The sequence below is a fragment of the Tursiops truncatus genome, chromosome 17, assembly GCF_011762595.2.
Source record: "Tursiops truncatus isolate mTurTru1 chromosome 17, mTurTru1.mat.Y, whole genome shotgun sequence".
NCBI classification, from domain to species: domain Eukaryota; kingdom Metazoa; phylum Chordata; class Mammalia; order Artiodactyla; family Delphinidae; genus Tursiops; species Tursiops truncatus.
Window position 1 is genome coordinate 23018468 of NC_047050.1, and position 121896 is coordinate 23140363.

General features: G+C 38.1%; 1 protein-coding gene across 9 annotated transcripts; it reads right to left on the reverse strand.

Annotated features, from left to right (window-relative positions):
* Nucleotides 1-22316: 22316 nt before the first annotated feature.
* On the reverse strand, nucleotides 22317-121308 carry MRPS28 (mitochondrial ribosomal protein S28). 9 transcript variants are annotated; one of them, XM_073794541.1, is made up of 6 exons: nucleotides 119075-121275; nucleotides 102851-103015; nucleotides 102554-102735; nucleotides 79232-79297; nucleotides 77771-77851; nucleotides 22317-22738 (listed from the first exon to the last, which is right to left on the reverse strand). In XM_073794541.1, exons 1-6 carry the CDS (start codon nucleotides 119288-119290, stop codon nucleotides 22570-22572), a joined length of 879 nt encoding a protein of 292 aa, XP_073650642.1. In that variant the 5' UTR covers nucleotides 119291-121275; the 3' UTR covers nucleotides 22317-22569. The 9 variants fall into 9 exon arrangements, 8 of the variants coding, with proteins under 8 accessions (XP_073650642.1, XP_073650643.1, XP_019781832.1 ...); XR_012327228.1 differs by having other exon boundaries at nucleotides 22698-22738; nucleotides 77771-78551; nucleotides 119075-121302; XM_073794542.1 differs by lacking the exon at nucleotides 77771-77851 and having other exon boundaries at nucleotides 119075-120116.
* Between the last annotated feature and the right edge of the window lie 588 nt (nucleotides 121309-121896).

The window sequence follows — 121896 nt, forward strand, 5'->3', positions numbered from 1 at the left end:
GAATAAAATTTAACATTTTAACTATTTTTGTTCTTTTCTTTTTATAAATTTATTTATTTATTTTTGGCTGTGTTGGGTCTTTGTTTCTGTGCGAGGGCTTTGTCTAGTTGTGGCGAGTGGGGGCCACTCTTCGTCACGGCACGCGGGCCTCTCACTATCACGGCCTCTCTTGTTGCAGAGCACAGGCTCCAGATGCGCAGGCTCAGTAGTTGTGGCTCATGGGCCTAGCCGCTCTGCAGCATGTGGGACCCGGACCGGGGCATGAACCCCTGTCCCCTGCATCGGCAGGCAGACTCTCAACTACTGCGCCACCAGGGAAGCCCCCATTTTAACTATTTTTAAGTGTGGGTCAGTGTCATTAAGTACCTTGTGTGCAGCCATCACCACCATCCATCTCCAGCACTTTTCCATCCTCCCAGACTGAAACTCTACCCATTAAGCAATAGGTTCCCATCCTCCCCTCTTCCCAGCCTCTGGTAACCACTGTTCTACTCTCTGCCTCTATGAATTTGACTAGGAACCTCATAGAAGTGGAATCGTACAATATTTGTGTCTGGCTTATTTCACTGAGCATAATGACCAGGTTTCATCAATGTTGTAACATGTGTCAGAATTGCATTCCTTTTAAAGGCTGAATAATATTCCATTGTATGTATATACCACATTTTGTTTATCCACTCATCCATTGATGGACATAATTAGTTTTAACAAGCATGCCAGTACTTACATGTAAAAATGACACTGTCGGGCTTCCCTGGTGGCACAGTGGTTGAGGGTCCGCCTGCTGATGCACGGGACACGGGTTCATGCTCCAGTCCGGAAGGATCCCACATGCCGTGGAGCAGGCTGGGCCCATGAGCCATGGCCGCTGAGCCTGCGCGTCCGTAGCCTGTGCTCTGAAACGGGAGAGGAATGTTGTTAAGGGCTGAATTGTGTTTTCCCAGAGTTCAAATGCTGAAGCCCTAATCCCGCATACCTCCGAATGTAACTGTATTTGGAGAGAGGGTCTTGAAAGAGATGATTAAGTTAAAGGAGGCTGTTAGGGTGGGCCCTAATCTAATCTGACTAATGTCCTTGTAAGAAGAAATCTAGATGCACAAAGATACACCAGGGATGCATGCTCAGAGAATGCTCAGAGGAAAGACTGCGGGAGGACACAGCAGGAGGATGGCCATCTACAAGCCAAGGAGAGAGGCCTCAGGAGAAACCAAACCTGCCAACACCTTGATCTTGGACTTCCAGCCTCCAGAACTCTGAGAAAATGAATTTCTGTTATTTAAGCTACCCAATCTGTGTTATTTTGTTATGGCAGCTCTAGCAAACTTGTTACAAAAATACATTTTGGGTGCTTTTGTGGAATTGCCTCAGAATTAGCTTCAGCCCATGCACCAAAATCAGCCTTGTTATTTTATAGTCACACACAATATTACTCAGCTTAATCACTAGCTTTTTTCCATCATATTTGGCTCCAAATGGCTTTTGACTCTTTAACAAAAAATTAAATCGTCTCTCAAAGGATAAAATGCCTTCTACTGATGATATTCAAAAGGATACTCTGCCAACTTTGCAAGCACTTCTGAAAGGAAATTGCTTTGAGCGATAGCAACAGAGTTGAAATGAGTATTTTGTCTACCATGGTAACTTGAATTGAAGGATATAACACTCATTAAGATATGTATGCTCTGTTATATTTGCTAAAGAATCTGTCACTTTATTTTTTTTTTTATTTTTTAAAAATTTTATTGAAGTATAGTTGATGTAGAATGTTGTGTTAATTTCTGCTGTACAGCAAAGTGACTCAGTTATACATATATACATTCTTTTTCATATTCTTTTCCACTATGGTTTGTCACAGAATATTGAATATAGTTCCTTGTGCTATACAGTACGACCTTGTTGTTTACATCACTTTATTTCACATTCCCACCTCTTCTATCTAAATATGACGCATGTGCATTTGGAACTTGCCTCACACTTTTTTTTTTCTCCAAAAGCTCAAGCTCTTCAAAGAGCTCCATGACCTGACTCTTAAATCAAAGCTTCAGAGCCTTCTGTTTCCTTAATCTGCAGCTGGATTGCTTTGATACTGTGGTCAAAAGGATCAGCTTTCAATGGGGCTCAGTTCACCGGCAAGCTCCAGGGCAGCCCTCTCTCCCCTGCCCTCAGAAGGAACAAGTGAAGGTGGGGATCATGATGAAAACACTGAATGATAACGGAGGAGAGAACAAGTTCAGGGAAACTAGGCTTTTGTGTCGTGAGGGAAAATAACTTGAAGTTGGGGAACTTAAGCTGTTATATATATGCACTTAGATTGGTGGAAACTTAACATGTGTCAAGCACTTTCCAAGAAGCTTTCGATTACATTGTCTTGTAAAGTTATTCCACCAGGAAAGAGGAGGTTGGAAATAGGAATCATGGGCACTGTCATTATTGCATCCATGTCTGACTTTACCTAGCACCCTTGTCTGCAAACATCCCATTGGAAAAATTTCAAAAATGATACCAACAAAAATCTCATTTATTTTCCTAAAAGGCCGGGTCCTATTTCTCACTGGCTGAGCTCCTTGAGGGTAGCATCTGTACTTTCATGACCTTTCCAGTTCAGCACAATGTTGGGCACTTAGTGGCATTCTATAAACGTTGAATGAATGACCGATACCCCTTCACCAGGATTTCAGTTCCTCTCATTCCAAAGTCCACTATCCTCCATTGTGATCCCCATGTCAGTCCCATTACACTTGATTTTCTCTCATTCTGTAATCTTCATGTGGAAGCCCAAATTTATAGTAAAATTTTGCCCCTGGCCAGAAGACCTGTTAGCTTTATCACAGATCTGAATTTGAATTTGTAAGGTGGGTTAGGGCTATGAAAAGTAAATGGGTGCTATATAAGCCTGGGTCTGAATCAGTTGGAAAGGGACTTAGACTTGGAATGATGCTCTGTCCTCCTTTTATTGACCATCTCTCAGGTAAAGAATGGTGTCATAGCCAAAGGAACCCAACCATTACAGTTGCCTTAATTTTGGAAGTCAAATGGCTTTACGGTAGTCCTTTAGACTTCAGATGGTTCATAAAATTAGGTTAATGCAAAAGAATTCTTCTGGTTAAGAAAAAGAAATCCTTGTGCATGATGACAATTCTTTTCATGGAAAAGAGACAAATGGACCAAAGCATACTTTAAAAGACCCACCTTTGTCTCTCACTGTCTTGGAGCTCCATGGCTGGTATGAGATTGAGAAAACTCACTCCACTGTCACCCCAAAACATGCCATACACAGAATGATTGTATGTGGACAGAGACCAAGAAAGATACCCCACCCCCCAACCCTACAGTGAAAGAAGTATGAAATCTTTATCCTTAGGAAAATACTTTCCCAGTGAGCCCTTGCTCTTCCAGCAGACCACCGTGTAGGCTGGTAGGGTGGAGGTACTCCCTTTGTGGACACCAAAGCCCTAAGAAACTTCTTAACTGTGCCTGAACTTGGCAATCATGCCTATTGAGAATAAGTTCTCTTGTTTTGAGGACTGAGGAATGCAATATGTACAATGTAGCTTTTTTTGCCTCAGGAGCTAGTTTATTCCTCATTAATGCCAAGAGAAAGGGTTTATAAGGGCCCTTGACATGTAAATGTCTAATTGGGAACTTTTCAAAGCTGACATCATCTAAAATGCTCAATTTTTTTTAAAAGTGAAGAAAAAGAAACAAGAGTTTATCATTATATTGCTAAAGAAGTCCTCCAATAAAATGAGCTCCTTATTTGTATATTCCATTCAAGCTAGGCTAAGCTGCTGCTCTCATCCATTAAGTCAAACGTTCACGTTCTCATTTAGAACAGCTCGGGGGGCATGTGGTATTTATTCACACTCTCCTAATCTTAGCTTGGGTTTCCCTGAAGGAAGAGCTTGATACCAGGGCTTGTGTGCAGATAGGTCATTTGGGAGGTGATCCTAGGAAGGAGGAGAGAGAGATCAGGGAAAGTAAGGCAACAAAGGAGGGGAACACAGGACAGTGGGAAACAGGGCTTGATTCTTCTCAGGGGCCACCCGAGAAACCCACTTAATGTCTTCCAGAATCGTCCTCTTGAAAGATAGGAAGCAGGTCCATCAGTTCCCATCTCTTTAGTCAAAGATCATCATCAAGAGTGTTAACTTCCTGATCTATGTGTACACTTGGGCCAAACCAACAGTCATCAGTATCTGCGGTGCCCCAGGGTAGAAAGCAAAAATATGTGATATAACACCTATTGCTGCATAATAGATAAGCCCCAAAGTTAGTGGTTTTAAACCACAAACAATTATTATTTCATAGTTTCTGTGAGTCAGGAATATAGGAGCAGCTGGGTAATTATAGCTCAGTGTCACTCAAGATGTTGACCCAGGCTTCTGTCATTGTAAGGCTTAATGAGGGCTGGGGGATCTGCTTCCAAGAAGGCTCACTCTCACAGCTGATGGCAGAATATCTCAGTTCTTCACTGGCTGTTGGCAGTAGGCTTTATTGACTCGTCACGTGGGTCTCTCCAGAGGGCTGCTTGAGTGCCCTTACAGCATGGCAGCTAGCTTCTCCCAGAATGAGAGTTCCAAGAGAGAGAATAAGGCAGAAGCTATGATGTCTTCTATGACCTAGCCAATAGTATCTATGTTATTGGCCACACAGACCAATTCTGATACAATGTGGGGAAGAACTATACAAGACTGAGATACCAGAAGGTGGAGATAATCAAGGGCCAACATATAGGCTGGCCACCACATGTGGTTATGTGCTTAAGGGGCACTGTCAGCACAAAATGTACCAAAACCTACATAGACTTGACACCCCAACACTGGCTGAAATAACACATGAGACCATGAGGATATAAGTCGTGGTGTCCCAGATACCTATTGGAGCCTTCCACCACTCAGACTCAATCATTTCCTTGGTTCCTCAAGTTCAACCCAGGAGAATGTTCAATTAAACAAAGATCTCAGAATATACTGACGGGCAAAGCTAATCTAGAGTTCTAAAATACAAAAGCAACAGATGATCTGAAAATAGCATGCATCTTGGATTGATTAAACCACTCAGAAAGTTTATTTCTTGGTTTTCTTTCACTCCCAAACTACAGCAGACAGGCTGCAGAAGCCAACACATGTCTGTCTGCCTCTAACAGGGGAGTAGAGCGGATCTGATGCTCTGGTTTTAGGGAACTGGACAAAATACAACCCTAAAGGGAAACAAATTTGTGTTAAACACAAAGGTTAATCGAATGATTCGTTGGAGAAGATTCATTTTGGTTGAAGTCCAGTTAATACTGCAAAAGACTCCTTCAGACTGTCGGGGATCATAGAGAAGATGATGAACACATGCCCCAAAGTCATAATTTATTGAAATACATGTGACACATTTTGCATGGGTGTAGAAAAAAGGATTTCCACCTACAGAGTAGGCTAAAAAACTGTAGGTTGCAAAGGCAACTAATTGCCCGTCCAACATCCATATTCCCTTTTTTCCTTAATTATAGAACCCAATTTTGATGCCCAAATTAAAAATACTTCCAGTCTTCTCTGGCAACTTGGAGAAGCCACGACACTAAAAAAAAATTTATATGATGTCTACTGACGAGCACCATCCAAAGTTTTGCTTTCCTGATGTACACGTCACTCCTGTCCCTGCCTGGAAAGTTGAGATAGTGACTGCAGTGGAGCATAAGCAGCTACCTTGTAGTCATGAGGAAAAGGCCAAGAATAACAGAGACCTTGAGCTAACAAACAACCAGTCACTGAGAACAAGAAACCTCTCTGTAGCTTTAGCCACTGTTGTTGCCTTTTCTCTTACATAGGGTTGAACTAATGAATACAGCTCACATGAATATTTTTAGATTACCCATAACCAAGTGGTAATTTTACTGCATTAACTGTTAAAATTTTGTGTTTTTTTAATCTTCAAAGAAGCAGTTTCAAGGTTGTCAGGTTTGTAAAGCCATCACTTTTGATTTTCTCCTGAAAAAATACTCACCCCATAATGATCCTGACACTTCTGCCCATTGATGTCTCTGTCTCTGCATCTGGCCGAGCTCTCACATGCCCTTGGGTCTTCATATATGTGCTTGCACGCAGTTTCCCCCATCCTTGCTGAGACTTTTCCTGACTCCTCCGATCTAAACCAAGTCACCCAGTTATGTTCCCATGCAAACAGAACTTTTTCTTTCTGGAACTTACCAAATTTCTGCTTATATATTTATTTTTGAGAGTATGGGTACAATATCTGTTTCCCCACTGAAGTTAAGCTCCAGGAGGCCAGGACTGTATTGGCTTTGTTCATCCTTGTGCCCCAGTCTCCACAGTAGTACCAGGTGGAATGTGATGGCCACACTGTCTTTCAAGGAAGCCCCTGTCAGAGATGATCCCCATACTGGATTCTGCTCATTGAGATGTTTAAGCTTTTCTACTTGTTTCTCATTGTTGAGTATTCCTCATTGAAAGCCTCTGGGGAGTAGGAATGCTCCCAGGAATGGGGACCTCCATCACGCAGTCCAGGCGGGCTTCCATGAAGTCCAGCCAACTGATCAAGTTTCTGTAGTGACAGGCCAGGTTCTAATCCCCCTTTGTCTCCCCTTGGGGAAATACTACTAATTATCCAAAGTTAGAGACGAGAACCTCTTAATTCTTTCGTGTGTGTGTGTGTGTGTGTGTGTGTGTGTGTGTGTGTGTGTGTGTTTTAAAGAGCTGCATTTTAAAGAGGTAAATACAGACCAGAAAATATCTGTTTATACTCTGGTGGCAGAGCAGGCATCTGGAGAGCATTTAACTATGGTGATACTTTGCTCCTAAGTAACGATTCTGTTTGTTACAACAAGACACATAGTTATTTGGCTTTTCAGAAAGGCGCCATTCTCCTTCTGGGTTCTCTACAAAATGGAAGGCAAGATTTCAAGATAAGCTATTTTGAGGATATTAAAACATGTGCAAACCAAAGTGAAAAGACCATCAAAAGCTGGAAAGGAATCCAACAAGTCATAAGAAAATTTGAAAATATACTACCTGCTTGGAGAATATATTACTGTTTGCTGCTTCTTCTGTTTGTTTCTTTTAAGAACCTACTACCATGGAAATGCCCATAGGTGAGTCCTGCCTACCCGGAAGGCTAGTTAAGCCAGACAGTCTGAGGCTTGAATGACAGGGAGGCAGGAAGTGCGATAAGAGAGGCGAGGAGATAGAGGTTGGCTGGACACTGAATTTGCAGGCAGAGGCTACACACTGTGGGGCTGAGGGGACTTGTCCTCCAAGTCCACCCATGTTGCTGCAAATGGCAAAATTTCATTCTTTGTATGGCTGAGTAGTATTCCATTGTATATATATACTGCATCTTCTTTATCCATTCATCTGTTGAGGGACACTTAGCCTGCTTCCATATCTTGGCTATTGTACATGATGCTGCTATGAACATTGAGGTGCATGTATCTTTTTGAATTAATTTTTTTTTGTTTTTTTGGGTTTTTTTCTTGGATATATACACCAGAGTGGAATTGCTGGGTCATATGGTAGTTCTATTTTTAGTTCTTTGAGAAACCTCCTTACTGTTTTTCACAGTAGCTGCACCAATTTACATTCTCACCAACAGCATTCGAGGGTTCCCTTTTCTCCACATCCTTGCCAACATTTGCTATTTGTGTTCTTTTTGATGATGGCTATTCTGACAGGTGTGAGGTGATATCTTACTGTGGTTTTGATTTGCATTTCCCTGATGATTAGCAATGTTGATCATCTTTTCATGTTTCTGTTGGCCACCTGCATTTCCTCTTTGGAAAAATGTCTATTCAGGTCTTCTGCCCATTTTTTAATTGGCTTGTGAGTATCCAATGTATATATAAGCAGCTCATATAACTCAATATCAAAACAAATTTTGGTAAAGCCTGATGGGCCAGAATATCCATCCGGAAGTTATGTACTTAAAGTCACTTTCAAGTCCACAAAAACAAGGTGCCCTCTCTTATCTATTCCCTGGGGGATCAGACTCATAGACCTGAACTTGAGGTCAGAAAAATGAGTAGCTTCCAGCATACAGCTTATATTAGTGCCAAAAAACTGTACACAATCACTTAAAAAATGTTTTTTTATTGTCGTTGCTGTTTTGTTTTATTTTAACTACAACTTGGAATGGACACAGAAAAAGAGCAGTTCAACTTATCTGTTCTGAAGTCCTAATACGTAAATAAACAAACAAGTTCCCTAGAACTTGCCTGTGAGAGTATATGTAAGAAGACTGTCTGATGTCAGTAGTTTGAGTCTAGCCAGGCCTCTTTCATAGCTCCCACTGCTTGCATTTTCATTTTTAGGTAAATAATAGAAATATTTCACCTGTTACATCATAGCTTAATCTGTGGGACTTGGGCTAGAAGAAACACAGATGGAACAGATGGAAGTTATACTGTGTAGACCATGCAATTATTCACTCTGTTTGAGTGACGTTGTTTTGTGTATAGACACAGAGAAAAGTTTAACAAGCCATTGTTTACTATGAGAATGGGGGCAGAGGAGTGGTTCTCAAATCAAAGAGCAGAGATTATCTCTTTGTGAGGACAAACTTGATTAAGAGGCATCCTTGTCCACTTTTTGTGGTATCGAACAGGGAGCCAAATGCTTAGCTTCAATGGAACCATCTTTCCAGCATCCTTGAGGAAAAAGCTGCCTGTCAACTCTTGGGTAAACAGCATCTATGAGTGACGGAGGGAAAAGTACTCAGAGGCAGGAAAGCAGTGGACATTGAAGGTCTACCAGACCTGCATGCAATTCATGAACGCACCAGAATGCTCCAAGAGAGAATGGAATTCTGGGCCTTCTCCTTTTCTGTCTCCTCAAACTTCCCACAACCTTTAGACTCAAGAAATTCTTCCCTGGTTGCAATGAATATAGTGAATACTCTAATGTTTGTGCCAATGCAGAAGTGAAAGAGCCCAGTTAACATGAAATAATGAGACATCCTTGGGGCTTCCCTGGTGGCACAGTGGTTGAGAGTCCGCCTGCCAATGCAGGGGACGTGGGTTCATGCCCCGGTCCAGGAGGATCCCACATGCCGCGGAGCAACTAAGCCCGTGAGCCATGGCTGCTGAGCCTGCGCGTCCGGAGCCTGTGCTCCACAACGGGAGAGGCCACAACAGTGAGAGGCCCGCATACCACAAAAATTTAAAAAAATAAAAAAAATAAATAAATAATGAGACATCCTTTCAAGTCACACACACAGTCACCTTCTCTGTCCTTGCCCTGCAGGCCAGCAAAAGGCTAAACATGGAGACATGGGCCCAGCAACCAGCTTTTTGCTGGAAAATTACCAGGAGATATGAACCAGACTCATATGGACACCCAAAATATGTTCATATAGCATCATCTTTCAGAGCTTCTGTTCAAAGCCTCTAAAACAAAGTGGTAGCTCAGAAAGCACGGGGTGGCAGTGGAGGTGAAGAGTAGAGGTAGGGAAGAGCAAAATGGACGGGAATCCAGGAGATTATGTGTACCAGTCTTATTGCTAAAACTGTCTGCTTCCCACCTTGGGGGGCAGAGTTTGCAGAACATCTAAACTTTCTCTGTTGATAGAGGATTTTGTACAGTGATGGCCACTGAATCCACTAAATTACATTAAACAGATATAGATGAACATTTTCTCTGTGCCTGACACTGTGTTGGGCACAGAAGACATGACAATGAGTGAAACCTAATCCCTATCTTGGACATATTAACAGTTTATTAAGAAAGTGTAAATAACTCCCTAAGAGATAAATCTACAACGTACTAATAGGCTTCAAAGTCGAAATAATTAATCCAACCATTCTTCCATCCACTTCTTTACTCAGATACTTTAGGCCTGGGAAATTGTACCAGGACACTCAAAATTGATTTGAAACCTAGTCAATTATTTTCTTATTTGTCTTCTCTTTTTTTCTAAAATCTTTCATTTCAATGATAGACTGATAACAGTTTTTAACATCTAAAACAGAGCTGTGGTTCTGGAAAAAATGGATTGAAAGGTTTCAGATAGAAAATAGATATCACAAAATGTATACACATTTCTACAATTCTACAAAATTGCTCTCAACCTTCTTCCAGGCTACTGTAAAACAAGCATCTAAGTTAGAAACAGAAAAGCACACTGACACCAATAAAAGTGACAGCTGACAGCAGAGAAAGGAGGGGGCAAAAATGTTTAAAACAAATAGAAGAACTGATGGATTGTCATTGAGAGTCATTTAGTGTATAATCAGAATCTCCCAAAGCTAGATTAAGAGCAGCGTGGGGATTCCTAGAAGAAGCAGGTAAATTGACATAAGTAAAGAGTATCAGCTGATAGCAAGGGAGGTGATAGGTAACAAGATAAAAACTTCAATGAGTGCAATGATCCTGGACCACTCAGTAGGAACTGGCAACTCTACCCACCTTAGTAATCCCTGGGAAATCACATCATTATGAAATTGTTTTCCATAATGGTGGCCCTGAGTCATAAAGGGAAACTTTAAATCCTGTTCAGTATTCTCTATTTTAAAAAGCAGGAAATGTTTTTGGGGGCAGGAGACTGAGTAATCCATTTTAGAGTTTTGTAGGCAAGATTTTGTTGTGTAGACATTTACATTTTCCCTAGCAACTGACACCTCTCCAATTAAGCAAGAGTTTACCATATTTTTGATCCATAAAATTTTTAAAGAATTTTTTTCTAATAAATGTCAACCATGTGAACATACCATTAGAAATGGTTAGTCAGAAAAATAGTAGATTATGTTTTCCATATTTCTCTAAAATTATTTTTAAGTACTAAACTTGGCTTATACTGGGGAAAGCATTTTGTGTTGAATGTATATTGATGAAGAGATGATAGGGAGAAAATTAAGAGCAGTAGAAACAGCATAAAGAATATGTGGTGTCTTGGCACCTTTGCTAACGCTAGTATGAACTCACTGTGTTTCCAAGTTCAAGCTTGTACTGCTCATCACATGACAGGCTGATAAATTGAGAGGTGAGTTATTGGGCCAAGGAATAGTGACTTTACTTGGAAAGCCAGCAGATCAAGATGATGGTGGACTAGTGTCCCAAAGGACCATCTTGCCTGGGGCTTGGATGCTAGTTTCTTTTATAGAACAAAGAGGGGAGGGGAGGAGGTAAAGCAAAAAGAGGTGATAAGATTTTGCAACTATTTCCTCTTTCTGGCCAGACTCTGAAGAGGATGTGTTAATTTCTTCTTTCCCTGCAGCCATTCACAGGTGGGCCTGATCAGGATGTTTCCTCTGAGCTAAACAAAGTTTTTGAGCTTAACACTCAGGCATGGGAGGCAGGGCTCCCAGAGATGGGCCACTGTGTATACTTTAAGCCATAGGCAACATCCCTTTAGTGATTAACTTGTAGCAAAAGCAACTGAATACAAAGGTTAAAGTAAAAGAAATGGATCCAATATGGAGTCTTCCCTATTACAACTGCATAGAGATTTTGTGGTGGAAAGTGGAGGCAGGTCACCACCGATGAAGCCATGAGGTTTGGAGAACATTAGTTAATGACCATGCCTCCCTATATCTTTCTGCAACAGATGTGAAGATTACAGTGTTTTATCCCAATATGCAAATCCTGTCTAGGCTCCAGGGAAGAGGCGTACTTCTGTGGACAGTCCCTGTCTTTCATCGGGAGGAAGATGGCTTTGGAATGGGAAATAAACCTGACAAGCAGGCCCTGACACAGGGGAGAGAGGACACCTAAATTTCTTTGGGTCTGGCTTCCCTGGGCCTTGACTTGGAGCTCTCTAGATATGCTTGAAGTGCTGTGTGAAGGAACACTCTGATGAAAGCAGAAGCTGGTCTCTGTCTTGGGACAGGGCGTTAGGACCATAAGCCAAAACATACCCTCGGGTCCTATAAGGATGCGCAAGTCTTGTCTAATGAGCTCAAGTTCTTTGTTATAGGTGAGTTCAGAGTCTGTTTCCCTGAATAACCATGGAAACTTTGTAGAGTCTTCCCTAAACATTACAGACTCAAGTGGTCATCCAATCCACACTGTAAACAGCCATGACGGATTACTTCCTAGGCTTAGAGAATTATTTACAGATAGCCACTGCAAAGTTAATTCACCTCACATGAGTAAGACTTTAAGTTGTGGTTTACCAGAGGATCCCACTTTATAATCACTTTCCTTCTTGCTCTTGTGGAAGAATGTCTTTTCTAGTTCTTGCTCCACACCTGTCAAGGAACATTTAAGTTAGAAGATGTGGAGGCTGATTATAGTATCCACTTGGTAGATTTTCCAGGACTTTTTCTGGTCCATTAGTCATTTCAAATTCTGTTAACACCTGCACCAGAGGATGAGTGGGAAGGCAGGGTGTTAACAAAGATAGAAATGGCTAATGGCCCAGAATATTTTTTAAAAACAAAATTACAGGCATGGGATTACCTTAAATTGTAATCTATTTTGTGGTTCTATTTTGGAAATTTACTAGTGCATTGGTCATCACTAAATATATCTAAAAGATAGCTATGCAGCAACATAACTCAGACGTACCATTATTTCCCACCAACAGGCTTGCAGCATTTACCCACAATCCTTGTCTCAGCTGCCCGCCTGAGTGGAATTCCCACTGCTTTGGTATGGTTTTGGGAGTTAGGACATCATTTTTATCTACTGGCTTCTGTGGTATTTACTGCATCTAAAAATGAAGGATTCTGCATTTAAATGTTGCCTGGAAAAAAAACACAATATCTTGCTTTCTTTTATTCATTTGAAGTAATTATTGCTATCACAGTCTCATGTGCATTTTTCCCAAACCATAATGATTTGAGACTTATAGAGTATGGTAAAAAAAAAAAAAAAAAAGTTGGATTGTTTTTTCAAGCAGGCAATTTTGTGAAGCAAATGGTAGTAATCTGAGCCACTTTTTGGTTTCTAAAGATTTCATCTGTCCACAGGATGATTTCAGGGTCCCATATAATTTCTTACCTGGAGGCTAAGATCCTATGTTCAAAATCCTGTTTTCCATTTCCCGCACATAGAACGCAGGTGTGAGAACATAAAATCACACACTTTCATTCATAGAGTTTCCTACATCCTTTGGCTTAGAGCATCTCTGAGTTCTTTGTAATTAGTTTAAAAGAAACATGGGGGGAAGTTACAGTCTTTTCAAATAAACTACAAGTTTCCCTTAGGAATTTATACTAAAATGTGTATTTATTTTTAAAACCAAATGATATGAATATAAGAAATGCAATACTGGGTCAGCCCAATGGTCTAACCAGCCTGTGGTTTCAAAGTCTCTTAGTATTCCATTAATGTTGGCCTCAGAAGTTTTGGGATTCATTTCAACTCCCTGGTTTCCTTTATTACTCAAATCTGGGTTTACCATTCATGGATTCGTCTAAATGTTTCCTGAACTTACTTGTATCTTTTAGCTTATATCAATTATAGAAACAAGTTCCCCAATAGCACGGGTTCTACACCCTATCCATCATGAGACTATAGCAAGGGTTCTACTACAGGGGAGTGGAGAATTGGGGTAAGTAATCCAATCTGTCATGGTTGTCCTCTTGGTTACAACTATTTACATCCTACTCACATGAAAAACTTATTCACTCGTATCCGATGACTGCCCCCTCCCCTAAGCCTTATCCAATTATGGTATCTGCAAAAAATCCAGGATCTTGTGATCTCTATGAAGTCCAGACCCTGCTACTCTTGACCCAGAGACCTATAAACTAAATAGAAAATTATCTGCCTTCCACATACCTAAGGCAAGCAGCTTCTAAAATGACTCCAATGGTCCCCACCTCTTGGCATTCATAGCCTTGAGTTATCCTCTTCCCTTGAGTAACTTGCTTCTAACCAATAGAATATGGCAACTTTAAGGGGATGTCACTTTTGTGATTAGGTCACATAAGATAGTGACTTCCATCTTGCCAGCAGATGGATCTCTTTTTATCTTGATGACTTTGTTGAAGCAAGGTGCCATGTGGAGGAAGCTCTGAGGGTGACCTCCACTCAAAAGCCACCAAGGAGTTAAGGCCTTCCATATAGGAGCCCTCAGAAAACTGAATCCTGCCAACCATGTAAGTGAGCGTGGGGGAGGACCCTTCCCCAGTCAAACCTTCAGATGAGACCCCATCCCTGGCTGACAACTTGAATGAAGGCCTGTGACAGACTCAGAATCAGAGGACCCACTTAAATTGTGCCTGGGGTCCTGAACCCACAGAAACTGTGACATAATAAATGTGTGTTGTTTTAAACTGCTAAATTTGGGGGTAATTTTTTACTTAGCAATATATAATTACTATAACACCTAATGTGTAATGGTGGAACATGATGACTGCAATAAATACTCCAATTTGAAAAGGTAAAGAATAGAGGGCACACAGCAATCACTGGACCACAGCAATTTTAAAATCCTAGTAGGTAAATATTATGGGAATCCCATCTTAAGGTAAGGGGTGTTCGTCGATTAGACCCCTATTCTGCCTCACAGGGTTGGCTCTCAGGTCCATCTTTCTCCACTGTTCCTGGCTTCTCAAGAGGTTCTTTCTGTTCTGTCATACTCCTTGCCATCTTGTGAAGAGAACATAAGAAGAACATAAGAACATATCAGCTAAGCCATTTTTAAAGACCCCTTCCTGGCTGTAGGAGTTGGGGTTCATGAAATCTTTTTATATCTTGAACAGTTTCAGACTCTTTTAGTCTAGACTGGAAGCACTTCTGTCAAAAGGTATCTCCCCAAAACTTTTTGAGCTTTCTACTTATTTGATTCCAATAAACTTCATACGCAAAAGGCACACCCACAATTTTTTTTTTTTTTTTTTGAGGTAAGACTTTATCTCTCTAAACTTAATTACTTTACTTTGGGCACATTCAGGCTTCTGTGACACTTTGCCCTTATGATTTCTGTGAGTTCTTCTGTCCATCTGAAAGAATCTGCTAGACGTATTTTAGTCCTTTCGAAAGTCCTTTCAAGATGTTTTAGCTACATTCTAGATTTGGTCTTTACCCTGAGGTCATGTCAACACTGTGGATTTCACTTTTGCTTGAGCAATGTTTTAATGCCTACACCCCTGGTTTGATAAAATTTTTCCTGAATTCAACTATTTCTTGTAGTACCTTATTAAATGCAGCTTATGCTTCCAACATTCTGCCTCAAAAGTTTTTGCCAAATGTCTCTGTTAATTAGGTATGTTTTCTATCTTCTAAGTTACCTCAGGTGACAGTTTTACCAAATGTCTTGCTACTACTTAACACAGGCTGCTATTTTTCTAGTCCCCCATAACAATTTTCCTGCTGCCTACCACCCAATCCCAGGACCAATGCCACTTCTAGGTACTAATTTCTGTATCAGTTAGCTATTGCTGCTTAACAAACAGCCACAAAAATGTCAGTGGTTTACAATAAGCTTTCACTTCACTCACTGGTCGACAAGTCTGGGATGGCTCTGTTTCAGGCTGTGGGTCCATTAGGCTTGGCTCTGCTCTGAAGGTCTGTGCCATAGAGCAAAGCCAAACATTAAAGAATGTTTCAGCCTCTGTTCACTGTCACTAAGATCCCACTGGCCAAAGCAAGTCCTATACCCAAGTCCAAAGTCAAGGGGTAGGAAAGTATAATTCATCATCATAAGACCACGCTGAGAGTATGCATTTACAGTATTACTACACTGAAGGGAAGAATTGAGATCAATAATTCAATCTTTCACACTAAGTAAAATTTTATTTGAATAAGGGTTTCTGTGCCCATAAATGTTTTAAATTCCTGGCCTAGATGATTTCTAAAGTCTTTCCTAGTTGTTTGAAACACCATGGAAATAGAAAGAACATTTGCATGGAAAAGGGCAAATCAGCAAATACAGAAAGAGGCCAGTTCTTTTTGGCAAAGCACTGGGGGTGGTTATGGGTTTCATCAAACACCTGAAAGGAGTGCAAGAAAGGAGTTTGTGAAGATGCTGTACAATGAACCAGCTTATCTTGAATCACCCCATTACTTATTATGGGATAGCATACTTTTCTTTCATGCCGTTAAGCTGTTTAGGTCACAGACTCATTCAATTGTAAGTTCAAAAATATATTCTAGCACAACGTTCACAGCAGCATTATTCACAGCAGCATTATTCACAGCAGCCAAAACCTGGAAACAACTCAATGTCCATTGATAGATGAATGGATAAACAAATGTGGTATATACATACAATAAATATTATTCTGCTTTAGAAAGGAATGAAATTCTGATACATGCTGCAACATGGGTGAATTTTGAAAACATTTATGCTAAGTGGGATAAACCAGACATGAAAGGATTAATATTGTATGATTTCACTTATTGTACAATACTACCTAGAGTAGTCAAATTTATAGACAGAAAAGTACAATAGACTGATGGTTATGGAGGATGGGGGCAGAGGGAAACAGGGAGTTATTGCTTAATGGATAGAGAGCTTCAGTTTGAGAAAGTTCTGGTGATCAATAGTGGTCATGGGTGCACAACAATGAGCATGTATCAATACTTAAAGCCACTGGATTGCACACTTAAAAATGGTTAAAATGATAATCATACATTAGGTATATTTTACCACAATTTAAAAAAAGGATTTGCTTCATCGAATAATATATATACTTTTAAATTTTATTTTTATTTATTTTTATTTTTTTAACATCTTTATTGGAGTATAATTGCTTTACAATGGTGTGTTAGTTTCTGCCGTATAACAAAGTGAATCAGCTATATGTATACATATATCCCCATAACCTCTCCCTCTTGCGTCTCCCTCCCACCCTCCCTATCCCACCCCTCTAGGGGGACACAAAGCACCGAGCTGATCTCGCTGTGCTATGCAGCTGCTTCCAACTAGCTATCTACTTTACATTTGGTAGTGTATATATGTCCATGCCACTCTCTCACTTCGTCCCAGCTTACCCTTTCCCCACCCTGTGTCCTCAAGTCTATTCTCTATGTCTGCATCTTTATTCTTGTCCTTCCCCTAGGTTCTTCAGAAAATTTTTTTTTTAGATTCCATATATATGTATCAACATACGGCATTTTTTTTTCTCTTTCTGACTTACTTCGCTCTGTATGACAGTCTCTAGGTCCATCCACCTCACTGCAAATAACTCAATTTTGTTTCTTTTTATGGCTGAGTAATATTCCATTGTATATATGTGCCACATCTTATTTATCCATTCGTCTGTCGATGGACACTTAGCTTGCTTCCATGTCCTGGCTATTGTAAATTGTGATGCAATGAGCACTGTGGTACATGACTATTTTTGAATTATGGTTTTCTCAGGTTATTTGCCCAGTAGTGGGATTGCTGGGTCGTACAGTAATTCTATTTTTCGTTTTTTAAGGAACCTCCATACTGTTCTCCATAGTGGCTGTATCAGTTTACATTCCCACCAACAGTGCACGAGGGTTCCCTTTTCTCCACACCCTCTCCAGCATTTATTGTTTGTAGATTTTTTGATGATGCCCATTCTGACTGGTGTGAGGTGATATCTCATTGTAGCTTTGATTTGCATTTCTCTAATGATTAGTGATGTTGAGCATCCTTTCACGTGTTTGCTGGCAATCTGTATATCTTCTTTGGAGAAATGTCTATTTAGATCTTCTGCCCATTTTTGGATTGGGTTGTTTTTTTGATGTTGAGCTGCATGAGCTGCTTGTATATTTTGGAGATTAATCCTTTGTCAGTTGCTTTGTTTGCAAATATTTTCTCCCATTCTGAGGGTTGTCTTTCCGTCTTGTTTATAGTTTCCTTTGCTGTGCAAAAGCTCTTAAGTTTCATTAGGTCCCATTTGTTTATTTTTGTTTTTATTTCCATCTCCCTAGGAGGTGGATCAAAAAGGATCTTGCTGTGATTTATGTCATAGAGTGTTCTGCCTATGTTTTCCTCTAAGAGTTTGATAGTGTCTGGCCTTACATTTAGGTCTTTAATCCATTTTGAGTTTATTTTTTTGTATGGTGTTAGGGAGTGTTCCAATTTCATTCTTTTACATGTAGCTGTCCAATTTTCCCAACACCACTTATTGAAGAGGCTGCCTTTTCTCCATTGTATATTCTTGCCTCCTTTATCAAAGACAAGGTGACCATATGTGCATGGGTTTATCTCTGGGCTTTCTATCCTGTTCCATTGATCTATATTTCTGTTTTTGTGCCAGTACCATACTGTCTTGAATACTGTAGCTTTGTAATATAGTCTGAAGTCCGGGAGCCTGATTCCTCCAGCTCTGTTTTTCTTTCTTAAGATTGCTTTGCCTATTCGGGATCTTTTGTGTTTCAATACAAATTGTGAAATCTTTTGTTCTAGTTCTGTGAAAAATGCCAGTGGTAGTTTGATAGGGATTGCACTGAATCTGTAGATTGCTTTGGATAGTATAGTCATTTTCACAATGTTGATTCTTCTAATCCAAGAACATGGTATATCTCTCCATCTGTTTGTATCATCTTTAATTTCTTTCATCAGTGTCTTATAGTTTTCTGCATACAGGTCTTTTGTCTCCTTAGTTAGGTTTATTCCTAGGTATTTTATTCTTTTTGTTGCAATGGTAAATGGGAGTGTTTCCTTAATTTCTCTTTCATATTTTTCATCATTAGTGTATAGGAATACAAGAGATTTCTGTGCATTAATTTTGTATCCTGCTACTTTACCAAATCCATTGATTAGCTCTAGCAGTTTTCTGGTAGCATTTTTAGGATTCTCTATGTATAGTATCATGTCATCTGCAAACAGTGACAGTTTTACTTCTTTTCTGATTTGGATTCCTTTTATTTTTCTTCTCTGATTGCTGTGGCTAAAACTTCCAAAACTATGTTGAATAATAGTGGTGAGAGTGGGCAACCTTGTCTTGTTCCTGACCTTCGTGGAAATGGTTTCAGTTTTTCCCCATTGAGAACAATGCTGGCTGTGGGTTTGTCATATATGGCCTTTATTATGTTGAGGTAAGTTCCCTCTATGCCTACTTTCTGGAGGGTGTATATTCTAAAGCTAAATACGAATAATTAGGGTAATCTACACCACTGTACCTCTCTACATAATGGAAAACTAAAGAGTTGGCCATATTAATTAAATCTTAGGCCAAATAAAAATGAAATTGGGAAGGGCTGAGAAACTTATGACACATCTATATTTCAAATAAAATTATACACCTACAAAGATATGGTAAACCTGTCATGACTGATAATTCACTTATTTCAAGTTTATATTCTTGCTCAGAAAACCAAAAGACAAATCAGAACTGTAGTTTTTATACATTGGCTCTTGGATGTTTGGAAACTGTGGTAGGCATAAAAACACATTATTCAGGTCTCCCTCAAAAAATAAATAAATAAAGGGGGTGGGAAGAACCTTTGTGAGGTGATGGATGTGTCTATGTCTTGATGGTGTGATGGTTTCATGGCTGTAGACTTCTCCTCAAACTCCTTGAATTGTATATATTAAATGTGTACAGCTTTTTACATGTCAATCATACCTCAATGAAGTGGTTTAAAAAAGAGTGAGAGTCTGATTTGTGGAGTGTACGTCATAGACAGCATCTAGCTGCTGTACCTTCAGGATCCACCAACAGTGTTCATGCTGAGGTGATACACTGAGAATCTCCGATGATGGAGCTTGGTGGGAGTACCAGAGATGGGCCATTCCTACTTAATACAGTACTCGTCTAATGGGTCATCTTTGTTCTGGGTTGCTTGACCTACATAATTTGTGAAGTACGATGAAGTGTTTATGATTTGCAAGTTTTTATATTACATCAGGACCTCTCCCATGAATTCCAGATCCACGTATCCAACTGCCTGCAGAACATCTCCACTTAAGTCGTTAATAGGCATCTCAAATTTACCGAGTCCAAAACAGCCCTCATAGTCCCCCTCAAACCTGCTCTTCCCTTTCCAATTAAAGGCAATTCAATTCTTCTAGCTGCACAGGCCAAAAACCTTGGAGTCATCCCTCACTCCTCTTTATCACACACTCCATATCTAATATGTTAGGAAATACCACGGCCTCTACCTTCAAAATATACCCAGATTGCAATCACTTCTCACCACCTCCACTGCTACTCCACTGGTCCAAGCTACCAGCATCTCTCACCTGGATTGCTGCAAAGTCTCCTAACATTTTGCTGCTGCCGCCCTTGTTCATATTCAGTCTACCCAGCTAGTACAGGATCCAGTGAAATTGTCAGTCAGATTATACCCTTCCTCTGCTGAGAATCCTGCAAAGACCCTCCACCCCAATCAGAGTAAATAAAAGCCAAAGTTCACACCAGCACCAACAAGACCTCCCTCACTTCTTCAGGTTCATCTCCTCTTATGCTCAGTTACGATGGCTTCCTCCCAAGCCCCTTAACTGGGACAAGCACAATCTGGTCCTTTGTAGTAGCTGTTCCCTCTGTTAGCATACTCTTTCCCAGGGACTCATGGGACTAGCTCCTTCAATCCTTCAGTTATTATCCAAGTGAATTCCTGGTAACTACATACAGGGATGGATGTTAACTAGACTTACTGTGGTGATCATTTTGCAATATATATAAATATTGAATCATTCTGTTGTATACCTGAAACTAATATACCATTATATGTCAATTATATTTCAATTAAAAGCTCTTTAAAGAGCTTTTTCTAAATACCGTATCACTGGAAAAATAAAATCTTTTACATCAATAAAAAAAAAAAGTAAATTCTGAGGCTTTCCATTGACAGCACAACCTAAATTTCAGTCTATCACTCTGATACCTCATAACCCCATTCCTTGCTTTATTTTTTTAATTGATATATAATTGAAATACATTAATTTCAGGTGTACAGAAAGATTTGATATTTGTGTATATTGGGAAATGATCACTACAATAAGTCTAGTTAATATCCATCCCTATACACAGTTTAAAATTTTCTTCCTTGTAATGAGAACTTTTAAGATCTACTCTCCTGGGCTTCCCTGGTGGTGCAGTGGTTGAGAGTCCGCCTGCTAATGCAGGGGACACGGGTTCGTGCCCCGGCCCGGAAAGATCCTACATGCCGTGGAGCAGCTGGGCCCATGAGTCATGGCCGCTGAGCCTGCACGTCCAGAGCCTGTGCTCTGCAACGGGAGAGGCCACAGCAGTGAGAGGTCCACGTACAAAAAAAAAAAAAAAAAAAAAAAAAATCTACTCTCTTAGCGACTTTCAAATATACGATACAGTATTATTAACTATAGTCACCATGCTGTACATTACATCCCTATGGCTTATTTATCTTATGGCTGGAAGTTTGTACTTTTTAACCCCTCTCACGTATTTTGCCCCCTCTCCCCAGCACCAACCCCTGCCCTGGAACTACCAATCTCTTCTCTGAATCCATGAGCTCTTTTTCTTAGATTCCACATATAAGTGAAATCTTACGGTATTTATCTTTCTCTGACTTATTTCACATTGCACAATGCCTTCAAGGTCAATCCATATTGCCAAAAATGGCAAAAATGGTCTTCCCTGGTGGCGCAGTGGTTGGGAGTCCACCTGCCGATGCAGGGACACGGGTTCGTGCCCCGGCCTGGGAAGATCCCACATGCCGCGGAGTGGCTGGGCTCGTGATCCATGGCCGCTGAGACTGCGCGTCCGGAGCCTGTGCTCCGCAACGGGAGAGGCCACAACAGTGAGAGGCCCGTGTACCGCAAAAAAAAAAAAAAAAAAAAAAAAAAAAAAAAAGGCAAGATTTCCTTATTTTTTAATGGCTGAATAATATTCCATTATGTGTGTGTGTGTGTGTGTGTGTGTATCACAGTTTCCTTATCCATTAATCCATTGATGGACACTTAGGTTGCTTCCATACCTTGGCTATTGTAAATAATGCTGCAATGAACATGAGGGTGCATATATTTTTGAGTTAATGTTTTCATTTTCTTTGGAAATACCCACAACTGGAATTGCTGGATCATGTGATAATTCTAATTGTTTGAGGAACCCCTATACTGTTTGCCATAGTGGCTGCATCAACTGACATTCCTACAAACAGTGCACAAGGGTTCCCTTTTAAAACTCCACATCCTCGCCAACACTTGCTATTTCTTGCCTTTTCATGACAGCCATTCCAACAGGTGTGAGGTGGTATCTCGTAGTTTTGACACGTTTCCCTGACTTTGAGCACTTTTTCATGTACCTCTTGGCCATCTGTATGTCTTCTTTGGAAAAATGTCTATTCAGATCCTCTGTCCTTCCTGCTCTATTTCTGTCCTCAGCACACATCCCTAACATACTATATATCAATATTTTACTTATTTGTATCAATTTCCCCCAGCCAGAGGTAAGCTATACTAGGCAAGCAATTTTGTCTAACTTGTTTACTGCAGTTTCTTTAGTATTTAGAACAGTGTCATGCACAGAGTGCACTCAAAACATATTTATTGAATGACAGAGTTTCTCAGTACAGTTTACACTATTCCAATCAAAGGAAAGAATGGGTATAAAAACAGGAGGAGGAGAGCTACACCTAAAGAAAATTCTGACAAATAAGAGCTATAATTATAGCTTGCATTTACTATGTCTTCTTCAATCATTTATTCATAATTGTCTAATGGCATTCGTGATGAATACCTGGGTTCAACAAAAAAGGAGTGAATACGCTAAGCAAAGTTCATTTATTTTTCACGACGTTCTTCTTTTGATTTTGAGTCTTTACTCTCCTGGAGTCCTAACAGAATTGCTTCAGCCTCTAGGATAGTTGTATCTGTTGTGGCTCCCAAGAACCTAGATGTAAGTTCAAGATCTAATAGTCGCAGCCGGACTCTGGTTCCTTTCTGGTATTTCCTAAATAGTAAGAAAAAAAAATTCCATTAATTCTGAATATCACTAAATGAACAACTACTTTAAAGTAAAACCCAAATTCTAATTTTAATTTGTGTTGGCTCAAGATAACAAAATTAACACTAGTATATGAGAAATAGTTGTTTTTGACAGAAAAGTAATTTAGTTGTATCAGAATTTTCATCTTAAAGCTGCCTTCAAAGATTTTATAACCTAAATAAAAATGTATTCCAAACTGAAATTCAAACAAGTTGGTTCTTGAAACTGACATTTATTTTAATGTCAGTTATTTTTAAAGTCAAAAAGTATCAAGGGGAAAAAATGTTTTCAGAAACATTTTGTCTTCTAAAATTAAAATCTTCTTTTAAAGTAAAAGAAATTTTACAAAAACAAAGTGGAAAACAGTCTAAGTGCAAAGTACTTAGTACTGGGGATTGATTGAACTGTAACTAAAGTATAATGCTGGCCATAACATGCATGACGGCTCAATTTGGTCAAAAAAATTATTCAAGTATTTCATAAAACCAAATGAAAACTGATACTCATTTGTTTTTCTTCCTTGATCAATTATTTTAAGAGTTTAACATCAACATTATGAAAAGGTACAGGAGAGTGAAAATATGGCTACTGAATGAAAACCACAAATCTTTAAAAATCTAAAAATATATACCTAGAGTACTCTAAGTCTTAAAATTAAAATTAAAACAATTTTATATAAACAGAAAATGAAGAAACAGAGTTCTCCAAAAAAGTCACTGAAAATTGATTTTAGTAGACCATATAATGAACAATGTTTGATTAGGTATTCTGCAGGAATTTATAAGTGGTCCATCAAGTAAACATTTAGGCTATTTGGCTTTTTTTTTTTTTATAAATTTATTTATTTATTTATTTATTTATTTATTTATTTATGGCTGTGTTGGGTCTTCGTTTCTGTGCGAGGGCTTTCTCTAGTTGTGGCAAGCAGGAGCCACTCTTCATCGCGGTGCGCGGGCCTCTCACTATTGCGGCCTCTCTTGTTGCGGAGCACAGGCTCCAGACGCGCAGGCTCAGTAGTTGTGGCTCACGGGCCCAGTTGCTCTGCGGCATGTGGGATCTTCCCAGACCAGGGCTCGAACCCGTGTCCCCTGCATTGGCAGGCAGATTCTCAACCACTGCGCCATCAGGGAAGCCCCCTTTTTTTTTTTTTTAAGTTATTTTTCTTTCTGGTTACAGAAAGAAATGTCCTTTTGTAAAATTTGGAAAATGATGATGTCAGTCACATTTAGTCAATCACATATAGTCCTTCTATATGTATGTTTATGTATATATGTACATGGGTGTGTGTATCTGACGGCATAGACCTTACTTTCTGTCTCTGTTTAAAAAAATTAAAGAGATATCCTAGAATATTAAGGCATAGCTTTATATTCTTAGAAAACAGCAGTTATAGAACACATTCCGTATGAATTAACCACTGGGAAAACAAGCTAGTTCACAGACAAGGTAAAGCTGAACACTATTTTCTGCATTACTTGGAGCTGTAACCTGTGTTCTAATGGAGTCTTTCATTTGTCCTTACAGCACTACTCCAGTGATTCATTTAATCAGCTTTGATTCACGTCGACCACCTTCCCCCCCGCCACCCCCCCGCACAACATCCAATTAGTTATCAAGTTTTGTTCATTTTTTAACACAGGTATTTCTTGAGCTTAGCCCTTCAGATCTCATCATCCTTAGCTAAAGCTTGAGGTAGGACCTGGTCTTCCCGGAGCCCACCTTCCTAGTCTACCTCTCACGATGGTTCCGTATCTGCTCTGCTTATGTGGAAATGGCCTAACGTCCATTCCCACACACTTCTACTGCTCTGCACCTTTGCTTCTGTTGTAGCACTGCTTGGCCTTTCCTTCTAAATAAATCCTATTGATTCCTAAGTATCCAGGTAGAATGCATCAAATGCAGCTCCTGAGAGCCTCCACATTCCCCTTATCAGAATGCAGATTCTGTCCTTGGAATTGCCAAGGAAGACAGAGGTTCTGCAGTCACAGACTTGGATGCAAATCTGAGTCCTGCTACTTACGAGTTGGGTAACCTTGGGTAACTTGCTTTCTCTGAACCACAATTCCCTCATCTATATAACAGACTTCGACCACTTGGCAGGTTTGCTGGGATGGTTAAATGGGATAATATTATATATTGAAAACGCATAGCCCAGTAAGTGCAAATGTCAGTGCCCTTCACTCACCTGTATTGGTTAACTGTGTAAATCTCCGATTTCTCATTAGATCGAATACTCCCCAAGATCCGGCACTGTATTTATCTCTGTATCCTTCCAGTGCCAATGCAGCAGGTCCTCAAATGTTTGTCAATAAATTAACAAGACGCTTGCTGGCAAAAGCCACCACACCGACTACCTAGGCTTTCCATTCTCTTGGCCTTAGCAGCTGTGTGGCCTGGCTCATTTACTTAACCTCTCTGAAGTTTGCCTGGCACAGTGCCTGGTGCACAGTAGTTAATAAAGTTAGTTCTCTTCTCCTTCCATTATTCATATCTGGCCTATAGACAACCATGATGAAGGGGAACAGTGACTTTTTATGAAAAGGGTTGAACATTCACAAACACTTGGGACACAATTTCTGGGCATGGTCTCACTGAAGGGGAAGCTCTCAGTGTAGATGGTTCTGTGTCATAAAATGCTAGCAATCTCCTGTTAAAAAATAAAATCAGAAATACCATGAGTGCACAGTATGCTTGGTAGTTTATGGAAAGGAAAACTTTTTTTAGGTGTAGTAGCCTTTAATAATATGAAAGTTTTGTCTTCATCTCTAAAAATTATGCAAATTCTAGAAATTATCCAGTGAGTTGGTAAAGGAGATGAAAAATGGAACTGTAGGACTTTACATGTGCTAAATGAATGAAGAATCACCCACATGTATATACCTTGCACTAAACAAAAAAAACTTCTAGAAGATTCTCTGACTTCTGCTACCTGGAAGTAGCTGTTTCTACTTTTATGGTACTTAATTTTCACTGTGCATTATTTCTATGTGTTTCTTCCCTAGCAGACTACAGGTTCGTTATGCGCAGGGCTTTAATCACATCTGCCTCTCTTACAGTACTGAGATGTATACATTTCATTTAATGTAGCCTTTTGAACAGTGGTTTTTCACTTCAGTACATCAGAAGCACCTGGGGTGCTTATTAAAAATGCAAACGAGGGAAGCAACCCCAGAGAGTGAGCTGGCAAATCTAGGGTGGAACTTGGGAATTTCCCTTTTTAACAAGCTCCCCAGGTGATTTGGATGCAGTCTTCTCTGATCAGCATTTGAGAGAAATCTGGCCTAGAATTACCTTTATTGTATACAAGACACAGCATCCTACACACATACAAAGGGCCAGTAAAATGAGGACCTCTGACAGGACTTTGTGGCCACCATTAACAGCCTTTGAGGGTAACAGATGTTTCCTATAAGTGATGAAAAAGCCAACAGACTTTAGGGTGAGTAATTTAAACAGATCAAAAAAAAAAAAAAAAAAGGTCAGGGAATGACAATATATAATGGAGAAAGGCACCTAAGAACAGTCCCTTGAACAAAGCCTACTGACAGCGGGGGTGGGGCTGCCTCTCCCAGACACAGACTGTCCTTTCTGGGAGACCCGGGACATGGAAAGGTTAGCATAGTCCTCACTCAACAGGAATAGGAGCCATACAATTAATGTGGAGTTTATCTGTGCTTTAACTTTTCTTTTTTTTTTTAAACATCTTTATTGGGGTATAATTGCTTTACAATGGTGTGTTAGTTTCTGCTTTATAACAAAGTGAATCAGTTATACATATACATATGTTCCCATATCTCTTCCTTCTTGCGTCTCCCTCCCTCCCACCCTCCCTATCCCACCCCTCCAGGCGGTCACAAAGCACGAGCTCATCTCCCTGTGCTATGCGGCTGCTTCCCACTAGCTATCTACCTTACGTTTGTTAGTGTATATATGTCCATGCCTCTCTCTCGCCCTCGCGCTTTAACTTTGAAACACTTTATTAAAGGGAAGTAAAGAAATAACTAATGTATTTCTGAGAACTCCATTTCTGCCAATGAAACGTGAGGTGAACCTTCAGTATTGTAGTCTTTGACAATCACTTAATACTACTTAGTCTTCCCATTTGGGTTTCCACTGTTCCACATAACAAGATTTAAAATGAAAATGCCAGTAAACTCTTTCCCCAGCTTGTTCATGCAGTTCTTAAATGGTCTATTTATTCAAAGATTTGGGCCTAAGTATAAATATCCAGAAGAGGCAATGTGGTGGTCAAGACTCTAGACTCTGGAGCCAGATGGCCAGATGTGTGCCCAGCTCTATCCATAAATCTGCAACTCTGAGCTGTTACTTCACCTCTCTGTTTCAGATTCCTCATTTGTAAAATGGGAATAATTATGCCTTCTAGGTTCCTATGAGCATGAAATGAGTTAACACCTGCCAAGCCCTTATAAATACTCAATAAATGTTAGCTACCATCACCAGTCACCACCACCACCACCACCACCACCATCACCATCAAAACAAACCCAGTGACACCTGATGCTCCAGCCTTGGCGTGATGGGGAGTACAAGAGCGGTCCCAGATAAAATTCCAAGTAATAATTAAACCAATGAAGGATTTCTGTAGAAGGTATGTTTTTGGGGTGGGTTTTCTTTCAATAATTTGCTTTGATTCAAATCTTACTTATTTTAATGGTATAAGCATTCCTCTCTTAAAATGTATTATATAATGTATATAACATGCAATATATATAAATACATTATAAATGTCCTACAAGAAAGAAACCAATTTCTCTTGAAATGAATGCTGAATTTCCTTTGAAGATGTGAGGCAAAATAGCACTGAACAAAAGCAAGTAAAATTCAGAGAACTGCACATTTAACAGTCCACACTTCCCAGCATTAACCACAATATAACTGAAAACAAGAAAGTAGAATATATTGTCAGTCACAGTGACTTATCTATTCTAGTATTCTTTATGACAGTGGTTCAAGGAACACTGAGGATTGAGGGGCAGGTAGAGCTGTCTAATTTTACCTATCTCCTATCACTCTTCCTTAATTCTTGATGGAGTTAAGCTGTCAATGAATCTATTTTTAGCACATACTATTTCTTGGAAGGGGAAGATGATCAACTCAATAGGTTCATTATTTTTTCTTCCAAGAAGCATTTTTTAGCTTCCTTTAAAATTTACCATTTCATGCTGGAGAGGGTGTGGAGAAAAGGGAACCCTCTTGCACTGTTGGTGGGAATGTAAATTGATACAGCCTCTATGGAGAGCAGTATGGAGGTTCCTTAAAAAACTAAAAATAGAACTACCATATGACCCAGCAATCCCACTACTGGCCTATACCCTGAGAAAACCATAATTCAAAAAGAGTCATGTATCACAATATTCACTGCAGCACTATTTACAATAGCCAGGACATGGAAGCAACCTAAATGCCCATGGACAGACAAATGTATAAAGAAGCTGTGGTACACATATACAATGGAATATTACTCAGCCATAAAAAGGAATGAAATCGGGTCATTTGTAGAGACATGGATACATCTAGAGACTGTCATACAGAGTGAAGTAAGTCAGAAAGAGAAAAACAAATATTGTATATTAACGCATGTATGTGGAACCTAGAAAAATGGTACAGATGAACCGGTTTACAGGGCAGAAGTTGAGACACAGATGTAGAAAACAAACGTATGGACACCAATGGGGGAAAGCCACAGGGGGGTGGTGGTGGTGGTGTGATGAATTGGGGGATTGGGATTGACATGTATACACTGATGTGTATAAAACTGATGACTAATAAGAACCTGCTGTATAAAATAAATAAATAAAATTCAAAAATTAAGGAAAAAAATTTACCGTTTCAATAGCAGACTTAACTTCTAACCTAATCAACCATCCCCTTTCTTTATATACCAGACACTATCTCCTCTATGTCTTCTTTCTATAATGAGGTTTTATTATTTAAAAATTTTAATTAGTTTTTCCTCATTCCTTTGATTACATCAATGGACTCTTCCTTCTAAAAATGCACAAATACCCATAATTTTGCTACAATTTTAAGAGGTTCACAGGTTACCTGAAGGTCATCTACAGACTATAAGATTAAAAAGTTTTGTGCTAGATTTTAAGTCTGTTAATATTTCTTGAGGTGAAAGAAATGGGTTCTCATTCCATCTACACAACAACATGGCCTTGTGATAATTATACCTGTTGTTTAATTCCCAATGTGTTTCTTAATGAAACCTAGGACTTCAATGAACAAGCTCACTGGGCCACTGCTCACAGCCACACAGTTGGTAAGCGGTAGACCCAGCCTCTACCACAGCCTCATTTTCTAATGGATATAAGACAAAAGTCCATGGCATATGTAGAGAAGGAATTTTTCTTTCATTACCCTGGTCACTTCCTTAAGTTTAAAACTATTAGGAATGAATAAGGACAGGTGTTAAAAAGAAAATTAGGTCCACAGAAGCATATTTTCACTTTAAAAAATATGGAAAAGGGGGGTAAGGGGGGGAGGGATGAATTAGGAATTTGGGATTAGCAGATGCAAACTACAGTATGTAAAATAAATAAACAAGGTCCTGCTGTATAGCACAGGGAACTATATTCAATGCCTTGTAATAAACTATAATGGAAAAGAATACGAAAAAGAATATATATACATGTATAACTAGATCACTTTGCTGTATACCAGAAACTAATACAACACTGTAAATTAACTATACTTCAATTAAAAAATAAATAATAAATAAAATAAACATGGAATAAAAAGATAAATCAATAAAATGTATCCAACAAAGGAACAGGCTTGAGATGACTCTTAAGAAGCTGAATGGGTCCCACCATCTTGAATATTTATACCATAAATGTTTGTTTATAGCAAATAATTATACCAAAATGTGTTGGAAATGTTCAGAAGTACTGTATGGCAATGATCAGGTTGCCATTTAGTAGGGGTGGATGGGATGGAGACATTCTGTAATGCACAGAACTGTTTCATACAACAGAGTTGTCCTGCATCTGTGATAGACATTGATGTGGGTGAAAAACCCGCTTATAATTATCTAAGCCTAAAACTCTGTCTGCTAAATATAAAGAGTTGGTTTTTTAAAAATAAGAGTTTAGGGCTTCCCTGGTGGCGCAGTGGTTAGGAACTCGCCTGCCAATGCAGGGGACACGAGTTCGAACCCTGGTCCGGGAGGATACCACATGCTGCGGAGCAACTAAGCCTGCAAGCCACAACTACTGAGCCTGCGTGCCTAGAGCCCGTGCTCCACAAAAGGAGAGGCCACTGCAATGAGAAGCCTGTGCACTGCAACAAAGACCCAATGCATCCAAAAATAAATAATAAATAAATTAATTTAAAAAATAAAGGTTTAAGTATACACTAAATTTCCAAGAATGTGATTACTGTGTAAATTAATGGAAGACTGACTTTATCCACAATGTTAGCAAGAGTTGCTCACTATTTCAGAAAATCACACTGCCATAACAACACCACCACTTCATTTTTGTGTCTTGCTACATGGGCTAAATGTACCTTCTTTACAGCTTAAACTTTGGCTTATTGTTTGCATTGGGAGGAGATCCATCTCCTCCACACCTGCTATTTAAAAGTATATGATTTACCTTCTCACCTTTCAATGAAATGCATTGATAAAAACTTACCTAAAATATCAATAATACCAAAACACCACTGCCCAACATAACTTTCTGTAATGACAGAAACATTCCATATAAGGTGATCATTGAGCACTTGAAATATGACTAATGTGAGTGAGGAACCAAAATTTTAAATTTTATTTAATTTGAATTAAATTTAAATAGCCATTTAGTGCAGTTGTAGACAATTTCAAATTGACAATAAAAATAGTAAGCATATTTGCCCTACAATACATAACACTGGAAGAAAGGCTAGCTTTACAGGAAAAATAGAACTCTGAAATAATTTGTTATAATAAATAGCTATTACTAATTAGATTCCAGCAATAATAAACCATCAGATCCATGTTTGCCATTCCTAACTCGTCAAATGTTTCTTTCCTTTCTGTTGTTTTTTGTATTTTTCCTCAAATCTGTGTGACACTGTACTAGACACATAGCAACTGAACTGTCTTTTAGATATTTAGAGGTTAAAACAAAATTCTCTGTAAAGATAGCTTCTTCCATGTTACAGATAGAAAATTAAGATACATGGAAGTCACTTGCCAACACCACAAAGCTGTATAAGAGGATTCACAGATTTTTTTTTTCTCCTCTTCCTTTTCTTAAGTTCTCAGTTACCTCTGACTTCTTGCAAGAACTGTAAACTTAATCCCTTTAGGAGTGATAAGAAGTTACCACTTCATATGGTCTCATAATGTCTTCCCTTTGAAATAAAATGTAAACCATGTTGCTGCCACCCAACTCATTGTTTTAACTGTTCCCCACTAGAAAAATGGTTACTTTCAGTGGTAACAAATAGTAAATTATCAGAAAAAAGTCTCCATGGCTTAATGCAAGGTTGTCTATTTTTTATACCTTTTTTAATTAGGAAAAAAAACTTTGGATATTAGTTTTTCAGAAATGCTGTATTTCATATTATAAAACATTGAATACTGTTGTCTTGAAAGCAAATAGGATGTCTCCAGTAAGCATGTTCAAAATGAAAATAGCCTGTGTTTTCACTGCTTGGCGTGTTTCTTTAACTTCAAGTGCTTGCCTCCGACTGATCTTTGTGAACTCCAGCCTAAATGGACTCAATGCCAGCTTTCACCATCACTGCTCTCTTCCACTGCGCATTTTCGCAGACCATATGCTGCAGTAAATGAGCCTGCATGTCTGAGCTGTTTAGGAAAAGGGCAATTAAATCTGGTTTTGCATTTCTGTATTAAGGACATGGTTTAAAGACTTTCCTTTGGAGAGGTTTTTGACATTCTTTCCACAGACATTCTTTAACATCTGTCAGTGCATGCTGGTGACGGTTCTCGTAGACTTAAAATAGAGACAGTCTCTCTGACTAGTTCTTTGATATACATATATTAAATAATACAAAGCCGACAAATACAAGGCTTGGATTGAACCTCAGTATCCAAAGAGAATCTTGTAAGGAGTTCTGACTTTGCTAGTCAATTTAGCTGTCTTGCTGTAATCATACATCTCAGAGGTTTTAAAAATAGTTCTCTTGAAATCATTAACCATCTATGTTTTCATCCCAGTAAGTTAAAATAGTTTAGAACTTTTTCTGATTTTCTTACAATTCGTTAAAGTTTTAAGACTTTAGAAGTAAAATTTTGTTTTCTGAAGAGAGAAAGCTACAATGTTTCTAATGGTTCAATTACCACCTATTTGTCTTTTCTAATTCATACAAATGTTCACAGTAATGCTGATCTCTGTATTAAGCCCATACTTTGTCCGCGTGTGTGCGTGTGTGTGAGAGGGAGAGCATTTGCATGTGAGCATGAGGGAATATATGTACTTTGTTCTTTAAATGAACTGTCTGGGCATCAATTTCCTCAGTTTTGAAAAGCACAATGTTAGAAGAGACCTAAGGTCTTTTGCAGTTCTATGATTTTATTCTACTTTTACACAATTTTAAGTGTTTGAAAACAGATATAGTATAGAGAGCTATTAAGTGAAAAATTGATTAAATATACATACAAAATGCAAAATTTTAAGACTTTTTATTAAATATATAAAATATTATTATAGTCTTAAATATTCAATTAACAAGAACTTTTATATGCAGACTCTGTGGTGTATTTCAGATTTGTCTCCCTTTTTCAAAGTACCATCACTGTGTTTCCTTGACAGTGTTTCTAGTCTATTGCTTCTTTCTGTTCAATCTGTAAGATGCCTGTCAAGACTGACTCACCACATACTATCTATTCTGTCTCATCAAGCACAGCACCATGGTTAACAAAATAAAGGTAGAGAGTGCTCATAAAGTTCTGCAGCTCTCCAATAATTCAACTCATTAAAATTGAAAATGTTCATAATACTAAAATGCATTTCCTCAAATTGCTATCATCATGGATAAGAATTTTAATCTTTTTCTGCCACTCTACTATAAACGTATGATTTTGTTTTTCCCTTAAATCAAATTCTTTTTAACCTTGCCCTGCCAGTTAAGTATTTCGTTCCACAAACAGAAGTTTTGTCTCTTGTTCAAACATTGATTTGTTTTATAAAATGTGAAAATGGAACATTTTTAAATGTCCAATAAATTTCACTTTTTAATAATGTGGAATATAAATATAATGTAATATATTACATATAGCATCAATAATGATAGTTATAACTTTATTCTTACAGTTAACAAAATAAGATGTGTCAAGAAATTAGGGAAAGGAAAACCCTATAACCTAATAACTATATCAACTCTATATTTATTTTTAAAAAAAACAAAATGTTTGTTCCTGGTCAGAATATACATATATAATGAAAAAGAATATACACACATTTATATTTAGAGGGGCCAAAAACTCCAAAGGAAACATAAGGAATAAATGCTTTCAGGCACCTGAGATACGCTGATGACTAACATTAGATCAGAGTTGGAGCCAGAATTACAGCATCTAAGCAAAGGATACATTTTGTGGTATACAAGTTTTGTTTTATGAGAAAAGAAAATATACACATTTATTGCCAGAGATAAGTTTTGTCAGTGTAGAACAGAGGAAGGAATATGGGCTTTAAAAAGTTATAGAGGAGTGGAGTCAAGATAGCAGACTAGGAGGACGCAGAATTCGTGTCTCTGCACAACTAGGGCACCTACCAGGCACCAGTGGGGGACCACAGACACCTAAGGGGACGAGAGGAACCCCTAGCGACTGGGTAGGATGTGGGGAGTGGGGGGGCGGAGTGGGAGGGAGGAGAAGTGTAGGCTGGACGGGAGTGGTGCCCTGAGGTGCGGCTGGGGGAGGAGAAGGGATCCCACGCCCAAAGGGGGAAACTGGGGGACCATTGGGAGGGCAAAGGATCAAAAGGGAGCATGGCCAGGCTTCCCCCACTCACTTCGGCCCCCAGGAGCCTGCTGAGATCCCCGGCCTGACCAATAAATCCCCGGCCTCATCAATAAAAAAAGGAAGAGGAGGGCCTCCCTGGTGGCGCAGTGGTTGGGGGTCCGCCTGCCGATGCAGGGGATGCGGGTTCGTGCCCCGGTCCGGGAGGATCCCACGTGCCGCGGAGCGGCTGGGCCTGTGGGCCATGGCCGCTGAGCCTGCGCGTCCAGAGCCTGTGCTCCACAGCGGGAGGGGCTGCAACAGTGAGAGGTCCACGTACCGCAAAAAAAAAAAAAAAAAAAAAAGTAAGAGGACTCAAATCAGTAAAATTAGAAATGAAAAAGGAAAGATTACAACTGACACTGCAGAAATACAAAAGATCATAAAGGACTACTACAAGCAACTGTATGCCAATAAAATAGTCAACCTGGAAGAAATGGACAAATTCTTGGAAAAGTACAATCTTCCAAGACTGAACCAGGAAGAATTAGAAAATATAAACAAATCAATCACAGGTAATGAAATCGAAACTGTAATTAAAAATATTCCAACAAACAAAAGTCCAGGACCAGATGGTTTCACAGGCGAATTCCTTCAAACGTTTAGAGAAGAGTTAACATCTATCCTTCTGAAACTCTTCCAAAAAATTGTGGAGGGAGAAACACTCCCAAATTTATTCTACGAGGCCACCATCAGCCTGATACCAAAACCAGACAAAGATAACACAAAAAAAGAAAATTATACACCAATATCACTGATGAAAAGAGATGCAAAAATCCTCAACAAAATATTAGCAAACAGAATCCAACAACATATTAAAAGGTCATACACCACGATCAAGTGGGATTTATCCCAGGGATGCAAGTATTCTTCAATAAATGCAAAACAATGTGATACACCATATTAGCAAATTAAAGAATAAAAACCATATGATCATCTCAATAGATGCAGAAAAAGCTTTTGACAAAATTAAACACCCATTTATGATAAAAGCACTACAGAAAGTGAGCATAGAGGGAACCTACGTCAACATAATAAAAGCCATATACGACAAACGCAAGCCAACATCATTCTCAATGGTGAAAAACTGAAAGCATTTCCTCTAAGATCAGGAAAAAGACAAGGATGTCCACTCTCACCACTATTATTCAACACAGTATTGGAAGTCCTAGCCACAGCAATTAGAGAAGAAAAAGAAATAAAAGGAATACAAATTGGAAAGGAAGAAGTAAAACTGTCACCTTTTGCCAGTGACACGATACTGTACATAGAAAATCTTAAAAGATGCCACCAGAAAACTACTAGAACTAATCAATGAATTTAGTAAGGTTGCAGGATACAAACAAAATTAATGCACAGAAATCTCTTGCATTCCTATATACTAACAATGAAAGATCAGAAAGAGAAATTAAGGAAACAATCCCATTTACCATTGCAATAAAAAGAATGAAATACCTAGGAATAAACCTACCTAAGGAGACAAAAGACCTGTATTCAGGGCTCCCCTGGTGGTGCAGTGGTTGAGAGTCCACCTGCCGATGCAGGGGACACGGGTTCGTGCCCCAGTCCGGGAAGATCCCACATGCCATGGAGCAGCTAGGCCTGTGAGCCATGGCCACTGAGCCTGCACGTCCGGAGCCTGTGCTCTGCAACGGAAGAGGTCACAACAGGGAGAGGCCCGCATACCCCAAAAAAAAAAAAAAAAAAAAAAAAGACCTGTATTCAGAAAAGTATAAAACAATGATGAAAGAAATCAAAGATAACATAAACAGATGGAGAGATATACCATGTTCCTGGATTGGAAGAATCAACATTGTGAAAATGACTATGCTACCCAAAGCAATCTACAGATTCAATGCAATCCCTATCAAATTACCAATGGCATTTTTCACAGAACTAGAAGAAGAAATGTTACAATTTGTATGGAAACACAAAAGGCCCCAAATAGCCAAAGCAATCTTAAGAAAGAAAAACGGAGCTGGAGGAATCAGGCTCCCGGACTTCAGACTATACTACAAAGCTACAGTAATCAAGACAGTATGGTACTGGCACAAAAACAGCAATATAGATCAATGGTACAGGATAGAAAGCCCAGAGATAAACCCACACACATATGGTCACCTTATCTTTGACAAAGGAGGCAAGAATATACAATGGAGGAAAGGCAGCCTCTTCAATAGGTAGTGCTGGGAAAATTGGACAGCTAAATGTAAAAGAATGAAATTAGAACACTCCCTAACGCCACACACAAAAATAAACTCAAAATGGATTAAAGACCTAAATGTGACACTGGACACTATAAAACTCTTAGAGGAAAACATAGGCAGAACACTCTTTGACATAAATCACAGCAAGGTCCTTTTTGACCCACCTCCTAGAGTAAGGGAAATAAAAACAAAAATAAACAAATGGGACCTAATGAAACTTAAGAGCTTTTGCACAGCAAAGGAAACTATAAAGAAGATGAAAAGACAACCCTCAAAACGGGAGAAAATATTTGCAAACAAAGCAACTGACAAAGGATTAATCTCCAAAATATACAAGCAGCTCATGCAGCTCAGTATCAGAAAAACAAACAACCCAATCCTAAAATGGGCAGAAGACCTAAATAGACATTTCTCCAAAGAAGATATACAGATTGCCAACAAACACATGAAAGGATGCTCAATGTCACTAATCATTAGAGAAATGCAAATCAAAACTACAATGAATTATCACTTCTCACCGGTCAGAATGGCCATCATCAAAAAATCTACAAATAATAAATGCTGGAGAGCATGTGGAGAAAAGGGAACCCTCTTGCACTGTTGGTGGGAATGTAAATTGACACCGCAACTATGGAGAACAGTATGGAGGTTCCTTAAAAAACGAAAAACAGAACTACGATACGACCCAGCAATCCCACTACTGGGCATATACCCTGAAAAAACCATAATTTAAAAAGAGTCATGTACCACAATGTTCATTGCAGCACTATTTACAATAGCCAGGACATGAAAGCAACCTAAGTGTCCATCAACATATGAATTGACGAAGAAGATGTGGCACATATATACAATGGAATATTACTCAGCCATAAAAAGGAATGAAATTGAGTTATCTGTAGTGAAGTGGATGGACCTAGAATCTGTCATACAGAGTGAAGTAAGTCAGAAAGAGAAAAACAAATACCGTATGCTAACGCATATACGTGGAATCTAAAAAAGCGGTACTGATGAACCTAGTGGCAGGGGAGGAATGAAGATGCAGACTTAGAGAATGGACTTGAAGGCACATGGGGGAAAGGGAAGCTGGGATGAAGTGAGAGAGTAGCACTGACATATATACACTACAAATGTAAAATAGCTAGCTAGTGGGAAGCAGCTGCATAGCACTAGGAGATCAACTCGATGCTCTGTGATGACCTAGAGGGATGAGATAGGGAGGGTGGGAGGGAGGCTCAAGAGGGAGGGGATATGTGTATACATATAGCTGATTCTCTTTATTGTATAGAGGAAACTAACGCAGCATTGTGGAGCATTTATACTCCAATAAAGATGTGAATTAAAAAAAGTTATAGAAAGGTCAAGATTTGACTGTGACTGAGTACAAGAAAGTTACCTCGTATGGACTGTTTACTTATCTGTAAAGCGATACATCACACCTGGCAAGGCTGCTTTGATGCCTAACACATTATAAAGTATGGAGAGTGCCTGTCACATATATACGAACTCAATAAATAGTAGCTATTATGAAATTCACTACGTTGATACTTATATAAAGTATAATAGATAACTGAAAGGATAGTAACTTCAAATATAATTTTATTAAAGATAACTAGAATACTGTTCAAATGGATAAGTCTGACAGCAACCTTCAATATATATAAAAGAAAGAAAAGGAAAACGAAACTCATTGAAGGCGTTCTTTAAGTCTGAATTTGGGGCTGAGGGAGGAGGGTAATAAAATCCAGGGGTTACTTAATAAGGACAGACTTGGTGAGTCTGCAGGGAGTCAGAGCTGAGAGGCAAAACACAATCAATTGCCTATGGAAGCTTTTTACAGTGTTTTCTTTTTTAAAAAATACTGATGCCCAGAGTCCAACCCAGACCTACTCCCTCAAAATCAATAGGGTAGAGCTGGAGATTCATGCATATTTGGGGAAAAACTCCTCAAATGGGTCTTGCTCAAAAAGTATTGGTTAAAGTGTTCATAAGTTACATTCTCTGAGTCTCTGTCTCAATCAAACTCCAAATGAATGGTTCACGGCAGTTTGGGGGCCAAGCTGAGTCTTGCTCAATTCAAGCTTTAATTTCCCTAACACGTGCATGCAGCACAGACGTTATACAGAAGGTCAAAGTTAGAACTGCACATTTTAAATATCAAATGTGAGACGAGCAAAGTTGTTTTTCTATTATGAAAACTGAAGAGATTAATATGCATTTCCATCTATACAAAGGGCTGGATCATTTTAGGTTGGCCATATAAGGATTATTGCAGTTAAGGATATATTTTCATGACCAAAAGATTTTCAAAATCACTTCCATGGCACTTGAACACCTAACACTTGCTGGCATATACAACAACTGTCAAATTTAGCTTCAAAATTATCTTATGGCAGATGTCATCTCCTGATCCCATCCCTAAAATGTCCTTAATAATGTCCTTCAATGGCAGAAACTCTGTCTCCAGATTCCTAACTCCTGTAGTTTTGCCTACATTAAGAGAACAGAGGACTTCTAAATTCACTGTTACCAACCCATTTTCAGAGTTTCCTTTTTTCTTTTAATCTTGTTTCTGTCTCTCTGAATTAGTTACTTATTAAATAAGTATTACTGAATTTTCAACAAACACCTGCTCAACTGGGGTAAGGGGGTACCAACAAGAAAGGGAGAAACTATCCTGCTCCCTCCCAACCCATGGAGGCAAAAATGGAGGGAAAACCCATTTTCCATCAATTCCCTCGGTGGGAGGTAGGACTACTTTAGCAGGTCAGTCCTGATTTCTGTGCCCTTTCAATAAGACATGAGACTTTACCAGATGTCTTTTGGAAAGCCAAATACTTAAGAGATTGTTATCTCAGTAGCCTCTGTGGGCTGGCAAGAGTCAGAGAGAGAAAAACCTTTCATAAAAGAATCAAATACATGCCTGCAGATTTCATGTAATCCAGAGTGCTTCAAACAGCCTCCTCTGTAGAACGAGACTCAGTGTCTGGGGTTGGTGGTGGTGGGGGCGGTTAGGGATGGGGTAGTGGAAGCAGGGAATGGAGCACAAAGACTCCTATCACATGCTGACAAGGCTGAAGTCAGGTTGGTTTTAAGAGAGACCCTTAGGGCTTGGAATAGAGCCTGTGACTTGGCACTTTACAGTTCCGGGCTGATATTTGTCATCTGCACCCCCAAATCTGGGTATATGCATTAAACACTCTGGTTCATGCCCTTTTAAAACTGAGGGCAATGAAGCCTAGAGAAGTTCTGTGAAATTAAAAATAAAACAGAAAACTGACTACATACATTCAGAAAAGCAAGTTGTTTACAGGCATTTCATGTGATAAGGTGCTTTTAGATCGCTGAAAGCTCAATAACAGTCACCAATGCGATTTTGTTCCCCCCCAAAGTTAATGTAATTTAGGCTGAATTAGTACAAGTATATATTCCACATTTCCCACGTGATAATCCCAATCTCCTTGCACTTTTCTAACCACTCTAGGGAATTTTCACCTGTTTGGAAAGAAGACAGTGAAAGAATCTTGTATTATGTGAATGAAAAATTAAGGGAAGGAGAGCAGTTAACAGGTTGAAAAAAAAGTTGAAAAAGGACCTTATACCTGTCAGAAGAATTTGAAAGGCAAGGATTAGATAATGATATTATTAAAGAGGTCACAATATTTATTTTGTGCATCTACTTTGTATGCCTCCAAAAAGCAGAAATAAGAAAAATGGTTAGAAGTTACAGAATGGCAGATTTAGCAGATTTCAGCTTAATATGAGGAAGAACTTCTAACAGAGTTGGCTGGAAGAGGAACTGGGTGTTTTGTGCATTAATGGAGGAAATCACAGGGAATTTTCAAGACGGATGAGCACTGCGGCAGTGATGCAGTTGGAATTCAGTAAGGGCTGAATCAGATGATTTCTAAGATTCCTTCCATTTCTAAAATTTTATGATTCTATGACTCAGAATACTTATTAGGTCTTCCACCATTCAGGAAGCATGAAAGCTGGAAAGCAAGTTAAAAAAAGAGCAGTCAAAGGGTCAGACGGTAGGTCAGATATGCAAAAAAAAAACTGAAAATCTGATCACTTTTTAGTTTACCTTTCAGCACTTAACTCTTTCAGACCATGTTGGTGCCTTGACTTATTTCTGGATAGCAATATCCGCTAGGCACGATTAACTTATTCATCTAGCTGAAATCTGAAGTTAAAGATGATTACTGACATGACTGCTGGCTAGATGACAAACTAAATTTTGTTTCAGATAGAATACACAGTTAACTGACCAGGAAAAACATATGTTTTACCCCTTCTATTTGTCACTTCCCTAGGTAGGCCATTTCTAAATCACGCTCTGCTTGGATACAAATGAGAAAAGTGACAGAGGTCAAATAGAGCTAACTTTCTCTGTTAACGTGCTCTCTTTAATAAATTTATTAAATAATGTGATACTTTTGAAATTGCACTCTGTAGCACTGCACTACACTAGAAATAATAGGCACCTGATAAACATTTGTGGAAGACTACAGTGAATATACATTCTCATGTGCTACACAAAACTTCTGCAACTGGAGTTGTACACTGGGAGTCTACATTTGACCACAGTGCATTCCACCTCTAGTCATATGTGCACCTTAACTGGGCTCCAATCTCAAGGCCACACTGATTTACTTCAAATCCTGAGCAGCAGCCTACATGTTGACAGAGTGTTACAGCATGCTGCAAGTGCTCCCCGATCGCTGGGTCATTCCTATCAGCACAGGAGTGTGACTGCACAGTGACCAGGGGGCTTCTGCTCAGCCAGCTGATGATTTTTTTTGCTTCTGATTTGAGAAAAGAAATTGTTTCAGAGCAGATTGGTATCTCTAGGGTGACTTTATTCTAAATGCTAATAGAGTAAAATATTGTTAAGAGTCAAATACCTTTGGAATAAAATTCTGCAAAAAAAAGAAATATTACACACTCTGGAGTCTCCGAATCAAAATCAAAGCATCTCTTTGTGATTAAAAATTGTAAATAAGAGCCTTTTTTTTTTTTGCTTTTATTTTTATTTAGTAGGAGGCTGTGACTATTTCCTTGGGATTAGATAATGATACTATTTCAAGGCTTTTACTACCCAGAAACAAGATTCAAAAAATACTAAAATTCCAAAAGAACTGTGTTAGGATAGCATTTTGACTAATATTCGCATCTCTGAATAAATTCTTATGCTCTTAAAGTAAAGCAAAACGGGGAAGAATAGTGATTAAAATTTTTTCCTTCACTACTAAAAAGGGATTAAGGAACTCAACTTTTTTTTTTTTTTTTTTTGGCAGTACGCAGGCCTCTCACTGTTGTGGCCTCTCTCGCTGCGGAGCACAGGCTCCTGACGCGCAGGCTCAGCGGCCATGGCTCACGGGCCTAGCCGCTCCGCGGCATGTGGGATCTTCCCGGACCGGGGCGCGAACCCATGTCCCCTGCATTGGCAGGCAGACTCTCAACCACTGCGCCACCTGGTAAGCCCAAGAAACTCAACTTTGATGAGCATTCATTTCCGCTCTCAAATTCTATTTTATAGAGGTTATCTGTATATAGCTTTCCTTGTCCACGTACATGGACTTCCTAAATCAGTGCCTACAAAACGCGGGAAAAAAGCTCAAGATCCTGGAGCTTTTAAACTTGCCAGAAAAGGGTGAATGAATAGCACAATTCTGTTCAAAAAGCATATATCATGTCATATTAATAGCTAAAGAAAGCCATGGTTTATTGGTTTATTGTTCAGTGATAACTAGGACCATGGATAACAAATTGACAGTGTTTAAGAACAATTCTGTTCCCCAATTTACTCATTTTTTTTGCGAACAACTCTATGATCATTATGTAATCTTGAGCAAGGTTACCTTTATTGTAAAATGGGAATCACCACAGTACCTACCTCCTAGGATTGCTGAGAAGATTGTACAAGAGAATGCATATACAGGACTTAGGAAATGCTCAGTGAAAGTCTAGTCAGGACAGGCCTTGATTTAACAAAGAAATTGTTCAGGCATATAACTAGTTCTGTCACAATCAATGTAGGTCTGGCTGTAAGGCTTACTGGGGCTGGCAAACTGATTTGGCAAGCGGTTGATTCCTGTTGGGGTTGGACAGAAGTTGACAAAAAAGTTTTCAAAGATCTCCTGTTTAAAGAGATTGGGTTTAACTTTAGATGGCTGTCGATTGCTAATCTACTGGATAAGCAGCTGGACTCTTGACCAAATGTGTTTCTAGACCTAGAGGGCCTTTCTGTTGAGAGTAGGACCCCCGTGACAAAGGATACAGGAACAGAACATGAGCCCTGAGAAAGGGGGGCCCAGCATGAGTGCTTGCCCTGGGTCTGGGGTTCCAACCTGTCAGTTTGTTCGTTGCTTCATTGCTTCATTCATTCATTTATTCAACAAATATTTCTTAAAGGCCCATCTGTGGCAGGCACTGTTCTAGGTGCTGGAGTAACCAATGTACAAGAAAGACAGTGTTCCAGTGCTCATAGAGCTTACACTGTGGTAGGGAGGAAAAGACAATAAGCAAACAAATCAGGTAGGAGGAAGCGCTGTGCAGAAAATTTAAATAAGGTGATAATATGACAGAAAGGGGTGACATTTGACTGGGTCGTGAAGGGAGGCATCTCTGAAGAAGTGACATTTAAGGGAAGCTCTGAATGACAAAAAAGGAGCCAGCTGTGTAAAGATGGGGGCAGGGCATTTCAGGCAGAGGCACACTTAGTTCAAAGGAACTAACTTTCAGGCAGAGGCACAGTTAATTCAAAGGCTCAAAGGAACAAGTTGTCATGTTTAAAGAAGTAAGAGAAGGCCAGCGTGTCTGGAGAGCACTGGGTGACAGGGACACTGGGAGGAGAGAGAGGGCAGAGAGGAAGGCAGGAGGCAGGCCACCCATAGTGCCTCAGACCCCAATAGAAAAGGTTTGGGATTTATTTTGGAGAAATACATGATCAAATTTCTGTTTTTAAGATCACTCTGGCTACTCTCTGGAAAATGAACTGTAGGAAGTGAGGATGGAAAGACTCTGGGTGGGGAGGACTGAAGTGCTAATTAGGAAACTTATCCATGGGCAAAGGTGTTGCAGTGAGATATAGCTGTGCTGGCACACCAAATTCCAGGATCAAAGCAGCTGGATCTAATCCTACCGATAACACTGTGTGTCTTGGTTATAATTCATCCAGGATCACAGTAGAGCTGGGCTGAACCTTTTAATATACTGCTTGTATTCTTCTTGTTTTAACATACAATTTATGCACGTGTAGAACCACCTACTTCCTGTTATAACTGGCAGAGCCTGGTTGTTAACGTCCTCTGGGGTGGCAAACTGCCTTGGAAATAGAGTTGGAAGTTTTTAAAGACAGACAGCAGTTGACAAAGTTTTCAAAGATGCGTGGTGCAATCTGGGGAGGCAAGACTTTAAATTTCCTAAAGCAATGTCTACTCCTACATTTGTTGGTCTATGTAAGTGTATTAGTGTGCTTGGGCTGCTATAACAAAACTGGGTGTCTTAAACATCAGAAATTCATTTTCTCATAGTTCTGGAGGCTAGGGATCTGCAGTCCAAGATCAAGGTTCTGGCTGATGTGGCTTCTGGAAAAGACTCTCTCCCAGCTTGCAGACTGCTGCCCTCTCACTATGTCCTCACATGGCCCCTCCTCAGTGCACACACAGCAAGAGAGTACTCTCATGTCTCTTCTTCCTTTTATAAGGACACCAATCCCAGTGGATTAGGTCCCCACCCTTATGGCCTCACTTAACCTTTATTACCTCCTTATATCCCATATAGTCATAATGGGGGTTAGGGCTCCAATATATGAACTTTGAGTGGACACAATTCACTCCATAACAATGTGTTATTATGAATTCCTACTTGTGTGAGTACAAGCAAATGTTAAATTTATTTGAAACACATATTTATTGCCACTATATAACAATGAGATATTCAGGATATAAAGAATAAATCTGTGATCTCAAGGAGTTTAGAGTCTAGCAGGGGAGATAATTACAGTGAAATGTGGACTACTATACTAGAGGTAGTATATGTAAACACAAAGAATTCTATTAGGGCAAAAAATGTCAGGAAACCATAAGGAGAAGAGCTGACAGTTATGTTAAATTTTATAGAATGAGTGGGAATTCACCAGTGAGGTAGACAAGAAAATCCAGAACTACCTCAAAACCCAACCTCTATGAAACAGGTCTTCCTTGGACTCCCCCAGCCTGAAGACATATATCCTTTTACTGAGTTGCAAGAATAACTATTGTTTGCACACTTCTTTTGGCTGTTAAAGTAGTGCTCTGAGATACAGCTTCTACTATTCTCTTGAACTATTTAAGTCTTTTGTTATCAGTAAGTTTTAATGAGTGCATGCCTATGTTTCTTGAAGGTAAGGAACATAGCTGATGAATCCTTCAATAGTAGTAAATGAAGGTTCTTTGATTTGAGGAGACTAAAGGATGTATAAGAGAGAACTTAGATGTGAGAATTAGGAGGGTTATAATCAGGTTCTGACACCTCATTAACAAAGAGAATATTCCAGGTTAATTTCTCTGGGTCTCACTTTTTTCTTTTGAAAGAGAGAGTTGACTAGGTATATACAGTTCTGACAAGCTCTATGAACATACTAGTTCAATCTCTCATTCAACTACCCTGTCTAATTAGGGGTTTCTTAAAGGTACCAGTCTTTACTACTTTAAAAAAGATCTCCTTTCCCTTCTTGTTCAGATTTTATACAAGCAATTAAAAGGCCATAAAAATTCATCCAATATTATATTTAACATAAAAGGGGGGAAGGAAGGAACAACAAAAAATTAAATTATCAATCCTTCAAGTTTAAATGTTAACCTTAAAATACAGTTAACATCTAGGGTAACTGTTCTACTTCAAGTAAACTGTAAGGAAAATCAGGACAGATAATCGTGGCAGGCAAATTAAATACTCATCTTTGCTTTCTAGTGATTAGATTTAAACGTATGGTTTAGCCATTTCACAATACAGTATTTATATTTAAACAAAAACACACTCTAGCTATACACAAAGAGATTGCTAAAATGTAAATCATGCATCTTCTGTTTTATAACAAAATCTCATCCCAAATGAACGAGTGGGTGGAGAAGAAACAACTCAATTAAAAAGATATTTTCTGTAACAATTCCGAAATAGACTAGTTTATTAGTAATTATCCAAAAAAGAAATAGTTTCATTTGAAAAGTTGGTTACAGTTCTAACTTCACAGTCACAAACTCTCTTGTCAGATCAAACAAGTGCTTGCAAAAGTAATTCTGATGCCCAAGTATGGGACAGGCTCCATGACCACAAAACTATGCCAGCTCTACCTTTTAAATAGAGTTTGCCAAGATGAGTGTGTTATTAGCCAGGCTTGGCTGAAACAATCCACTGCCCACAAAGCTACTTTAATGTACTGTCTCTATTGAAACTCACAGAGGTCCAACAATACATTACGATACTTTCCCATCACTGCAGCAATTCCCACCACAGGCAACACTTTGTCTCCAACAAAGAAGCCTCACATTCTACGTCTGCACAAACCCCGATCCTGACTAGTACTGTGTGGCTGCCAAGAGGAACATCTGTGTGCTCGACAGTACACAAAACTGGCTCTTTTCTTTTTTCTTTCTCTTACTTTCTGTTTTCTTCTTCTTTTTAATTTCCTAGACAATAAACTATGTGATTGCTGGTAAGGAAATGGTCTTTCATTCCCGTCCTCTTCCCTTTTATTTGTTTGTTTGTTTGTTTAAAGTGACAAACAACTACATCTGCCATCTACTATTATTACTTTAAATCCAAATCCTGAAAACACATTAAATTCAAATCCTGATTCCCTATGAGCTTAGACTTGTGATCATCTGAAGAGTATTGACTTTAAAGATGAAGATCCTTAAAGGTATATTAACTAAAAGAAGTTACCCAATTCTGAGAATATTCTAGAACTTTACTTATATAGAGTGAAAAATCCAAATAAAAACTAAAAAATGGTAATATACTCACGAGAATAAAAAACTTGTAAACTACATGTTCCCTGTAGAAAGTTTACAACAAAAGCTATTACTTCCATAAGAATATTACATTTTGGTGTTTCATGCCGAAGAAAGACTTTTCTATTATGTTTACCTTCACCTCAAATCAATATTTGGGCTTAAAGAGGTAAAAGAAATTAGGGTGCACCAAGAGACAAATGCGCAAAGAATATGACTAGGAATTGACCAGAGGAAAATTACGTATTATAGACCCACAGCTTCTATCTGCTCCCTAAACAAAAGAAAAAAAAAGGCTCAATTTCATTAGTGATCAAATTGATGCAAATTAAACCTAGATACTTTTGCTATCAGTATGGTTAATATTTGAAAACAGACTACACATGTTTGCAAAGGAATGGAATAGCTGGCATTTTAAATTAGTACTACCTTTCTAGAGAGCAATTTGGCAGTATAAGTGTTTATACAAATTGGCCCAGCAATTTCACTTTTTGGATTTTATCCAAAACAAGTCAGAAGAGATGGGCACCCAGATGTTTACTGTAGCTTTATTTAAAATAGAAACAACTTAGGAACAGATAAATATCCAATTATAGAGGCTCTGTTAAATAAATTATGATACAACTCTTCGAGGAGTACTATACAACCAAGAAAATGAAGTTTAAGAGAATATATAATAAAAAATTTCACTACATAGTTAAGTGAAAATAGCAGGTGATAAAATATGATATATAATGGCAATCCACCTTTTAAAAATATATGCCTGCTTAGGAAAAATAAAAAATGTTAACAATAGTATTTTCTCATGGTGGTGTAATAATAAATTTCTCTATTTTATAATAAACATGCCCTTAGTTTTAAACCAGAAAAAAGTCCCTGAATTATTTCTTCTTAGAATTGATGGAAAAACTTAATTTATTATCATTAAATAAATAAAGGGTAATTCATTTCTTCTCAAAGATACATTAACATTTTCCCAGGTTTTCAGAAACTGTTCCATTGAAAATCATGTAAAATTTCACATGAAAGCTGTAGCAAGAGACAAACAGGAAGAGGGAATCACTACAATAATTTAAGACTGAGAATGGAAAAATCTCTTAGATTTATCACTTTAAGTAGTAGTTGGCAATCACCCAATTGTAGCTCAAAAAGTTTAATGAAGATAGTTAGAGCTGACACTGATTTCATAGCCTGAAAGACCAGTCCATGTGAAATGTACCTCTAACTTTTAGTAGATTAAAACAATGAAACAACATAAACAAGAAACAACTGTAATTTTGTGTGTGTGTGTGTGTGTGTGTGTACTTATTGGTAGAAATGGAATAAATGGAAAATAATGAAGTTTTCTATTCTTTAAGTCAAAGATAATACAGAGAGCATTTTTTACCTGTCTTACCTATACTACAAAACTGGATTAATAAGGAAATCACTTTCCAGTTTTATTCTAAAAGGATGAAAGGAATTCTCTACTACTTTCCATTTAATCTGTTTACTCTCCTCTGACATCTTGTACAGGAGCCAGGAAGCTGCAAAGAGATCTATGAATTCTGAAAGCAGACAAAGTGTGGGCTTTATCCTTTGAGTTATATCATTCTTTTTCTGCGATACATTCTATAAACCAGTTTTAAATTACATAGCTTATTTGTGATTCTGCTACAGTAACCTATGTATTTCTTTTGAAAAAAATAAAATTTTCTGCTTAAAATGGCCACCAAAAAAAGTGTTTGCAAAGCAGCTGTTAAATAAATGAGACAGACAGAGCTGTACTCTGTTAATTGACACCAGTTTACTACATGGTATTTAAAAACCATCACTGGAAAAGCAATAAAAAGTGTCCTGCTTTGTGAGCTGGATTTCCCCTCACTGTACACAAGCAGGGTTTTCATGTGATATTTTTAAAGTGTTATTATTCTAGAAGCTAACTGATCCATCTGTTCTTTATGTTCACTAGTATATGACCAAATATGTTCATAAATAAAATTAAAGGCAGAACAGTTAACTAGATATGTGAAGACCTCTCAACAAATAATACAACTTTTAAAGGATATACAGATTCCTTCTGGTTTAATTACTGAATAAACATACTGCAGGGGAATGCTTGTCTGTCAAGCGAAATGTGAACGCCGTATCACCAAGACGCAGGTGGAGGGTGTGCCACAGAAACAAAGGCCCTGTGCTGAACACTGTACTTTATTTTAAATGGAATTTAACTAAGTTTTGCTATTTGCCATGCATTGTACTTCTTGTACTTTACAGGTTATTTCATTTATTCTCACACAAACAACTTTAGAGGTAGGTGTTACTGTCATCATTTTCCAAGTGAAAAAACTTTCCCAAAGTCACAGAGCTAGTAAACAGTAGAGCTGGGATTCAGACCCTGATCTCTCTGACTCTAGTCTGTGCTCTTTTTACCACGTTATAGGGTCAAGAGAAGTAGATTGATCGAATGCTGAAATTATGGAACACCTTATGGTTGAGGTTTCAGCAGTGACACCACCAGATCAAAGATACCTTACTTGTTGCCAGTGTCTCCCCTATCCTCAAGACACTGGCAAAGTCCATTTGTTAACACAAGTTAGATCCAAACCAACTGTTTGATATAGGAGAATTTATAGATAACTGGACAATTTTTTTTTTTTGGGAAATCTGTCAAAAAGGCACAGTAGACTATCAAGTCATAACCTGATTTCTAGGGAAGCTGAACTAAAAGTTCAGTGATATAAATAGGTTTTCTGTTCAAGGAGCTTTGATTCGATCACATAAATAAATGAAAAAGAAACAAAATTAATCTTTATATACATTCACAAATATTAAGTAAGTGAAACCAAACATTTAACATAAAATCTGAATGGAGGATTCTCTGCCTGTGGGAAGGGGGAGAGAGGTGGCAGGATGTCTGTGGTGACTACTGCTTCTGCGTACTGTTTCTATAGACAGGCACCGGCAATCACAGTTTCAGAGATACTTACTGAAAGATCAGGGCAGAGTTTCTCTACAAATTCCTTAAGACTGGATTCAGCTACCCGGTTTCACGAATGATTTTCATCCTTCCCTTCAAAATGATTTTGCTCACATTGAAAAAAACATCTTTTGTGGTCACACCACATTCTTACACATTTCAAAGTGGGTCAATACTCCTTTGACAAGTCATTGCTTGCTGAGAGTCATATCGATGCCTAAAGACTCATCATGATGCAGTCATGCAAACAAACATCTTCCATGTCATCAATCAGCCCATTGTTATTTTTTAAATACTTTGCCTGCATGGTGATTTTAAAACAAAAAGTATAGCTAGTCAGAGTTGCCTACAATACACGTAATTCCTTGCCATTTTTAGGTCACTGAGACTACAACTGCATTTTAAATTTTATTGTACAAGCAATGTTGTAATAAGAAATAAAACAAAAAAAAACAAACAAAAAGCCCAGCCTGGTCTCAGTCGTCATTAAGATGACTTGGTACTTGTCTCAATTTCCCACATGGTTTTAGAAGTAAACCACTTCTGATCTCCTCTTGACTGAGAAACCAAAAAATCTTATTAAGAAATATAGGTTAATGAGGGTTGGTGAAGCTCTTTAAGAGGGCTGGAAGTATACAAACATTCATTTTGAGTTAGCGCTTGAAGCAGTTGGGGGATGTGTTGAAGGCTGATTTCTGGGCCTCATCCCCAGATATTCTGATTCTTTACATTTGGGGTGAAATTAAGGGATTACATATTGGGCAGAAACGTATTAAGAAGAGACCAGGTTTTTACAGAGGTTTTGTGGCCACTGTTTTTAGAATCCCACATTATTTTCAGGTTCTCTGGTCTGTTCTGAAGAGCTGTCATTATAGGAGTCTTATTCTAGATAAATGATTTTTAAAGTTTCTCTTATAAACTTTGGTCTTGACAGCAGTCTTGCAGGATGGGGTATATACCATAAATTTGGAAAGAACAACAGGCAAGTGATTAAGAAGCCCTGCCTTTATGTCACAGCAAAAGAAACTATACAGCAGAATCTTTCTTTTTTCAGTCTCCAAAGGTGGTGTATAGCTTTCCCACAGTATCAGGTTGCTGGTCTAGGTACACACACAACCTAGGTGATAATTCATTCAGATTTAAACTACTTTTTTCAAAGCCAACTTTCCCAAACAATGCATCATCTACATTTTAAATGGTAGGTGAAATTCTACCACCACTCTCAAAAAAAGGGACAAGGAGGTGTATTGTACTGGACAAAAGGAATGGAGAAAAGTATTGACAGTACAAGCAATCTATAGTACCCTTGGGGTAGAAAGAATTGTTGAAAGTTTTTTCACACATGAAGAAAGCAATGAAGCATGTAACATTGATTATATTTCATTATTATTTGGACCTAGGTATTGAAATACCTGAAAAGAAGCTATCATTTGTAAATATGTATAATCCCTTTCCCCCCACTAATAAAGAAATCACTGATATAATCCTATGCCTAAATATAAAATTAGAATGTTAAATCAGATTAGTAGGACATTAGAAAAATACGTGTCTTTAGAAGAGGTAAGAGATAATCTTTGGCTGTTACTTTATAAATTTAATCATTTGGTGAAATATATGAAAATCCTCAAATATTCCAGCCCCTCCTCAATTCCAGATGTGGTAGTATAACATCTTGATCCATTTCATTACTCCCTCTATTCTTCCAGATCACCAACTGAAGAAAGATGCTCCAAATAGCACAAAGATGTAACTATTATTCTCCACATCCTCTATTATTCTCTGTATATAAAATATTGAGTTTATACAATCTTTTTTTTTAATTGAAGTATAGTTGATTTACAATGTTGTGTTAGTTTCAGGTGTACAGCAAAGTGATTCAGTTTTATATATATATATATATTTTTTTTTTAGTTATATATATATTCAGTTATGTATATGTTCAGTTTATATATATATATACACACACACACATACAAACGTTCTTTTTCAGATTATTTTCCATTATAGGTTATTATAATATATTGAATTTAGTTCCCTGTGCTATACAGGTGGCCCTTGTTGTTGCATTTGTACAATCTTAAAGCCAGAGACTTGCCACACTCAGTTCTCCACATTAAACCATTATTGATTAAGAAAGCTATCTGCAGAGCAAAACAAACTAAATATAGTATAAAATTTACATTCTTGAAGCTCTCTGAGAAGTCACCCAGTCAAACCTCCTGCTCTTAGCCCTTCTAAATCAACAGGAGCTTGAAATACAGCTCTTCCAAGATTTTAGGCTCAAATTTTTCTTTAAGTCAAACTAGCCAGCATGAACTAATGAGCTGGAAATGAATTGGAAAGTTTGGTTTTAAATGTTGAAAAGTTAAGTTCATTGTTACTTGCAAAAGAAAGAGAAAACTGTCAACAATTTATTCAGATCTAAAGAGAAGATAGATTTGTATATCTTCCATTGCACCATCCATCCTAAGAATTTGTAACTTGAGTATTGTACAGTAGGGAGAAAGGGATTAAGAAGAAAAGTGTTTTTCATATTCATGCTCATGTTAATTATTTTGACCATTGCTATGCAAGAAGGAAAAGCGTAGTATGTTTATTTAACTTAGTTTAATGTGGTCAGATGGCAAGGAAATATGTTGAAGAAGTTAGTAAATAAGCTACATCAGCTAAAGCTCCTGGAGGTCTGAGACTCAACTTAGACCCCCTAGTGCACACAGTTTCTTACTGAGGGGACAAGATGTCTGAGAATAGTGAACTTAAAATTTCGGGTAAAAATGAGAACATTTCTGATGTGCTTGAGGATGTTCAGGGACTGTATTTTAATCCTGTAGGAAAGCGGGTAGAGAGATGGTGACAGAGACTGCACTGACTCTCCCTGGCCAGGCCAGGCTACACTTCAGGAAGCAACACATTTGGAAGATGGGTAAAAATAAAGTCACAATTTCAAGAGAGCCACAAATTGTCACCAGCATGAACTATGCTTTGCAGCTATCTCAGGATGGCTCAGGTTCAAGAACTGACTCTGCTCAAAGTGAAGGCATGACATCTCTGGGATTTTGAAGATGAGTCTCAAAATCCCGGAATTATCCCCAAATTTCTGGCTAAATAACCAATTCCAGGCAATACTTGTATCCATCTGGTTCTGTGACACTAGTTTCTTTCATGAAATTTCTGTGAACAAAGCTGAGAGGACCAGTACCAGAAGCCTGGAAGTCAGAGTTGTTACGGGTCAATGTGAATTTATCCAAGAGTTCTCAAGAATACCAGCGTGTTCACTGACTTCATCAAAACGCATCTCTGGGCAACACTAGGCCACTATTTGTACACTTTTATCACCTAAAGTTAATTAGACTGGTCTTGAGAGTGCTGTAAAAATACTAAAAAAATTAATAAATATTTTAAAAGTTTCTAACAAGTTATTAATAACTATGGCTAATATAAGATAAAATCTCATGTGCTGTCTACAGATAAAAGGAATTTTGAATATGTGGCCTGCTTTTGAATAAAACAAACAGTTGTATGTCCCTGTCCTAAATAACTCAGGAAGGGGAGATTCGGTGGGGGGGGGGAATAAAAGGCTAGCAGGAAACTCAATGAAAACTACTTCAATATCCTTCCATTAATTATCTATATTTTTAGGAGGAATCAATAGCCCTACTCCATTTGAATTGGCCAAGATCTAAGATTAAAAGACCCACCCCCCCACCCAGCCCCCGCCAATTGTCTTTTTCATACTTCTGTTAAATTTTGTTGTTAATTCCAAGTGCTATTTCCCCAGCTGTGAAGTCAGGCTAGCAGCTGCCTTAGCAAACCATGCCAACCAACGCTACACCAATACATAAAGACAGCTGCCTTGCCTGTCCTTACAGATGAAAGAAGAGTGCTAAAGGCCTAGAAAAATCTCTAGTACTGGCAATGGCTGTGTAGGCAGCTGCCTGCCTGTCATACTGCTGTAGAGTGTGCTGTGCGACAATAGCTACGAGAGAACAAGGAAAGGATGAATACAACTAATTTCTACCAGTAACGCATCCTGTTTCCAAATTGTTTTCTTTATGAGATATTACATTGTTTTTGATATTTAAAATTTTAGATTCTTCAGCATTCTATGCACAGAGGCAAATCCTCACTACTACATAAACAGTACTGATTTCTACTTTCATTTTAATAAATTAAGCAACAAAGAATCTTAAAGATTTGTGTCCAAAAATTTAAGAGTTACAAACAACAACTGATTTTTCTAACATTAACACTGTTATAAAGCTTCAGAATAATCTGAGAATCATCCCAGGGTACAACTGAATTTGAGACTGACAATAATTTGATAGGAACTAACATTTGTAAGAGTGTTTCTATTTCATTAAAATGGCCCTCTTTGAATATATTTAATATGGATTAAAAGTCTAGATAGAGTTTATAAGCAGAACTGATATTTATATTTCTTTTTTAGAAAACATTTTTATTTTAATAAAAATACTGTACACCACACTTGATCATGATGTCTGCAATACTTTGAAATATTTAAAATACACTTACATACATTTCAGGGGATGGTCAATTGTAGTCATAATAAAAATCCATATTCTAAAGGTGGCTCCTATAAGTGCCTCTAATATCTGTATTTCAGTGGACAACTGACCTTTTGCTAATCACCATACTGAATGTCAGAAAAGGTTTCATTGGTGAATATAGTGGCCCATAACTAGCATGATGAATATTAAAAATGGGCTCCCATTTGTGAAATAAAAAGCATTCAAGAAATATGGGCTGGCTAAAGAGTATTTTAACAACTTGTTCCATCCTTTCACAAAAAAAGCCTAGGAACCAACTGGGCATGGATGCTTTCCTTGATGGACGATGCCCTCCTTTTAAATCAAACACTCCTCTATCAGCCTGAAACGTTTGCCTGTTGCTGGTATAAAGGAGACAGAATTCCCCTTTAAGTGACCCCTTTACTGCAAGGTGTTGGGCAGAGCCCCTCTGAGGACCGAGAACAGGGATTTCCTCCTGTTCCAAGTACTGTCCTGTCTGTGCCTGCTTGTTAATACTTAGTTAACAAATCTCTGTATGTGTGTCTTTATGTGCAGCAGAATTGGGTCTGAGATTTGCTTTCATTATAACTTGATAATGATGTTAAAGGAAGTAGCTAGTCCTTACCTGCTTCAAATTTCTTTGGAGGTTACCATTATCTACAGAAGGAACCCAAGAATAGAGCATGACCACACTTGCTTAAGCCAGTGTGGAACAGAAGTAAGATATGTATACTTAAGATTAATCCTATTTAAAGCTACAATCTTGTCAAATACAAAATTTCAAATCAACTAACTATTACTATCAACAAGGGGTGTTTATTAATAATATAGTTAGATTGATTGGCATAGGAACATATGACTTTATACAAAACCTATAATAAGTTTTGACAAAGCCAGTATGTAATTTTGGAAAGTCCTAGCATCCTGCTCACATGGAAAGCCATTCAGAGATCTGTTATCGTATTAAAGAAAAATATATATACATAACTGTACAGAGAGAACTACTAAAGGGATGTTGGAAAGAAGCCTACCCAAAAGGCAGTGTGTTTATAAATATAAATTTACTTTCCTAAATCCCTCAGCAAGAGAACTGAGAAGAATAAAGTGTCCTGAAACAAACCTAAGTATACATAGGGAACTTAGTATACAATAGAGAAAACATTTTAATCTTGTAAGAAACAGGAAGGGCCATTCAATAAAATGTATTGGGAAAGTTGGTTTACATCTGGAAAAAAAAATTACGTATATCTCCATATCAAACCATACACAAAGATAAGCTGTATAATAGATACAGAGTTTCCTTTTAGGGTGATGAAAATGTTCTGGAAATAAACAGTGATGATGGTTGCGTAACACTGTGAACATACTAAATGCCATCCAATTGTATACCTTTAAATGATTAAAATAGTAAATTTTATGTTATATGTATACCATAACAATAAAAACAACAAGTTACCGATATATTACAGAAACTAAGTGTGAAAAATCAAGCTTTGAATACATTGTACAGAAACAGTGGAAATATCTTTTTGACCTCAGGGTAGAAAAGGCTTTTCCAGATGAGACACACAGAATACACCTATTACAGCTGGATAACAAATTATCCTAAAACAGTGGCTTCGAATAACCACAATCATTTCTTCTGCTCAAGAATCTGAAATTTTGGCAGGACTCAGCAGGGACAGCACACCTCTGCTCCACACCATGTCTGCTGGGGTGACTGGGCTGGGACAGTTCCAGGACGGCTCACTCACAGACATGTCAAGTTACAACCGACTGCTGGTTGTTGTCCACATGTAACTTTGTACGGGGCTTGGGCTTCCTCACAGGATGGTGGTTGTATTTCAAAAACATCCCACGAGACAGGAATTGCAAGTTATAAGTTTCTTAAAGCCTGGGCCCCAAAACAGGCACAATGTCACCTCTGCTAGTCTATTGTTCAAGGAATTATATAGCCCAGATTCCAGGGGGGGATACAGACCTTCCTTGATGGGAAGAATGTGCAAAGAATTTGTAGGCTGTGTTTTAAGACTGCAAGAGCCATTCCTGAAGGAAAAGATGGGCAGAGTTGACTATACCAAAATTTAAAACCCTTGCATGACAAAAGTCACTGTGAAAAAGGTACAAAAGTACAAAAAGGACATTTTGAAAAGAGGTAATTTGTAACATATATAAGAAAGAATATCTAGAATATATAAAAATATATAAATCAGTAGGAAAAAAAAAGTCAAATAGAAAAATGGATGAAGAATATGAACAGTCAACCCATAGGAGAGGAAACCTGATTGGCCAATATATAAAAAAGATGTTCAACGTCACTTTATAGTGATGAGGAAAAAGCAAATAAAAATATATCATCTATTAGACTGTCAAAATAAAATAAAGTCTTAAAAAAAAACCCCAAAGTTTGATGAATATGAGGGAAAATGGGAACCACCATAAGCTTTGGAATAATAATGTTAGAAAGCAATTTGGCAGCATTTTAATAAAACAGAAAATGTATATACAGTCTTCAATCCAATGATTAAGCTTTCAGATAATATAAGGAAACAAATGCATTTGTCTCTGGAGATGCAGATAAGAATGTTAATGCTCATAATATTTAAAATATTAAAAACTAGAAACCACCTAAAGTTTCATCAATAGGGAAAAGTATAAACAATCATTGAGGTATATCTATAGAGTAGAATCTATACAGCAGATAAAGTGAATGAACTAGATCTCAATGTAGATTCTTGGATAGATATCAAAAATATAGTGTTGAGTTAAAATGTTACAAGATGATATAAAATAAAACATTTTAAAATAAAATAACATATTTAAATTAAAAACACACACAAAAAGCAATATCATATATTCTTTATGGCTATGCACACATAGAGTAAAAATATTAAAAAGTACATATTTTATGTTATATATTCAAGATGATAGTTACCCCTGGAGAGAAAGGTAAATGGTATGGGGGAGTTAAACAAACTAAATATACCAGAGAAAACTGGCTATTAACCATAGATTTCTGAACCCTCTTCATGCTGTTGCTGGCAGGTCAAGGATTATATTCCCAGCACCTTTACATGGGGTCATGTGACATTTTCTCACCAATGGAAGGAATATGAGCAGAAACGAGGCTGGTCGCACAAAGACCAAGGAACTTAATCAGTGGGAATGCCTTCCACAGTTTCTCTTTCCTTTTCCATCAGCTTGATCCACATGAGCACTGTGACCTTGGAACATGTGCTGCAGATGCGGGAGCCATAAAATGAAAGGAGTCTGGGTCTTTACATCGCCAGCCATTACCCAGGAACAGTGACATGGCAGTGTTACATGAGTGAGAAATAGTGGTAAGGCATTAGAATTCTGGGGTTTGTTTGGGTCTGTCTCAGTTAGCCTCACGCAACTATACAAAAGAGGGCCTCAATTTTTTTTAACCTGTTGATTTGTCTCCTTGATTAAGAAGAAATCTGAAGTAAAACAATAACAAGAAGAACCACCGCCACCAAAACCAATGTTTTGTTAATTCTAGGTGGTGGACATTCAGGTAGCTGTTTTTTTCCCCATAGTTTTCCAGTTAAAAAGAGGTTTTATTAAGATATACTTAACAAAGTTAACCATTCCTTTACTATTTTACAAGAATGCTGTATTTTTACAGATTTAAATATTGCTTTCACGTCAAGGAGTCAACTCAATGGACATGTGCAGCTCCAGAGCTTTCCTCCTTTACTTCTATGTTACCTGAATAAATATAATACCCCATTAATTGTCAATATAATGAATGATTTCAAATTTTTCAAAATTATATATAAAGAAACTATACAGTCTAAAAAGGCGGGAGAGAATAAAAGAAAAAGCAAGTCCATACAAGTAATGCTGTGCAAATCAGAAGAAAAATAGCTAACATTTACTGGGCACTTAATATGTGCCCAGTGCAATATTCTTAATAAGTCAATATTGTTTTTTTTTTTTTTTTTTTTTTTTTGCGATACGCGGCCTCTTGCTGTTGTGGCCTCTCCCATTGCGGAGCACAGGCTCCGGACGTGCAGGCTCAGTGGCCATGGCTCACGGGCCCAGCCGCTCCGCGGCATGTGGGATCTTCCCGGACCGGGGCACGAACCTGTGTCCCCTGCATCGGCAGGCGGACTCTCAACCACTGCGCCACCAGGGAAGCCCAAGTCAATATTCTTAATATTAACTTACTAAGTCCTTCAAACAACACTACAAGGTACGTACTGTAAAGCCACATTTTACAATAAGAGTGAAAGAGATTAGTGAGAAATCTTCCTAAAACTACTAAATCTAATTTTTGTTAGGGACCAATCCAAAAAGGTCTAACACAATTTCAAGACCAAATTTTTCTTATCCAAGGTTCTTAAAATAGAAATCTAAAAAGCCTTTTTGACCCCAATGCTCCACTTTAAATACCAATTCCACTGCTTACTATTTTCTAAATATTTCATGAGCCCCAATACCACTGTCCAAAGTTACAGCCCCAATACCACTGTCCAAAGTTAAATCATTAAGTCAAAGTTAAATCACACCTTGACTATGGCAATAATCTGTTACCTCTCTTCTGGGCTCATCTCACCCTTCCCTCCACCTGAAAAAAAACTCAGGAAATTCTATGACAATAGTCATGTTTTGATATACTACAGTGTGGCATTCTTGGATTACTCTCTTAATATGTGTTTGCTTGAAGTGAGGCAGAAATAGATATTGGAACATAAGCTCTTTCCTACTAATGAAAATACAAACAATCCTCCTAGCCAAAAGAGTCTTACTTTTCTTGACAGAAATCCAATTTAATATTTACTCCAAGGTTCAAAATCTTATAGGAAGAGAACAATTTGCCAAAATTATAGCTAGCTTTTAAAAATATCATTCACTACATATTAAAATACACCTTCTCTGTTCAAGATATCCTACTTGGGAAACAAATCCCTAGAATGCAACACACCATTATATTTCCAATGACCACTTGCAAATGACAGGATTCATTTTCTTCTTTCTTTGTTCTTACATAATTTCTAAATTTTCCAGTTACTTTTACAGTAAAGAAAAAAATGTATCAACAAGTCACTAATCATAGATCTACAAAATGATTACTTTCCAATTAAAATTAGAAGCTTTTCTTAAAAGGCATCATTTCAATTTAAAATTTCAGAATGCTCTCTAAGTATTAAAAAATCAGCTTAATAGACAAAAAAGAAAACCTGCAACTTGGTACTCTTGTACTTTAATAACAAGGAGTGCTAATGTAGCCAATGTATTTAGAAAACAAAAAGAAACAGAAAAACATAAAAATTGGAAGGGGGTGATGACACATTTTCATTGTTCACAGTGATGGTTATGCTGTGGAAAACCTAAAATAATCAAAGTAATAAGTATTACAAACTATAAATTTAGTAAAGTGACTAGATACAAAAATAAACAAAAATCAAGCAGTCATCATAGTTATAAACAAAAATTAGTATGAAGACATAGTAGATGAAAAGATATCACTAACAACAACAACAACAACAAAAAGATAAAATATCTAGGAATAAACATAAAACATGTGCAGGATCTCCATGAAAACCAACCAACAAACCCTTTCAAACCTTGATCTATATGTCTCTTCTTATGTCAGTATCATACTGTGTTCATTACAGTAACTTTATAATAAGTACTGAAATCAGATAAGAAGCAATCAAGATTGTTTTGGCTATTTTAGTTCTTTTGCCTTTTCAATAAATTTAAAAATCAACTCATCAAATTTCTTCATAAAAGTCTGCTAGGACTTTGATTGAGATTGCTTTGAATCGATAGATTAATTTGCAATATTGATGCCTCCATTTATGTAGGTCTTCTTGAATTTCCTGTTGTGATCTTTTGTGTTTTGGTGTGGAGGTTTTGCATATCCATCTTTCATTAAATATATTCCTAGACATTTTTATGCTATTGTAAATAACGTTTTTAAAATTTAATTTTCTAATTGTTTATTTCTTAGTATACAGAAATACATTAGCTTTTGTATACTGATCCTATATCCTGCAACTTTGCTAAGTTTACTTTTAGTACTACTAGGTTTTTGCTGATTCCTTTGGGTTTTCCACATATATGACTGTGATTTTTGCAAATAAAGACAGTTTCACTTCTTCCTTTTCAAACTGTATGTCTTTTTTTTTTTTTTTTTTTTTTTTTTGCGGTACGCGGGCCTCTCACTGTTGTGGCCTCTCCCATTGCGGAGCACAGGCTCCAGACGCGCAGGCTCAGTGGCCATGGCTCACAGGCCCAGCCGCTCCGCGGCATGTGGGATCCTCCCGGACCGGAGCACGAAGCCGTGTCCCTTGCATCGGCAGGCAGACTCTCAACCACTGCGCCACCAGGGAAGCCCCCAAACTGTATGCCTTAATTACTACTCTGGCTAGGACCTGCAGCATAATGTTGAATAGAAGGGGTGAAAGTGGGAACTTCCCTGATGGTCCAGTGGTAAAGAATCCGCCTTCCAGTGCAGGGGACACGGGTTCAATCCCTGGTTGGGAAACTAAGATCCCACATGCCGCGGGGCAACTAAGCCCATGCCACAACTACTGAGCCTGCAGGCTCTGGAGACGGCGTGCCATAACTAGAGAGAAGCCCATACACTGCAACGAAGAGCCCCCTCGGCAAAATGAAAGATCCCGCATGCCACAATGACGACCCCACGTGCCTCAACAAAGACCCGATGGCAGCCAAAAATAAAAATAGATAAATTAAATATTAAAAAATAAAATTACTTTTGAAAAAAAGTGGTGAAAAGGGTACATCCATGGACGTCTGTGTCTTATTTCTGATCTTAGAAAATATTGAACCTTTCACCATTAAGTTTGATCTTAGTTGTAGGTTTTTCACAGATGCCTGTATTAGGTTGAAGAAGTTCCCTTCTATTCCTAGTTTGCTGAATGTTAATTAATGAATGTGTGTTGAATTTTGTCAAATGCTCTGTGTCTGATAATATTATTCTATTAATATGATAAATTACACTGAGTGAACTTACATTCCCAGAAAAAACTCCACTTGAGTCAAGACGTATTACTCCTTTAAAAAAATTACTTTTGGACGGCTAGCCTTTCATTAAGGATTTTTACATCCAAGTTCATGAGATATTGTCTGTAGTTCTCTTTTCTTGTGACACTTTGGTCTAGTTTTGGTAGCTGGTATTTATTTTGTTATCATGAGTTGGTATAGAGTGGGAAATCAAGTAGCATGGGATGTGTCTGACAATTACTAGTGGAGTAAAGATAATTACATCAGTGATACAGCATAAAGCAGTGGTTTGCCTGAACCTTGGAAGCAAAAACAGAGCTCTAAATTTTAACACTTAGACGGACTGGTGCTGTCACCATGATTATATTTCACTAAATACTGTCTTGAATTGTACCTTCCCAGGTATCTCTTATGACCAAATATTATATGGCATAACTAATATGTATATTATAGTTCTTGGCATAATATACCTACTTGAAGGTTGGTTCATAGTAATTGTTGCTCCCCTCACATGACAGAAAATCATTTTTTGTGACTTTGTTGATAGGAAAACGATTTGCCAATAAACACCAAATCTCCGGGATGCGAGGGAGGCTGGCTTAACAGAATCACCAGCTAAAAATAAAATACTGGATGTGACCATAAAGTTTGACTAGTATTTCCATATTTCATCTTTTAGATCTCACTCCTTCACCCCAAGGGTACAACTAAAAAGGTTTTCATATTTCATATAATACTCATATTACCAATAGGACATTTGCTTATCTAATATTTTGGTGTTGATCTTTATTTTTAGGTAGTTTGGATGAAACAGTAACAAAGCCGTTGGTCTTCAGTGGACCCTCTAGCAGCCTTTCTCAACTGGGGTTCAGCCAGAGACAGAAGCCCTACAGATAATGGTTTGAATGACTATTTTATCAATTCTCCCAGGGATCATAAGAAGTTAATTCTTTTTTAACAGCTTTATTGGAGTATAACTGCTTTACAATGTTGTGTTAGTTTCTGCTATATAACAAAGTTAATCAGCTGTATGTATAGAAGTTAATTCTTTATATACAATGTGCCTCAGGACATTAGGGCATAATTCCTCTGTGCATCCTGGCACACAGGCAGCAATCTCCTGGGGTTGCCCTCCATGGTGAATTAGGGTTGTGGGACCATGGGAAGGGAAGATTAATTTCCTTGCCCCTGGCTTGGGCATCACATTTTCACTTTGCAGTGAATCCTGCAAATTTCGCAGCCAGCCTAGCAGATCCTGACAAGTCTGAATCAGTCATGGTGGTCTCTCCCCCTGTCAATGATTGCTTTGTATCTTAGCATGTGATGAAATTCCAACCAATAACACACAGACGAATATCTGCAGGGAAACTTCTGGGAAAGTTTTCTTACTCTTAAAAGAGACACAAGGGGACTTCCCTGGTGGCGCAGTGGTTAAGACTCCGCCTGCCACTGCAGGGGACACAGGTTCGAGCCCTGGTCCGGGAGGATCCCACATGCCGCGGAGCAACTAAGCCCTGTGCACCGCAACTACTGAGCCTGCACTTTAGAGCCCGTGAGCCACAACTACTGAGCCCGTGAGCCATAACTACTGTAGCCCGCGCACCTAGAGCCCATGCTCTGCAACAAGAGAAGCCGCCTCAATGAGAAGCCGAGTAGCCCCCTACCAAAGCCTGTACACCGCAACCAAGAGTAGCCCCCGCTCGCCGCAGCTAGAGAAAGCCCACACACAGAAACAAAGACCCAACGCAGCCAATAAATAAACAAAATTTTTTTAAAAAAAGAGACACAAGAAAGAGATACCCCCTTTTCTGCATCTTTAAGTTGTCAATTCTGGATGTGATACCTGGTGGCACTGTCACCACTATTTTGCAACCATAAAGGGATCAGCCTGAGTACAAACCTATATGGAGAGGAGGGCTAGTCTAGACTAGAGAATTACAAAGAGGAGGACCCAGGGCACTCATCACAACTAAATTACAACTGTCCTACCTCTGAATTCCTTGTTATTTTAGTTAAAAAATTTCCTTATTGTTTAAGACAGTTAAAGTGGGTCTTTCTGTTAATTGCAGCTGAAGAATTCTAAGCACTGAAAGCATCTTGGTACATAAGATATTGCACTTTTGGTAGTAATACAGATCTCACAGAACCTATTTTATCAACTTTGGAAAATAGATGCCTATTCCCCTAAGTGAATTTTATGTATTACATTGTCCATATTTTAAATCAAACCATTCAAAAACACCCCCTTTCAAAACTTGCTGGAATAGTCTCAGTGGTTTCTAGATCATAGCTAGATAGATAGAAACAATTTTAGTCATATAGATTGAGGGGTATCATCATGGTGGATTTAACATGGTATATTAGAAAGAAACTAACTTTCTAGTAAGCCTATTTTCTTTCTCTTCCTACCCTGGCCTTCCAAAATTAAGCTCATCATCAATGAGCTGTGTACCAAATAAATAGAGAATAGGAACAAACATATTTCCACTGGAAACAGAAATCTCACTGTATTCTATCTGGCAAGAGAATGACATTAGCTTTCGTGCAGAGGTAGAAATGTTCTTCCTATGAAGCATTCTGGTGCCAAGATCCAAATGGTCTGGAATTTCATCTCCACAAAACAAAGCCACCATCAGAGAAAGAGCAACAGCAGATGCATCCCTGTCCTCACTAGCTCAGTTCCTCCCACGTCCTTGTATCTGGGTCCTCCACATAGGGAAGCGTCCCACACCCTCAACAGAGTTCCTTATTTCCCATGAGCAGTTTCCCTGCTACAGGGAACCAGCTGTTCAATACGATGGATGATTGGGTGTCTCTTGAGAGCTGCCTAGGTCTGCAAAGCAAATGATCTATAACTGGATAATAATAAAGAGAAGACTGGATAGTAACATTCACAATTGGATACATTTGATAAATTTGTGTTAGGTAAAGCATCCAAGAGCTTTAGGGACAAAAATTTCATCGGATTTGGGGGAAAATGATAACCGATCACACACACACACAAAAAAAAACCCAGTTAAAACACGATTACAGCTTTCTCAGAGATAACTTTTGGTAGTGAGAAAATTAATTAAACATTCCTTGGAAGCCATGGAGCTGAAGTCAGTGCACTGACTAACGGAGCAGCTGTCAGTGCAAAGTGGGTTCCTGTCCTAATCCTGTTCTGACCTCAGACTTGAGCCTGAGAACCTGTCAGAAAGGTGCTCTCACAGTGGAAGACATCAAGCAGCAGCTGCTTGCACTCAGCAGGCTGCAGCCGTTTTCTCTTGCTTTAAAAAATACAATGCCACTCTGCTTGCATATTTCATGACACAAGCAGTATGCATAATTCTCCTGCTGCTGCAGAGGACAGTGAGGTTTCAATTCCATTAGTACACTGCTGTCCAGTGACAAAAATGCATACACTACTGTCACACACACGAATATGGTCATCAACAGGCTAGCAAAAGCAGCCAGACAAAAAAACCACCTACTCTATGATTCCACTTAAATAAAGGTAAAAAGCAGCCAAATTAATCTCTGGCAGTGGATGTCAGGATGGGGATGACCTGTATAAAGGAGAGAGGAGGTAGTGATTGAGAGCGGGCACATGTGAGGCACCTGAGGTGCCAGTAGTTTCCTACTTCTGTTTTTCTTTTTTTTTTGGCCACACCACGCTGGCATGCAGGATCTTAGTTCCCAGACCAGGGATCGAACCCGGGCTCCCTGTAGTGGAAGCACAGAGTCCTAATCGCTGGACCGCCAGCGAAGTCCCTAGTAGTTTCCTATTTCTTAAACTGGGTGATGGTTACATATGTGTGTTCACTTCGGGATAATTGAGCTGTATACGTAGGATCGGTACACTTTTCTTTATGAGTGGTATTCTTCAATTAAAGGATTGAAAAAAGAAAAAAAAAAGATTAACTGCCAAACAAGACAAAACTCATAACCACTCTGACCAAGCAACTTACCAACCCCAAACTAGCTAGCAGTTCTCACCCAGGGCTCCCCACATCGCTTCCTCAGACACAGGCATGGCACATGACACTGGATGTGGCTGGGACCTCAGCTGGGGCTATCACCCAGGATACTACCTACCTTTGGCCACTCCATGCGGTCTGCGATCCCTCACAGCACGGCAGCTAAATTCCCAAAGAGAAACCGAGGTAGAATCGTCTTATGACCTAGCCTCAGAATCGTATCACTTCCTCAGTCACTTCCAGTGCATTCCATTTGTGAAAAGTGAGTACTGTAAGACAAGCCTATCTTCAAAAGGAAGGGAATTAGACTCCACCTCTAGATTGCAGGAGCATCAGAGAATTTGTGGATATGTTTAAAAATCAGCACAGTCTGATGCTGCCCACAGATTATTTACTTTCCCCTCACAAACAAAATACACACATTCCCTCCTCCCAAGATCTCTACAAAGTCTCATTTAGTAAGGTGGCATCAGGCTAAGGCTCAAAGTAAAAGATCTCATGATCTAAATCAAGTCCAGGTGCAAATGAGACACCTTTAGTGTGGTTCCATGGGAACAGATCCTTTATTGCCATTCCTCTTGACATGAAGCCCTATAAACTAAAATAACAAAGTACACGCCTCTATACATAAATACCCAACATACACTGGCGGGACAGGCATAAGATAACTGCTCTAGACTCTCTGTCCTAAAAAGGGGGGAAAAAGGAGGCACATAGCAGGTTCTGGCCCATAACAACTCCGAAATCCAGTCAATCTTGCCAGATGCTTGATTAAGGCTTAGTCCCACTATCTGGGAATGACTCTCTAGGGCTCTTCTCTGCCCTCTGGGTTCTTGGTTCCATCCTCTGAACTATGTTTCCTTTTTCATAAAAGGTAGCCTGCATTTGCAGTGGAATAGTAGTTTTCTCAGCCTGTTTCCTCCCCTTAGAAATCCAGGAGTCCAAATACCTCTTCATTTTAGACAGTCTCTGTCCCTTTTAGTCACAGCTAACAGTGTCTCCTCCAATACAATTCTCTTAAATATTTTGTGAGTTTTCTGAGTAATAGTGGAATTCACTCCATTAGACCAAAGCAAAGTCACACCCACAAATCTTGTTGAGATAAGCCCTTCTCTAACTTTAAAACTGTTACCGAATAATGTCCTTAAGAATATTAGAAGGTCTATTTAATCTATTTAATGAAAGAAGATCAGTGAGGTACACCCTTTAGATTTTAAGAGGACCTTTTGTCTATTTGAAAGGGCATATAAGATACCTCCTTATGAAATCATTCTGAGGTCTGGATAAAGGGTTTTACAGTGACGTCTTTGACGTCATCTTTAGACCATGTTTCCCTGACAGCACCCTTGGATTTCACCTTTGTCCATAAGCCATTTCGTAATTTTAGAATCATCTACTATCTGGAGAGGCAAAGAATGAGAAAATAAATTTATTTTTGAACCCAGCAAGTCCTGGCTGATTTTACAGTTAGCATCTTGTATTTTAGCTTATCTCTCCTCTCTTCTCATTTTATTATAAAGGGTAGAAGCAGCCAGGGGGCACCTTTAACCTCTGCCTGGAAAGCTCCTTATCTAGGTCATCTAGTTCATTAGGTACATTTTCAATTTTCCATATTATTGTGATTATGTTGCCAAATTTCGTCCACTTTACAACAAAGATACCCTTTCCTTCAACTTCCAGTAACGTCTAATCCCTCACTGACAGTCTCCTTGATGCCCCTTAGGCTCCTGCTAACATGTCAAGGTTCATACAGCTTCCATACACTGCCTGGTCCCAAAGCCAAAGTCACATTCTTAGGTTATTTTTATATCAGTATTCTACTTTCAGGTACTAGAATCTATGCCAGTCATCTTTTTCTATCTAAGATACCACTCCAAAACTTAGTGGCTTAAAACAAAAAGTCATATACTTTGGGCCTTCCCTGGTGGCACAGTGGTTGAGAGTCCGCCTGCCGATGCAGGGGACATGGGTTTGTGCCCCTGTCCGGGAAGATCCCACATGCCGTGGAGCGGCTGGGCCCATGAGCCATGGCCGCTGAGCTGCGCGTCCGGAGCCTGTGCTGTGCTCCACAACGGGAGAGGCCACAATAGTGAGAGGCCCGCGTACCGCAAAAAAAAAAAAAAAAAAAAAAAAAAAAAAAAAAAAGTAATACACTTTATAAATCTATGCTTCTAATCAAATTTCGAAACAAAGGTTTTGGTTGAAACATTTGTTCTATGGGTAAAGTTGACTTTCTATGTGTAAAGATGACAATTTTTCAGTACTTCTTAGTTATTACTGGACAGTATTAGAAATGTTTCTGAAAATTAAGAATAGCTAACATTTACTGCGGGTTACTAAACCTTTCAGCCTCTGATTTTCCAAAGGCAAGTGATATAGGACCAAACCTGTTGGAATGGGACTCAGAAGAGTTCTAGGTGTCAGTCCTAGTTTGAACAAAGTTCTCTGGCCCTTGGTCTAAAAAATGAAAGGCTGAACTGAATACTTCCTTTCTGCACTTAAGTTGAGTGATTATAAATTAACAAATTTATAACAAATGAACAGTTCTTAAGAACTGTTCTTTTGAGAATTTAGCAAAGACTACCAGGCCCTTGGTACTAGAACCTTTGCCTGCCTTCCTGGCGCAGCTGGCCTCATGTGGCAGCTCCCACCACATGAACTCTGACCTCAGATGAGACCTGGGCCACTTGCAGTTCTTGAATTGTCTGGGCTTGTTTTGTTTTCCCTTTGTCCCCTGGGCCTTGGCATGAGCCACTCATTCACTCTGCCTAGAAGCTTTCATCTCTCTGGCCCATTGTCTTTTTCCTCCAATTAGACCAAACTCCTATTCTCAAAGAAACTTCCCAAGTGCTTTGAGGTAGACACAGCATTCCCAAAACCCACTCTAGGATGTCGAGTATGATGACACTGTCACACGTTAGGTATGCTTTTGCTTTTGTCTGTCCACCCTCCTAATGGTGAGACTCTGGAGGGTAAAAACTATGCTCTGGTCATCTCTGTGTTTTTAACATGTAGGACCGTACCTGGAATATAGTAGAAAGTCAACAAATATTTGCTGAATGAATGCATTTTAACTCTGCTGATAATGATGTGGTCCAAGAACACAAAATGTCTTTTAAATGGTCAACTTTCAGGACTGTACAGATTAACTGCTATATTGTGAGTATTACTGCAAGCTAGGCTAATGGTTTAGTTCACATACAACTTATAGTTACTATGCTAAAGTGGGGTACTTTGGGAGAGGTTAACTATAAGCATAGAATATTAATAATTTTTTTATCTACAATATTTCCCATTATTACAGCTTTTTAAAACAGCTTCTGAGCTATAATTTACATATCATAAAATTTACCCATTTAAAGTATACAATTCAGTGATTTTTAGTGTATTCACAGAGTATATTCAGATTTTTAGTATATTCACAGAGTATATTCATTTAGTGCCACTATGGTCACACCTAATTTTAGAACATTTTTATCACCCCAAAGAGAAACCCTGCACTCATCAGCAGAAACTCCCCATTTCCCCCTCTCCTGGCCCCTCGCAATGACAAATCTACCTTCTGTCTCTGTGGATTTGCCTGTTCTGGATGTTTCATATAAAGAGAATGATACAATATGTGGTCTTTTGCGACTGGCTTCTTTCATTTAGCATAATGTTTTTAGGGTTCATCCATGCTGTATTACAATGTCTTTATCTTTTGCAACATTTTCAAAGCAAGAGCTAGAAGAGAAACATGTTATCATCACTTTTGCAAATCTCCCCCAGATAGCATCATATGAAAAGAGATCCGTGAGTGAAGGAGAAAATGTTGAGATTCAGAGGAACTCAAAGGCTATTTTAAAAATGATTTTTATTGCTAACTAATTTTGATTGGTACACCAACAAGTTTTTAAAAACATTTACAAAAAAAAAAAAAAAGGGAGTTCAGAGACTTTGCTGATGGGTGTGTATCAACACAAACTGATGTAGAGAGTGGCAGCTGCCCCGCTGCTCCACTCTGTCCACACAGCTAAAACACTCAAAAACGTTGGCGTGTGCTCAAAACTACAGACACTAGATTCTGCTGGTATAAAAAGTCAGGGTGGGGGCTTCCCTGGTGGCGCAGTGGTTGGGAGTCCACCTGTCGATGCAGGGGACAGGGGTTCGTGCCCTGGTCTGGGAAGATCCCACATGCCGCGGAGCGGCTTGGCCCGTGGGCCATGGCCGCTGAGCCTGCGCGTCCAGAGCCTGTGCTCCGCAGCGGGAGAGGCCGCAACGGTGAGAGGCCCGCGTACCGCAAAAAAAAAAAAAAAAAAAAAAAAAAAAAAAGTCCGGGTGAATTTTTCTTAGATCTTGTAAGAAATGTTTCAAATTTAACCCCCAAGTATACCCAAACTACTTTTGATCTGCTCAACTCACTTGAATCAAGCAAATTACACAACTGTAGTTAATAAGGGCTCACTCTAAGCCTTTGTACAACACTGCCTTAAAGATAGATATGGGGTTACAATCTAGTTTGGAGAGTTAAATAAATAATACAAGCCCATCTATGAATGAGTACCAAAATAAATGTGTGGTATAGACAATGGCAGTAGCCCTTTAACAGCTGGAGCTACACAACAGATTTTAAAATGAAATTCTTTCCTGTTTTCACATGTGAGCTTATAAAACATTAGGGTGTACAGGATTATGTTATTTTAACTGCAGCAAAGATTATTGAACTAGTGACATTCTATTGTTAATCTGACTTTAATTGTAAAACCAAATCAGCTCCAAAATACTGTTATTAATATACAAAGGCTATAGAACATGAAAAAAAATAGAATTGTTACTCCCAGGGATGTATTCTACCTATTTTAATTTTATTTTATTATTTTTAAATTTTTTTAGCATGTATCAATACTTTATTTTTATTGCTGAAAAACCTATTTTTAATAATTATAGGAAAATTGGCTTTTCTAAATAAAAAGACAACACAGCTTTCTCTAAGATATACAAGACTTTGTTATATTTTTGTTATAGTTAGTTTTTTAAAGTTGGGTTTCATCCTGAAAGATGAAACTACAATTCTAAATAAATGGGACAGAGGACGTTTCTAATGCAAAGTGGTTTCCCCTATCTGAAATAATTTTGCCCAGAAAATTTTTTTGGCAGAAAAAAATTCAAGCACATTTACAATATGGGTTTTTGGTATAAAGGAAAGATTAGAAGCTTTAGTCCTAAGAGAGTTATGAACCATTCAAATAGCAAATCAATTTAGTTTAGCTAAGAAGAGAAGTAGAAAGTATTTAATTACAATCCTTGGTAAAGTGTAGGTTTGTACACTTCACAAAACTAGGGTATGTTTTTTAAAATAATACACATTGATAATGATATTTTATTTCAAAGGCTCATAATCTTATGATCAATATTAATTTTATCAATAACAACTACAATAAAACTCTAGTACTTCTTTTCTTGAAAAAACACTGAGGCTAAATAAACACTGACTGATTGAAACTTCTCAACACTGCCAAATCTCCCCATGGATCATTCCCAAACCTCAAGTCCTGACAACATCCTGTTTTACAGGGAAGACTGCTTTCCACACAGTGCAGCCTCAGAGAGGTGACAGGGCTTTCCTCAGGGGGTTTAAACTAGCCCCTCCTTGCACGGTGCAAAGCACAGTGCAGTGAACCACTACAGTCTGATGGATCACAGGTACTCCTGCCTCCTTTTTAAAGAGACAAATACAAAAGGAAAGCTGGATGGGAAAATGCCTGGCTGCTTTTGTCCCTTGTCTGGACAGCCTCTCACTTTCCCACAACAGGTAGGCACAAGCACAGACTGCTGCTGAATGCTCCAGACCTTGCCAAGATGCTGAAACCCACTGGTTTCTGCGGTTGTCCCATTTTCTACTGATCCTGGCTCTTTGCCAGAGCTTAATTAAGCCACTGAAAATGCTGGATGGTTAACCCTCTCTGTACTGCACCCACCTACAATTATTTGCGAAGCACTTTGATATGCTTTCACTCTTCCCAAAGATAAAGATAAATGCCAGACTGTAGCAGTGCACAGCAGGGTGCGTGGGTGGGTGCGTGCAGGTAACCACGGTACAGTAATTGCTACCAGTACTTACTGTAAAGGAGAAACTCAATAGCTAAGGCTAGGGTTCAGGAAGCCACTCCAAAATATACGTGGAGTTTGGTTTTATTTGTTAGGGTTTGGAGTAAAGTGCAGAAGACTTCTACAGTTTAATCATGTTTAACCTCAGGGAAATAATTTTCCATTAAGAGAAAGAAAACAAGTATTCGGATCACAATGTCTGTTGTGAATCCTTTTTACCATATGAACAAAACATTATAGAGCTTTTGAAATTCCCAGAGCCACTGCTGTTCATTAAAAAAAGAAAGCACCCTTTTAAGACTTAGGTGCTTTATCTTTTACAAAATGAAAAAGATCAAACATAAAACCTTATTTGTAAGCAAAGCAATAGTGTCTCTGGGTCTCTTGCTAAGATCAACAGCAATGAGGATGAATGAGGGGAAGCAGTGACAATGGTCAAAATGGGTGAAAGGAAGCTCTCTGTTGAGGCCAGCCTTCCCTGATTGCAATCTTTAGACCCAAGCCCATAACTCTGTTTAACTACTATATCCTGAATAAAAAGTTAATTCTGCTCTAATGAGAAGCAAGTGAAGTCGCATGATGAGAGGAAGACTGAGTAACCTAACTGAGCCCCTACAAACTGATATCATAGAAGATCTGTATTTGAAGATAATTTAAGAATATCTGAATTGGATTCAGGAGAAATGCAGGAAATTGATTGGTCAGGCTAATTATTTTCTCTTTTTGACAACAGGGCATCCCACTACACACAACAGATAATTTAGTAATCTTCTCTCACTCTACATTCTGTAGCAATAGACATCTACAGATTTTCAGCTTCTACCTTCCTGATAACAATGAGGCAATTTTAAAGGGACCAAAGTGACAGGAGTCACTTTTCAGCTATCCAGTACCAAATTCATATTCCCATTTTATCCCAATAGTTTTCCCAATTCTTCTTGTGCTTCAGTTACTTGTACTTATAATTCCCATTACTTTGTAGGAAAATAACAGCAAAAGTTGACTGCTTTCCCTAATACCTATCATGGATACACAGGAATATTCCTATTTGGTGAAGACAGAAAATTTCACACCTATACAACACCACAATATGGTCAAACAAAAGAGTGGCTTAATTAATTGCTGGCCAAGAGCCATGTTCTTTCCAAATCAAGGCTTCTACAAGATGGCATATGGTTTGTTATTTCTTACAAATATGAAAAGCCTTTTGAAGTGATTATACTTGGTATCTGTCAAAATAATTCTATATATGAAACAGTACTAAAATTTTTTAAATTATTATTTGTAAAAAAAATTCATTGTAAGAATTTGAAAATAGTTTTCATTTCTGAGAGTTAACATAGTGACCAGCATGCATTTTAGTAAATATTTTAATTTCACATAGTGTTGTTCCACGTAGAATATGCCAACTTTACTTAGGAACATTAACAGGAAATATAATTTTTAAAGTAAAAAGGTTACTTCTGCATTTTTGCCCATTTTCAAATGCAGAATATATTCAGTATTGGATATTTTATTGTATCATTTATTCTATTAAATTCAATCACAAGGCCATTTTTTTTTCCAAAATTGTGCTTGTATTGAGGATGGTAAAAAAAAAAAAAAAAAAAAAAAGAAGAAGGCACTTAATCTGAGTTCCCTGACTGTAAGAGTTTTCGATTATTCATCATTATATCTCCAGTACCAGGATACAGGAGGCCGTGATGAATTTCTATCCTCTGAATAACCACCACAATCTCAAACATCGCACCGCACCCAGCCCTAACACACTCGGAGCCGTGCACAGCAAGGAGGCATGGGTTGAGCCCAGTCCACAGGACTCTGGCTCAAACAGCAGCATAATCCAAGCGCTTAGGCATCCTGAGTGCTTCCCCCTCAAGGTCCCAACGGGATTTGTAACTACCCACTTAGAGACATACTGCAGCAAAACATTTAGGAGACAGGAAATGTCAAAGCATCAGAAAAACCTCGAAGTTACAAGGTCTTAAAACTGTTTTACTCTGTCTCCTGCCTCAGTTCCGTCCTGATAGACTTCATAATGCTACTAGTAATAGTGTGAATCAGAAAAACTAAGACAGCAGATTTTTATTTTTAAATTGTGACCCAATACCTACCACAGAGTCAATCGCCTACTAGGCTTTTAAAAATACTGTAAAATAATGAATTATGGAGGTGAATGAAATACAGGTATAGAGTGCTCTCTTGGTAAATGGATTTTCATGGTTGGTGGGAACATATTTCTAAACATGTTTTCTTCTACTAATATAAACGTATTTTGTCTCCAAAGGATATTGAGGATGTGATGTACCAGGACTGATTTATTCATAACTTTGGCTCCTTTGAATACTGAAAGAAACTAGAAAACACAGCATTTATTAATATAATTAATAGCCATAAAGCCTCAATTCACTCCAATGTACTTGTATTTAGAATTGAACTGACTGGGGAGCGTGGACCTCTTGCAAATACTGTCCTATACCGGGGTATCGGGACAATGAAACACAATGGATAAAACCAGTAGGCAAGCAATCAAGACGAAGTTATCAGAGGTAGACCTTCCAAAGTGACTTAGTATGATGGGATCGTAAGGGATGGAAACATAAAAATTATCTTTACCTTACACACCTGAAAAACTAAAAGTGAATGGAGATTACTCATTCTGGAGTCATGGGAATGCACTGTGTCATCAAAGGAAAACATATGCAAACAGCTGTGGCAGAGGCTATTTTAAAGCACCCACCTTGCGGCTCTTTTAGTCCTCCTAATCCATTATCTACTTTCAGTTAAAAATCATTAATGTCCAGCATATAAGAACCTAGACACGACACAGACAAAAAAACACATATTTTTTTCCTATGGGGGTGGTAACCAGATGTCAATAGCTGCAGCTGTGACTATATAATTACCTGTTTGCATTAACGGAGACCACAGTTTAGATTTAATAGGTCAGATGACAATGCAGCAAAATGCATTTAGCCTATGATTACCCCTTTTCAAACATTCTCTCACTCGCAACTTCGACCCTGGGAACATAGCAGGCACAGACTTAGGTCAATAAGAAACACTGGCCAGCACAATAGGCCTTGCCTCAAACAGCGCTGTTGACAGACACCAGCACAAAGGAAATGAATAGAGTCCCCCTCAGTTCTCACACAGAGCGAAGAATGACTCAGTGTACTGCTGCTTTGGTGCTCTGTTTGTACAGTGTATACAGCTTTTGTCCTCAGCCACTGTTCACAGCTCAATGGGGGCTAAAGAGCTGAGGAAGTGAAGGCGGAAGAATGCTCCACACTCTTCCCTGTGGCCAGCAGTTGTCTCCAGAGGCACAGAACAGGTCAAGAGAGAACTGGAAAGTCACCTGCTAAAACGCCTCCTACCCCAGCTCACCCAAATAAAGTGATTTTTGCGTTAAAATACAAAGAAAGCATTATTTAGAGTGCCTAGAAAAGAGCAGAAAAATCACCATTGGTTTGATATTAATATACTAATTGATTGAATTACTGGTCTTTTGGAGTTTTGCTTTCTGTCACATTTCTCATATTTCTTTTTCAAAAGCTTATGTTAGGTGCAAAGAGAAATTGGGACTGGCTCACAGTACGGAACAAAAGTAACGCAGGCCAGGACTCACTAGAGACCACAGGAATAAGGCCAAAGAGCAGGCAAGGAGGCAAGATCCAGGTAGGGATCCGAGGCATCAGCAAGGCTGGCAGTGAGCATTTCTTTTCTTGTATATTAACAGCATATTGTCCCAAGTATATACACATCTATCTTTATGCCTACTTCCCAAGGTAATGGGAGTATAACAATAAAGAACCCAACCCAGGGATAAAACAGAATTCTAAGACAATTCATTGGAGACTATGAATAGACAGTACCATAGGCTTAAGATTGGTTTGCTTGATAACTGGCCAAGAAATGTAGCTAAAGTAAGCGACAAGTGCGAAAGATGAATGAAATGTCATTGCCCTGAGCCAAAAACATCCTGGCAGAAATGCATCTGCGTTTATGTACATGTTTTGGGATAGGACTGTGTTCAAATTCTGGTTCTGCCAATTACTAGCTGTGTGACTTTGTATAACCCCTCCAAATCTTAATTTCTGCATCTGTAAAGTGGGATGTCCCTCCATTTCTCTATCCAAAAAATAATTATTGATATGTTAATAGTACCTACACTTCACTGGTTGCTGTAAAGATAAACTACATGTAAAGCACCTAGAACAGGACCTGGTACTATGTAAATACTCAATAAATATTGCCTATACTAAGCACTAGCCCCTATTGCTATTAGAACCACTACTATAATTCTCTAACTAGTACTAACATCACAAACTCCATTACCACTCCTACAGAGAGAGAACTGCTTTTTCAGGACTCTACAGAAAATTCTTACCAGATGATTGAGATCGCTAATTCTTGAGTCCAGGAGGATATTTCACATACCCAGAGGCTGTCTGTAGTGGTCTCTAGTAAATAAATTCAAGCTTCATGGATGGTATACACGTGACATAAGCTATATATAAGACACACAAGCTTAATAATATTAAAACTTTAAAAAAGGTATATGATTTGAATTTTTCCCAAAATCTACATCAATGTACAGCCTAATAATTATTCCCAAAGCAATTATACTCCAATAAAGGTGTTAAAGAAGAAGATAAAGATACCAAAAAATATATATATTCCTAAGGGGGAAAACAATAGCAATTTTAATTAAATGCTTGATATTCTAGGGTCCAGATACTCTTTTAAGTGACTTATCTAAGGTACTATTATTTTTACAGTGAAGAAATTAAAGGACAGAGCATTAAGTAACTTGCTTAAGATTACACTGTTAAATAAGTAAACCCAGGAAATATGACTTCCCATCTAGTGCTCATAAACACTACACTGTACCGTTTCATTAATATTCCTATGAAAGCAACTGTAACAAATTGCTAAGTAGTACTGTCCTTATTCTTACACTTAGCAAAGGAAAGAAGTCCTTTCAATAGAAGATTCTGGTACAGAATCAAACCATATACCCACAAGTAGCCTCATAAATGATAATATACTATTAATTAAAATGTTTAAGGTATATCCTTTTTGAAGAACAGGCAGTTGCTGACTACTTCTAGTCTAGTAGGAGTCAAAAAGTAGAAAGCTTTGTTTAATTGCTTTCATCACCACACAACCATAATTAGTTTCATGCTTATGAATTTAATCTTACATGTTAATTATATCTGCAATGATTCTGAGAATGCAAAGAAGTTAACTAATGAAAAATAACTGCCTTGAGGATAGATGCTTTAAGCATATAAATGATCACAAAAAGAAAAAACTGTCCCCAATTTCAATAACTTTCAGAATGCCTCCCCACATTTAAATCTCTCATGGTATTGGTCAATGGAACATCAATACCAAGCAAGAACCATGTCAGAAGTTTAAGGAAAATTTTGCACTTATTTAAAAATTCATTCCATATGTCTCTGATTTAATTTATTCTTCAAAATCTAAACTTGTATAAACATAGACAAATATTCATGAATGACCTTGATTACAATTAAATTAAAAATAAAGGTAACAGACTTCCATATCCAGCGGTATGTTAGGATAAGTAAACTGAACAAAGCTCCTGCTAAAAAGAAATAAACACAGTGGTTAAAATACCAAAAAATGTTTTCTTTAATTGTATCACTGAGTCAGCAATTTAGAACTGATTATTATAGAAAGGCAGAAAAAGAAAAGAGAGCTGGAACTCAAAGAATAAACAGAGCACTGAAGCTGGGTTTTGCAAAACTTGAGCTTCTTTTAACATTTCTATAGACACAAAGGGTCACTACATAATGGGAAGAAAGAAGAAAATTACCTAGAAGATAGGAAAGTTCTAAACTTGTATGAAAGAGGTAAAACAGTCTCAAGTTATATACAGTAAAAATTTAAAGGATTACTAGCAGAAAAGACAAATCTACCATTAAAACTGCTTTGAAAATGGAACATTTACAAAAATTGACCAAATACTGGGCTAAAAAGGAAGTTTTAACAAATTTCAAAAATTTGGTATTTTTCCTCTGGTCACAATACAATTATGCTAGAAATTAATAATAAAACATTCTTACTTGTTTGGAAATTTAAAATACACTTTTATACAACTCATGCCTCAAAGAAGAAATAATGGGACTTAGAAAATAACATGAAAATATATAAATTAGCCAAGTTGTTCAACTGTACTATATAACAACATAATATATACTAATAAAGCACTTTAATTCTTGTAAACTAATTTATTTAACAGCCTGCAGTTTGTCTGGCTTTAGTTTTTTATAATTCATAAGAAGAATACTTGATTAGCACAGTATAATCATGTATGCTAACTATAAAAATGTGACCAATATTTTTTCATTAAAATAAATTATGTTCTTGGTCGAAACAATAAGTGCACCCCAATGTTCACTGTAGCACTGTTTACAATAGCCAAGACACTATTTACAATAGCCAAGACATGGAAGCAACCTAAATGTCCATTGACAGAGGAATGGATAAAGAAGATGTGTTACATATATACAATGGAATATTAGCCGTTGAAAAGAATGAAATAATGCCATTTGCAGCAACATTGATGGACCTACAGACTGTCATACTGAGTGAAGTAAATCAGACAGAGAAAGAGAAATATCAGATGATATCCCTTATATGCAGAAATATCAGATGATATCTCTTTTATGCAGAATCTAAAAAGAAATGATACAAATGAACTTATTTACAAAACAGAAGCAGACTCCCAGACTTGAGAGGAAGAACTTATGGTTACGGGGTGGGAGGGAATGATGGGGGGAAGGGAGAGTCAGGGAGTTTGGGATCAACAGGTACACACTGCTATATTTAAAATGCATAACCAACAAGGACTACTGTATAGCACAGGGAACTCTGCTCAATGTTATGTGGCAGCCTGGATGGGAGGGGAGTTTGGGGGAGAATGGGTACATGTGTGTGTATGGCTGAGTCCCTTTGCTGTGCACCTGAAACTATCACAACTTGTTAATCAGCTACACTCCAATATAAAATAAAAAGTTAAAAAAAAAAGTCTGGAAACAATCCAGATGCCCATCAACAGGGCACTGATTAATAAACCATGGTACACTTCCCCACCAAAATAAAATAAATTTATTTATTATGTTAAATACAATTATTTATTTATTATTAGTAAAATAAATTACTTATTTATAATTATTTATTTATTTATTATGCTCTATCTTACTTTATATTTATTAGGAAGTTTCCTTGACTAGGCTATCCCAAGGTATTACCTGTTTGAGTTAGTCTGGCATCTTAAAATTTTCCATCTTGAAGGTATACATTTATGATTCTTTGAGTCCAATGTAAATGTCCTTTAAAAAAAAACTTTTGACAAATTGCATACATGCATTTAAAGCACCCTTGATTCCTGAACACTACAGAAAGAATGTTTATGTACCCCCAAAATTCATACGTTAAATCCTAATGCCCAAGGTGATGGTATTTGGAGATGGGGCCTTTGGGAGGTGATTAGGTCACAAGAATAGATAGAGCCCTCATGAATGGGGTTAGTGACCTTCTAAAAGAGACCCCAGGGACTTCCCTGGTGGCACAGTGGTTAAGAATCCACCTGCCAATGCAGGTGACATGGGTTCAAGCCCTGGTCCTGGAAGATCCCACATGCCGCGGAGCAACTAAGCCCGTGTGCCACAACTACTGAGCTTGTGCTCTAGAGCCCGTGAGCCAAAACTACTGAAGCCCACATGCCTAGAGATCAAGCTCTGCAACAAGAGAAGCCACCACAATGAGAAGCCCGTGCACTGCAACGAAGAGTAGCCCCCGCTTGCCCCCCGCTCGCTGCAACTAGAGAAAGCCCGCCCACAGCAACAAAGACCCAATGCAACCAAAAAAGTAAATTAAATAAAAAAATAAAAGAGACCCCAAAGAGCTCCCCTGAACCTTCTGCCATGTGAGAACAAAACGTGGAGACAGCTGCTATGAACCAGGAAGCAGATCCTCATCAAACACCAAATCTGCTAGTGCCTAGATTATGTGACTTTCCAGTCTCCAGGGCTGTAAGAAATAAAGGTTTGCTGTTCAAGGCACCTCATGTATGGTATTTTTGTTGTAGCATCCTGAAGAGACTAAGATACTGAATAAATTCCAATTTTCTCTATATTCAAAAACTAGCTATAAAACTTGGCAAGAATCAAAGAATCATTTGAAAAAAGTTAGGAAAAGAACATTAAAAACCAGAACCCTGAATTATAAGTGTTTAGAGATATACTGGATATGTACTTGGATTAAAAAACTTGTGTTGGAACCCACACCACCGTGTTTCCCACTTTAAATGGCTAATTTCTGGTAATGTTCAATCTAAATGCATATGCTGAACTGAAAATATGAAGGCCTGATCTGTATTTTGAATCACTGAATCCAAGGATGTTGTCTGAAAGCCAAATACTTTCAAAAATGGTAGCCTAGTGTGCCTGATAGCACATCTTGGTAGCATATCTTTGAAAAACCAAGAAGGAGAACGAGAACAAGAAGTATTTGATGTGTAGATACTGACTCTTAGCTCCCCCAAACAGAAATTAACTTAAACTAGCTTAAGAAGAAAGAGAAAAAATGAATTCATTATAAGGATATAGAGGTGCCTTCAGAAACCCTGGAGCAGACTTCAAGAAGGGCTGGTCGAGAAACTTTGAGAAGCCGTGAGAGACTCAGGCAGTGAACCCTCTCGTGATTCTCACCAGTCTTCACTCCACATGTCTGCATAATTCTCTCCTCCTTTGAACCAGCTTTCTGTGTTCTCCAGTCTGCATGGCATAAAATATGGCTACAAGTTAAAGAGACTAATTACCTTCCCCTTGTTCACAATTCCAAAATCCAGGGGATAGAACTTGGTTTGATTCCAGCTTGGTATAGGTGCCTACTCTGGTCTAATCAGGTGGAAAAGGCCACACTGCTTCAACATGGCTGCCCACAGACCACTGCTTGGGTGGTCAGGGGTAGCTAAAAGTGCTGTTGTGTTAGAAACTGTAAAAGGCACTCAGCATAAGCAAGAAACAAGCGCTGTGCATGAGCAACATGCTTTCTGATGGAATTTCGTATTGCTCTGTGCCCGGTAGGCAGGTGTCAAGTTGGATAATCAAAGTTGAAGACACTGCCTGAGGTCTTGGGTAGGGGGATGGGATACTAATTGGGCTCAGACAAAGAGGTGGAGGGCAGATTTCCTCAAGTAACAAGAGTGTACAGCAGAGAGAAGTGTGGCCAGCACTGCCCCAAGAAGCTGACAGGTCATGTTTGAACCTGACCCTCCAGTTTCTCTGCATTTGGCTAGGGGAGAGAGACTTCTGACAGAACTGCTGAGCTCCTTCTCCCTGGAGCCTTTACTAAATATCTGGAGTTTTTGTTGCCTATACTAAACAGTCTGCCTGGCCTCAACTCACATAATTTGATACATACTATTTATATTATGTTGACTACACAGATATCTAAATAAGTAAAAGTTAGTATAGCAAAATGACCTTGCTCACCTCTCAGGTAAAGCATAACTGTCCACCCATTTGCTCAGCCTATAAATCCTAGCATAATCCTCTATCTCTTCTCTGTCTCCTTCCTGCTTATTTATCGATTCTTACTCTGAAATATCTTTTTAATCAGTCCCCTCAATTCCATCAACAATACCATAGTTTTAATTCAAGATATTTATGTATGTATGTATGTATGTATGTATGTATGTATGTATGTATGGCTGCGTTTGGTGTTCGTTGCTGCATCTGGGCTTTTTCTCTAATTGCGGCGAGCAGGGGCTACTCTTCATTCCGGTGTACGGGCTTCTCATTGCGGCAGCTTCTCTTGTTGCGGAACACAGACCCTAGGCACATAGGCTTCCATGGTCGCAGCTCACGGGCTCAGTAGTTGTGGCTTGCGGGCTCTAGAGCACAGGCTCAGTAGTTGTAGTGCACAGGCTTAGTTGCTCCGCGGCATGTGGGATCTTCCCGGACCAGGGCTCAAACCCATGTTCCCTGAATTGGCAGGTGGATTCTTAACCACTGTGCCACCAGGGAAGACCCTTAATACAAGATCTTACTATCTCTTTTCTGAATTTTTAGAATAGCCTCCTAATTGACCCTTCTGCCTCCAAATGTCCAATATATTTTGTACTAGCTTCAATAATTTCCATTTTAAAGCAAAATCTTGTCCTTGTCACACCCCTGCTTATAAACTGCTGATAGTTCTTCACCGCAGCAGAGGTCCCAAGCATGTCTGTACATCAGAACCACTTAGATCCCTACCCCTCATCCTAACCTTTCTAAATCAGAATCTCTTAGAATGGGGCTTAGGAATTTGCCTTTTTAACAAACTCCCCTCTTGATTCTAAAGTAACCAGCCCAAAATCAATCTCTGGGTTTGTGTTATGGAAAGTCCAAGACTCTCTGAACAGAATACAAGTCAATTCACAACCTGAGTTCAATCTCTTTCTAGTCTCATCCCCTGCAACTTTCCCTTCCCAGTCTTATTCACAACACACAACCCTTTCATATTACTAGGCGTCCACACATTCTGCCTTCTTCTCTTCTCTACTTAGGGATCTTCTACTCATTCTTTAGGAATCAATTCAAATATGAACTCTTTCGTGAAGCCTTCCTTGACTGCCTCTGGCATTTATCCATTCTTAATTACGGAGTTTAAGAGGCAGTCTAGAGGTGGTTAAGAGTATAGGCTCTGCAGTCAGACTCCAAATGTTTGAATCCAGTTCTGCAAATTATTAATGAGTAAGTGAGTGACTCAGGGCCTTGGACAAGTTACTCAACCTCTCTGTGCTCAGTTGCCGACACTATAAAATAGGAATAATAATACTGTAAGGTTAATGAGTTAATACATGTAAAGCATTTGCCTGGATCATAGCAAATGGTCATTAAACATTAGCTTCCTGTTTAGAAATTATTCATATCACTTAGACTATGAACCAGTCTTTTATATTAAGTCAATCAATTTAAGAGCTCTCTTTCTTAGTTGTGGTACAAAACAACAAAAAAAAGAGGGTAATTTATATATAAACTTCAATGAAACTTCATTTACTTCTCAAAAGGTGACTGAGGATGATGCACTAAACCTATTTAAGGGAAAAAAAGGCATTTATATGGGAAGGATTGTCTTTTGAAGTCATTCACTAGGGAAGCAGAAAAAACTTAGAAATCTTAGATACCTATTTGAATTTCAAAAAAGAAAGCAAATATTAAGCCTAGCTTTCGACCATTATTTTTTAAATATATAGTAAGAGAACTTAAAAATCTGGACTAAATTCTCACACAGCAAAATTTCCATTATTTATAAAACTAAAAATTTAGCCAAAAATATATTTCAAGAAATCCTATAGGTCTTCAAAATAATTAGAAACAGTACAAAAACTTTTTATGAATCCTGTCTTTTCTCTAATTACTAAAGTAATGTCTGAAATGGAAAAGATAGAGTGAGGGAAAAATTTGGCCATCTCCAACAAAAGAAAAATTATGGTTATGCAAGGTGAGAAGTAAATACGAAAACTATATTTGTGCTCAGATGCATCCTCTGTAATGTTACTAGATGCATTCTCATTTTGTCTTATTTTGCTTCTGAACTATCAGCTATTAAGAAAGGGTAGAAACAAGATACAGTGATCTGGAAACAGGAGTCAGCTCTTCTTCCACAGAACACATTTCTCCTTGGACCTCTTCATTCATTCAACAAATATTTACCCAGCACCTACTATTATACATATTTGGACACAGCAGTAAACCAAAGAGCCAGGCATGTGTGATGTCATTCCTATGGCGCTTATCATAGGAAGAGCCTCTACATTTCAACAAATCCAGCGCACCTTATACACCGCCATGAAGAACATACGGCTCCACCTCCAAATTATCACCATTAGTGACCCCAGAAGATAAAATCTACCTTGCTCCCAGACTTCCAGATCATGGATTTTTAACCTAGGTTCATGGGTCCCTAAAGGTTAATGAATGAGTTGGGGGAATCTGTGAACCCTGTACAATCACATGCAAAATGTGTGTATGTATACACATGTGTGAACTTTCCTAGACACACAATGTGACTTCACTATATTCTCAAGCGGGCCTATGACCCCCAAAGTATAAACCATCACTGTTCTAGGCACAGGAAAATTCCTACAGTTCTGTCCTACTGAAAAGACTGCTGCCATATACCAACACAGATGGCAGTTGGCAAATTCTCACCTGACATTTTATAGCACAATATTCAACAATTTTATTGACAAGTTACATTTTACTCATCTAAATTCCATCCTCTAATGTTCTGAGTACCAGCAATCTAGACAGTCTGTTAGACAAAGACTTCTTCCAAAAAAACTGTTTACAGAACTTGGGCTCCAGCAACTCTTGCAATGTAATTCTTGTGTATAACTGAACCACAGAAAAATAACTCCTTAATTTGTGGTTAGAATAACCACTGCAGAACAACCTACGGTGGGTGGCATGAAACTATCACAATTATAAAGTAACCAAGCAAATAATATACTATGTCTATAACAGATAAAATGTTATAAATCCAAAACATACATTGCTATAAATAAAGTCTCTGGTTATTTGCTGAGATACTCTGACTAACATGGCAGTGACAAGGGCTACTCTTAGCTTGTTTTATAAAGGAGCAACTAAAGCTATTTGACAGTAGACTCTGTGGCACCACATGTATTGTTTGGGCTAAGAAATGAGGTGAACTGCACTGTATAGTAACTTTGGGAAAATGCTGCCTTTAATATAAACAAACAATGGACTTTCCTTTAGAAGCCATGATAAGGGAGAGGAGGGCAGCGGGATTAGTCCTACAAAATCAGCATGCCTGCAATTTGGGAAACCATGAATAAAAGCAGTCAGTGTGTCTAAATGCCTATTTGTTGACAGTTGTAATCAGATCATTTCCCCCCAAATTAAAATCATAGATTTTAGAGTTGGTAAGGCTGTAAAAAGATCTACAAGATGATGGGACTGAGGACCAAAGACCATGCGTGACTTGCTCAAGTTCACAAACCAAAACAGAAAGAAACTGAGTGTCCTGACTCCCTTACTCTGCCATCTCTTTTTCAGGAAAGACTATTGTTCTGCGATTGCATTTGCTCGGGATTCCAAATAACTTGATTTGGGGAGAGAGGAGGAGCCTCACCTAGCTTTTTGGCAGGTGACATAAGGCTTTTGGGTCTTTTACCTGGCAGGGAGAGTTGGCCAAGTGAGTAATACACTATTTTTATAAAAAAAGCATGGCCAGCATGAAAATCTAACTTTAGGTACAATGTGACTCCTTTTAAAAATTGCCCGTTAGGGTAAATCAAAGGGGAACAGGAGGTTAGAAATGCAAATTCTAACGTGTAGCCCCAGAACCACACCTTGAAAACCAGTAGGGCAATGGAATGTTCTGTTGGCCAGCTGCCCACTGAAATTTATAAGGAATTCCAGAAGACACTGAGTACCGGTAATTCTCATAAGACAGTATCGTCTTTTGACCTGGGCTCCCAGAGGCCCTTTCAGAGTACTTATGAGGTGAACACTTGTCATAATGCCTCTAAGATATTACTTGGCCTTTTCCACCATTCTCAAGTAAACACTGGATTTTCTAACTACATAACTGAATGAAAAGAAAGCAGAAGCCTATGAAAACCTAGGTTTATTTATTATTATTCAAGAGATCCATGTCAGTTTCTAATGTAACCATGAATTATAATGAAGATGACTGTATTAAAAAAATAAAATATAATTCACATACCATACAATTCACCTATTTAAAGTAAGCACTTCAGTGGCTTTAAGTATACTGTACTCACTAAAAAGAGTTGTGCATCCATTATCACAATCAATTCTTAAACATCGTCATCACTCCAAAAAGAAACTCTACAGCCCCTAACCATCAACTCCTTAAGCCCCTCCCCTCATCCTCCCATCCCTAGGCAATGACTAATCTACTTTCTACCTCTAAATATATTTGCCTATTCTGGACATTTCAAGTACATGTAATTATACAATATGTAGTCTTTTGTGACTGGCTTATTTCACTTAGTGTAATGTTTTCAAAGTTCAGGCAAGTTGTATCTTCATTACTTTTTATGGCTGAATAATATTCATACACACACACACACACACATACATACATACACACACACATTTTGTTTATCATTTCATCAGTTGGTGGGCATTTGGGTTCTTTCCACCTTTTGGCTATTATGAATAATAATGTTTTGAACATTTGTTTGTAAGTTTCTGAGTAGACATATGTTTTCATTTCTTCTGGTTATATACCTGGGAGTGGAATTGCTGGGTCATGTGGTAACTCTGTTTAAGTATTTAAGGAACAACCAAACTATTTTCCAAAGTGGCTGCAGCATTTTATATTCCCATCCATCAGAAAGTTCTTGCTTTTAAAAATGATAATAATTAAACAGATCGTGGGGGCTTCCCTGGTGGCGCAGTGGTTGAGAGTCCGCCTGCCGATGCAGGGGACATGGGTTAGTGCCCTGGTCCGGGAAGATCCCACATGCCGCGGAGCGGCTGGGCCCGTGAGCCATGGCCGCTGAGCCTGCGCGTCTGGAGCCTGTGCTCCGCAACGGGAGAGGCCACAACAGTGAGAGACCCACGTACCGCAAAAAAAAAAAAAAAAAAAAAAAGACTGAAATATAAAACTACAAAATACTAGAAGGAAACATATGCCAATATTTCCATGGAGGGAATGGTTTTTCTATGTATGACAACCAAACTAGAAACTATAAAAGAAAAAATATGCAAAATCAATTAGATAATAATAGAAAAATGTTGTATGGCAAATGTAACCAACAATATACTGGTAGTAAATAGTTTTAACAGCATGACAAAGGGTATAAATTAATAAAAACGTGATAAATCCAAAGACTAATGAGCAATTGGAACAGGCCAATGAAACTGGAACACAACATTCATTTCAGAACTAAATAAATGGCAAGATGTTCACCACTGCTAGTCATCAGAAATGCAAATTAAAACAATGACAGTATTTTTGTCTATTAGACTGGCAAACATGAAAAATAAAATGATAACTAGTGTTAGGGACAAATAATTTCTTTGTGGCAAATGGGAAATATGTATAAATTTTTAAGGAATATACATCCTTTCCAGTCTTCCCATTCCAAAGAATTTATTTCAAGGAAATAATCCAATAATCATATCAAGAGCTATGCACAGAATTGTCTCTGAAGTGTTTATAAAAATAGTGAAAACTGGAAGCAACACCAAATAAATTACAGTAATGGATGCTATATATTCCATATATAATGACATATTTAGACACCTAACTATTTGGAGGGAAAACCCAGTTATAAAATAGTACTCAAAAATATGATTTCTTTAAGAAATTTTTTTTATATTATGTTTTCACTAGATGTTCTTTATTTCTGTTAAGTTATGTAAATTTACTGTATTTTGCAATAAGCTTTAATTACTTTTATAATAAAATGATATTTTTTAAATAAAAAGATGAACAACCTTAATTATACCAAGTGCTCATATACATAGCTCAGGAAGACACTATAATCCCAAAAAGATAAATAAGCTAGGCAAAGAAACTAACAATTTACAAAAAAGGAAATACTATTAATAAAAAACCTATGAAATGTTCAATCTGTTTGTATAAGCATGAAAAATATCAATAACCTTTAAGCCTAGTTATTCCACTTAATCTTTCTTCAGGAAATAGTCCTAGAAGTCTTACCCTCAAAGATGTTCATGGCTGTGCCACTTATAAGAGTTAAAACAGTAGAAACAACCTAAATGTCTAATAAACAGGATTGCTTAAAGAAATTGTGTTATATTTAGTGATATATAAAGCATCCTTCATAATGAAAAAGGCTATGCTACAAAATTGAGAAACTCGTGATTCAAAATTATATAGAAATTAAAACCATATACAACCAAAACAAAAACCTGTGTCTAGATGAAAAGACTGAAAGGAAATTCACCAAAATGACTGGTGGATCTATGAAGGTTTTCTTTTTGTTGTTTCTTTTGTTTTTAGAGTTTTAGCAGTACTTTTTTTTTATTGAGTTATAATTGACATATAATGTTATATTAGTTTCAGGTGAACAACATTATGATTCGATACTTGTATACACTGCAAGATGATCATCACAAGAAGTCTAGTTAACATCATCACCATACACAGTTACAAAATTGGACTTACGAAGTTTTAAAATTTTCCTACTTAGGGAATTTCCCATAGCTTTTCTATGAGACTGCATTACTTTTACAAGTTGAAACAAAAAGAAAAATTTATAACAGAAATTCCAACATAGGTGTAACTTTAGTAATTTGGCTTGATCACTGAAGAACATTAGCTTTGACATTGTGGTGATCAATATATATCAATAGAATAAATAAATGAATTAAAGTTTTAATCTAAAATGAAGAAACCAACAGAATTAATTGGATTTGGTTTCGTTAGTAGCATATTTTTTTATAATAAACAAAAGAGTATACAGAAAAGTGGGAAAGAATACTTGCATAAATTGAAATTTATGCATTTTCAGTAACCCATAAATTTTTAATGTAAAAGAACACAGTATTTGATGATATTTACAATTATAGATGTAAAAATACTTTTTTCTACTTTCCTAATAATAAAAAATGCAACTCGAAACATTTTGCTTAGTTAATTATCCAATTCAAAAAAATGAATCTGAAAAGAGAGAAATGTACACAGAAATGTAGATGGACCACATCACAATGTCATTAGTTAGAAAGACATACTTTGCAATTCAGACTAGAAAGGTCAATACGGGAACAGTTCACTTGTTTATTAGTCAGTGATGGTTTACCACTAACAATGTGGGTGAATTTAGCTTACATGAGGTAAATATTACTTGATAACATCTCTGGTAAAGTGATTTGGTAAAACAGAAATCAAAAGGTATGGCTTAAGTTAAACTATGGCTTATACTTAATAATGTTTCTTGATTATTTTACAAAAGCTTATTGCAACAAAAAGTTGTTCAAATGTAAAAAGTGATACCTAGAGGTATGTTTTATTTGATAAACATGTTATTTAAATATTTTAAAAGAAACAGAATGATCTGTCTTAAGTGAACAGACTGCTGAGGATTCTATCCTCTCAATGCATGGAGCCTCCACTCCAAACCCTACCGTGTACTAGTTCACTGACTGCAGAAATTTCCTAACTTCTCTAGGCTTAGTCAGCTTGCCTACAAATGTGGATAATGTTGCCTAGTTCAACATGTTACTGTATCTTATCCTTTTTTTCTCTACAAAATTCAATGTAACTTATCTCAAATATTAAAAAGACAAAATAAGAGTAAGTTATGGTTATATATTTGAGGGCTGAATAGAGAATTTGGATTATGACCTTCATTTCACCCACTCCTCATCCCACCCCCATCTCTGAAAAAACAAAACAAAAAAATAAATATGCAGTTTCCAAGAATTGTGACATAACTTTATTCCAGAAAATGAAATCAGTGGATAACCACCCCTTAGGAAATGAGCATAGAACAAACTCATTTACCATGAGTTAAAACATAATAATTAGAACGGAAAGAGGCAAAACCTCAGTACCTTAATGATGTATTATGTTTTTTTACTATAGAAAATTGAAAAATGTTATCAGAAATTCCCTGAAATAAACATATCTTGGTAATCATTTCTAATAGAAAAAGCATTCAGTCACTAATTTGGGGTTTATATTTTTATTTGAAGATAGGGAGGGACGCATAACCTATACCTTCAAAATTCAGCCAGACTAACAAGGTAAATAAATTTTTATTCTGAAAAATACAAAATTTCAAGAAGAAAAACTGTGCCTGCATACGGAAGTTGGAAAATGGTTATTCAAATGTTTGTGATGGGGTCTTGATTCTTTGAGAGGCAGAGTTGGAGAAATAGGCTTTGGAGCAAGATACACCTGGGTTAGAATCTCAGCTCTGCCACTGAAGAGTTATTGGATCTTAGGCAAAGCAGCAGGGCCCTCTGGCTAGGTTAACGGAAGGGGAATTACTCCTCCTCTGCAGCCTCCACAATGAAAAGATTAAACGCTGGTTTTCAGAGCTTTCTCTGCAGTTAGGGCAGAGCCATCTTATACAGGTCTGATCAAGGAAAGGTAGGCTGAAGTCTGGAAGAGATTTCTAAAAAAGCTTTTGTTTTCCTGATAAAAGGGACAGAGAAGCTGACTGTACCCTGCCCCACTCTCTTCCTCTCTTGAACACAGACATGTAGCCCAGGAGAATCAGCAGCCTTATTGCACCTGTGATGCAAGAAGGCAGTCCTAATGCTGTCAGGCTGCTGAAGCAACCCCGGAAGCTCCAGCAGCCAGGATTCTTATGCAAGAAAAATAAGTCTCTATATGTTTAATCCACACGTCTTCAAGTTTTCTGCTAAGTTTAACTGACACAAGTCTAAATGATTTGAAAAGTCACTTAATTCTCTGGGGCTCACTTTTCTTCCTCTGTAAAGTAGATAGTAAGTAGATAGTAAGATATGTAAGTAAGGTATCGTTTTCTGTTTGACACGTAGAAAAGGTAATGTCAGCTGTTCATGATCATGATGATGATGATCTTATTTCTCACACAAGCCATTTGCAGTAATCATTTCATTCATCTATTTTGAAGGCAACAAAATTGAGGCTCCATGAATTTAAGCAACTTGCCCAAGATCACACAATTAATAAGTAGTACAGCCAGGATTCAAATTCAGGAATTCTTATTGCAGGGCCAATGAGCTTAAACCACTACAATGCTTAGAAAAGTGACTCAACATAATAAGAGCTAAACCTAATAATCACTGGCTATAATGATTATGATAATGTTAGACAACTATGAAGACAAGAACAAGTACATCCTAATTTTCATTCTGGAAAGTAATAAATTCTCATTAATTCAACATTAATTTTATTTTTCTTCTTAAAAGTAGGATGATCTCACTTCTTTACTGAAAGAGGAATACTCATTACTCTTCATTGAAGGAAATTTTGTTCCTTTATAACACCAAAGAGCAACTAATAACAGTATACATCAACCAATAATTGCAATACCTACTGTTAGCTAAATGCTTTTGTGACTCCTGTCTATCAAAAAAGTAAGCAATGGGGCTTCCCTGGTGGTGCAGTGGTAGAGAGTCCGCCTGCCGATGCAGGGGACACGGGTTCGTGCCCTGGTCCAGGAAGATCCCACGTGCCGCGGAGCGGTTAGGCCCGTGAGCCATGGCCACTGAGCCTGCGCGTCCAGAGCCTGTGCTCCGCAACGGAGAGGCCACAACAGTGAGAGGCCCGCGTACCGCAAAAAAAAAAAAAAAAAAAGTAAGCAATGAATATTTATGGTGAACTTATAATCTGCAAGGTACTATGCCAGATATTTTAAAATTATTTTTGCCAAAGAAATAGCATATGTTTATTTTCTTAAAGTGACTTAAGACTGCTTTAGAGGGAGTATATCCTAACAGTGCTAAAAATTAGGAAGTGGCTGCTGCTGTTAGCAATCATCAACATCATCAGCATCATTACTAACATACACAGATTTTATATCACAAGCTCACATATATTAAGCATTAGGTACCACATTTGGAACGTTTTCCTTCAAATGTCAGAATGTTTCATTTCCTTCAGTGAAATAAATGAAACCACTTTAAAAAATTCATGCTGAAGGTGCAGTATTTGAAAAACAAGCAAAATTCAAAATTAAAGTTTCTAAATAAATTACATTCAGCAAACAGGCTAAAATACTGATAACTACAATTAGGAAAAGATATTTAGTTCCTGGAAAAGATTGCGATCTAAAGAGTTGATGTGTAGTTGTTAACTTTCAAAAATAGTTTGGCATGTATCTTTCTAGTAAATAAAAAATTAATGTAAAGGCTAAAACTAAATGGATGGTGAATAAAGTAGAAGTTTTGAGGTAAGGTTAACTCAAAAACGTTAAGTCTCAAATTATGTACGTTCACAGCAATATATTTTTTGGAAGCCAAATAACATATATTCCACACTGAAAGAGGTATAGCTCTCTCCATTATATATCATAACAATAATTGATAACCACATTTTCAAAAAAGTACTGTATATAAAAGAAAATGCTTTCAAGGAAAATACATCAAGGAAAGAATCATTTGCTTAATAAATTCAAAAATGACACAGGCAATAGCATAAAATCCACGTGAACGTTATAATATGCTCAATCAGTACTAATTAAGCTAATTAATAGCTAATCTGCATTTTTAAAATGAACACAAAGTATTCTATTTTAGGTCCAAAATTAAGGTTCTGAATTACAACTTTAGAAGAAATCTAACTGTAGTATACTTATGGAGAAATCTTTTCTTAAAAATTAAAACAAGCTCAAAGCAGAGCATCATATTTTCAAGTACAGGACTATGTTGAAACTGAATTTACCAAATAAAAGAAGACGGGATACATATAAACGAAGACGTAAGTGTCATTTACAGGCTTATAAAGTATTTTTCAATTATTATAATGCTGGGTTTTTTTATTAGGGGAGCTCCAAAGCACTCCTTTTTAAACAATTCTCTTGGTTAAATTAGCCTAGGTTTAGACTCTTGGATAAAGGAACTTTCACTGTACACACTGACTGATGCAGGATTAGAACCAAGGCGTCTTGCCCTCCGGGCCCATGTTCTTCCTGATACTTGCCCCACTCAACTTTCCTGCACATTCCAAGAACCACTGTATCTCCTTCCTACCATTTTATCCTCAAAAATTTTATAAAGCACTTTTAGAGGAGTGTAGAAAAACAATAGGGAAATAGAAGGAGAACCAAGAAAAAGAAGGTATATGACAATTTCAGAAAAGGGAACAGCCAACAAAGAGTGCTGAATATTACAGACAGCTTGAGCAAAAACGACTGGGCAGGGGACCAGAAGGTCACCGATGAATTTAAGAGGGTGTTTTCAATTAGTACAATGGTGAGGGCAGAGTCAGGTGGGCTAAACTGAGGAAGAAATGGAAATTTAGAAAATAAGGGCAATTTGGGGGACAGGGAGGAACAGAATGATAGCTTGAAGGGTAAAATGTTTCAAACTTTATAGAATTTAGACAAGATGATACAGAAAAAATTTAAGGTAGAGAATAGGAAAGCCAGGGAGTATTAGGTTGAATCATTTGAAATTTCAGATATTCAACTATTTTTTTACTTTAAAAAACCCAGCAATTTCACACAGATTAAACTAATGTATGAACTTAATAAAGAAGAAGATAAGGTGATATGCTAAGGAGGTGGAAGACAGGAACAAGAGACCTGAGATCGAAAAAGGTAAAGTAATGCAGAATCTACTAGAAATGAAAGAATTTTCAGAACTCTGGTTGATGTCATATAATATGATCCTATATTGAATACACCTGGCAAGACATGTTACCTCTCCGAAAGGATCCCATCTGCTATTTCTACATTTGCCTTTCACTTTTAGAAACAAAGCTATTCAGCTCCAACAGGATGCTTGAACCTGAACACCACAAGATTTCTTTTTGGGGAAAAAAAAAATCACACTCACTTAACGTGGCACAAACACGAATCTACACTGATGCCGTTGCCTTTCTTTTTTGTTTTGTCGTGTGTTTTGCTGATAAAGTCAGAAGATATAGAAACTTAGAGCCCAATATGAAGTTGCTAATTTCAGGTCTACTGTTATTCTACAGCCTAATTTATCATAAATCCACTTTCATATGGCCAAACATCTACAGAATAACCACATGTCTAAAACCTCAAGCTCTCTCTTAGATTATTTACTCAGGGGAAAGCTAACTGCTATGTCATGAGGACACTCAAGCAGCCCATGGAGAGGTCATGTGATGAGGCCTGAGGCCTCCTGTCCACAGCCAGCACTAACTTACCAGGCAAGTGAGGAGCCACCTTGGAAGCAAATTCTGCAGCCCCAGTCAAGCCTTCAGATGACTTCAGCCTGGCCAATATCTTAACTGAAGCTCATAAGAAACCCTGAGCCAGGACTGTCCAGTGAAGACACCCATGGATTCCTGACCCACAGCAATTGTGTGAGATAATAAATGTTTATTGTTTTAATCCACTAAATTTTGGAGTAATATGTTGCACAGATGTAGATGACTAATACAATCCTCCCAAGCTCATTCTCAATTCTGTGCCATTGCTCATGCCGTCTCCCCCACCACTGTTCTTTCATTATCCATCTCCCAGTGCCCTTCCCCCTATCCTTCAGAATCTAGCCAAAGTTCCATCTCCTTGAGAAGCCCTCTTTTTTGTTCATGAAACCATTTCAACTCTCGCTTCTCCAGTTCTCCTTTGAACACTTCTGTGCTTAACCACACCATTCATTTAGGCATTTACTCATATATTCCTCTGTGTTGCTGGGCTCTATGCATCTTTCCTTCTAAAGATGCCATACAGTTCTTCTAAACTGCATTCAGCACACTGTAATTTAGATACTCAATAAATATTTGCTGAGAAAATTAGCAAGTCACACATACACATTCATTCTGGAAGTGTATTTGATGAGTATATAAAAAGTAGAGGTTGACAGTATGGACTTAGAGCTAACATTCTCACCAGTCTGCTTATTTACTAGCCGCTGACTAGTTTTTAAGTTACTTAAAATCTCTGTAAGCCTTCGTTTCTTCAGTGCTTTTTAATGAGGATTCTAACAGTATCTACCTTAGATTAATAAAAAGATTTTTGAAAAACAGAGGCAAATCTCTTAGCAAAGTGCCTAGCACAGAGTGTTCAACAAATGTTAGCTATTATTGTTCTTATTACTAACCACAAAGTACATGTTGAAATTCTGGGTCCCTGAAAGTCTCTAGATGTTATCAAGTGGCAATCTAAATTAATACGAAATTCTACAAACTAAAATAGAACTCACAATTTCTATTAAGATAACTTTTAATTTTTCTAAAATCTACTTTTAAGTCAATAGAACTACAGCCTGAATCAATTGTAGGAGTGCAGCCTTGACTTTTTCTCCTCATTGTCCTATTAAGATATTAACTTCAAAGCTTTTGTGGGAACACTTAATTGCTTGCATTCCTTAACAAGCAGCCACCATAGTAGTTTCCAGATTCACTTTTAACCTTTACAGTCCTGGGAAGGCATATACGGCAAACTTACTAGACATGTAAATTTACACAATCTCTGGGTTAATATAGCTGTATGTATGTGAATATGCCACATAAAGTAAATCAATTTTGTACATCAATCAAAGTAGAATCCAACAGAAAAAAATCAATCCAAAAGAGCACTGCTATGCCATATATCCGAGTGGGGAGGGTGGGTGGGAAACTTTAATGCTATTCATTAAAAATTTTTTTTTATTGAGGTATAACTGACATTTGACATTATATTAGTTTCAAGAGTACAACATAATGATTCAATATTTGTGTATATTACGAAATAATCACCAGAAGTTTAATTAACATCCATCACCATAAATAGCTACAAAAGAAATTTTTTTCTTGTGATGAGAACTTTTTAAGATCTACTCTCTTAGCAACTTTCAAATATGCAACACAGTATTACTGTAGTAACCAGGCTGTACATTTTATCTCCAGGACTTATTTATTTTATAACTGGAAATATTTACTTTTTGACCCCCTTCACCATTCCACCCACCCCACAACCTCACCTTGACAACCACCGATCTGCTCTCTGCATCTATGATCCCCCCATTTTTGTCTAATGTTATCCAGTCTGAATTACATGTGTTTCATGAACTCATATCATTCTTGAGATAGTTTATAATTTTCTTAAGATTTATAGTATTTATAAGAATATTTATAATATTCTTAAGATTTCTTATTAAAAAATTAAATACAGCAGATGCTCCTTTATCCTAAAAAAATAATCAGAGATCTGTTAAGGAAAACCTAATGATTTTCAATCACCAATCTATTTAAAAACATGCATATTTTTAATTGTAAATCATGTCCTCTGGAATAAAAAGAACTACTTAATTCAAATTCTTATTTTCTTTTTCCCCCTACCAATACACCTTGAAAACTTTAGTTTTTGAAACATTTAGTATCTATCCAACTCTTTATGTGACCCTATACATCACACAACCTGAAATAGAAACAAAGACTGGGAAATTAGCTTGTGTATTCCACCTTAGTGTCAAACAAAAGTACAAATAATATTCAGTGCATGTGCTAGTTACCTTAGAACTGCCAATCATGCTTGTTTTGAAACGCTTCGATTTTCAGAGCTGTTAATCATGTGTGTTGAGAGAGATGTTGGGTGTAGAAATAATGCTTTAAGAGAGGCAATCTTCATGAAACATTAAGAAATCAATGGACTTTGTAAAACTGAACTTTAGGATTTTATAGAAAGGTATACAATTCTTAAAAAAAATCAAAATTAAAATATAACATAATGAAATAAAAAGATTTAGAGAATAAGACTCTTTAACCAAAAAGATATGCATGGTTTAACCACAGGGATTTTATATTTCAGTGCAAAAGAGGAATGTTCCTTAACTGATACTAATCAGAAGTATTATAACTAGGAGTGGGAAAAGGAGAATCAAACTAATCTAAATCTGGGCATTTTAATTTTTATTTTTGAAGCAGGCAAAAGTATCAATATAATACATTTCCCTTCTCCACCTCCCCAATACAACTCAATTTACTATCTAGTAGTCATTCATGTCTGAAATCCAACACCATCAGAAACTTTTCCTCTGACTCACAAGCCACCATTACTCAGTTACCAAGACCTGTTTCTTCTATCTCCTAAATTATTAATAAAAGTCTCCTTTCCTGACCCCTAGACTTAATTCACATTCTTATCATTTCTTTCCAGAAGCTTCCTTACTGGCCTCCCTAACTCCGGTTTCATTCTTCTAATACGTACTCCACACCATACCACAGCCAGAATGGTCTCATTGAAACACAAGTGTGGTCCATGTTACCTGTTCCAATACTTTAATGTGTCTTTACCACTTTCAGAATAAAGGCCCAATGTTCTAGAATGGTATATAAATCCCTTGAAGATCTGGCTCCTGCCCATCTCCCTACTCTTCCCCTTCACTCCTCTTAAACTTAAGCCAACTAAGCCACTTGAGTTCCCGGAAGTGCCGGGCTCTCTCTCACTGAAAACTCTGTCAAGTACACTCCCTCCCATTTTCTGCACTTTGTATCTCCTACCCAACCTTTACAACTCAGCTCAACTGTTGAACTCAGCTCCTTTGGGAAACCGTCTCTGACACAAGCTGACTCCATCATCAATGCCCTCTTCTCCGTTCCTGTAGGACACAGGAAATAGAACTCATACGGTACTATGTATATCGGTTTACTTCTCTATCCCCTGACTGAATCACTAACTCCCTGAAAGCAGGGATTGTCTTTCATCTGTACATCTCTAGCATAAAACGCAGAGGTGGCACACAAGAGCTGCTCATTAAGTGTTTGCTGACTCAGTGAAAAATCGTACCATGGCCCAGTTTACTTAAAAGTAAGATTAATAGGCACTTCCCTGGTGGCGCAGTGGTTGGGAGTCCGCCTGCCGATGCAGGGGACACGGGTTCGTACCCCAGTTCGGGAGGATCCCACATGCCGCGTAGCAGCTGGGCCCGTGAGCCATGGCCGCTGAGCCTGCGCATCCGGAGCCTGTGCTCCGCAACGGGAGAGGCCACAACGGTGAGAGGCCCGTGTACCGCAAAAAAAAAAAAAAAAAAGATTAATAAAATCAACAGCTTAGTTCTTGAGATGGATAAAATGTACGACAGGTACATTCCAAGCCAACCAAACTAATCAATGCCGTAAAGCAATACTTTGCACGTAACAATATTCTTAAAAGATTTACTCATTCACTTACAAATTCACTGTTAAGAATTGGCACCATCTCAAGTAGTATTTGAGATCCAATAATCCTATCTTATTTTCGCTACCATTCCTACTGGTGGTGTTAAAGTCTCAACCACGACAACTGCTCTTATCCAAGACACTCAGCACCTTGATTGGTTCAGCAAACACTTTTCTGATACGTGACAACTCTTATCAAGGGCATCAGTGAACAGGCAGTCAACACAGGCAAGACCCTGACCTGGTTACACTTCACTTACCAGGAAGTTAGTTATCTGGTGACACCAAGTCTCCACAGAACCCAATGAGAATTAAGCAGAGGAGTTTAGGAGCGGTCAAAATATATGTTGAAGTTCATGTACTAAAGTACATACACTTTACTTACATAAGAGGCTGTGAGGTCCTTACTCAAACTCTAGTTGTTCTTATTTTTAAGCACAATTTTGGTGACCAATTTCTCAGGCATCAGATATGAGAGGAAAATTAGGAAGTCTAAGAAAGCTAAAAATGCAGACACAGATAAAACAGTAGAAAAAGAAAGATGACACCCAAAGGTGAAACACAAAAACTACAGAACTGGAGGGTTATGTAGCTGAGAAACAATAATTCTATATATTTGAGTTGAGATACAATACAGGAATTAATGTTTATAATTATGACCTTGAGTCATCAAAACAAAGACAAAAAACAGGTTAAACAACTTTAGGTCTAACAAGGTTCAAGAAAATAAATGACACATTTTATAAAACGAATCAATTAAAAATTAAGTGTTATATGCATAAAGAGTCAACTTTCTACAATTCGTAAAATAAACTTTTTTGAAATATATCATTCCCAAATAACAAGAGGCATTCTGACTCTAAGCTACTAATCATCGTCAGACGTTAACCAGTTCCTGTGACTACAGGTCTCACCACAATTATGATTCACAGCCATTATGAAACAAAGCCTGGGCCCTCTGGTCATTAGCTTATTGGTGGTAATACTATTCAAATATACTATACATGGACACCATAACCCAGGATATTAGAACAGGCTACCTCTCAGTCTTTAACAGACCTCTATTAGAGCTTCACCACCATACTGTTTTCAGGGTTCCTGGTATAAACCTGGTTCATACGTGAGGCTACTTTAGGACGTTTTTATGACACTTTAGTAGCTGTATGTTGTAGGATTTAGAGAGTAGCACAGTACAGTGAAAGAACATTCCTGGGTGATGGATACACACAGCCCTAGGATTGAATCCCTGCCTTGTGAACTATAATTGTATGGCTGCACCACCTTATTTATGCTCAGAGACTCATTTTCTTCATTTGGAAAATGGGGAAAATATCTTCTACTTTCTATGCTTCTTGTGCAGAATAAATCTGACGATGTACATAAAGTGCCAACATAAGTTTTTTAAAAATTGGCTATTGGGATTATCAGACATAGAAAGGAAATGATCTTAATCCACACTAGGACAAATTTTGTGAAATTGTGTGCTGTATTAATAACACACACACACAAAAATGTCTAAAGGGAAAAGTGCTTTATATTTTTAAGTCACAGTAGAAGCCCTCTGACTCATAGGTTGGTTCATGGAAAAGTAGGTCAAAGTGAGGACTCATTAAAAAAGTATACACATATACTCTAAAGATATTAACTTAGCAACTAATGCAAATATTCTGACACAGAGCCAGGTTTTCTTGCTAAGTAGAGGCTCACTCGCTGGAGCTCTGCACTGATCTCCTTAAATAAACAATACCTAGACTGCAATGTCTGCAATTGCCAGAGTCAGTCACTTTAAAGTAATGCAGGGACAGAAAAGACATTTGGAAAGCAATTCCTTCCAGATTTTTATGATTCCCGCCCCCCGCCCCGCATCTTTATGGTTTACTTGCTCAAACTAATTCAATAGCAATTTCATTAAAAAAGACTCTCCTTTATGGAGCCTTTCTAAAACATTAAAATCAGCTTGTATAAGAACAAAAACCCTTTCTATGCTCATATTTTATTAATTTATGCAATAATCAAATAAATTACCTAGCGATAATATAAATGGGTTTTGGAATAAACACAACTAGCTTTTGCTAAACACATACCTCAACTGAAAGAAGCAAAAGTGTCCAGTTATAGTAGAGGACTACTAATTCCTAATTGTCTAAGTGCTGGTATGAGTCAATGGGTTTTATAAAAGAGAATCTTGATTAATTTAGCAAGTCAGTTAATTCAATGAAAACTGCCAAAGAAATTAATACCAGCGTCACTATGGTTTGTCATAATTTGACTTCTGATTCCAAGTCATAAATTGATATTTAAAAACATATAATGGTTAAAACTTTTGAGGTTGGTATTGTAAGAGTTAGGTCCCATCCACACCTCCAAAATTTCTGAATGTAATTATAATATTTCTGTTTTGCAACTCACTCAAAGTAGATCACAATACTACCTTTCATGCTTAAATACTATAGTTTATATTCTGTTACTATTAATATAACATCTTTCTAGACTTAATTTTTCTTTTAGAAGTGTTTTTCAAACTTTTTTTTTGTGACACAAATACTCACCACCACTCCCCCACAACACCTTAAACAAAACACTCCCAGAACTGTAACATATAAAACAATGAATGCAGAGCTGCTCTGAAATAGGGCCTAACTCCCCTCTCTACTCCCAGGGCAATCTCTGAAGCCCTTCTGCATAACTCTATAGCTTCTTGGGTCAAAGACTGAAAACTTGGTTCTTTTAAACAATAATCAAAAATATTAAAACAGGGCTTCCCTGGTGGCACAGTGGTTGAGAGTCCGCCTGCTGATGTAGGGGACACAGGTTCGTGCCCCGGTCCGGGAAGATCCCACATGCCGCGAGCGGCTGGGCCCGTGCGCCATGGCCGCTGAGCCTGCGCGTCCGGAGCCTGTGCTCCACAACGGGAGAGTCCACAACAGTGAGAGGCCCACGTATCGCAAAAAAAAAAAAAAAAAAAAAATTAAAACAAAAAAGTTACATAACTTATTAAAAGGCTGTAACTTAGCTAATTAGAATATTCAGTTAACCAAAACAATTTAGGATTCTTATCAGTTGTTTATCACCTTTTTTAAAAGAAGCAATCTGGTGGCATTTTAGACTTTTAGCAATAGAAGTAGAGGTCAAAGGCCTTCTCTGACTACTGTTATCTTCTACTCGCCAGACATCCTGTCACCATATTACCACTTCTTATTTATGAATATCTAAAATTGATTTGTGCACTAGTTTACTATCTGTTCCTCATTCCCCCAATAGACTAAGTTCCCCCAACTTCATGAGAGCAGAGAGCTAGTCTGTCTTCTTTATCAGCCCTTATTTACAACAGTGCCTGCCAAATTGAAGAGGTCCAGTAAGCGTTTGTTGAATAAATGAATGAATGAATGAACAAACGAACGAACAAATCAACTCCTACACCAGTATGGCTCCTCCCTTTTCATGATCCTCAATCATGAATATATTTATTTTGTGAGTGCTTTGGAAGTTTAAGTGGGAATTCCTGGTGAGAGTGATTGGATACTGGGCAGGTAGATGTAAGCAGTAAAGGTAACTATGGCAGATAACTACAGAACAAAGAGATACAGGCATTTAATTCTCCTAAGGAAAAAAAAAAAAGACTCTAATACAGTGACTGCCCCCTAGACTAGAGAATTTATTTTGCAAAATTGTTATGAGCCACCGCTCTCCCCCCACAAACACTTCTGTTAAATAAACTGCTTCACTGGGAGGAGAGTACACGTGGAGATGGGGGTTTCAACCATATAGTAATTTCTGTTAATAGGATGTGTGCTTATGTGGTATGTACATAGTTTTCAATGAACAGTTAATTTAATTTTTCAATTCATTAAACTGAAATTTAATTAAATTAATTAAAATTAATTTAATTAATGTTGCAACAGATTCCAATATTTAACCATTTAGAGCTATACTACACATAAAATAAATTCAAATCATATTATAGAACTAATTAGAGAAATATCTAGTCAAAAATACTGATATTTAAAATTCTGTGACCTAGTTAATAAGGCATAAGAATCAAATCAGAAATTCTAGACACCTAAAGCATTCTGAAATTTTATGCTCAAGAATATATCATAAAATGGGGGAAAAAACTTTAGATAAAAGAATATCCATAAAGAAATAAATATCCATGAAAGAAATATCACAAACAAAATTCCATCCACAAATATAAAGAAACATGTATATCACTGGCATTTGCAATTTATAATAAATTTGAGCAGGTGAAATACCCATAATTCAGCAGAGTTATATGTAAAATACATCTTTTTATAAAGCTAATACCAGATGTTCTGGCTGCATGTTAGGTCAGCTTGTAAGAATAAGGATGGCCGCTGCAACTGGGTGGCACCCATGGTAGCATGATGTAAAGCTTATCAATTGTAGGGAAGAGAGGAGAGGATTTCTTTATATAAAACAAAGCAGTACTTCATTTTCAAATTACTGATATATTTTCTGTTAATGAAAAATGACCTGCTACAGCTCCTGCTGACAGTATGAGAGAGTTTAGGTTGCCTCTCTTGAAGGACAATTTTAAGACCACATATCTTCACAACTTGCCTGGTGAAAAATCCCTCAATAGAAATTCTTGAGGGATGTCATCATTAGGTCACAAAAACCCTAAATCATCAGGATTTAAAGAATAATAATAGTAGCATCTGTTTACTATATACCAATCACTGTTCTAAATCTTTACATACATTATCTAATTTAATCCCTTCAATACCCCATTACACAATAGATATAGGTTGCAGTATTAAAATCTAGATGGACAGACACGTCTTACTTAGAAATTTCTTTAGGTTTTACTATTTTTGACTAAGTTTGTATGTTATTTGATATACCAGGGCAAGTCAAGACCTAGCCATTACCTCTCATGCCATGTAGCACAGAACCCATTTTCTCTTCCAGGTATCACCTGGTTTGCATCGTTCACCTTGCTAAGACACTGTTTAGCTTCTGACTACCTGCAGTAGAGGTGTGCTGGAGCCAGACTGCACCAGCTTGTGAAAGCTGACTGTGCACTCATATTTCCAACTCCACATTCAATGACATCACACAGGTAACTTAACATTGGCCATGTTGGAACTATTTCATACCACAGAAATCGGCAAATCAAGGCCTTTTATTTATTGGAGAGCTGGCTGTTAAGTATCTACTCACATATCACTGATCTGAGAACATGTGTATTCAGTTGAGTTTGTCAGGTCCTATTCAGGTTCAGGTAGAAGGGGCTCCTGTCTCCTAACTGGGTGAGCCCAGTTATCAAGAAGACCTTTAGGTATCCAGAGCTCTCGGGAAAGAGGCAACCCATTCTTGTAACTGCTCCCTTAGAACTAGAGTAGACTCTTTCCTTACTCATATCTATGGTCTGACTCATTCTTAAACATCACAAACTTCTTCATCACTGTAATTCATCTTATCTAAGATGCCATTGATTCTGAGTCACCATAATTTATGTACTATTAAGAATTTTTAAATTGCCAATTAAATTGCATCAACTATAAGATGCATCCTGGCGTCAGAAATATTAAAATCTAAAAAAAATGTGTATATTAAAAATTGGTGGAAAAAATTCATTTCTATCTTGATGACTATTGTTTTCCAATCTCAGAGTCTTAGTTCCACCTCTCTTTTCACTCTTTATATTCTACTCCCAGGTCTCCCACCTTAGTGGTTTTCATAAGGCATATTTATATTCACAATTATCTTTATCTACACAGACTATAAACAGAATGAATTCTGTTCAGGAAAAATTATAATCCGGAGAGCAGATGCAAAATAGTAAGAAAAGAAAATGATAAAGCATCAGAATTTGCTAAAGTAAGAGAAAGGAACATGAAGAAACAGAAAGCAGAGATTTCTCTGAGAAGCAGATGGAGACTGTGGAAAAGAAGAGGCAAATACTCCAATAAAGGTGTAAAAAAAAAAAGAGGCAAAAAAGTTACACGTAAAATGGCCTGAGCAGCATGTATTATTCCCAAGCTGGTTTTAACTTTATGGCATGAAATGGTTTATTATCAGGATGGACATTCAAATCTTCCCCAAAACTGCTCTCACTGCTTTGAGAAGACATGGATCTGGCCTAACTTGACTAATATGACATGATGAAGAGAAATAAACATATTTTCTGTCTTTTCAAAAAATCACCAATTAAAGTCCAGTAATACTTTTGAGGTATTTCAACTTTTATGCACACGCTTAAAGCACTTAGAAATGATTCTACTTACTCGCCATCCACTTCCGGTCTTTTACATACACAAGGAAACTTGCCACCAAAATCTATATAAAGATCATTCTCCACAATATGAAAGATTTGTCCAATGACTAGTTTATCCTTGGCAGGTCCCATCTGTGTAAGAGGAGAATGTCTCAGCATAGACGCGAAGGATTCCACATCTTTTGGAGAGCCCTAAATATGAAAAGAGATATTTATATGCATACAGTTCAATGCTAAGGTATAATATGGTAGGTACAGTAATGTCTTATAGGGGAAATTTTTAAAAGTCAATTTGCTGTATATTTACGTTTTGTAGCAATAATAAAAATACTGAAATGGAATTTTGCTTTAAAAAGCCTGGGACGCTCTTCAACTTCCTTTTCCTTCCTTTCCTTCTTGAAGAGGAGCCAGGGAAAAGCAGGCATCTGTGCTTGGTGGGGGATGGCGCAGATGTGGTGGCCCAGGGTGGAATCTGGAATGTGAGCGGGATAAGGAGCCCCCTTAGACAAAGCTTCAGGCCTGGGGCAAGGAGGGGGTAGGGAGGCGAGTGTGCGAGGAGGGCATCCAAGAAGGCAATTGGCTTCATTCCTAGTACTGACCATCTGCAAAAAGCAAAATGCCTTCGAATACTGGTTTAATGAAAGTAACTATGCTTTAATACAAATTTAAGTGAGCATTAAGATAAAAATGATTAAGGGTCCTTTAATTAGCAGTCTGAACACGAGCTCTTGTTATGTAATATTTTCAAATGCCTTGACTTTATCATTTTAATGTTGTATTTTAACATTATAATTTTCTTCTTTTTCCTAAAGTAAAATTTTAAAGCAAAGACAGCTTTAATTGTTTTGTGCTACTCACTTTCTAGGAGTCGTCTGACGTACTGAATTTACTTGAGGTAGGGCTGAACATATAGTGCAAGCCGATTACTTTTTTTTTTAACTTACCAAAATTTTTTCCAAACACATGCTTTTTCAGAAATCCACGAATACAGATTTGTGCCTTCTACTCATCTTTAATTTGTGTGTGGTGTGGTGTGTGCGCACTTCAGTTCAAACTAAGGGAAGCTGAGTTTCTGTTTGTGAGAGCTCATCACAGAAGAATATTAACAATCTGATCTGCCTATGTATATCCTGTATCTGGAATGAATTTTACATTTGTTATTTAAGGGAGAATTACTAAGAGTTTGATAATACACTTACTTTAAAAACTACAAAACCATATTTATGACAATGTTAATGCATGGGATACTCCAAGGATTAGAAAATAATCAAATGCCCAGCCAGGAGCTTACTAAGCAGAAGAATACATGCCAAACTACAAATATAGCCACTACTCAGCTCTAGCTGCAGTTGCAGTTCAAGTCCAGTGTTGCCACATCTTTTGATTTTCCAAGAAAAGCCAGAAATCCATATATTAATGTAAAATTTCCAATTTTAAGTGTTTATACATTGAAAAAAAGTCTTTCACTTTATAAATCAGAGCACATTTTGACCTATGAACCAAAAGTTTATGACCTCTGCTTCAAGAAAAAGAAAGTCAAATCATCTGACAGATACCAAGTCCCTTAGATGCTGGAGGGAGGATATGGTGATAGATTTGTTTCAGTGGGTTGAAACCCAATGGGAAGGAATCCTTAGCACATAAGGGTTGATCTAAAACCAAAGACAAGTCAGTAGACCTAGATGCCAAATAAAGCTGAAAAGGTAGCCAGGAATATTACACTTTGAGCCATAATACTAGTTTTATGATTCTACACAGTATAATATTTAATTCCTTAAACAAGCACCTTGAAAATAGTTCTTTTGCAGACAGCCAAGCGTGAAACACACCTTATAGGCTCAACACAGAAACAGCTATGAATTGTCCTCTTGATGCAAAGAGAGTAATACGAAGTACGCTGTCAGAGACAAGTGCAGCTACTATAACCCTCTGCTGGGAACCACTATACCATCCAGAGCAGCTGGGAAGAGCACTGTTCCAGGCAAGACCAGACAGGTTATCAGCTTGGGGGTCTCATTCTGCTTACAACCTGGGAAGGTCCTTCTCATTTTTCCCTATAACCTGCTTTCCCATTACTCCGCTTCTGTGGTTGATATCTATTCTTCTTCTTCTTCATCTGTTTTTTTTTGGGGGGGACGGGGGGCAGGTAGACTTTCAATTAAAGCCATGGTGTCATTAAAACAGCAGATGAGAGGAAGATACAATAGTAGATCTAATACTTGAATACTTATTGAAGATAATTCAGCCATCACTAGGGCCTCTTCCTAAAACAACAATCTCCTTTACAACTGTGAAGGGCTGAGATTAGTATGATAGTAAATGGTATTTCCCTCTAGGTTTTAGAAAATAGAGTGTTCTTGACTATTTAATATGATCTCTTGAGATTTTTAGTAAATGTGTTGTGAAATATTTACATTATAAACTTTATAAAATTATGAATAATTATTTTAAAGGAGATTTTAAAATCAAGTAAAACAGAATGCTATTGCTTTTTGTTCCATTATTTTTGCCTTCACTTTGTTATATTTTACAATGGAAGTCAATGTGTTTTCAGTGAGTGAAATGATTTTACCACAAGTATAAGACACCTTGATCAATACCTGAATTTGCTTTTAAATTGTATGCTTGCTATACTTTTTGGAAACTATAACAAATAATTAGACAAAGCCCTCCTTCAAAAAAACATGGTCTAGAATCATCTCTGAATTCCTCATTTACTTGTCAAATGGCTTCTAAAACTAATAAATGTAGCACAATCCATGATGACAACCAACACTGTAGGCTCCTCTCATGCTGTTACAGACTGCAAAGACTCCAGGCACACTGTCACCTTCTGGGTGTATCATAGATCTCAGTGTCTAATCCTGCTTATGGAAAATGTTGCTACAAAGTTCATTCATAAAGTTGTCACAGGTAAAGCAGGTGCCTTAAGGTGGACTGCTTCCTTTAAGTATTGGTCATAAATCTCAGATTTCCAAAGTATTCCTGTTACTCTGCTGTACTGTTTTTTCCCTTTGAAGCCTGAAAGTTGAATAGCACTGCCCAGATAGAACAGGGGAAGGTAAATGAATTACAGATAGAGGTAATAGTTCCACTTTCATTCATTCATTCATCAAATATGTGTTGAATACCGAGTGCCTGTCATGTACCCCAGACTCCGTTCTAGCCTTGATATGAAAATATATGAAACAGTTAAACGAACATGAGAAGACATTAGGGTCCAAAAATTGCTGAAAACAATTGCTACCCTCATTCAGGTTGTAAAGAGTCCTATACCAAAGGCTAAGTGGGTTAGACCTTATCCTATAAGCAGTGGGAAATCAAAAGAAGTTTCTCATTAATGGGGTGACAGTACTTGTTCTTTGTTTTAAAAAAAAACTTTGGCAGCAGTATGCAAAATGGACCAGAGAAAGGGTGGGGAGGGAAATGGAAAGGGGGCAAACTGTTGAGAAGCTCCTCCAGTAACTAGGGCAGAGATGATAAAGGGCCTACACTGAAGCAGTGGCCATAGGGAAGAAGGGATACAGAGCTATTTACCAAACAGTACAGCAAAGACTTGATACCCAATTGGCTGTAGAAAGCAAGGGAAAAGGGGAGCCACTGACGAGGTGGGAGAGCAGTGCAGCAGAAGTAAGAGAGTAAGTTATTTTCACACTTATTAGGTTTCTGATACCCATAAAATTTTAGGGAACACTGTCTGTCTGGTAGGTAGTTAAAAATAATAGTGCACTTTTTTTTTTTTTTTTTTTTTTTGCCACACCACACGATTTGTGGGATCTCAGTTCCCCAACCAGGTACTGAACCCAGGCCACGGCAGTGAAAGCACCAAATCCTAACCACTAGACCACCAGGGAACTCCCATGGTGCACATATTCATATACATACTTACATAAATTTACAAATATGTTTACAGTAATATTATATAGATACAAATTCCTCAAAAGAAATATATCAAATGTTAACTGTAAAAATTTACATATAGAACTTTTTTCTTTATATTATTTTTTATTTTATTTTTTTTGCGGTACACGGGCCTCTCACTGTTGTGGCCTCTCCCGTTGTGGAGCACAGGCTCTGGACGCACAGACTCAGCAGCCATGGCTCACGGGCCTAGAAGCTCCGCGGCATGTGGGATCTTTCCAGATCGGGGCATGAACCCGTGTCCCCTGCATCAGCAGGCGGACTCTCAACCACTGCGCCACCAGAGAAGCCCTCTTTATATTATTTATATTAGAAAATCTAGAACACAAAGAATATGTAGTACTTAAAATTTTTTAATATATAAAGCCCATGTACATATGTATGTATGTATAAAACTATCATGCAGGGACTTCCTTGGTGGCACAGTGGTTAAGAATCCACCTGCCAATGCAGGGGACACGAGTCCAAGCCCTGGTCCGGGAAGATCCCACATGCCATGGAGCAACTAAGCCCATGTGCCACAACTACTGAGCCTGCGCTCTAGAGCCCATGAGCCACAACTACTGAAGACCGCGCGCCTAGAGCCCGAGCTCCACAACAAGAGAAGCCACCACAGTGAGAAGCCCATGCACCACAACGAAGAGTAGCCCCCGCTGGCCGCAACTAGAGAAAGCCCATACACACAGCAACGAAGACCCAACACAGCCGAAAATAAGTTAATTAATTAATTAATTTAAAAAAAGAAATAAACTTAAAAAAAACATAATGCATATGAAGACATTTAATACATAGCTTGGAATCAGAGGCTACTAGCACTAAAGGAAACACAAGATATCAGCGAGTCCGGCCACCTCATTTCACAGACGATCACCATACCTGCTTCTCACAGCCACATGATAGGCTGAACAGCGATTTAAATACAACTGCCTCAACAGGTGGAAAGTAGAGAGAAACATTATTTTAAAACTTAAAAGTAAGGACATAGTACAGTAGAATAACAGAAATATTTAGGAAATCTGGGTTCTATGGTCAACTCAGCGACTAAATAACTAAAAAATCTTGAGTAATAAGTCTTTTAACCTCTCTAGGTCTGCCTTCTCATTTGTAAATGAAAAGACTGGATACCTACCAAGTTGAGTAGTAGGAATTCCTAAATATTCTAAAATATAAAAATGTTTTTTTAAAGTAATAAACTATTGAAAAGGGAAGACAAATCCTACCCAGTCCCTTTTTAAACATAAACAATAACAAAAATAATGAAATGCTCTATGTACTTTATTCATATTAGTTAGCAAGAAAAACATTTCATCATGTGTCTTCTCTGACAAGTAACTTAAAAATGACTCCCTTCTATATACAGATTGCCAACAAACACATGAAAGGATGCTCAACATCACTAATCATTAGAGAAATGCAAATCAAAACTACAATGAGGGGCTTTCCCTGGTGGCACAGTGGTTAAGAAGCTGCCTGCCAATGCAGGAGACACTGGTTTGAGCCCTGGTCCAGGAAGATCCCACATGCCGCGGATCAACTAAACCCGTGCGCCGCAACTACTGAGCCTGTGCTCCGCAGCAAGAGAAGCCACCGCAATGAGAAGACCACGCACCACAACAAAGAGTAGCCCCGTCTCTCCGCAGCTAGAGAAAGCCCACCCACAGTAACAACGACCCAACGCAGGCAAAAATAAATAAAAATAAAATAAATTTATATATAAAAAAACTACAATGAGGTATCACCTCACACCAGTCAGAATGGCCATCATCAAAAAATCTACAAACAATAAATGCTGGAGAGGGTGTGGAGAAAAGGGAAGCCTCTTGCACTGTTGGTGGGAATGTAAATTGATACAGTCACTATGGAGAACAGTATGGAGGTTCCTTAAAAAACTAAAAATAGAACTACCATATGATCCAGCACTCCCACTACTGGGCATATACCCTGAGAAAACCATAATTCAAAAAGAGTCATGTACCACAATGTTCACTGCAGCTCTATTTACAATAGCCAGGACATGGAAGCAACCTAAGTGTCCATCGACAGATGAATGGATAAAGAAGATGTGGCACATATATACAATGGAATATTACTCAGCCATAAAAAGAAACGAAATCGAGTTATTTGTAGTGAGGTGGATGGACCTAGAGTCTGTCATTCGGAGTGAAGTAAGTCAGAAAGAGAAAAACAAATACCATATGCTAATATATACATATGGAATCTAAAAAAAAAAAGGTTCTGAAGAACCTAGGGGCAGGACAGGAATAAAGACGCAGACGTAGAGAATGAACTTGAGGACATGGGGAGGGAGAAAGATAAGCGGGAACGAAGTAAGAGAGTGGCATGAACATATTTACACTACCAAATGTAAAATAGATAGCTAGTGGGAAGCAGCCGCATAGCACAGGGAGATCAGCTCGGTGCTTTGTGACCACCTAGAAGGGTGGGATAGGGAGGGTGGGAGGGAGATGCAAGAGGGAGGAGATATGGAGATATATGTGTATGTATAGCTGATTCACTTCGTTATAAAGCAGAAACTAACACACCATCGTAAAGCAATTATACTCCAATAAAGATGTTTAAAAAAGATATCAGAATGAAATAAATGTTTATGTATTACAAAAAAAAGACTCCCTTCTATTAACTGTGCTGCAACAACTTCAGTTTCCTCAACCCTAACCAGTAAATGTTACGCTCGTAACAATGCTCTTTTAGTAAAATTAATGGATTAGTGGTTCAAGATGGCAGAATGAGTACTTACATTTCTCTTTTCCCCTCCTGAAATTCCATTCAGATGGTAAAATGAACGAAAAAATTACAAACCCTCAGTATTAAAGAGAAGAAAATGGAGACAAAAAGTATATGAGATTTCAACAACTATTTAGTGGACTGAAAACATGTAGAAGGGTGGTAACCAGTGAAGCAGAATGAAGGAAACTGCAGCTAAAAACACATGCAGTGTGAAAATAAGTCAATCTATTCTGAAGAATCCCATAAAGGTGCTGGACTCCATCAGGCCAGGAATTATAGAAAGCTGGAATGAGAAGAGAGGCTGAAAACAAAGGGAATAATTAAAAGAATACAGGCAGGGAAGGCAATTTTCTGTCAAGCACAGAACACCTGGCAGAAAGGCCAAGTGCACAATACCTAATAATAAGGCATTTATTGCCCTGGCAAAATAAATACAATAAACTTTTTTTCTCTTCTCTAAAAAACATAATAATAATTGAATAAATTGTCTAGAGAAATAAGTTAGGAGGGTTGGTTATGCAGCAATAGGTAACTTAGCCCATCAGGAAAGAAAAGAATCGAAATGACAGGTCTTTGGCAAGGTACCAGCAATTAGCAAGGCCTGGAGTAGGAGGGCGGGCTCCTGAAGGCTCTGAAGTCAAACCACATGGTTCACGTCCTGGCGGTACCACTTACCAGCTCTGTGGTTGGGGCAATGCACTTAGACTCTCTGTGCTGCTGTTTACTCACCTATAAAATGGGGTTAATAATTATACCTATTTTACAGGGTTGTTGTGAGGATTAAATAAACACATGACTATACGTAAAGCTCTCAAACTGTGCCTCTGACAGGGCAAACACCTCCTAAAATGTAGCTTTAAACAAAATATTAATCAATTTCTTATAGACCCAGTCACCATCAAGTTTTATGGATAACCCTTGTAGTTTTCAAACAGAACAATTTTGCCTGCCCTCCCTCTCCCCACCCCCCAAATCCCCCTTCTTCCCCGGGGACATTTGTCAATGCCTGAAGACATGTTTGATTCCCATGACTGGGGATGTTACTGGAATGCACGGGGTAGGGGCCGGGGATGCTGTTAAACACCTTACAATGTACAGGGCAGCCCCCACAGCAAAGAATTATCTGGTCCGAAGTGTCACCAGTGCCAAGACTGAAAAACCCTGCACTCAGCAGACCCAGGAGCACATGGCAGGCCAGGTATAGGAGCAATGTCAGTTGCATTTAGGGAGATCTAGGATGGAAGGCAAGACAAAAGATTAAGGGAGTGAGATCCTAAGATAGAACGGCTGCCAAGTAGTTCCAGACTGAGTATGAAGAAAGGTAGACCCAGAAAAAAAGTTGATAGACTGGTAGATAAAGGTGGGATTCAGGAAATGGAGAAGGTGAAGAGGGTAAAACTGTGGTCCAAGAGGGCTCAGGAGTTTGAGAACTTGAAGATAGCGTTCCAAGTGATAATGAATTTGTATACATACAAATTATGGTATATCTGCAAGTAAAAGAAAGTAGAAATGAAGGTCTAAGAATATGATACTTAGAATACGATGTGCATCTCTGTTGCCCAAGTGTTAGTAAAGTCATCGATGTACATGCTGAAGTCCATGAAGATGGCAAGTAAGAAGGGGAAAAGAGAAAAGCTGTGAGTCAAATGCTGAAGAATAAAACTCAAAGAATTGAGAAGATTTCTATCAAGAAATCTTTCCTTAAATATTTCTAACACAACAGTGGTCTGAAATGGTAGAGAAGCAAGAACCAAAATGACTCCTTTTCTTCTCAGACCCATCTGAGAAGTAGTGTTATCAAGCGAAATCAAGGAAGAAAGCAAGAAACACTTGTGAGAAGCTTAAAGGGAGACTGTGCACAGAAAGATTTAGGAGACTTGGGACCAAGGAATACAAACCTAGAGAGCAGGCTGAAGGAAAGAAGGCAAGTAAATGTGAAAGAACAGTTATCTCCATGATAACCCAGAGAACAAAAGAAGAAACTTCTGGAACTTCTAGTGATGGTTTTTTTTACTTCACCCTTTAAACTGTTGTTTTTTGTGAATGCTTTAAAATGTGTATAATAAATAGTACTGTAGTACATAAATCTTTTTAAAGTAAATATTGGGGCTTCCCTGGTGGCACAGTGGTTAAGAATCCACCTGCCAATGCAGGGGACACGGGTTCGAGCCCTGGTCCAGGAAGATCCCACATGCCGTGGAGCAACTAAGCCTGTGCGCCACAGCTACTGAGCCTGCGCTCTAGAGCTCACGAGCCATAACTACTGAAGCCCGCATGCCACAACTACTGAAGCCCACGTGCCTAGAGCCTGTGCTCCACAACAAGAGAAGCCACCGCAATGAGAAGCCCGCGTACTGCAATGAAGAGAAGCCCCTGCTCGCTGCAACTAGACTAAGCCTGCACACAACGAAGACCCAACAAAGCCAAAAATAAATAAATGAAATAAATAAAGTAAATATTGGAAGATGTGTTCAAAAATTTCTTAATGAAGGGGCATTATCAAAAAAGTTTAGAAACCTTTATAATAGAGGTATATCATAGTAGCAGGAGAATAATTATGCCGGATAGGGAGAAATATAGTTACAAGAGGAGACTGGATAACCAGAATGATTTGCATGATTTTGCTAATTTATATCCACAGAAATTGAGGATATATGTGGGAATGGATCCTAAGGATACTGGATCAGGGTGAGAGGAAGACAGTGTTGCCTTGAGCCAAATTTACCAATATAGGCTCACTAAGCAGAGATTCAGATACAATACATTAGCTTAAATGGCTGAGAGTTATAGGCTATACTAGATGAAGCTGAAATACCAGAACTTCCTCAGTATACCACAAAGAAAGGTATCCAAAGGCTTGAAGTGAATGGAATGCTGGAGTGAATTTACTGTTTATGATCTGTTCACCACTCCTTACTATGGCCCCCAAGAGGATCTATAAGATACTCACTTCACCAAGGTTAAGAGAAGTACCTGTGTGAAGGGAGCACCAACATTCCTGAAAGCTGTGTGGCAGTGATTCTCTGTAGGCCAGGACTGACAGTGAGAACTGCTGCCAACAAGAGCTCCCTGAATTCAACGTAGATAATGTGGCAGGAGTCAAGCCAGCACTTACTAGCCAACAACATGGTGGGCACCGTTATCATGATGCAGCAGAGCCTAACAGCAATCCAACTAATCTGACCTGTAGAGCTCTTTGGTGTTGGCTGGTTGGTCATGGTGTCCTTAGAAATAAAATAGATGGGAAAACTCTAGTTCTAGAGAACAGAAGTCTGACTTGAATACCACATATGAATATCAAGGCCCCTCAACCAATTCCCAAAGTTGAAGCAATTCTCAGACACCAAGCCTTCTGAATGAAGGTTGTGTCCCCTTGAGGAAAGATCCCGCTACAAAAGCAAACATTTATATCACCCATCTTCCTTCTAGCTTTCCCCAAAGGAGCTGTGGCTATTTACCAGAATGTTCACTGAGGAAGGAAAAATCATCAGACCTTTCAGGGATTATCTGAACTGATGCTAAGTCTTCAAGAACCAACTCAATGCCAGTCAGAACAGGGGCTTACGGAGATCACGTGATAAATGGAGTTTTAGCTCAGCTCTATCCCATGAATCTGCTCTATAGTTCTCTCCCTAGTTCCAGAATGCACAACTGGAATAGGTATACTCAGCAACCGACAGGATCCCTACACTGGTTCCTTGATCTGTGGAGTGAAGGCTATTAAGGTACAGAAGGTCAAGTAATAGATGAATTTGTTTGGTAGGTAGTAGAACTTCCCCTACCTACCAAACAAGTAAATCAAAGGCAATACCACATTCCTAGAGGCATTGCAGCAATTAGTGCCACTATCAAGGACCTGGAAGATGCACGGTGGTGATTCCTACCACATGCCCATTCAACTTGCCTATGAGGCCCTGCAGAAAACAGACAGGTCTTAGAAAATGACAATTTATTATCATAAACTTAATCAAGTGGTAACTCCGATTTCAGCTATTCCAGATGTCATTTCATGGCTGGAGCAAATCAAATATCCTCCAGCACCTGGTATGCAATAATTATCTAACAAATGCTTTCTTTTTCTAGACCTGCTAGTAAAGACTATATACCTCCAGGTTACATTAATTCTCTAGCTCTATGCCACAATCTAGTCTACAAAGACTTTGATTGCCACTCCATTCCACTGGACAGCATGCTGCTCCATTTCATATGCTGATTAGACCTGGAAGCAGAAAGCTGCAACTCCTCCTGACACATGGTAAGACACATATATGCCAGTGGGTGGGAAATAAATCCCACAAAAATACTGGGCCTTAGTGAAATTCCTAGGGAGCCAATGGTCTGGGCTACGTCAACTTACCCTTTCTTACCACTAAGAAAGAAGCTCAATGCCTAGTGGGTCTCTTTGAATTTTGTAGGCAACAAATACCTCATTTGGACATGCTTCTTCAACTCTTTTACCGAGTAACCCCAAAAGTTGCCAGTTTTGAGTGGTGCCCAGAACAATACAAGGCTCTGTAAAAGGTCTAGGCTATCAGGTAAGCTCTTCTACTACTTGAGTTTTACAACCCAGCAGATGTGGCAGTGGCAGTATATACACGTAGAATGAGATTCTGACAGATCTCCCTAGGTGAAGTGTAGTGCAGAGCTAGAGTACCTTTGAATGACAGCAGTAAAGGACTTTGAGCATATACTTGAATGATCATTTTGCCTGGAAAGAGAGATGGCTTAAGGTGGGATCTATATTGATTTGTGTGAAGTGACTAATGATTTTGCTGGATGGTCAGGGATTTAGCAGGAACATGACTGGGAAATAGATAACAAGAAGGTCTGGGAAGGTCTGGGAAGATAGGAAGATAGAATGGACAGAGTGAGAAAATAAATGTGAATCATTTCTTCTGCAGAAAAGAATCTTAATAATCAAGGGATAAGATAACTAGTCATGTGGAGGTCAGTCAACCTCTTTCCCCAGCCACTCCTGCTCACCTCCCCAGTGGGTTCAAGAACAAAGCTGCCATGACAGCAGGGATTGCTTCTGTATCTCACATGTCCCAGACTACTGACCAACTAGGCATTTTACCAGGTGCAGGCCCAAATCCCTACAAACCAGGCTCCACTCAAATGTGATAGTTTCCTTTATTTCCTATGTTATTTAATACCTATAGATAAAAACAAACTTAAGAGTTGTAATCACATTAGAACAATTAATCAAAAGAGAAAATCTTAATATAACCTTTAAAAGAAAAAACAAAGCAAAATCCAAACACATTAAAAGAAGGGAGTGAGATGCCTGAGCAAAAATAAGAGTTAAGAAAGATATTCAACTAGTGAAAGCTAATGCTGACTTGAGAAGTCCTAAGAGTCTGACTGCGTATGATCAGAGCATATGACCACCCACAAAACAAAATACATACAGAATATATTCATCTTTTCTTTGTAGGAAGTGTATAGTATTATTTATAGGTATATTATAGCTGTTGATTAAAAAAATTATTTTCCCTAGAGATTTATATCTACCTCAATACACTCTTTCATTGTTTTTATATTAGCTGGTCATTTCCTCTAAACCTGCTTTGAAAATGTTAGACTCTACTGTGAAACTAGACATTTCAGAAGGTTTTATTTATTAGTTGGAGATACCTCTCCTAAAATTCTCTAATGTAAAAACCAGGGAGCACCATGGTTAAAACCAGAAATATTTTTCATCATTCCTTTACATATTAGTTTTTAAAACATTTGTGTAATTTTTTAAGTTGTCAATATAAAACTAGTGAGAAAACAAAGGGTTAAATGAAGCTGTATAATACTGCTATTTTATGAATTTAGAAGACTTAAAACTTATACTAAAAATAAGAGAATTGAAACAAATCCTTCAAGTAAGCTATTTTTTGGATTTTCCCAGTATTCTGAAAGGACAAAACAGCTGATTTAAATATTCTATCTTCTGGAATATTCCAGCATTTTGAAATAAAAAGTACCGATAAGAAATATTCATGAAAAAGTAAAAAATAACATTTAAAAATATTTACATAAACTCTAATATATTGCTAAAATGAAACTATAAAGTATAACATCAGTATTCTACATAAATAAGCTAAAATAAAATGTTATTCTCCATCTTAAAAAAAAAACATTCTGTGTAGCCTCAAAAACTCTTGCAAACCATTTTTTCAATGTGCTGAAAAGTAATATGCCCCCCTCTACTGTTAAGAAACAGTAATATTCATAAAGCAGAAAACCAATTCTTTGCTCAACTATTGCCACCCTGTGGCTATAAGGTGGATCTTTCACTATACCATAGCTCCCCATCGGCTTAACAGGTTCTACAAATCTCTATTGTCTAAGTGACATAAAAGGGTTAAAGTTTTTAAAATAGTAAAAAAAAAAAAAAAAAAGGAAAAAAGGTATTTGACTTTAAAAATGTATTTAGCAAACATTTACCAGGTCCTGTATTCATAAGTATGTGTTATGTTGGTTACAAAAATGAAAAGGACTTGGTCCCATCCTAAAAAAAAAATAAACAAACAAAAAAACACTTAAAGAGATACATGCATAAACCAATCTTAAAGCTAATGAATCAAGGAAAAGATAATGGATAAGTGAGCATGGATGAGTAAATGGCCTTTCAGGTCATTTAAACTTGAGATTCCTTTAACTGGTAACCTCACTGAAATTTTAGGATAGGGAATTCACGATGAACTGTCCTTGATTAAATTCCTGCCTGCAGGGGAAAGTCCCTTTTAAGGATCACTTGCTTGGCTCTTACTGAATATCACTTATTTTTGAGGTGCACATATATATACACGTCTGCACTTTGAGAGTAAGAATTAAACCAATGGGTAGGATGTCAACTTTCATTCCTATGTATATATACATTTTAATCCAATAACACGAGATGTTATTTCTCATTTATAGTTATTCGGACATCAAACTGTGTAAATCTTATTCCAATTCATATCAACAAATATATATTAAATCCCTACTTATGTGTAAGGCATTATGCAAGGAATGAAAAGGGTAAATAAAAAACTATCCCGACCTTCAAGAATTACAATCTAGGAGACGGGATAAAACAAGTTCACAAATGGCTCTAATATAACTTAAAGAGTTGTGTGTGTAAAATAAAGGTAGCATAAAACAAAGCCCCAAGACATTCAGAAGGAGTTTCACCTGATTGGTGAAATGACCAAGGCCTAAAAGAACAGGTGATTTTTACTATGGAATTTGCAGGCAGGGAAGCTAATTCTAGGGGAAAGAGCAAAGGTAAAGAAATAATGCTTTGTTTAGGGAACAGCAAACCGTTTACCTTCTAAAAACATTTTTTTAAGCAGAAACCATGTTACAAATTAAATCTTACATAGAACCCCAATATATATAACATTGTGTAGTATTTTGTTGGTATAAGTGTATTTTATGAGTTCAAATTGATAGCATTTACTTATTAAGTCAAAAAATGTGAACATGCAGTTATTTTGATAAAAATTACAAACTGGTATCAGAGGTGAGAGATAAACAACTCCAGTTCCCAATTTTTGTATTTTGTTTTGACTGTCCACTACCAAGAAAATCCACTTACAATACCCCACATGTATAAGTGGGTGAGGAAACAGGCACTGTCATGCACTGTAAGTTGAAGTGTGCAGTCTGTATGTATCAAAACTCAAACTGTGTGTACACATTGACCTAGTATATATCCCATAAATAAGCAAAAAAATGTAAATGCTCACTGTACCACTGTCTGTATTAAGGGGAAAAAAAAAACCCAGAAACCACCTAGAAGCTCATTAGTGAAGGCCTGGTTAAATAAATTATGCTATATCCACACCATGGAATACCAAACAAGTATTTTTTCAATGAGATATACAGTGAGACCTCTGTATTCACAGATGCGGGAGCCGCAGAGGGTTACCTGCACCGTTTATATAAGGGACTTGAGCATCCAGGGATTTTGGTATGGCAGAGGGTCCTGGCACCAAACCCCCGTGGATACCTAGGGACAGCAGTAAGTACACTACACTACACATATATAATGATAAGGAAAAATATTCAAAGTTATACTTAAGTGAGAATAGCAATTTTCAGCAGCAGCAATGAAAATATACTGAGTGTTTATTATCAGGTACTTGTGCTAAGTGTTTAAATAATGAATTCATTTAATCTCATAATAATCCCATGACAGGTTTTCCTTTTATAAAAAAAGGAAGAGAAGATACACGGATATCAAGTAACCTTCCAAGGAAACACAGCCAGTAAATGACAGAAAAATTAGAATTCAAACCAAGTCTGTCTGAATCCAGAGCTTACACTGTTAAACATTAATAATGTAGTTCAAAACTTGTACGTTTTAAAGTATATATATATATATATATATATAATTAGCTTATATTCATATATGCATACATAAAATCTCTAGCAGTATGCATTTATTAAAAATACATCTTCCAGCTTTGAGAAAGTGAGGAAAAGAAAAAGGGGGCTTTTATATTTCCCATAGTAACCTTCAGTGCTATTTACATGCTCCTTTTGCAATACTATTTTTATATTTTACAATTTTTTTCAAAAATCCTGATCACACAATAAAGACGAACTTTATTCATCTTGTAATCTCAGGATACTCTTCAATTAAATAGTTCCAGAAACTTCAAAGAGTGAAGTGAAAGATTTTTCACAAAGTTGAACCTTTACATCAATACCTAACAACTACTCATATTCCTCATCATAAATATGTCACAAAAGTACTGAAAGCTTCCAATAAACACTAAAATAAAACTAATGTGGTACCTTCAGTTTTCTTATTACTCTGACAATTGTTTTTGCTCAGTTATTACTCTGGAGTAGCACATTTAATTCACATGCTCAAGCCTGTCCTATCCTCACTTATACAACCGTTTGTGAGCAGTCACACAAAGATCTCAATTCAAAGACTGCTCAGATTGTCCTGAAGTTCAAATGTGCACTTTCTGTTCTATTCATTTATTCACGCATTGGGCAAACACTTACGGAGTGCCCACTAAGAGTCAAGCACCGTGCTAGATGCTGGGCAGTTTTCTATAACCCACGACACTACCCATCGGTAAACTGTTTGGTACTGGTTCCCAAGGCGATGAGTACAGAAATTGAGACAGTTTATTTTTATACAGTTTAATATTGCCAGACATCCAATTTCATGTCCGCTAACTCAAAAAAATCTGACTTGTATTTACGTCTATTTCTTCCATTTTATTTATCTAGTAATTCTGTCGCATTTTACAAAATTATTGCCTCGGACAGATGGATTAAAAAAAAAAAGGTCATTTACAGAAAAGGAAAGTGAAGCATTGACAAGTTACATTACTTGCTCTAGTTCATAGTGACAGTAATTCTCTGATTCACCTCTCCACTGAATTAAGAAATATTTATGAGCCTGGTACGCCAGACACTAAGGTCCACACTGCAGCTACTGGGTAGAACAAGAGGAGCAGAGGGCCCTGCCTCTCCCAGTGTGAGTCCAACTTTACTCGGAGTCCCAAGAGTCGCCCTAGGCGCGTCACTATCAACGCTCGCTGCTGGTTTCCCTTCCAGCACTCGCCTGTGGAAGACGCGTGCAAAGCAATGTGGGCAGCGCACGCCCAGCATGTAGATACTGTACAAAAGTACAACAAACGGAAGAAAAACACCACCACACGCTCTAAGTGGCCAGCAGGTGGGACAAGCCACACCGCGGCCCCCAACTCTACTTCCTACGCCGGGCCCCGTCCCCGCCTCTCGGTCCCACCCACCCTGCCGGGCCCACCCCCTACGCCGGGCTCCGTCCCGGCTCCCGGCTCCACCCACAACGGCGGGCCCCGCCCGCCAACGCGTCGCTGGCTTAGCTCCCACAACTCACTCTCATCCGCCCGAGCTCCGCCTTCCGCTGCAGCTCTGAGTGCCGCTTCAAAGAGCTCGCGAAGCCGCCTAGGCGCGGCCTAGGCTCCGTGGAATCAGAACTCTCGCTTCCGGAGCCACTTTCAGTGCCTGCGTCTCGACAGGGCCGAAAGAAGAGAAGCACTCGCAGAAAATGACTGTCGGCAGTCACGGCACGGGTCCGGCACAGCGCCGCCATGACGGCTCCACAACCTCTGACCTTTGGCTTTTCCGCGAACGTGCAGGTCACGGGGCGGGGCAATGAGAGGTCCGCCCACTTGCGGAGCACTGTGGGCCGGTGGGCGTGGCCTAATCGGTGTAAGGTAGAAGGGTGGTGTGAGAGAGACTTAAGGTAAAATTGGGGGACTAAATCCTTGGTGGCTCAAGTTCCCTACTAGCAGCGACCCGCTAAGTTTTGCATGGAAAGGGTTTTGACTCGAAGCAATTTCGCCCTCGCGGGTGCCCTTTGAGCCTGTACTGCTGTAAATTCTGGTAATGCGACTCTTGCTGGCCCCGCCGCCTGCATGTCTGCCCCAGATGGCCCCAAGGCTCTCTCTGGTCGCCACCGCTCTTCAGGTCTTTGCTCAAATGCGAGGTTCTCCTTGACTATCTTATTTAGAATTGAATCCCAGACAATATGCCACGTAGTTTACTTACTAGTACTTTTGTTTAGCGTCTGCTCTCTCGATTTGTAAACTCTGAGGGCAGGAATTTTGTTGTTGAATACCTGACAGCGGGCACATGGTAGGGCGCAAACACTTGTGAAATCCCGGATCTAAGTTTCGTTACAAAAATATTAACTTGAGACATTTTTGGTCACGTCTTAGCTACAATCCCTTCTAGGGAATTAAGGAATTTCGTAATGCCAAAACATACACCACCAGAGGCCCACCCTCAATTATGCTTTTCTTCCTACCCGCCCCATGTTAATTGCCAGAATTTGCCCACCTTCTTCAAAACCGAGCCTAACTCCATGCTTGAAGTGTTTATGAATTAAGCTGTCAACCCAGCTTCTACCCAGCATTTTTATATTAATGCGCAGTTATCTGGAGGGAGGTAGCAAGCACTTTTCCAGCTCATTTACAAGTACTTGGACAGAAGGAAGTTTTATGTATGACTACAGCCCCTATTTTAATAATGCTCTTGACTGAGACTTTTTTTTTTTTGGCCGCGCTGCGCAGCTTGCGGGATCTTAGTTCCACGAGCAGGGATTGAACCCATGCCCTCAGCAGTGAAAGCGCACAGTCCTAACCACTGGACCACCAGGGAATTCCCAATAATGCTTTTGACTGTGGATTTTAAAACTATGATGTTCTCATCAACTGCGTAGACAGCAGACAGAACCCTAGAAGTGCACTAACCTTAGAATGGTGCGTGACTGTATGAATCACACACAACTTATTACTAGCCACCTGTTCGGCAGTCCTTAAATTCGGTGGAGAGCTTAAGATAAATTCTACTCCAGGTGAGTTCTCCCTTTTGGTACATAAACCGTGTCTTTCCCTTGACCATTAATGCAGTCTTGCCGAAGATATTTTTGCATTACTTTTTATGGCTCTTGCTACTTCTGTTTCCCTTCAGGAAAAAGTGTGGTAAATTGTAAAGAGTGTTGACCAGTGTTCTTAGCTCTAGTTCGACCTCCCGTCCTCATCGCAGGGAAGCCAATTTAATGTTGCTGATTTGGTTTCCTCACGTAAAACCAAGTTATTAGCCTCTGTCTTAAATTTAAGGAAGTGTTTTGTAAACTTAACTAAATCAGCATCTACAGAACAAATGGGATTACTAATATCCCAGCTCTAAAATTCAGTAGATGTATTATCTTCGTGTCCTACCTCAGCCAGATGATAAATTCCTTCAGTACTGTGATAATGCATTTGGAGACAAACCCTGATGTTTTTAATGGATAAGAGTAAGTTTGCATCAACTGACTTCAAGTATGCCTAGTTCTCTGCCTTTGGTAGAGCATCAGAAGCATCAAATGAGAGAGAAGGTAAAGGACTGAGTGAATCTGCACACTGTCCTTGCCTGTATCAGTGCCAATTGTAAAAACAACCCTAATGGCAGTATTTCAACATCATGGCACTTCTGATCCTGCTGTATTCCTTGAACCACACTTTCCTTCTTGATTTATTAAAAACACAAGCTTCTTTCTTCCCATATAGCTTTCAAATTGTTAGAATGCTTTTTAAAAATATTAGTAATGGCAGATGACAAGTGAATAAAAAAGTAATTCAAGTTCTGGCTCCATGTCTACTGGCTGTGGTTTCATCTATCAAATGGTGACAGCACCACATCCTTGAGTGAGGAATTAAAGGAAGGGTGTGAAATGCCCAACACCTACTAAAAGCTCAATAAATAGTGGCTATTAGTGGCTAGGTGGAGGTGACCAGAAGGTGATTTAGAAGTTCATGCCTCTCAAACATGCATGAAAACCTGGAATAAAGATAGGGCTAGTGATACACCGGAAAGATATGAGTATTACTGTAAAGACAGTCATTTCAACCATAGAGATGAATACAATCATTAAGGAGATTGTGTAGAAGATGACTAGAGATAGGCAATAACATTTAAGGAGTTGGAAGAAGAGAATACCAGAGAATAGTCAAACTGGAAAATGAGAAAAGAATTAATTCTAGAAACCAAGAGGAAAACTTGAAAGCACATTGAGATGAAGCGTGTTAAAGTGAAAGTCACCAAGTAGCGTTTTATTTAAGTAAAATCCTGGCAGGTGATAGGCACATGCAGGCCCTGCCCTCTCAGGGCTCACAAACTAAAAGTGAGTTCTTTTGGCTCATTTTGATTTTG

Excerpts from the sequence above, each read along its gene's own strand:
- MRPS28 (XM_073794541.1), bottom strand. The coding sequence starts at position 119,290 with ATGGCGGCGCTGTGCCGGACCCGTGCCGTGACTGCCGACAGTCATTTT. Across the intron at positions 79,298-102,553 it reads AGACCGGAAGTGGATGGCGA|ACTGGAGAACACAGAAAGCT; the intron begins GTAAGTAGAATC and ends TATGCCATGCAG. Across the intron at positions 77,852-79,231 it reads GACATGTGGAGTGAAGACTG|GACATTTACATTGGACTCAA; the intron begins GTGAGAATCACG and ends TTTTTTTTAAAG.